We start from the raw sequence: 144,179 nt of genomic DNA on the forward strand, positions 1-144,179 counted from the left end.
AGGATACTGATTTAATTTAATGCCACCAATTTTAAATTCCTTCACATTTTAAGAGCATTTTACAATTTTCAGTTATAAATGTTGCTTCTTCATTTATATACACTTTATTAATCTTTTAATATTATCTAATTTTCTTTGCAGCCGTGGACCCCTTGAGAAGACTTTGTTCACCTCCAGGGGTCCCTGGACCAGAGGTTAACAACCGCTGATCTGTGAGCTAGAACATTTAATGTGTCATGAGTCAGTGTACCTTTCAGATGGGAAAACTCGTGCACTGACATGCATGCCCTCCATTAGGACTGTAATGATACGATAAACAGCCATTAGCACAAGGTGAGCGTGCAATACTGCTCCAGGCAGAGCCAACGCCCACTCTATGTATATTTGAAAGAATTGGTCACTATAGCTTTTGCAGACTAATGTAATTTTAAGGAGACCCAAAAATGAACATTTTGGTGAGGGGTGGGTTTAAAGGTCTGTAGTGCCGGTGATCTAAGATATTTATAGTTGGGAATTAAAAGGATTCTCTATGACAGTTGCCACTTTTTATATGTATGTATGTATGTGTGTGTGTGTATGTATGTATGAAGTAGGTGCTAATTTGGCAACCTTCATGAAACCGGAAGACTGCTTCATTGCTAGTGCCATTTCTATAGCGCACTGCTGGTACTACTGTGCCTTCATGGTACTGTTAAGTTGTCCAGGAAAAGCTGCATCTAGGAGCCTCCATAGATGGAACTGAAGAGTGTTGTTGATGTGCTCTACGTATAGAGAGTTGGGTGACGTATGTGGGGACCAGAAGTACTTGAATCGTGTGTCTCTGCAAACCTGATGCAGCATAAAGGGAATGAAAAGTTTGGAAATATGTATTGAGAGAAGCGAATAAGAGGCAAGCGGAGCAGGGAAGTTTGTATGGGTGGCTGGTAGCATTTAAGTACAAGGTAGGCACTAAGTGCATTATTAGGTGCCATGCACGGTTGCCATTGATTTGCTCTGATTGTGGTGCAGCAATTAAAATGCACAAATAGGATGTTAGGTAGATTAGGTTGCACCATTATTTATACCAGAGTTATATTCACATTTAGCAGGGTGCAAAGGTCCGGGTACCTCGCAGAAATGGTGGCAGCTATCCAGCAGGGATCCGCCGTGAATGCAGAGGAGAGACGCCCCCCCCCCCCCCCCCCACCAGCTGCAAACATTGAAAACCAGGTTTATCATCCTTTTATTTGTCTTCAAGGCCGACTCTTGGGGGGGGGCCTAATTGATGACAGGCACGAAGTGGGAGTGGTTGGCACTGCTTTCAGTGTGCATGTTGGGTTGGCCGGTCGTTTTAATAAGGCCAAACCGGCAAGCGCACTGACATCTCTTCAACCCAAGCTGCATTCCCGAGTGGAGAGAACAGCAGGCACAGGCTCCTAGTCTTCGTTGAGCGTAAAGTTAAACCGCTCACGCCAATCCCAGTGGTTCGCTCATGCTGGCAGAGAGAAGTGCTGGGATTGGTTGTAGGAGAGTCTGGGAGCCTCAGCCAGTGCAAAGCAGCATGCAGAAGAATGGCGAGCGGCAGGTAAGTTCTATTTTTTGTTTTTATTCCCCCGTACCCCACCACTTTCACCCAATACCAGCCGCTACTGTAGCTATGTGCATAAAAACATCCATAATAGCCCAGTGGATAGCAAAGTTATTGTGAATACTCCTATTGTATATTGGAAGGAAGTTTCAGGGTTCAACAAATTAGATGTAGAAGGTTGAGTCTCCTAATGAAGATTTGTTGCAACCTTGGACTTCCGAAGCTAGATTTTTGAATGAAGGCTGTGCATAGGGGCTGGAAGTGGGTGGGGGGTGCTGCAGCAACCCCACAAATAATCATGCTGGAGTTCAGAAGGTAAATGAGGAATAAAGATGCCTTTAAATTGTGTGTTTATTTTGTCATACTTTCTGTGCATTCAAAGGCAAAGCTCAAACATCAGGCTATATTCTGACAAATTGCCCCTTATTTGAATCCGGAGTGTACTTCTATTTCCCTGACTGTAAAGTGAGAATATTTTGTAAAAGTGATCTAGTTGACAATCCTGCTGGGGTACAGGAAACGAAAGGAAAGGTTGTAACATGTCAGTTTTTTTAGAACACACAACATTTTAAGTATCAGGAAATGAAGTATACACATACACCAAATTATTTCAGCTATTTGGAAAGCACAAATGAGGCACTTTTTTGTAATTCCGAACAGTGATGGAAACGAAGATTTTAATAGGATCAAAACAAATCAAGCCACTTAACCCGATATTCACACATTATCATCTCTGTGCTAAATACTTCTACCAGTAAAACTGCATGTCTAAGCATATTTGGTGGCAATTTCCACAGAACATGGGCCACCTGTAAATCACACCAGTACTCCAAAATGCACCAGCAGCTACATACCACACCCATACCACTCTCCTGCTGAATGTGCGTGGCACATTTGCTACACTTGTTTTTTGTTTGACGCTTACAATTTTCACAATCCTTATGACTTCATTGATATAGCATTACTGGCAACCCCCACACTACCAATTGTTTCCAGCACCACTGAGGCTGTGCCTGTGGTAGGCAGTCTCCATTTGGTAAAAGTTGTGACCAATGGCATTTGGGGCATATGTGGGAAACGCAGAGGGCTTTTAAAGAAATTCTCCTGCCTAGAGGAATCCAATAGGCAGCATTCAATGTTGAGAAGGATTCACACAACTTTATTTTGGACCATTTCAAGCTTGTGCAGGAGTTAATCAGTTCATTAACATGGTTCATAGTGGAGAACAAATATCAATTGTGCCCAATATGGAGGGAAACAGCTTGTACTCCGAAGTTTTTACATCGCACTGCATTTACCACACATTTTGACACAAAATGACTGTTCTCTTTACATTGCAAGGCTTTACCACGCAATTTATCAGTAGGTGCCAGTGTTACTCTTCGAGAAACCATTCACATTATTTTAAATATGCTAACAATAATAATGGATGTAAAATTCTATTCAAAATTATGTATTATTATTTGGTTAATTAATTTAATAGTGTTATATATGTTGTATTAACGATAATGTAGTCTCAGAACAGAATGCAGGAGGTTTATCGGCACCAGGTGGCCAAGTATGGTTAAAACTGAAAATAACATGTTTCATAAATATATATATATATATTATCGCTCCAAATCCTTTGAAATATAAAGAATGCAAGCACTCACGGGTAGCGTGGCAACAGGTCTTTATTTCCGGAACAGACGCGTTTCGGCGGTCTGCCTTCCTCGGTGTTAACGGCACACCGGGAAACGCCATATTTTATACACAGCTATCTCCACGTGTCACAACATAGTAGACATAGACAGAGGACAGCGTACAGTGTCAGTGGGATTACTGGCGCCATCTTGTAATGCACCTATGTACATACATACAGTGTAAATTATACAATATATACAATGTATACACATTTAAATTCGAGGGCGGTCCCAGATTCAAGGAATTGATCCTATTGCTACAATATTCACTGGGAGTAATTACTGCACCTAATTAGTATATCACTAGAAGATGTCCGCCACACCACCTCTATTCATGATTAAGCCGTGTATCGGCGTTGCTCTTAATAATGCCGTGTATCGGCTTGCATTGGCTGTCAAAACTGATTAATTTCATATACAATACAATGCATCTAGTCTCAACACAAACAGCAATGGGATAATCGAAGAAGCTTACAACAGCAGGTTGCTACAATCAGAAGACAAAGTTCATAAAACCTCCATTAAATATCCAGACAAGAATATTAATTTCCCAAATGTACTGACAACTCTTCATTGCTGTTAAGACCTGACGGAAACTTAGACTGAAGGTCGATGATGTAACGTGATTCTAACCTCCGCAGTTTCTTCAGGCGGTCGCCGCCTCTAATATTTTCTGGGACAAAGTCTAGACCAAAAAACTGTAAAACATTCTTACAATTTGGATGCTTTTCTTCATAATGTCTCGCTACAGGGTATGAAGCATCTCCTTTCAATATCGCCCTCCTGTGTTCTAATATTCTGATTTTCAAGGAGTGAATCGTGCTGCCTATGTACAATAGGCCACACGGACAAATGAGACAGTAGACTGCATAGGGGGTACTACAGGTTAAAAACTTTTTGATGGGCCTTTTCAGATTCACATTGGGTATAGTGTAATTGAGAACTCTATGGCTGTTAGAACAAGCCTTACACTTACCGCACGGAAAGAAACCTTGCATGTGTTTCAAAGTGCCCTGCTGTAGTGATGGTTTCGTTAAATGACTGTTAACCAATCTATCCTTTAATGACCTCGCCTTTTTAAAGGTTATCATTGGATAGTCTGGGATGTCCTCCCCTATGATGGCATCGCTTTTCAAAATGTGCCAATTTTTATTAAGCATCTTTTTCAAGAAGTTGGACTCTGCAGAGTATGTCGTAATCATTCTGAATTTACCTTCATGTGAATCGACGGTATCTTTACTTATGACCGTCTTCTCTTCTAGCAAGTGTTGTCTAGGTATACCCCTGACTTTGAGTGTTTTCTCCAGTAATGCCTGTCCATATCCTCTGATACGAAATCTATTTACACATTCTCTAGCTGCCAATTCAAAATCACAGATTCTGGAACTATTTCGTTTTAATCGTAAGAGCTCCCCATATGGTATACTCTGTATTAATTTTGGGGGATGGTTACTGGTCGCGAAAAGGATCGAATTCCCCGCTGTAGCCTTACGATACAAGGCTGTTTCTAATTTACCTTCAGAAATAAACACCTTCAGGTCCAGATAGTCCACTGCCACTGGACTTACTGTACCCGAAAAGTGTAGATTAAGGTTGTTTGTATTAAGAACCTCAATGTATTCTTCCGCTGATTCAGTGGTTCCCTCCCAGACAATGAACAGGTCATCGATATACCGATACCATGCTTTTACCTGGCCTGTCACTTCACCTCTCACATATGTTCTGGACACCTGCTCCTCCCACCAGCCCACCAACAAGTTGGCGTAGCTGGGGGCGAAGCAGGTGCCCATCGCAGTCCCTGAAATTTGTTTGTAATACTGATCACCAAATACAAAAATGTTATTGGAAAGGCAAAAGCTTGCAAATTCAGTCAGCATAGAGTTGTGTTCCGCATATCTCAATTGTCGTCTGTTGAGGAAAAATTGGACGGCTTTAATCTCATCTTCATGTTTTATACATGTATATAGGCTGGTGATGTCCAATACCATTAATACATACTTGGAGTCCCAAATTAGACTGTTCAATTTGCTTAAAAAGTCTTTCGTGTCTCTCACATATGATTTCAATTGTAGCACGAATGGGAATAGAAAGTGGTCGATAAACATAGACATATGTTCTGTTAGACTCCCTTGCGAGGAGACTATGGGTCTGCCGGGTGGCTGTACCTTATCCTTATGGATTTTAGGGATATGATAAAATGTTGCCACCAGAGGAGTGGTATTCCTCAAAAATAAATGTTCATCAGTCCCCAGCATAGATTTATCGTACCATTTTTTGATTAGCAACTCATAGCTCTGAACACTTGCTTGATAGAGTTCACGAGAGGATTTGATGTAATTGTTATTGTCCGATAGTTGTCTCAGGGCTTCACCACAGTATTGCTCCCTAGTTTGTAGCACTACATTGCCGCCTTTATCTGAAGGCTTGATTATAATTGACGTGTCTTGCAATAAGCCATCTAGTGCTTGCTTCTCCTCTTTGGTCAGATTTTCACAAAAATTTCGTTTATGAGTACTGCATCTGAATTTCAATAGATCCTTGACCATTATATCTGAAAATTTATCTATAGTGTCAAAAGGCATTTGTGGTACAAAAGTAGATTTTAATTTGAAAGGACTTACTTCCAATTCTTGTTCAATGCCCACCGCTCTTGCCCTTTCAGCCATGTCTTCCGATGCACTTGGTTGAATGGGTGTACCAATATGCAGATTCTGCAGAAGTTCCACTCCAGATAGGTCATTACAAGTCAATATATCAGTAGCAGTGATCCTTGCTCCTGCTGATGTAGATTTGGTTAAGTTTGGCCTCAATTTGAAGTACTTATGTAGCTTCAATTTGCGAATAAAATTATACAGGTCAATCCTGGATTGCGTGAACTCCAATTTGCTGCTAGGGCAAAAGGTCAGTCCTAGGGAAAGCACCTTAATCTCACTGGCTGTTAGTTCTTTCGGAGTGAGATTAACCACTGTTAAGTTGGATTCTTTTATTGGCGCTTGTAGTTCCTCTTCTTGCGCGTCCAAGTGGGTTTTCCTCTTCCTCTGGCGGCCCCACCCTGATCGGCGCGTTCTCCTGATTGATATTCGGGTGGTTTGTTCTTCCCGCCTCTCAGCCACGATTGCCTGATTATTTGGAACTCGTCGTGAAAAGGAGTCGACCTCGTAGTTTCTTCCACTGTGGGTCTTGTACGTTCATCTCCTGATTCATTCTCCGTTAAATCGGATTCCGACGTTTCCACTCGCACATTGGCTGATGATGTACTTCTTTGCGTGAGTTCTTGTCTCGGCCCATCGAATTTTCGCGCAAAGGTGAGTACTCTTCCCTGTAGATAGTCTCTCTCATCACGCTCAAATTTCTCTTGTTTTCTTGTCTTGATTTTCCCTTCATATTTCAATAGTCGTGTTTTCATTTGTTTCATTAATTCTTCTACTTGCGTTTTGTCTTCCTCTTTGGTTAACAACTCCTCTAGAGTTTTAATCTCCTCCAAAGCTTTCTCGCGATCACTCCAGGCATATTTCACTAGAATATCAAGAGTGCCCTGGCAGTACTTCGCAGTGTGCTCCGCCCATTCAGATAGTAAATTAGGGTCAGGATTTTCATATGAAGGAACCGTATACACTCTGAGGCCTCTAGAGGAGTTGTTAACCAAAGAGGAAGATAAAACGCAAGTAGAAGAATTAATGAAACAAATGAAAACACGACTATTGAAATATGAAGGGAAAATCAAGACAAGAAAACAAGAGAAATTTGAGCGTGATGAGAGAGACTATCTACAGGGAAGAGTACTCACCTTTGCGCGAAAATTCGATGGGCCGAGACAAGAACTCACGCAAAGAAGTACATCATCAGCCAATGTGCGAGTGGAAACGTCGGAATCCGATTTAACGGAGAATGAATCAGGAGATGAACGTACAAGACCCACAGTGGAAGAAACTACGAGGTCGACTCCTTTTCACGACGAGTTCCAAATAATCAGGCAATCGTGGCTGAGAGGCGGGAAGAACAAACCACCCGAATATAAATCAGGAGAACGCGCCGATCAGGGTGGGGCCGCCAGAGGAAGAGGAAAACCCACTTGGACGCGCAAGAAGAGGAACTACAAGCGCCAATAAAAGAATCCAACTTAACAGTGGTTAATCTCACTCCGAAAGAACTAACAGCCAGTGAGATTAAGGTGCTTTCCCTAGGACTGACCTTTTGCCCTAGCAGCAAATTGGAGTTCACGCAATCCAGGATTGACCTGTATAATTTTATTCGCAAATTGAAGCTACATAAGTACTTCAAATTGAGGCCAAACTTAACCAAATCTACATCAGCAGGAGCAAGGATCACTGCTACTGATATATTGACTTGTAATGACCTATCTGGAGTGGAACTTCTGCAGAATCTGCATATTGGTACACCCATTCAACCAAGTGCATCGGAAGACATGGCTGAAAGGGCAAGAGCGGTGGGCATTGAACAAGAATTGGAAGTAAGTCCTTTCAAATTAAAATCTACTTTTGTACCACAAATGCCTTTTGACACTATAGATACATTTTCAGATATAATGGTCAAGGATCTATTGAAATTCAGATGCAGTACTCATAAACGAAATTTTTGTGAAAATCTGACCAAAGAGGAGAAGCAAGCACTAGATGGCTTATAATCAAGCCTTCAGATAAAGGCGGCAATGTAGTGCTACAAACTAGGGAGCAATACTGTGGTGAAGCCCTGAGACAACTATCGGACAATAACAATTACATCAAATCCTCTCGTGAACTCTATCAAGCAAGTGTTCAGAGCTATGAGTTGCTAATCAAAAAATGGTACGATAAATCTATGCTGGGGACTGATGAACATTTATTTTTGAGGAATACCACTCCTCTGGTGGCAACATTTTATCATATCCCTAAAATCCATAAGGATAAGGTACAGCCACCCGGCAGACCCATAGTCTCCTCGCAAGGGAGTCTAACAGAACATATGTCTATGTTTATCGACCACTTTCTATTCCCATTCGTGCTACAATTGAAATCATATGTGAGAGACACAAAAGACTTTTTAAGCAAATTGAACAGTCTAATTTGGGACTCCAAGTATGTATTAATGGTATTGGACATCACCAGCCTATATACATGTATAAAACATGAAGATGGGATTAAAGCCGTCCAATTTTTCCTCAACAGACGACAATTGAGATATGTGGAACACAACTCTATGCTGACTGAATTTACAAGCTTTTGCCTTTCCAATAACATTTTTGTATTTGGTGATCAGTATTACAAACAAATTTCAGGGACTGCGATGGGCACCTGCTTCGCCCCCAGCTACGCCAACTTGTTGGTGGGCTGGTGGGAGGAGCAGGTGTCCAGAACATATGTGAGAGGTGAAGTGACAGGCCAGGTAAAAGCATGGTATCGGTATATCGATGACCTGTTCATTGTCTGGGAGGGAACCACTGAATCAGCGGAAGAATACATTGAGGTTCTTAATACAAACAACCTTAATCTACACTTTTCGGGTACAGTAAGTCCAGTGGCAGTGGACTATCTGGACCTGAAGGTGTTTATTTCTGAAGGTAAATTAGAAACAGCCTTGTATCGTAAGGCTACAGCGGGGAATTCGATCCTTTTCGCGACCAGTAACCATCCCCCAAAATTAATACAGAGTATACCATATGGGGAGCTCTTACGATTAAAACGAAATAGTTCCAGAATCTGTGATTTTGAATTGGCAGCTAGAGAATGTGTAAATAGATTTCGTATCAGAGGATATGGACAGGCATTACTGGAGAAAACACTCAATAAAGTCAGGGGTATACCTAGACAACACTTGCTAGAAGAGAAGACGGTCATAAGTAAAGATACCGTCGATTCACATGAAGGTAAATTCAGAATGATTACGACATACTCTGCAGAGTCCAACTTCTTGAAAAAGATGCTTAATAAAAATTGGCACATTTTGAAAAGCGATGCCATCATAGGGGAGGACATCCCAGACTATCCAATGATAACCTTTAAAAAGGCGAGGTCATTAAAGGATAGATTGGTTAACAGTCATTTAATGAAACCATCACTACAGCAGGGCACTTTGAAACACATGCAAGGTTTCTTTCCGTGCGGTAAGTGTAAGGCTTGTTCTAACAGCCATAGAGTTCTCAATTACACTATACCCAATGTGAATCTGAAAAGGCCCATCAAAAAGTTTTTAACCTGTAGTACCCCCTATGCAGTCTACTGTCTCGTTTGTCCGTGTGGCCTATTGTACATAGGCAGCACGATTCACTCCTTGAAAATCAGAATATTAGAACACAGGAGGGCGATATTGAAAGGAGATGCTTCATACCCTGTAGCGAGACATTATGAAGAAAAGCATCCAAATTGTAAGAATGTTTTACAGTTTTTTGGTCTAGACTTTGTCCCAGAAAATATTAGAGGCGGCGACCGCCTGAAGAAACTGCGGAGGTTAGAATCACGTTACATCATCGACCTTCAATCTAAGTTTCCGTCAGGTCTTAACAGCAATGAAGAGTTGTCAGTACATTTGGGAATTTAATATTCTTGTCTGGATATTTAATGGAGGTTTTATGAACTTTGTCTTCTGATTGTAGCAACCTGCTGTTGTAAGCTTCTTCGATTATCCCATTGCTGTTTGTGTTGAGACTAGATGCATTGTATTGTATATGAAATTAATCAGTTTTGACAGCCAATGCAAGCCGATACACGGCATTATTAAGAGCAACGCCGATACACGGCTTAATCATGAATAGAGGTGGTGTGGCGGACATCTTTTAGTGATATACTAATTAGGTGCAGTAATTACTCCCAGTGAATATTGTAGCGATAGGATCAATTCCTTGAATCTGGGACCGCCCTCGAATTTAAATGTGTATACATTGTATATATTGTATAATTTACACTGTATGTATGTACATAGGTGCATTACAAGATGGCGCCAGTAATCCCACTGACACTGTACGCTGTCCTCTGTCTATGTCTACTATGTTGTGACACGTGGAGATAGCTATGTATAAAATATGGCGTTTCCCGGTGTGCCGTTAACACCGAGGAAGGCAGACCGCCGAAACGCGTCTGTTCCGGAAATAAAGACCTGTTGCCACGCTACCCGTGAGTGCTTGCATTCTTTATATTTCAAAGGATTTGGAGCGATAATATTATACGGCAGGCACCGCCGTATCTACAGCACCCGACTGCGAGTGACTCGTTTTTTGGTGCAAACTGGAGCAGCCGTCATATATATATATATATATATATTCACTGAAAAAACCATAGGTTTCACACACGTTATAGTTAGGAATTAGCATTTAAAAAACCTTGCTAATTCAATGAAAAAACCATAGGTTTCACACATGTTATAGTTAGCTGGAAATTTTACTGATAAAAAACCAATGAAATTCCCCCGTTATAGTTACTGTAGGCAACTATAACTCACGCGACCGCAATCCTCTGCTGATGCTAATACTGTATTTAGACACTTATTTGCCCATGTCTTCTTCCATTAAATTTTAGCTATACATATTTTACAATTTTTTTTTTTTCATAAAGACACATATGTCATCAGCAGAGGATTACGGTCGCGTGAGTTATAGTTGCCTACAGTAACTATAACGGGGGAATTTCATTGGTTTTTTATCAGTAAAATTTCCAGCTAACTATAACATGTGTGAAACCTATGGTTTTTTCATTGAATTAGCAAGGTTTTTTAAATGCTAATTCCTAACTATAACGTGTGTGAAACCTATGGTTTTTTCAGTGAATTTGTACGGTTTTTTAAATGCTAAGTTACTTTACGCCATTCGTGGCGTGCACGCCCACTTAACGCAGTTCGTTCCGTGCGCGCACGGTGCGCTTCGCGCACCGTGCGCGCACAGTGAGCACGCGGTGCGCTTCGCGCACCGCGCGCCCACTTTACGCAGTTAGTGCCATACACGCAAGGTGGGCACGCAGTGCGCTATGCGCACCGCGTGCCCACGTTACGCACAGTGCGCACATGGAGGACATATTATGCGCTTCCTTGTGATAGGTAATCTGTTAAATTTAATTTGTAAGTGATGACAATAATATGCCATGCACAGAGAGTGTTTTTTTTTTTTTATTAAAATTTTTAGCGTAAGCGCACCGTACGCGTACGGTAAGCGTAATCGGCGAAATTTTCAAAAAATAAAAATTTAAAGTTTTTGGCCTTGGGGGATCTTTGAGGACTCAACTAACATGGCTATGTGCATGGGCGCTGTCTAAACAGCCCCTTTATATGTTTTTTGCCTTTGTTTACAGCCCCCCCCTCAGAGTGCGAGAGAGAAAATGGCGGCCGCCGCTTCCTGGTTTCGACCGATTCGAATGTTTACTTAGATGTAACAGCCAATCAGAATCGTGCTCGCGCACGCCACCGTACGCGTACGGTAAGCGTACCGTAAGCGCACCGTAAGCTGGCTCAGATATATATATTGATTTAAAGGCTATTTTCTCAGAATCTACTGAACAGATTTACACCAAACCTACAAAAGGCACTTCCTTGACCTGAGGACTACCTCTCTGCCAAATTTCTAGTAATTCTGTTCAGCCGTTCGGGCTGTAGCCCTGTCTAAAGGTCCTATGGAAAAACGCATGGGAAAAACGCGTTTTGGGACCCCCCTTTTATCTCAGCCCCCGCTTGACGAATCACCCCGAGACTTTCAGGGTAGGAGCGGAGCGTAGCGCCCCACCTATTTTGAAAAATTCGCGAGGATTCGTCGACCGGCGCCAAAGTTATTCAAAATAGAATGTTGCGGATTTCCTATGGAAACGTGGTCCTAACTATAACTACCTACTGGCGACCGCCAGTAGGTAATATACATATATATATATATATATATATATATATATATATATATATATAACCCAGGGCGTAGTTTGCGAAGTAGCGCTACGCGTAGCTACGCGAAGTGCACTTCGCGCTACGCGTAGCTTCACAAACTGCGTAGTGCACTGTGTAAGATGCTGTTCGCACTGATTACACAGTGCCGGATGCTTGTCCGCACTGTGCAATCAGTGCAAACTGCATCTTGCACAGTGCAAGGTGTCGTTTTCTGCCGCTCAAGTAGATTTCTACTCGAGCGGCAGCTTTCTCAACGCGGACTGGAAATTTCTCATCGCGAGCGGTTGCGAGCATACGCGACCACTCGCAATGAGAAACCTGACCTCCCTGCGTTGAGAAGCTCGCCGGGAGATTTATTTTCCACTCTCCCGATCGGCAAATTGATGTTGCTGACTGCGAGCAAGCAAAAAATGACCGCTGCACCTCGCTACGCGTGTTTGCACTGTGCTACATGCAATTCGCGTAGTGCGAAGTAGCGCAAACTTCGCAAACTATGCAAGCGTAGCATAGTGCTTTGCCCAGGCTTAATATATATATATATATATATATATATATATATATATATATATACATATATATCTTACACATACAGTTTCTTTTTGTTTGTATTAGGGATTATAGTTCATTTACGGTCGGTAAGGTGGCACTGTAACTCTGTGAGTGAAACCCCGGTACTGCTTAGCACGTTGGATCACCTCAGTGTTGAAGCCAAATGCACACAAAATGGAGAATGGGCGACTTTATTTGTGTGTTAGGGATATAACTACTATTAAATATAAAATATGTTCTGAAAATGATTGTCTTCGCCCATTTAAAGTTTGACTGAACCACCACTTTAGTAATTGAAAAAAATGTCAATTTAAATAAACCTCTCAGTTATCAAGATCCACCATCTTGGTGGTGGTAGGTTTTTTAAACTGTGTGGAACATAACGCTTACTGCATAATTTACAAAGATATGATAATCCTATAAACAGGAGGGTTGCAGCTCAATTACCATAGATTTTGATCTTGCAGATTCCATGCATTTATATGGATGACCCGGTTCCAAGATGGGTTGGAAATTAACATGTCTTTGGGCCAGAAAGTTTTGGGTTTAAGTGAATTTGGGGAATTGCAGAATGGAGAAAAACCATCTTCACCAATTTACCCAATAGGGCAGGCTAGAAATATGTCTGTCGTTGTCTGGCTTGACGGGATCAAGAGAAGGGTAATTAATGGTAAGGGTAAAAATATTTTTCTTGTTTGATTAACTAAAATCATTACAAGTATACATTTAAGATAAAAAGCTGAAAGTGCACAAAGTGCAACCAAGATCAGAGCTAAAATGCGATTAGAGCCGCCAAAAGGGCATTCAATGCAAATTTGTAGTTTACAAGAGCCGGTACATCTAATATTGACGTTTGCAAATTTGCAAAGTACAGAGGTCGAAATGCAATATGCAAAAGGCGGACACAGTTAAAAAGTCCAAGCCTTGCTGGAAGTTGGCCCTTAGATATTACAGTCAGGATGGGATTTTACTCAGTTGCCTCCTAATTATAGGGGGGTTCTTGCCTATTTACACCACAAGTAAGGTTAAAGGCACAGTGGCGTAGCTAGGGGGGGCGGTGGGGGCGGACCGCCCCAGGCGGCACTATTTAGGAGGCGGCGGCTGCGCGGCACTGGTGGCCCGTTGCGACGCCCTTTATAATTTATTTGGGGACACTCACTGACACTACTGTAAGTGTCCCCATATAAATAATAAAGCCTGCCGCAACGGAAAAGGGCGTGAAGCTAAACGGAGGGGAGAAAAGCAACCTGCGTGCGACTAGAGGAGGAAATGACAATTTTGAGAAGAATCCAGGACATTTGGAAAACGCACACGAGCGCCAGGGATTAAGGGGCGCGCGATAATGGATTAGTGAGCACGGACGGCTCAAAAGCAAGCGCGATAAACTCAGTTTGGGTGTGACAGAGCTCGTGGTGCAACTTTGAAAATGGGCCTGCTGGATTGGTATGGGACAGTAAACTCATACGGGTGCACAGTGCTCGCTGGTTCGGACAGGCTGAATAAAACTGTGACTGTGGAAGAGGGCGCGAAACCAGTCTGGGACGGCAGAAACGGTGCAGTGCGACCTGGCGACGAAGCTGCTGTACAAAACCGGTTGATGGAGAAGTGCACCACACTCGCTGTAATGATGCACAGCTCTGGCGGATGGGCTGGCACAGTCGTGTCTGCACACTTCTGGCTGGTTTGGAGCTGCGCACTACCCCCTGCTGGGGATGTTGGTCAATACTGTCTGAATGCATGATGTTGTCTCATAAGCAGGGACATGGCTACCATTTGGTGCAGCAGGTTCAGTGGCACCTGGGCCATTTAAACCATAACAATGCCGTATTTCACGAACCCCAACAGTTAAAGAGGCCATGTCCCTTGCTTTTACCAGGGCCCAGGAAATCCTTGCTACGCTACTGCTCATAAGAGAAGGGCACCATACTCAATGCTGAGGAAGCTGCACAATTCGAACTGAAAGGGGTTTGACAGAGACTGCTACACTGTACTAGCAAACCCTCTCAGGGCCATTGTCAGCCAGTACCTCTCTTCTGGCACTTTTCAAGCTGACTTCGAGCTAAACATCCTTAAGGTACAAGTCTTCGACAAGATATACCCATCCAACCATAGACAATACCTTGTAGGCCTTTCTTACGTACTCATCGGCAGATCAGACATCGCACAGCTCTTCACCTTTCTGGGAGAACATAGTGTTATTTAGCATTTGGTGGACTGGGTACTTACTCGTTGTCTGCAAAACTCTCAGTTTGCCTTCTGTATTCAGTCAGCCAAATAGTCATGCTTCCAACTGCTGAGCTTCTGCTGGCTCCACCAACCGAGGCTCAGCCAAATAAAACCTTTGACTAGCCACCATAGTGACCGCAAGCAGAAGGTCAGAGTGTATAAGACTGTACTCCTTTATTTACGGTGGACGTCCCAAAATAGTTTTTTCCTGTTTGGGACCTCCTTGGAAAGCTTGTCAGGGATTCCACCTCACAGTGACCTTTTAATATTGTTTTTCAAAAACAATCTCCCACTTTGCAAGTTTGTTTTTGAAAAACAAAAAACTTTGCTTTGCGGGCACACCGGCCATAGCTATGCACCAATATACCCGTTGGGTGATAGTCGCGCTCTACTAATATCGCATACAATACAATACAACGGGCCACCAGTGCTGCGCCGAGTGCGTGCAGCCCCATTTTTTTAAGTGCACGGACGCAACTGCTGCCTGCAGCACACGCACCACCACCTAGCGTGTGGTCGTGCGCGCGCCACGACCGAGGTGACATCAGAGGCCCTCTGAACTTCGGGGGAACAGGGGAAATCATCAACAGAGAGAAAGGATGACTCTGTCTCAGGGTCATCTGGGGAGCAGACTGTAGTTACACCATCAAACTTTCCACCGCATTAGCTCGCGCGCTCACCGCGCTTCGCGGGGGGGATACAAATAGAGCTCACTGACTCAAGCCATCTTTTCATGCTTTCTAAGAAAGGAGTCGGAGAAAAGCCTTCTCAATCACCAGGAACGTGGAGGTATGTATTATTCCTAGAAGTGGCACGGGGGAGCAATTATTTTGTTCTGGAGTACATAGCCGGAAGGGGGGTGCACAGAGGTTATAATTGTTGTTTGCATTACTGGACCAATAAGGTTTACTCATCCTATCTCTTCCTCTTTTCCTCTTTTGCCCCCACCCCTCCCCCCAGTTTCCCTCGTCCAGATCTTTCACTCATGGCTGCAAGGCTGCGGTGATTTGTGGAAAATCTCAATCAGTCCTAACTTCATTTCAGGTCAATTGGTTGTTCGTAGGTTTTGGGACACACATACTGGGGGTAAGCAAAGTATTTTTTACCCTGACAAATTTTCAGATTTTTTCACCTCAGATTTTTTTTGTACATTGCTAGATTATGCACATTGTTTTGCAAGTTAATGTACCTAACCCAGCTAAGCCAAAAAAAGTGCGACTAAATTCTCCCTCCAAGGGTACTTTTTGAGTACATTTTCTATGCACAGCGTCATTAAACAACAGAAGAAAGTATAGGTCCTCGATTTATTGTGGCTGTACTTTTGGTGGTAATACCAAATGTGGTACATTTCACTACCACAGTGTGCAATATTTACCAGGTGCGGTTTTACCTACCTATCTTGAGGTTTGACAGTCAGAGTGAGTTACAACATATAGCATTGGTGTTAGTACACATATTTTTCTTTTTTTCCTATTTTCCTTTATTTTTTGGGATGTCTTGTTGCAAAAAGCCCAGAAACACAATTGATTATGTGGTAATTACTGCAAAGCTTGGGTTCTCAATTTAGGTGGAAACCTACATTTAAGCTTGATCAGGATTTCCATGACAATCAGAATTGGGCCCTGTTTTCTGCAATTACATTTTGACAAAAGATTCAGTCTCTGGAATGAGCTTTTAATCAAAGGCATGCCTCCTGGGGATTGTGAAAATAAAGGCCTCTGTGGCTGCATCACTCAGAGACATTACCCAAGGAAACCTAACACACCTGGTGGCAATTCAATTTGCTAAAAAAACAACCAGGCTCATAATATGTGCTAGGAGAAGGAAACAGGTCTGTTCATATTACAGTATATTATCATCATGGTTTTCGGATCCCAGTTGCACTTCCCTACATTGCAAGCCACACAGAAGGCCAAACAATTGACCCAAAACACAGCAAAAAAATGTAGATCTTCACTTGCAGTAGTACCACAAACAAGGGCAGATTTACCACTTTTGGGAATTCAGAAACATTCTCAGTGTTATGACTTGAAAGTTGTGCCTGGCGAACGTTTCCAGGTCTCCTACGGTGAACATCATGTTACATGTTTGCGGGGCTCCCATTTCCCAAATCATAATTCTACACCATGTACAATTACGCACTGTGGAAATGCAGCAAGCATGTTGAAATTAGGCCTGGGCAGAATTATTAATTCCGCGAGTGGAATTGGAAGAATTTGGTAATTTCGAGTTAGTCTTGTAACGTGGAATTACTTATAAATGGCATCGCTCCACCGGCAGAATTAATCTGCAGTAAATTCTAAAGAGGGAGCAGTCCATCTAAGTTTAAAAACCACTACAGATGAAAGTTTAATCTGCAGTGTTTTAACATTTTTTTTATTTAGAGTGACTGCTCCCTCTTGAGGCCTTGTTTAGAAACCACTGCAGAGCATACCCCACAGCACCCTTACATACTCTGCAGTAATTACTGTAGATTATGTAAGGGCAGCAAGGGGTATGCACTGCAAAGTTATATGCAGTGGTTTCTAAAGTTTAGTATGTCGTTACATACTCTGCAGTAATCACTGCAGAGTATGTATGGGTGGCGAGTGGTGTTTGGCCGCGCTATTTTGTTATTGCATAATGCATCTGTTTTTGGATGCAAGGGTGCATTTTGCACTAAAAAATAGCACCAAATGTCCACTCTGCCCAGTCGTGGAATTTCGTGGAAGCTCACAGAATTTTTATGTAATTCCACAGAATTCCGCAGAATCAAATTGTGCCAATTCCACCCATCCCTAGTTGAAATTAACTTTGTGAATTCAGGTTGTAGGCTGCTAATGAAAAATGTTTTAGGTTCTGTCATTATCCAAGTGTAACTTTCTCTCAAATGTTCCCTTTGCTCATGATAGGCCCAGGCAATCTGGAAGCAATTGTCACAGTAGGTAAACCTGGCAATCAGTGATCTCAAAAGATTTTTCTTTATGTTTGTTTCAATTAGAATTTTTCATTGAACTTGGCATCCCCTTAATTTGTCACCTCAAGTGGCTGCTAGCTGTCTCTGTGGAAAGGCCATCCGTAATTTGGGAGTATTTAGAATAAAATTACCTTCTGGCCCTGAGAGGTATGTATGTGCAAATGTATTTGCTAACTGTATAGTGCAAATCTAACCAAAAGGCAGTGGAGAACTATGAAGGCTAAAAATAAAAATACAACGAGCAAGTGATTAGAGAGGTAGCGGGGTTCTGGGTGCAGAAGTGCACTATCACTCTATTGTGATGTAATGTTCTTTAAAGAGGAGTGTGTTAGACGATTTCCTAAACTAGAGCATGAGTGGGTCATTCCTGATGGAAATGGCGATGTTGTTCAAAATCCTGGATACATAGATGAAGGCTTGTTGGCTTTTTTTATATTGTTTTTCATACTCCTTTGCATCCATTTTGATGGGGTCTGACTGAGTATGTGCATAGAGCCAGCAGAGATGGCGAACTATGCAAGGGTGCTGGCTACCACAGCTTTGTAAATGATGCAGCTGGTTTTGAAGATGGTGCAGGCTGACAATGGAGTTCCATCAGGATGAGGGAGTGATGTGAACAGAATTCTTCAGGCCCTGGATGAGGCATTATGCTGCATGTAGGATGCCCTTAAAGGGGTGCAGTTGGCAGTCTGGGAGGCCACGGAGCAGGGCATAGGTACCATCCTGGTGCAAACATGTGAGAGCTCGAACAGCAGTTCCAGGTTGAATCCAAGTGGCTTGGAGATGGGTAGAATTTGGGATTTGAAACCATCAAGGTTCATATCACTGAGCAAGATTTTCGCTGCTTGTTTCTTGCTGTTCTTGGCAAATAAAAGGAATTCAGTCTTGGTGGGGTTGAGCATGAGGCAAGGTTTGAACATCCAAAAATGAAGCCAGTTAATTGGGGGGACCATGATATTTGGTCATTTAATGTCAGCTGTAGATGATGGATCCCCGAACAGTGTCATGTATGTGCATGTTTGCATTGTGCTGAGGGGATTACCAGGTATTCGTTCACGCAGCTCTCTGATGGATGTCACATGCGTTTTTTCTGAGTCCCCAGATATATCATGCAGTCTGTGTTTTCTCCTTTGTACTGCCAGTCACCGGTGTATTCAACTGTGTAGCCTTGGACTGTGTCATGTATGTGCATGTAACTTGCATGATCGAGGTAACTATTAGCGGCGATACTGCGTGTCTCTCAGACCTCTTTCAAGTGCTTACCATCCTTTTTCTCAGCCACCCTCTCCCCCCAGGGGCGGCAATCTGAGGGATAGCCCCGGGCGCCACAAGCTCTAGCTACACCTCTGTAAAGGCAAACAGCACAGATTAGACCGTGCAAGGTTAAGATGGATTGATTCAAGCACCGTCAACCTTCAGGTCTTCACTATATCATGTTCACAGTAATCTATGCTAGGAAGTTAGTGTGAAATCACAGTATGAGGAGTCACACCATCAGATCCTGTATATATTTACCTTGTCAGTTGCCATGGTTATATATTTAAGAAATCAAGTGGTTAGTTGACTTGATTCGTGCTTTGGGCACCACTCTGCAGCTTTTTTGCAAGATGGAATCAATCTTAAGTGTTATAAATATGGGGCGGAGCCAGAATTTTTGAAGTGTAAGCATATACACAAGAGATGAAGGAAAGATTCTGGAGCCGATCTACAAAGTCTGCAGTCTGGGTCTGAATCACCCCGGCTCTTCCCACACCAATGGATCTCAAATTTAATTAGACCACATCATAACTACATTAGGACATTTTTGCATGTACTTTCTTGCTAAGATCGGTCATGTCTTGTGCTGTGGAGTAAATTTTAGCTTTTCGTTTAGTAGATCCTCTAGTTGCTTCCCTGCCAATCCGATTTCCCTTTAGCTTCAAGTTCAAGAAGGGATGATTCAAAGTAGGTTTTCCCAGGACAGGTTCCGAAGTTAAATGCCTGACGCAACAGGTTTATCAAAGTGTTCGGTGCTGCAACGTTTTACTCAACACAGTAGACCAGGTATCTTGCACTGAGCATTAGATTTTGTCTTAGCAGGTTACATTCTAGAAGAAGTTGTGATTGAGCAGTGTATTCTGGTAGGTGGAAGAGAACGCGATTGGTTCAATGCTGTGCCAAGCCATTTGTCAAGTTTGTTTCTAAATGGTGCTAGTCCATACTTTGAAGTCTGTTTAAGCGTGCATTCTATAACCATGAGTGGGCAGTTGGAGTCCAGACCCGCTAAGTTATTCTGAAGGCAGAGGAATGCATTTGTTAAGACATGACCTGTATTTATCTATGCTTTCAGATGAACTAATGTGCGTCCTCGTTCATCAACACAGACTCCCAGATATTTGTAGCAAGATATATGTTCAATTTTTTTTAAATCTAGTTGCTAACTTCCCTTTCTATTAATTTTATGAACAAAAAGGCAATTTTAGGCTTTGCTGTATTTACTGCGATGCTCTTGATTTTCCAGTATGTACATAATGCATCCAAGGACCTTTGCAAGTCTATTGGTGTTTGATCCAGTATGATTGTGTCATCGGCATACTGCAGAGCTTTGTTGCAATCAAGAGAATATTTCTTCAAGAGTGGCTTGAAGTATGAAAGTTTTGGGTTACTGAGAGAAATTTGATGTAACAATGAGGCACTGATAATGGTTTGTGTAGATAGAGAGGTTGTGGAGAGGCCACATGCAGTAAAACGAAGTGACATGCAGGAGAAGGAGCAGGTGATGAAGGAATGACAATCAGAAAAAAAAGACTTTGGGGCTCATGCATCAAGCTATTTTCCGGTCGCAAAGCCTTTTGGGATGCATCAACCCCCAAAGGCATTCGCAAAATAGGTAATCGCAATTTTTGAGATTACCTATTTTGCGAATGCATTTAGGGAACCGCAATTTGCAATTTCCTAAATGCAATGCAAGAAGCATTCTCAAAATGTGACTTTGCATTAAGGAATCGCAAATTACCCTCAACTTCAAGTTCATGGTAATTTGCAATTCCTTAGAAAAATGCACAAAATTGCATTTTTCTAAGTGCCACGTGGCACATACACATGCCCTTAGGACATGGGTGTGCATCACATGTGCACAAATACAATTTTGGGGTGTGTGTGAGGGTGGCCTTTTGGCCCCCTTGCACTCTTGAATTTCATTCACAATTTGCGATTACCATAGGCCCATAGAAATGAATGGGAAAGCATTCCCTAATAGCGAATAGCAATTTGCGATTCGCTAATAGGGAATGTGTAGGAATCGCTATTTTTTCAGAAAAATCTACATGCATAAGGAATTGTGATTCCTTAATAGCGATTCCTTAATAATCGCTATTAACTCTTTTGCTTGATACATGTCTCCCTTTGATCCTGAGCAAACATCTGATCAGTGAAGTGGTCTCAACAATAAGAACGTTTTGCTCCAACAGGTTGACTACTCAGTTACAGAAATGTTGCAGAGGGGATCATTCAGAAGAACATGGTACTGAAGGATGTAAATCTGATTGTGAAAACATTCTTAGAGGACCAGTAAGCATAGACTAGGTGGGCAGTGTAATAACTCTTCTTAGCTTTCCTTAGAGAGGTTTTTAAAATGCTGAAAGTAGAACTGCACATCGACTGGGTTGAACTTTTCAACCATTTGACCTAAAATAAGTGGTTTGAAAATGTTTGGGTTGCAATCTTGTTGATGTATTTATTGATTTGGTAATCTTAGGAACATTGTTTGTGGGCATCTATTTTTCCTTTCATGGCATTAATCCTAGATTTTTGCCTGTCATCACTAGGAATGCATGTGAACTCTTGATGAAACTGTATGAGAAAACTTTGAAGAAAGTGTCAGTGTTTCTACCCAAACCCCATTGCTTTTTACCAATGATTCACACAAGGCTGCTTTAGCTCCAGACACACATTGTCTGCTATCGGAATTGACATTTTCTTCACTTAATTGTGCTACATAGTTGTGATTTCTTATGTTTAGGAGATAGACTTGATGGAGCAGGGTTTAGCTAAAAAGAAAACCTGCTTGAATTGACACCCCCATAATATTTACTAACAGTGTGCAGTGGAAACTAATGTATGAATTACATAAATACATGGGAAACAGCTTTGCACATGCGTGCACTAATGTGAACTAATGCATGAAAGAACTAGGCCGCATTTCGCATCTTACTTTTAAAATAATAATAAATAATGCCGCTTTTGCTTAAAGCTTTGCTAAGAAAAATATTAACATGGGATAGTGTGAAGGTGGGTGGTAAACATTGAAAAGTGCATTTCATGTAATTAATAAATGCCTATGTTTTATTCGTCATAGTGAGCTGAATGGGCCTGCATTTTCCTAAAATTGACATGGTAAAATGGGGGCTAGCGAAATACATGAATAACCCAATAAATAGACAGAAAAGCTGAGCGCTGCAGAAGAAGTGCAAAAGGCCAAGGTTGATCAGCTACGAAAAACATTGTTTGTCTGCCAAGAGACGAGAATGGCCGTGGGACCCAAAGTCAGTGTATATACTTCTTCCGCGAACACAGCAAAAAGGACTCAAGTGAACGGTGGGATTGTTACATGTATCATGAATGAATAAACCAGTATACACAAGTCGAGAATCCAGGAATGAGAACGATGTAAAACAAAGAAGACTGTAGAATTATGAATGTGATCATGGTGGTGTGATTGACCACCCCGCAAACGATCCAATGAGGAACTGAGTTCCGAAAATTGTTTCAACTATTGTGGGTTGGACATGTAGGTTTTAGGATGCCCTGGGGGTGGGGTTAGCAGATGCTGAAGGAGAGAGAGAGAGATAGAGGGGTGATTCGTTGCTGTCCGTCGGTTTGCCGAAAGGCCTAACTGATTCTGTCCCTCTCCCGTTCCTGTATCCTGAAATCTTTGTTCCCTGACTCTTTCACGGGGAACCCCCGCTACCGCTTTGGCCAGGGCGGTAGTATTTCTAAGAGATCTTTGGGTTAGTGTAGTTTTCATGTTTTCTTGCCTTTTGCATAATCATTTGCAAATGTATTTTTGTCTCTGAAACTTATGTCTCTTCATCTATCCACTCCATCATATGCATTTTGTTAATTTGATGAGTATGACACTGTTTGCATTTTGTTGATGTTTTTTTCTCGCTTTTGTGAATTTTCTGTGTTTGCCTTGTAACTTGTATGCAATGAGCATTCTTTCTCTCACATTATTTTGCAATAAACTTTATTAATCTTACAGAGAGTCTCTGATTATTTAGCTAACTAGATAGATAGTACTATTATTACCATCAACTTCTCAACTAATGGTCCATCGACCAGAGGAAAGAGAGTTGACATGCAGGTTCAGTTATGTAGTTAGAAACGTCAGATATGAACCTGTAGAAGAAAACAATTGATTACGTCATTAAAACTTGACTCCCAGCGCATCAGGGATTTGGGTAAATGTGAATGGGCCATTTATATGTGATGTTATTGAGTATTGATTCCTGATTAGGTGTCGTGCTGGATCAGACTACTGCTATTTCAGAAAAACTGGAGATTCATTGTAGAGATTCCAAAAGCCTTTTGGGAAGCAAATTATTGAGTCTTTTAAGAGCTTAAAGTCAGTTCCCTTGAAAGGAATAAAATTACCAACAAATCTCTGAAAGGTGCGTAGAGTCTTTCTTTAATTAAGCCTTGCAGCCGCTAAAATGTTGACTGATAACACTGTACTACATTAGTAGGTTTCCTGGTGGTTATGTGTTGTATGTTATCTAGCATTTGTACAGTGCACAACTGCTGATGGTGCAGATCGTACCTGTCAGGATTTCACTACAGAAGTGATTGGGGACAGGGGTCACAGAGTCATGCATCTGCTATAAACAGCAGAATCACATCATCACCCATCAACATAAATCATAGAATCGTCAAATTTATACAGAGAAGGGAAACTCAGGATGATGGGTCAGTGGCATCTGGGAACCACTAGACTGCTAACCACCGTGCGGGTGGGAACATCCAAGCGTGAGTTTCCACTTTCAGGTCAATAGTGTTAGAGCCAATTTAACTACACTGCACTTTTGGCGCTATGACTGGCAATGATTTGTAGTTGTATTGGGTCTGTGCTTCCACTTAGCTCTTCCACCCAACTTTGCATCCCACCATTCTTGTTTTTTCCATTCCTGAATCCCCTTTTCAGCTTAGACTATCCCCTTGTGCTTCTGGGCTTTATCCTTGTTGTTTATATGTTGTTTGTTTACCATCTGGCTGCTCTGCTTGAAAAGTTCCATGCTCATTGGCATCCTGGGTATCAGTCTTGGGATCCAGGTCAACATCGGATCTCATCACCATTTCTCCTACCCTGGATGAGGAAGCCCTTCCACCTTCTACCTGAGAGTTATGCGACATATCAGTCTGATAACGTTAACTAGTCCATGCCAGGTCTTACCAACACCACGTCACCAAAGCTCCTATATTCCTGTATTCTCAGTTTATCCTCCCTGTTCTCCCCTTCTTTCCTTGGTGATGTATTCTAATGCTTCATACCTCTTGAGAGCCTTGAGGAATGCATGGATCCTCAGCGTCTCCACACCTTTGACCGAAGCTTGACAGTAGCACTCACACTGTCCAAGATATGTAGAGGCGCATCTGTATGTTAAGTTAGAGAAGTAAGTGGTTGTAGTATGTTCTGTGTAGGAAAAGTTAGATGTGGTGTACGAGATTCTGAGAAAGGCAGCACAGTCATGCTAGAATGTGTCCCCCTGGGCACACTGGTGGGTCTCCTGTAGGGAGGTCAAGTTTGTGAATACAAATGTTATTAGACGTTGTTGTAGTTTACACAATTTAGTTTATTGTGTTATTCTACGATTTTTTAGTCTTTTATTCTTACGTTCGTTTGCGATTTAAAGTTTCAACAAGACATCTTGTAATTCAGATGTTTGACGTTTATCCTGATATGTCCAATGCATTTCGGGTTCGTTGAACCCTTCATCAGGGACGTGTCTGTAATAAATCATAATAAGCAATCATAGCGAGGAGATCAATACATATGTTCATACATAATCATTGTTTTGTCGAAAGTTGTTGTCAATACATATACATTAGTGCTTGAAAACTATCATAGTGAAAAAGGTCCATACATTTCTAATATAGGTTTATACATGATCATTGTTTTGTCAATGGCTATTATCAATCTTAAAAGAAGGAACTAAAGCATTCACGATATATCACTTCTTTGAATCATGTTGTACAGAGGACGTGAGTTGTCGTGTGTATGAGGTTCACAAAGTATTGCTAACGTGACACCTGTATAGGAATATTATAAAATCTATATGCTAAATCTTGTAAAACGGTGTTTAATGGTATCGGATTGCATAATTTGTTTGTGCAATCTCAAAACCTTGAGCTCTTGTTACAACGCGGTATTCATTATGGCGCGTTATATAGGTAAATGGCTCGCGAAAAATCATATTGTGTATTTGCCGAGTTTCAGCCAGAAACGTTAAAGAATAACACTTACTGTTTGTCTTGAAAGAGTTGGTTTGTTCTTCTCGTCTGAATGTGAGTAATGGGCGGAGAACTATGTGTGGCTATTAGTAACAGGACTCGAAAGAGGTGAAACGAGCTAACGTTACTCAGGTGTATGTGAGGTTGTATTTGGCGGCCATATTGGAATTAGCTTTGGTATCGTATACTCCATGGGCGTAGATCCAAAGCGCTAGGCAAGGAACGGTGTAAATGAAATTGATGCGTATAAAACGCGTATAGGAACTAGATATATTAGTTATCCTATTCAGTTGGTGTGAAAAAAAAAAATTTACACCACATGATTAATGTGTGCTCTACAAGGCGGATGGCCATTTTGTATTGGGAACAGTTAATGAAATTTCGATCAACATTCATGTTGTTTATCCTGTGTGTTAGTAAAGTTAATATACTGATAAAGTTTTTCAATGCGTTAATATGTGAAAAATTCTTACTAGATATTCACACGGTAAGAGATCGTCATAATGACCGTGGGATAATGTATTGGGTTTGTATGGTTGATGTTAATAAAGTAATGTGTAAATATGTCAATGTCAATAAACGTGCAAACGGTGTGATATGTGTCTGAAAGTGGTTTAAATGATTACATAAATGATACATTCAGAGCGAAAACATGATTGGTTCTATATATAGATGAAGTTGGTGTTTTCTATAGCTAACATTGGTATTCTATACGGTCATTAAGGCCGTGAGGTTTTAAGGAGTCCATTTTCTTGATCCAAAAGTTCTCTCGTTGTAATAAGTGTTTGTTGTTATCTCGGCCTTCTGTTTTTGTCATGGTTTCCAGGATTGCGAATTTCAATTGACTGATGTTGTGATGGTTTTCATTGAAGTGAACTGCTATGTTAGATTTAGTGTTGTGGGTACGAATGTTGGATTTATGTTCGTTGAGTCTTGTTTTGATTTTGCGTTCAGTTTTTCCAATATATGCTAGCCCGCATGGGCATTTTAACAGGTAAATCACGTTAGCCGTGTCACAGGTCGCTGTGACTCGTAGTTTAATTTTGTGTCCTTTCCTTGGGTGTGTGATTGAGGATCCTTGAATAATGCTGTTACAATTGTTGCAGTTATGACATGGTTGGGTACCTTTATGAGTTGTACTTTTGGTACTTCCATGATTTTCAATAGTTCGCCCAAGTTCTTATTCCTGGTAAATGCGAAAATTGGTGGTTCGTTAAAGATATTATTGAAATCTTGTTCTTGTGTTAGGATTGGCCAGTGTCGTTTGATGATCTTTTTGAAGTTGTAACTGACAGTTGAATATATAGATACCAAAATGTTCCGTTCGCTTGTTTTTGGAGTTGATTTGAGAAATAAATCACTTCGTGTTTTCTGTTGGCTGCGTTTTGTGGCTTGTTCAATGATTTCATTGGGATATCCTCTTTGTTTGAAACGAGTGATCATTTCTTGCGTTCTTACTTGTGCCAGCTGTGGTTGTGAAACAATGCGTTTAACTCTGAGTATCTGGGAATATGGTAAGTGGTTTTTAAGGGATGCTTGATGGAAACTGGTGTAATGTAAGATGTTGTTCCGATCAGTTGATTTGCGATGTAAATCTGTTTGTAGGGTGTTCTCAACATTGGTGATGGTCACATCCAGGTAACAAATGGTTTCCTCCTGTATTTCGTAAGAAAATTGTATGCGATTATTGATGGAATTTAAGTCATTTATGGCTTGTACAAGTGTGTTTTTTAATCCGTTCCAAATAATGAAAATGTCATCAATGTAACGAATAAACATCCTGTTATGTATGTTCCAAGGTGCTTTTGAGATGATATGATCTTCTTCAAATTTTTCCATAAACAAATTAGCATACGCTGGCGCTGCACAGTTGCCCATAGATGTGCCTGTCATTTGTAGAAACCAGTCATCTTTCCATTTGAAGTAACTCTGGAAGAGGGTAAAATGTAATAGTTCCATTAGGAAAAGTTGCATATCTTGATTGATGTCAGAGTGCATTAAGGCATGTTCAATGGCTTCAATGCCAAGGTTATGTGGAATTGACGTGTAGAGTGTTTTTACATCGATGGTACACAGTAAGATAGGTTCTTGAGGATCAATTTGAAATTTATCAATGAGTGTTAGGAAGTCAGTGGTGTCTTTAATGTACGGTTTCATTTTAATAACACTCGGTTGTAGATATTTGTCGAGAAATTGGCCAATGGGTTCATGTAGACTCCCTCTAGTCGATACAATTGGTCTGAAGGGTGGGTTGTGCAGATCCTTGTGTATTTTTGGTACCATATATAGTGTGGGACTTTTGGGGTTGGTCTGTATTAGAAACTTCATAGTTTTGTCATCTATAATTCCATTGTGGTATGCTTTGTCTACAATGTTTTTGAGCAGGGTCAAAAATGACTCAGTGGGGTTGTTATGAAGTTTCATATAGGTGATTTGATCCATGACGTGTTTGGTTACTTCCCTGTCGTAGTGAGACGTATCGAGAATTACAATGGCTCCTCCTTTGTCGGCTTTTGTACATATTATGTTGGGATTGTTGGCCAGACTTTTGAGGATTCCTAGATCTTTTTTTGTCAAATTACTACTCCTTTTTTTCCCGTAATTGATTTTTTTCAGGTCTGCTTGCACTAGATTTTCAAAGGTATCAAGTGTTTTATGGCTCACAGGTGCCATGTATGTGCTGTGAGGTCTTAATCCCAGTAGTTGATCCGGTGCTTTTGAGGTTTGATTTGATACCACGTTGTTGAAAAAGTGTCGTAGTCTGAGTTTTCTCATAAATTTAAAGAGGCTGATCTCTAATTCAAGTTGATTCGTTGTTGATGTCGGTACGAATGAAGTGCCCTTTTGAAGTAGCTTGAGTTGATGTTCGCTAAAGCTACATTGTGATATGTTGAAAACGAGATTTGTTTTGTCTATTTCTTGCCTTTGTCTTTCTTTGTCGTGGCTGTAGTGCTTCTGGTAGTCGGAGCTCCTTTTTCTTTTTCCCCTCCTGGGTCTTCTCTTTCTGTTTGGCCCGTTTCTAAAAAAGGCTCAACTGAAGTCGGTTTGGATGCGCTTGTTGTTGATGTTGATGGTTCTTCTTGATGTGTTGTTGACGATTGTCTGGATCCACGGGCTGTTTCAAATCTCTGAGCTCTTGGTTTATTCGACATATCACTGCCTGAGGATGAGGTATCAGTTTCTTGTTGGTAAGGTTTGTTCTGTCTCCTTCGTGCATATATTTCAGCCCAACTGTATACCTCTCCTAGCTTGTAATCAACAGTATCTCGTCCGAACTTACGGATCTTTCTTTCATTGATCTCTTGTGAGTGTTTGGTTAGTTGTTCACTTATGTCTTCTAGGACCTTGGTCCATTCATCCGATGACATTGAGTTGGTTAGTTCGTTGGTAACAGTAACAATTTCTTTAGATAATTCATCAAGGATACTAGAAAGTTCTTCAATGATCAATAAGATGAGGTCGAGCGAACATTTATTGAGTATAGCATACCAACGGTCTTTAAATTTTTGAGCGTTTTTACATAAAGAAGGTTTGAGAGGAATCCGCAAGCCTCTGGGTATTCTTTGTACCCGGTGGTATTTGATGAGTGTGCTGGCATGGAGGCGCTGATTAATTTCACGTTTTGAAAGATATAGTAACTGTTTGATGTTTTGTTCCTTGTTGCGATTTGTACTAGACTGAGTAGTCTCCTCGTGTATGAGTGCGTATATCCTGTGTACTTCATCTTCTGCATAAGTAAAGGTATCTGCCCTTATGTCAGTGATGTTGGAAATTTCTTCATATGACATTTTGTTTGGTGTGTGCTGCGCACTCTTGTTGGCCGACTGAAATCGTAAAAGAAAAAATGTGGTACGCGCTATTACAATTTTAAGATGCGTTTTGCTTAGATTTTATTTGGGGTGTAGAAGTTCTTATACGAGATTCTGCCACATAGCCTCATTGTGTCATGGTAACCGTGCTTCTGCTGGTATGCCTCTTCATGTTTATGGGACATGTTGCAAATAATAGGTTCTACTTCGTGTAGCTTTATCTAAAAATACCTGATCAGTAAGTCACAAACTGGGGATTGTTCTATTTTGTCATTCCCATTGGGGGGCAGTCGTTTAGTGGCTGGTAGATGTTGTCTTGTTTGTGGATTGAGGGTCTCTAAAGGGCCTGAAAGTCAAAAGGCCACATTTTACAGCTTTCTGGAAGGAAAGATGGGTGTATATTTTCCTTAGAGTCTTGTTGAAACATAGCACTTAGAGTTGTTGAGGTGTGTTGGATCAGAGGTTTCATCCAGGGCGGTGAGGATTAACATTTTTGTTGGAGGGATATTGGTCCTTTTTCTTGCAGTGCTCAATATGCTAAGTACAGTATTTTAAACACAATCGTGTGTGATATTGGAAGCCAATGGGAAGTTACAAAAGCTGACATATGTGATTCCAGGGGTTGTATGCCGGAACAACGAGTTCCTCAACCCTGCAGACCCAACCAACACAGCCTGTACAACGACCGCGTCTTAACCACGCATTGCTTTACCACGCATGCCTTTACCACGAATTTTCGTGGTAAAGGCATGCATGGTAAAGGGGTATGTGTGGCTAAGGTTACCACCCCACCGCCCTAAGGTACAAACTCCCCCGCCCACCCTGAAGTGCAAATACCCCTGCCCTCTCCCAACCCCCACGCTGTGTCCTCCCCTGCCCCAATGCCTAAATACTACCCCACCCTCCCCTAAGCCCTATGAGTTTACCCAACCACCCCGAGCCCTAAAAACGACCCTGCCCTCCCCTAATCCCTGAAAACTACCTATCATCCCCCTCCCTCAGTCCTAAAAACAACCCCTAAAAACTATGCCGAACTGCCCCTGAAAACTACCCCGAACCAACCTCCACCCCTGAAAACTACCCGAACCCCCCTTCACCCGTGAAAACTACCCTGAATCCCCACCACCCCTGAAAACTACCCCAAACCCCATCCACCCCTGAAAACAACCCAAACCCCCACCCCTAAAAACTACCCCGAACCCCCCACCCTGGAAAACTACCCCGAACCCCCACCACCCCTTAAAACGATCCCGAACCCCCACCACCCCTGAAAACTACCCCGAACCCTCACCAGCCCCGAAAACTACCCCGACCACCTCTTAAAACTACCCCAAAACCCCACCATCCCTTAAAAATACTCTGAACCCCCACCACCCTACAAAACTATCCCGAATCCCCACCACCCCTGAAAACTACCATAAATTCCCGCCCCCACCCGAGACCCGGCCCCAGCCCCCCTTACCTGTACATGTCCGCTTCCCGACGCTCCTCTTTCCCTGCCCATTCCGAACACTAGAGCGCATTTGCCTTAACCACGCATGTGCATGTTTAAGGCAAATTCGTTGTTTGGGCAAGCATGGTTATGCTTGCGGGCTTCCAGATCTCGTGGCTCTAGCCTCGTTGTTCCGGATGTTTCCCGATTCCAGGATTCCAGCAGTAGGAGTCATTTTGCTGGTGAGTTTTGGACCCTGTTCATTTGTAAATGAGGAAATTCAACTCCTTTCCCATCCTATGACTCATGGGAAACATAACTAGCACGGCCTTGGCTTGAACTCTATTTGGAAGCCTATATAGGGGAATTTTCGTCTCAGGATTCTGGGCATAATGGTAGAGGATTTCACTACAGCATCTCTTTGGAGTAAGACCTTTGATACGATGATTCTTGGGCATTTCACTGTGTTTAGTGGAGAGGGGGGGCTAGCTTTAAATAGCAGGCCAGGCTTGGATCTCTTGCTTATTGCCCGTTTCCACATGTGAACATTTCAGTTTCATGCAGGTTTGAATTTAAGATAAGCGGTGACCCAGTCTTTAACAGTGACCAACAAAGGTGCCATGGAGTCTTCAAGGTTCTTGAACTTGAGGATGATTTGTGTATCATCTTTGCAGCTGAAACAAGTAAAGCCGAAGAACTGATTCAATCAAGGAGAAGGCGCAGGTAGATGTTGAAGAGGAGGAGAGGAATGGTTGAGCCCTGAGAGTCACAGGTATCCGGGCAGCAAGGTCCGGAGATGTAGAGAGGTTTGGAGATCCCATAGTTACTGATTTATAGGAAGGAAGAAATACAACTAAAGCCTTTCCCTTTGATACACACATTCTGGAGTCTACTCAGTAATGTTGGGAGAGTGTGTGGAAGACAGAAGAGAGACCCAAAGATTGAGTAGGTCTGCCTCATTTGAATCAGCCTGCATTTTAGGAGCCTCTGTAGTTGATACTTTGATAGATTTTACCTTGCTGCAAGAGTGGAAGCCAGCCTGTGCTTCTAAAAGGGGATTGATAGTTCAGTAAATTCCAAGGGGTGTAGACTACTTTTTAAGTTATTTTGGTGAAGAAGCATTTAGTGGCTATTGCACTGTAAGCGACAGGGTTATTTGTATCCAGAACGTCTTTCTCTTGAAGAGGTTTAATGACTGATCATTTGAATTAATTTAGCAGGGTATAAAAGACCAATGTATCACGGAGTTTTTAAAGGGCATCCATTTCATTTGAAGATGCAGTTGTGTTCTTAAATTCTATAGGGGATGAAACAAAGGAGAAGTGTGAGTAGTATTGTGTTTTCAGTTTTCTGATGGTTGCTCTGAAAGGTGCAGTAGTGAGTTGGATCACTTTCTGCTGTGTAATATTGTTCTCCATCTGTGTCTGAATTGTTTGCTGGTATTTTTGAGTGATGGTAGCTCCTTGGGATCCCATTTCTTTTGCCAGGTGTTGGTTGATTGTGGATGGTTCTTCCACAGGATGATTGTGCTGAATGTTTTTAACAGCCCTTCATTTAACTTTTCAACTGCCATTGTCAACCATGATTGTTTTGGTAGAACCTCTTGAGCACGTTTCCTTCATTAACGCTAAGGAAAATCTACATTTTATGGCAAGACCGGAGGCTCACAATATGCTTGTTTAAAGCATGTTTACAACCAAAGATATTGCTGTAGCAACAGGCTTCTAGTAAAAAATATGAAAGGTTTGATAACTTACCAGTCAGACGATCTTGTAATGTCTCTAAACGTGATCCTGTCCAAAAGGCTTTGGATGCCATGGCTCCCTTGGAGGAATGGGCCGCAAAAATGGAAGGTCTGTGAAGGACAATTTAACCCATTTAGCGAGAGGGGGAGAAGAAACTGACTTGTGGGGCTTCCTGAAAGAATTCGGAGTTTGTGTCAGAGGACGTTCTGACATGACTAGACTTTTGTTTGTATACTTTTAAACAATTACCTAAGCACAATTTAGACTGGGTTGGAACATGGGGGTAGAAAAACGGAAATCAAAATTGCCCAAGTATGTCTTCTAACTTTAAAAAACAAACCTGTAGGAGTATGATGTATTGCGGAAATATCTAAAGCGTTTACATCTGAAAGCCGTTTAAGGGACACTAGGCATAACAACATTATTAACTTTGCAGAAATCATGTTAAGCGATAATCAATGATCATCCGACCAATCTATGAACATGTTAAGATCCAAATTAACATCCCATAGATGACTATATTTAGGCAGAGGAAGGTTAAAAAATCTTCCCCCCTTTAAAAGTCGATATATGAGGGAATGCTCTCAGACTGGTTTTCTATTAATAGGAGGATGGCTTGCAGAAATTGCTGAGCAATAAGTATTAATTGTACAGTAAGTCTTATCTTTGCTAGCTTGTGAAGCCAGGAAATTAATAATTAAGGTGATATCGGCTGAAAAGTGATCAAGGGATTTTCCTAAACATCAGTTTGGCCCAGCAGCCAAAGCTGATATATATGCCTTAGTTGTTCCAGGGGCCAAAGATTTTCTGACATAGTGTGCCGCTTCTGATGAAATGCCTGGAGTGGAAAGGCTGCCTTGATACTATCCAAGCTGTTAGTATTAAAGTGTTGTCCAATATTAGTTTGTGGCTGCAGTCTTAAGAATCTTGCAGAAGATTGGGAAACATCGGTACTACCACTGGGCAGTCCACTGTCAGCTCTAAAAGAGCTGGATACTAAAATAGGGATTGCCAAAGAGAGCCTATGAGGCAGAAGCATGAGTTCTGTCACCTCACCTGAGCTAACACCATGTTGATCAAAATGATTGCAGGAAAGGCATATTTGGTTCCTTGAGTCCAATCTTGTAGGAAGGCATTTCTTGCTAAGGCCAAAGAATCTGGTCTCCAGTTGAAAATCTTTTGAAGATGAGGTCAGCCGGAATGCATAAAGGTCAATCGTCAAAGGGTCCCATTTGCGAATACATTTTCTGAAAATGGAATGATGTAATCTTCAATCACTCGAATCTTGCAAGGAGCGTGAGTGCAAATCTGCCACTGTGTTAAGATTTCCAGAAGATACTCTGCGCATTCTGAATGTCTGTGAAGGAGACAAAACTCCCAGAAACAGTTTGCTACTTCTACCAGACGTCTGGATGATTTTCCTCCAAATTGATTTATGAACCTCATTGGTGAGAAACTGTCTTATAGAAATTCATGAACCTTGAACAGTTTGAGAGATTTCTGATCGTATTGCCTTTACTTTAGATTGGGGTAAACGAAAGGTGGAAGTTTATGAATTTATTAGAATTCCCAAAAGTTCCATTTGTCTGGAGGGTATCAGGATAGATTTCTCTTTGTTGGGAATGAAGCCCAAATCTTGGAGCAGGAAGCATATGATAAGAATCTGGGACTGGAGAGTGTGAATATTTTGAGCCATCAGAAGGATATCATCTAAATAAATTATTATTTGGAGGCCCTGAGATCTAAGATATGCAATAACTGGTCTCATGACTGTCATAAAGCAACAAGGTGCTGAAGATAATCCGAATGGAAGGGAACAAAACTGCTAAGTTTTGTGTTTCCGTTGGAATTGAAGATATTTTCTGAATTGTGAATGAATTGGGATAGTTAAGTATTAATCTTGGAGATTGATTAGGACCTTTCAACCCCTTTGGAATAAGGAATTTGATGAATCATAGTCCCCATATTGAATTGATGCTAGACAACAAATTGTTTGAAGTGCTTTAGATTTATTACAGGGTACTTGTTTTGTTTTTCTTTTGGACTAGAAATGACATACTTAAAATACTCAAAGGATGAGGATGTGTCTCATGTATTCCCTGTTTGGAGAGCTTGAACTGCTTTGGATTTTTAAGATTTCTATCTTTTGGGTAAACTTTAGAGGTAGAGGATGACAATCTTTAAAAACTGGTTGCATAAAACTCCATGGAATAAACATAAACTGGGTGGCTTAGACCCAAGGATCTGCAGTTATAGATTGACATTTTGAGACAAAATGTTTTAAACAGCCACCCTACAATGTGAAGGCAACATCTGAACATAGGATTTGACCCTCTTTGTTGTCTTACTGCACGGTTTCGTAGGTTTCCTCCCCTTTCTAGATAGAACTAGGGTTTGAAATCTTGCGGGTTGTAGTAGGAGCTTCTGAAGGTCTGATATCTGTTGAAGGGTCCAGCAAAGCAGCTCCTACCTCTGCTGGCCCTGGCAAACACCTGTTGTCTGAAGACACTACGAAGGGACTTTTGGCCTTTGTATAACGAGGCAAAAGTTGTGACATATTTACTTAATTTCTTTATAAAGAATCTCCGAAGAACAATTAATCGGCTTTGGCTCCACCAAAGCTAAATTAGCAAGCTTGGGGTCTAAATTTAGGAGAAAACCTTTCCTTCTTTCATAGCCATGGCAGAATTGACATTTCCCAAGATGCATTTGTCCTTTAAGTCCACATGAATAATTCTCCTGCATCAACCACAGAATTTTATAATCTAGATTTTTCAGAAAGATTTAAAATATGCGATAAAAGACCAATCATATCTAGCATTTTGTCCTGACAACTGGGCCAAGCTTTGTCCTCTCAATTTTTTGTGTCTTTCCTAAATTTAGAGAAAAAAGTTAACACGCATGCCATTTCCTGTAAGAGTAGCCACTCTTGCCTGAACCATGCATGGTTAAGGCAGATAGCGCTCTAGTGTCCAGATGGGCGGGGAGAGGAAAAGGAAGCATCGGAACAGGAAGCTCTGGACACGGACAGGTAAGTGGGGTTGGGGCCGTGTTTGGGGGAGTAGTTTTGGTTGTTTTAGGGCTCATTTCGTTTTTGGAATGGGGTAGGGTTTTAGAGCTCAGGGAGGGGGTGGAAGGTTGGGGTAGTTTTAAGTGCTGGGGCTGGGTTTGGGGGGTAATTTTTAGGGGTGCAGTCGGTTTTAGGGTTCAGGAGGGCTGGGACAGTCTTTTTAAAAGGGGGCAGGGTTTTAGGGCTCAAGGTGGGGAAGGGTGTCGGAGTAGTTGTAAGGGCTAGGTTTGGGGGTAGTTTTTAGGGGTGGAGTTGGATAACTGGCTCAAGGCGGGGGGTCGGGGTAGTTTTTAGGTCTCGGCTAGCGTGACTGCGCACATGCGCAGCTCGCTTGGCGAGATTTCATGTTTTTGACTAGCTTTAGTAAAGGGCTTTAAGCCCCGCCCCTCTTTTCCATTGGCTGACATCACCATTTATGCTAAACCGTGGCCAGCCATTGGAAAAGAGCTTTCCATGTTGCCTCCCTTTGGCTTTTTCAGACGTCCCACTTGGACGGGCTCGCCTGCTTTCCGTGGGTCGCAAGAGGTTTCTTATCTTTATGGGGCCATGTGTTTCAATCACATGGCCCCATAAAGACAAGCTCCGGCGCGATCCTCTTTCGCTTTCGGAGCGCTGGTTTTCTGCGTTTCCTGGAATTGTGGCTGGGGTTTCGTCAGGAAGCTCGTGCGAGAGGTAGTGGGTGACGCTTTTTTGGGGTTTGGAGATGTTTCTCAGTCACGCCGAGGATTTATTGCATTAATAATCGCACAGACTGACGAGTCAGCAAGTTATGATTTGTTTTTTTTTATCTGCGGAAATGGTTGTGAATACAGAGAAGACTGTAGTATGGCAAAAACACAGCCTGCCAAGCCTCTTAAACACTATGCGCAGTACACACATCTATATAGCATGACACAACACTGATATGGCATTTTGTGGAGACGAAAAATGTGGCGCAAATTGGCGTGGTGTGCTCTCATCCTCAACTCATGTACCAACCTCGTTCTAGTATTTCTATTCCCTGAAATAGATTGAGACACTGGCAGGGCGGCCTTGATTGTTAGTTTACGCCGACAGGCGCATACCATCACTGTTTGGTGCAAATCGGAAGCGGGTGGGGGGAAATGGGCACACAGAAAGAAAGTGGCCATTGTTGCAGATTTTACCCAGTTTTGGTGTTTTGTTTTTTATTTACTTTGTGCAGAGACTTAATTTAAATATCATCCGGATATTAGTGAGGTGTGAAAGTTTGTCACTGTTATGTCTGGCTGACTCTCCCGTAACTTAAATTCTCTGTTCACAGAAGGTGCCTACGTTTGGCCCCACATATATTACCTGTTGCTGGCTGTCCTTGCCTGTGGATGGACCTCCACAGGTGTTGCCTCTGGCTGCAGGACCGTCCTTGGATGTTCATAGTGTTCACAACCGTCCTTGGATGTTGATAGTCTCCACCTTTGGTTTTGAGTCTGCTCTTCCATGTTTTGTGTGTGAGACTGTGTGTGAGAGACTGTGTGACTGTGTGTGAGAGACTGTGTGTGAGACACTGTGTGTGTGAGAGACACTGTGTGTGTGAGACACTGTGTGTGTGAGACACTGTGAGACACTGTGTGTGTGAGAGACACTGTCTGTGTGAGACACTGTGTGTGAGAGACACTGTGTGTGTGAGAGACACTGTGTGTGTGAGAGACTGTGTGTGAGAGAGAGACTGTGTGTGTTAGAGACTGTGTGTGTGAGACTGTGTGTGAGAGAGACTGTGTGTGAGACTGTGTGTGTGAGACACTGTGTGTGTGAGACACTGAGTGTGTGAGACACTGTGTGTGTGTGTGAGACTGTGTGTGTGAGACTGTGTGTGTGATACTCTGTGTGTGTGTGAGACTGACTGTTTGTGAGAGAGACTGTGTGAGAGAGACTGTGTGTGTGTGTGAGAGACTGTGTGTGAGAGACTGTGTGTGAGAGACTGTGTGTGTATGAGAGAGACTGTGTGTGTGAGAGAGACACTGTGTGTGAGACACTTTGTGTGTGTGACACTGTGTGTGTGAGACACTGTCACTCTCTACTACTCTCTACTACTCACTCTCTATTACTCACTTTCTACTACTCTCTATTACTCACTCTCTACTACTCTCTACTCACTCTACTACTCACTCTCTACCCCTCTCTACTACTCACTCTCTACTACTCTCTACTACTCACTCTCTACTACTCTTTACTACTCTCTACTACTCTCTCTCTCTACTACTCTCTACAACTCACTCTCTACCACTCTCTACTACTCACTCGCTACTACTCACTCTCTACTACTCACTCTCTACTACCTACTACTCTCTACTCATTCTCTACTACTCTCTATTACTCACTTTCTACTACTCTCTACTACTCACTCTCTACTGCTCACTCTCTACTACTCTCTACTACTCTACTCACTCTACTACTCACTCTACTACTCTCTACTACTCACTCTACTAAACTCTCTACTACTCACTCTCTACTATTCTCTACTACCCACTCTCTACTACTCCCTCTCTACTACTCTACTCTCTCTACTACTCTCTACTACTCACTCTACTACACACTCTACTACTCTCTACTACACTCTCTACTACTCACTCTCTCCTACTCTCTACTACTCACTCTCTACTACTCTCTTCTACTCATTCTCTACTACTCTCTACTACTCACTCTACTACTCACTCTACTACTCACTCTCTACTACTCACTCTCTACTAATCACTCTCTACTACTCACTCTCTACTACTCACTCTCTACTACTCACATTCTACTACTCTTTTCTACTCATTCTCTACTACTATATACTACTCACTCTACTACTCACTCTCTACTACTCACTACTACACTCTCTACTACTCACTCCCTACTACTCACTCTCTACTATTCTCTACTACTCAGTCGCTACTACTCACTCTCTACTATTCTCTACTACTCACTCTCTACTACTCATCACTCTCTACTACTCACTCTCTACTATTCTCTACTACCCACTCTCTACTACTCTCTACTACTCACTCTCTACTACTCACTCTCTACTTCTCTCTCTCTACTACTCTACTACTCTACTACTCTACTCTCTACTCACTCTACTACTCACTCTACTACTCTTTCTCTACTACTCACTCTCTAATATTCTCTACTACTCACTCTCTACTACCCTCTACTACTCTCTCTCTACTACTCTCTTCTACTCATTCTCTACTACTCTCTACTACTCACTCTCTACTACTCACTCTTCTACTCTTACTAATCACTCTCTACTACACTCTACTACTCACTCTCTACTACTGTTTTCTACTCATTCTCTACTACTCTCTACTACTCACTCTATTACTCACTCTCTACTACTCACACTATACTACTCTACTACTCACTCTCTACTACTCTCTACTACTCACACTATACTACTCTACTACTCACTCTCTACTACTCTCTACTACTCACTCTACTACTCTCTACTCTCTACTAATCTCTCTCTACTAATCACTCTCTACTACTCCCTCTACTACTCTCTACTACTCACTCTCTATTACTCATTCTCCACTACTCACTCTACTACTCACTCTCTACTACTCACACTCTATGACTCTCTACAATCACTCTCTACTACTCTCTCTCTACTACTCACTCTACTACTCTCTACTCTCTACTAATCACTCTCTACTAATCACTCTCTACTACTCTCTACTCCTCACTCTCTACTCCGCACTCTCTACTACTCCCTCTACTACTACTCTCTACTACTCACTCTCTATTACTCATTCTCTACTACTCACTTTACTACTCACTTTACTACTCACTCTCTACTAACTGTCTACTACTCTCTACTATTCACTCTACTACTCTCTACTACTCACTTTCTACTGCTCACTCCCTACTACTCACTCTACTACTCTCTACTCATCACTCTCTACTAATCACTCTCTACTACTCACTCTCTACTACTCACTCCCTAACACTCTCTACTACTCACTCTCTACTACTCACTCTCTACTACTCTCTATTACTCACTTTCTACTACTCTCTACTACTCACTCTCTACTGCTCACTCTCTACTGCTCACTCTCTACTGCTCTACTCACTCTACTACTCTCTACTACTCACTCTACTACTCACTCTACTACACTCTCTACTACGCACTCTCTACTATTCTCTACTACTCACTCTCTACTACTCACTCTCTACTACTCACTCTCTACTACTCTACTCTCTACTACTCTACTCTCTACTCACTCTACTACTCACTCTACTACTCTCTACTACTCACTCTCTACTACTCCCTCTACTACTCACTCTACTACACACTCTACTACTCTCAACTACACACTCTACTACTCTCTACTATACTCTCTACTACTCACTCTCTTCTACTCTCTACCACTCACTCTCTACTACTCTCTTCTACTCATTCTCTACTACTCTCTACTACTCACTCTACTACTCTCTACTACTCTCTCTCTCTACTACTCACTCTACTACTCACTCTCTAATAATCACTCTCTACTACTCACACTCTACTACTCTTTTCTACTCATTCTCTGCTACTCTATACTACTCACTCTACTACTCACTCTCTACTACTCACTACTACACTCTCTACTACTCACTTCCTACTACTCACTCTCTACTATTCTCTACTACTCACTCTCTACTACTCATCACTCTCTACTACTCACTCTCTACTATTCTCTACTGCTCACTCTCTACTACTCTCTACTACTCTCTCAACTACTCACTCTCTACTACTCTACTCTCTACTCTCTACTCACTCTACTACTTTCTACTACTCACTCTACTACTCACTACTACACTCTATACTACTCACTCTCTACTCTCTACTCACTCTACTACTTTCTACTACTCACTCTACTACTCACTACTACACTCTATACTACTCACTCTCTACTACTCTCTACTACTCATTCTCTACTACTCACTCTCTACTACTCACTGTCTACTACCCTCTACTACTCACTCTCTACTACTCTCTTCTACTCATTCTCTACTACTCTCTACTACTCTCTCTACTACTCACTCTACTACTCTCTACTAATCACTCTCTACTACACTCTACTACTCACTCTCTACTACTCTCTCTACTACTGTTTTCTACTCATTCTCTACTACTCTCTACTACTCCTTCTCTACTACTCTCTACTACTCACTCTACTACTCACTCTCTACTACTCACACTCTACTACTCTCTACTACTCACTCTCTACTACTCTCTACTCTCTACTAATCACTATCTACTACTCTCTACTCCTCACTCTCTATTCCTCACTCTCTACTACTCCCTCTACTACTCTCTACTACTCACTCTCTACTACTTTCTCTCTACTACTCATTCTACTACTCACTCTCTACTACTCACTCTCTACTACTCTCTACTATTCACTCTACTACTCTCTACTTATCACTCTCTACTTATCACTCTCTACTACTCTCTACTACTCACTTCTACTCATTCTCTACTACTCTCTACTACTCACTCTCTACTACTCTCTACTACTCACTCTACTACTCTCTACTTATAACTCTCTACTACTCTCTACTACTCACTCTATTCTCCTCTCTACTACTCACTCTCTACTACTCACTCTCTACTACTCTCTCTCAACTCTACTCACTCTCTACTAATCTCTCTACACTACTCTACTACTACTCACTCTCTACTACTCTCTACAACTCACTCTCTACTACTCTCTACTGCTCACTCTCTACCACTCTCTACTACTCACTCTCTACTACTCTCTACTACTCACTCTACTACTCTCTACTACTCACTCTCTACTACTCTCTACTCTCTACTACTCTCTACTACTCACTCTCTACTACACTCTACTACTCTCTACTACACTCTCTACTACACTCTACTACTCACTCTCTACTACTCTCTACTCTCTACTACTCTCTACTACTCTCTACTACTCACTCTCTACTACTCACTCTACTACTCTCTACTACTCACTCTCTACTACTCACTCTCTACTACTCTACTACTCTCTACTCTCTACTACTCACTCTCTACTACTCTACTACTATCTACTACTCTCTACTACTCACTCTCTACTACACTCTACTACTCTCTACTACACACTCTACAACTACTCTACCACTCTCTACCCTCTACTATTCTACTCTCTACTCACTATACTACTACACTCTCTACTCACTCCACTACTACACTCTACTACTCACTCTACTACTCTCTCTCTCTCTCTCTCTATATATATATATATATATATATATATATATATGTCTATATATGCATATGCATTTAAATATATGTATGTGTATATATATATACATACATGCATATATAAACATATATATACATTTGCATATCTATATAAATACAAATATAAATGCATGCATACATATACATATATGCATACATATGCATGTTATGTACTTGAAAGTTTGAAAGACACTAATAAAAGCAAAGCTAAAAAGCCATCTAATTACAAACAGAATTGCTTTAACTTAAACGAGGGCGAGACCTATTGCATTTTCAGTGCTTGTTTTTAAAGGGGGCAGGGTTTAAGGCCTCTGGGTGGGGGTAGGGGGAGGGGTAGTTTTAAGGGTGGGGTCAATTTTAGGCATCGGGCGTGGTAGGGGTATAGGATTTTAAGGCTTAGTGCGGGGAAGGGGGAGGTCGGGGTAATGGTGGTCTTTACCACGCTTATCCTTTTACTAATCATGCCTTTGCAATACAATTGCGTGGTAAAGGAATGCGTGGTTAAGACGCATTTGTGGTTGGGACTGCGTCGTAGAGGCACGTGTGGTTCAGTCATGCGTGCCTCTGTCATACAACCATTTGGGTCTTCTGAGATGGAGCAAGACCAATCTCCGTATCCACCTCTACACCCCTTACCTCCAGCATGTAGCTGGAAGAAAACCTGTGAAAAAAGGTTCAAACAATCCCTCAAGGACGCTTCAGACCTTAATCAGGGGTCCTGTTTCTTTCAAGAGGAAAACAATGGCTCCATGCGAAAGGACCAATCATTGAGGGGTAGTGAGAGAGAAAAGGTTCCCGTCATCATCAGACCAGAGGTGCGTGTGTCCAGAAGCCTGAGTCCGGAAGAAGGAAAACACCTCACCGATCTTTGGAGCGACGGAGCTGATGGAGACGCCATGGACCGCCATAACGCTACGAACCAGGACTTCATCCAGGAGTCAGCAGAGGACGCAGAGGAATGGAGAGAAGACTGGTGGCTGCCCCTGGAGGACACTGACGAGCCCACCGCAACTCAGGAGAGTTGTGGCATGACGGGTAAGTTTGGTTAACCAGGGTTGGGAGGGAGGGGGTATAGGGACTGTAGGGAGGGATCTTTGAGGGAAGGGCACTGGGGATAGCACGGAAGAAGATTTTGTTTTCTTTTGGATGTACCACAAATCACCTGGAAGTCCCCACCACTCCTCACCTCCTATCACTTCCCCCCTCTAAACAAATTCCAAACCAAGAAAGTACTAGTCGAATTCATGCAACAGTTTTGATCTCCCGCAACAAAATAAAGGCAAAGATAAACCCAGACGGGTACATGCCATCTCCTCTTATATAAGGGGACTTTCTTTTTTTTCTCTTTAGCTTGTTTTCACAGTGGTATCTTTGTCTAGAAAAGATACAAAGAAGGGAATTAACTTTTCTAGGAAGAAAAGATATCCCTATTGTATGGGAACATTTAACATTAGAAAGAACGGCTCTTAAGCCTCCTAAATCTTGAGAGTCTCAAGGTGCTGGGAGCAGGGGGGTTGCTGCTACTGCTCGAAGAGCCAGGTCTTGAGGAGTCTTCTGAAGGTCAGCAGGTCTTGGGTCTGCCGTAGGTGGGTGGGGAGGGTATTCCAGGTCTTGGCGGCGAGGTGGGAAAAAGATCTGCCGCCGACAGTCATTCTTTGGATGCGGGGGACTGCGGTGAGGATGAGGCTGGTGGAGCGGAGCTGCCGGGTGGGGGTGTAGAAGCGGAGTCGTCTGTTGAGGTATGCTGATCCGGTGTTGTGGAGTGAGTGCTTTGTGTGTGTGGGTGAGGAGCTTGAAGGTTATCCTCTTGTTGACGGGGTGCCAGTGCAGGTTTCTCAGGTGGGGTGTGATTTGGCTGCGGCGGGGGAAGTCGAGGATCAGACATGCAGAGGCGTTCTGGATGCGTTGCAGCCGTCTCAGGAGTTTGGCCAAAGTTCCTGCATAGAGGGCGTTACCGTAGTCCAACCTGCTGCTGACGAGGGCCTGGGTGACCGTTCTTCTCGTTTCGGTGGGGATCCACTTGTAGATCCTGCGGAGCATGTGGAGGGTGTTGAAGCAGGAGGAGGAGACGGCGTTGACCTGCTTAGTCATGGAGAGGTTGGAGTCGAGGATGACCCCTAGGTTGCGTGCGTGGTCGGTGGGAGTTGGAGCTGTTCCCAGTGTGGTCGGCCACCAGGAGTCGTCCCAGGCCGAAGGGGTGGATCCGAGGATGAGGACCTCCATCTTGTCCAAGTTCAGCTTCAGTTGGATTTTCCTCATCCATTCGGCGACGGCCTTCATTCCTTCGTGGAGGTTGGTTTTGGCAGTGTGAGGGTCTTTGGTTAGGGAGAGGATCAGCTGGGTGTCGTCAGAGTAGGAGATGATGTTGAGGTCGTGCTGTCGGGCGACGAGGGCGAGAGGTGCCATGTAGATGTTGAACAGCGTTGGGCTGAGGGATGAGCCCTGGGGTACGCCGCAGATGATCTCGGTGGCATTTGAGCGGAAGGGGGGGAGGCGGACGCTCTGTGTTCTGCCAGAGAGGAAGGATGTGGTCCAGTCCAGGGCCTTCTCTTGGATCCCGGCGTCGTGTAGGCGTGTTCGTAGTGTGCGGTGGCAGACCGTGTCGAAGGCGGCTGACAGGTCCAGGAGGATGAGGGCCACTGTTCCTCCGTTGTCTAGAAGGGTCATGATGTCATTGGTGGTGGCAATGAGGGCGGTTTCGGTGCTGTGGTTGCTGCGGAACCCGGACTGGGACAGATCCAGGATGCTGTTCTCCTCGAGGTAGCGGGTCAGTTGTTTGTTGATGGTTTTCTCGAGGACCTTTGCCAGGAACGGGAGCAGGAAGATGGGCCGGAAGTTCTTGAGGTCCTTGGGATCCGCCTTGGGTTTCTTGAGTAAGGCATTGATCTTGGCGTGCTTCCAGCTTTCCGGGAAGGTTGCTGTCTCGTAGGAGATGTTGATTACTTTCAGGAGATGGGGTGCGATGGCTGTGCTGGCTTTGTTGAAGATGTCGTGTGGGCAAGGGTCTAGCGGTGATCCGGAGTGGATGGTGTTCATGATTTTGCTGGTGTCCTCGTCATTGATGTTGGTCCAGGAGAGCAGGCGGTTGGTGCGGGTGGTGGTCGTGGGTGCGGAAGTCTCAGTGGTTGTCGGGGCAGCCGTGACATTGAAGCTGTCGTGGATGTCGGCGATCTTGCGGTGGAAGAAGGTGGCCAGCGAGTCGCACAGGTCTTGCGAAGGTGGAATGTCGTTGGTGTTGGAGCTGGGATTGGAGAGTTCCTTCACGATGTTATAGAGCTCTTTGCTGTTGTGTGCGTTGTTATCTAGGCAGTCTTTGAATGAGGCCCTTTTGGCGGATCTGATGAGGTGATGATGATGAGGCCCTTTTGGCGGATCTGATGAGGTGATGGTGTTTGCGAGGGGCTTTCTTGTGGGCTGCGTAGCTGTATGGTGTTCATTCGCAGAGCCATTTCTTCTCCAGTTTTCTGCATGTTCCTTTGGAGGCCTTCGGTGAACCAGGTGGCTTTCTTGCTGGTGTGGCTGTTGGAGGGTTTCTTGAGCGGGCGAGGGTGTTGGCGCAGTCGTTGATCCACTGTCTGAAGTTGTGGGCAGTGGTGTTGGGGTCGGTGGGTGGGCTCTGGGCGAGGGTGGTGGTTAGCTACCCCTCTAGCTCACTCCTGTACATGTTTTTTTGTTTCTGCTTTCTCCCTTAGTTTGTTTTTCTGTCTTTCGCTTCCTACTTCTTTTCCCCTTTTGTGTTTTTCTCCTGTCAAAGTGTGATGAGGAAATATAAGTGCCAGTGCTCAAAATAAGTGCAGGCGGGGACCACCTGCAACCACTGGCTCAAATTAAGCACTAGCCCAGTGCTTTATGGCAAAAGCAGACAGAGTTGTAATTGAAACCGTGTCCTGAGGTGGAGCCAGGTGCAAGTTTAGGAAGATGTCCTTTGGCTTTCTGAGGTAGGGTCACAGTTAAGGAGAGCAACTGGGCTGTGGTGGTGAGAAGTACCCGCTGTGAGAAACTGTGGCTGTGTGAAAGCACTCATGCCTTCTGAGGAAAGAATCCGCTACAGAGATTGGGCGGTATGGAAGCTTGTGGCCACGTGACCACATTTGAAACACAAACTGTGGCTGGCAACTTTTCTAACTTTATAAGCGATAGCAAAACAACAAATATAATGCAATTATTGAGAAATTGGTATTGAATAACATTAGTATCCAGAAACAAGAAGAGATAAGGAAAATACTTATCTGGATTGAGAAAAGAGGGCTGATTACAGTCAAGGTAGGTATTACAGCTGTTCCTTGAATCCGATTGGTGTTCCTATTGTAGTACTTTTATTTTACCATTTGCTTTTTGTGCTAAGCCATATGGGAAATACTGTTATCTTGAGCTTTTTTTTCTGCTATTCAAAATAATACAAGTTAAGAGATGCATATTGTTAGAAGGTGGTTCTGACACTATGGGCCGCCCGGATATTTTGCTTTTTGAGCACCTATTTGTTGAGCTTTTACAGTGGGAGAGCCTCATAAGTTGGGACTCACACACAGTGAACTCATGATGAAAGAGACTGCATGTGGATTTTACTGGTGTCCCCCTAGTTTGACTAGGCCGCTGCGCAGCAGCTGGAGTAAGGGACACCGAGCTGGTCACATGCAGACATGTGTGTACATGCGTGTGCACACGTGTACGGGCTGCGCAGGGGAAATTCCTGGCGTGCGCAGCCCAGGAGCAGATACAAGGTGAATGGAGTGGCAGGACTTATGCAGAATTGGGTGGGGACATGGAATAGGCTTTATACACTGGGAAGAAACATGCCAGGGAAAGTCAGTGTGTTTTACTGTGTTTTTCACTTCTTTATTCCCCTATGGGGAAGTGGAGCACATGGGCTAGTGTCACTTTCCTAAGGCCTACAAATTCCAAACATGCACTAAAGTCCACTGTAATGGGTGTGAGAAGAAGTATTCTGCAGAGTCCAAAGTCATATTTGTACTGCTTTTGGGTCATCCAGAAATGTCATATTTCTCTGAGTCAGCCATAACCAGGGCCTGGCTGGGGGCTGACCTCAGCAGGCTGGATTGATGACCTTTCTTCCAAGAGCTAAGGCCTCCTCTCCAAGGAAGAGAAGATGGGTGGAGCTAGAGGCTCATCCATCAGCAGCTGTCACTGGGTGCCAGGCACCAGGCTTCACAAGGGAGAAGGGAGCACTGGGGGAAGGGGCTTTTTCAGAGATCATGTGGCAGGAGACCCCTGGACAACGCCATCTTGAACCAAACCAGAGCCCTCTGCAAGAAGCAGGGAGCAGGGGCAGTGAAGTGATGTGTCGCTGTTTGATAGGACAAACAGAGACTTCCTGCCAACCCCCTCTCCAAACTTTAAAAAGTGTTTCCACAGGAAGAGAAGCTCTCTCTTGGGTGTGGTCTGCTGAGGCAGAGGGTGCTGGAGCCTAGCGCAATGGGCAGTTGGAAGGAGGAATGCCCCGATGTCCCAGAATCCTGAACAGCGCCAGGAGAAGAGTCCAGGACCAGGGCGCAGAAGCAGGGGTCTCTGCACAGGGAGAAGAGATGCCCAGGAGGAAAGCCAGGCAAAAGGCTGGCGCAGGGAGCCAGTGAATCCACCCTCCAGCTCCCTGCTGAATCCACGCTCCAGGTGACCAGGATGGCAAAGGAAAGTGCTCCCAGTGGCTGGGGTGCGCCACCAGGAGCAAGAAGAGACCAAGATTGCGAAGATCGGACCCCTGGGGGCTGAGATACGCCCCCCAGAAGGTAGGCGACCTTTGACCTCTGGAAAGACCGACGACGAAGCGTAGGGCTCCGCCGCCCGTCCATGATGTGCCCCAGGGGTGGGTGAGGTCCCGGGGGCTGCCCCCACAAGAAGAAAAGTCAGGGAGCGCCGTCACGTTCCCTGTGAATAATGCCCAGCAAGGTTCCAGGAGCCCACCCTGGCCCCCGCCAAAACTGGAGGCAGGGGAGAGCTGTCGCGCCCCCCTGGGTATGGGGAAAGGGGCCTGGGATCCCAACTCTGGGCCCTGCCAAAGCCAGGGAGTGCCGTCGCGCCCCCGTGAAAATGCCGGTGCAGTGGAGCGTGGTGCTGAAAAGGAGGGGGGCACACCATCGCGCAACCCCCCTCGCGGCAGGTCGAAAAGCCGGGGAGCGCCGTCGCGCTCCCTGTGAAGCTGGGCAAGCGGGGTGCCAGGAGCCCATCCTGGCCCCCAACGAGAAGGCAGAAGTCGGGGGCGCCGTCGCGCCCCCCCCCTTGAATGCGGTGCACGGGCCACGGGAAGAGAAGGGAGCACAAGTCAGGGGGGCACCGTCGTGCCCTCACGTGAAGATTTGCGGGGGGCCGGGATCCCAACTCAGGCCCCGCGGCACTGAGAGAAGGCGGGGGAGTGCCATGACACTCCCCAGAGGTCCGGAAGGACCTGCCGGATTCCCCGTGTCTACCCGCCGGAGCAGGCAGACCAGAATAGAGGAGCCGGTTCCCGCGGCAGCATGCAAGGGTGCTGGCCGGGTGGTGAGCCGGTGGGGGCAGCCAGGGGTGGGCTCCCTGGGCTGCCCTCCAATGCGGAGGCCTGTGGGGGTCCCGAGTGAGACCGGGACACCGAGGACAAAAGAGTAGTGTCAGGGACCCGGGTGGAACAGGGTCCCCACAACCCAGAGGAGCAGCTGGGGGTGGGCTCCCTGAGCCGCAGAATGACTCACCTGGGGGTTTGGGTGGGACCGGGCCCCCCACAGAAGCCGGGAGAAGCGTTGGAAGGCCGCCAGGGGCAGCGCGGCTCTCCCCGGAGCAGCGGGAGAGCCGCTGCTATAATATGCAGCAAGACAAGACAGAGCGCCCCATAATGCCTTGACAGGCAGCAAGGAAACCGGGCTAGTTCGGTGCGTGGTGGGCCCAGGTAGATGGGGCCACCGCTGTTGGTGTACAAAGGTGAAGGGGGAGCTGCAGGAGTACGCAGGCTCCCCCAACCCTCCAAGAAGAAGTCCCTCCCTAAGTCTCATGGGGACCTGAGAAGAATAACCCCTCAAGGGCTCAGCCAGCATGTTAACTCTTTCTGGGCTGGAACTTTGGTTCTACAGCTGGAAGAGAAGTGAGAAGTGCATCACGGGATGAAGGACTGAGCTGGGGATGTCTGGACAAGGGCATCCCCTGGAGATGAAGAGGTGTAATTGCACCTGTAGTGCATTTACTAACCTTATTTCTTTCAGAGGGACTGAAGTTCACATGTGTAATGTGAAGTACCTGTATAAGGTGATGTCATAAGTCAAATGGTGTTATGTTGCTCGACATCTAGGGTGTCAGGGCTGCATATGCCTAATCCTGTGATCCATGCCTTTAGGGGCTGTAATTGCAACGCATTGTATTAAAGTGATGCTTAAGCATGTGTTCTTGCTGCTGCGATTAGGTGAACAACCCAGACCGGTAGCCCTTAAGATGTAGAGGTGTATACTTCATGGTCAGTAGGAAATGCTCCATCAGGGTTGTGTATCACCAGGGCAGGTGTACCTATTTTAAATGCTTGTTGAGGTAACGGGGTGGGTCGCCGCTGTGATGATGCCAGTGCGCAGGGCCTTCATTCCAGGTTAGGTTCAACTGACTACATTGGGGGGCAAGATAATGTGCATACATGGGAGTGGTGGTACTAGACCCAACCCCCCCTGCGGGTGGAGATGTTATGCAATTTCACAAAGTAATTCCAACAGCTTTTGTATATTTGTAAATTGGTGCATAGTATTGAGTAGTGTGTGTGTTTAATAAATGTACTTTTACTTTTATAAAGCAAAGTACAGACTGGACATTCAATTATTGATTGTTATTGCTACGCACCTGCAATGGCGATTACTAGCCCACACCACCTCCCTTGAGTAAGCCTCAGACTGCTCTGCAACGCTACCCTCTGAGAGTCTGGCGGTACAATTGGGTGTTTGGTTCCCAGTGAAGGACAAATGTAGTCATGTTATTTGTGCAGGCCTCACAGATACTGCCTGGTTTTCCAACACATATTATAAGCCTCCGGTCTTGCCATAAAATTCTAATCACCAACTCCAGTTTTCAAAACCACCATTTCCACCTTGGTCTGCTTTTTTGCATGGCTATTGCTACCTCCCAAAGACCTCAGGCAGCTGAATATGATGGAAAGAGTCTGGGGACTGGTGAGCTTCCCGCAGTTTCCAGTCTATTAGTAGGCTTTCTCTGTTTCCTTGTTCATATCCTCTATGCTCTTTATCCTCTGCCACAGAAATATTGCATCTTCGTGAGCTTATGGCCATCTATTAAATGTAAGTCAAAATTGGGCTGTAAAATGCACTATCTGGCCCCATTTATTCAAACATTTCCTCTGTAGCAAACTCCCCCTCCTTTGAACCCTCGGAGTAGGGCAGACACGCTCAGTTTGCTTGCTCACTGTAGTCGAGCTTTCGGCATTGTCAATTAAGCCAGTGGGAGGTGCCAATGGTGGAAGTGGGTGGCATGAGTGGAGGAAGTGGGTGGCACCCAGGGGGGGCACCTCCGTAATGGCGGAGATGCGTCTCCCCACTGGCCAACCAGTCAGCGGTCAAGCATTAAAGTGACCGTTGACTGAGCCAATGCTAGCAGTGTAGGGAGGGGCGGGGCTGGCCATAGCAGGGAGGAGTGGTAGGCGCACTGTAGGGGCACGTCTGTTTGGCCAGACGTCTTAGGCCGGCCAAACAGACATGTGCACTTAGGTTTCTCCAACCCAGCTGTGTTGCACAGCCGGGATAGCGAAACGTCATAGGGTCCTAGGTACTGTCTGAGTGGTAAACCACGCCGCTCAGACCAATTTTGGAGATGCTCTCATGCTATTCACAGCAGCGCCTGGATTGCGTGGGGAGCATGTGTGCCAGTGCAAGCTGGGAGGAGAGCCAGAGAAGAGGACCGAGGCAGCCACGTCGTCAGGTACGTTTAAAAAAAAATATTATTCCCTCTAATCCCCCCCCCACGTTAATATTGAGGCAGGCACCACTGTTGGCACCAGTGGTGGAAGTGGGTGCTGCCAGTGGAGAAAGTGAGTTGCAGACTTCTAAGAAAAGAATCTGACCACCCGCAGTTATCTTTTTGACTTAAGCACTTGGTATTAGTGGACATTGGGTAGAGTCTTAGTGAAGGGCATAGGGACCGTTGTCCATAATGATGGAAGAGAGTGTGTCAGTGAGGTTAAGGCCAAAGGCTGACCACAGTGCTCAAAATTCACTTATTTATGTCATGCATATATTTGTTGTCATTGTGATGTCATTTGAGCAAAACGTCACATCATTTATTCTGATCTGATTCCACTTTATATGATTTGATTTATTGTGATGTTATCATCTGACCATAGGTCAGGTGAAGTAATTTCTGGTGATGTTATCATTGTGGTAAATGCAATCAACAGAATGTTGGCAAGGATGAGAACTTCAGAAATCATTGTGGGAGCCAAAAGATGGAGGAAAATACACTAAAGCAGCATGTAGCAGAACAAACCATATGACTGGCGGGAAACGGCCTTTACAAGTGGGCTTAGTCACATGTGCCGTTTCACTGGAAGCATAACAACGCTTGTCTGAACCATGCATATGCGTGGTTAAGGCAGATAGTGGTCCAGTGTCCAGATGGGCAGGAAGGGTTGGAACAGGAAGCTCCAGACACTGACAGGTATGTTGGGCTGGAGCCAGGTTTGGGGGGGGGGGTCGATTTTATGGGTGGGGTTTGGTTTTAGGGCTCAGGGGGTTGGGGTAGTTTTTTTGAAGGAGGGCAGTGTTTTAGGGCTCAAGGTGGGGGAGAGTTGGGGTAGTTTAAGGGGCTGGGGCCAGGTTGGGGGGTGGTCGTTTTTGGGGTGTGGTCGGGTTTTGGGCTCATGGTGGGGGGGAATGGGTAGTTTTTGATAGGAGGCAGGGTTTTAGGCCTCAGGGCAGGGGAGAGGATGACAACATTTTAATGGCAGGGTGGGGTCGGTTTTAGGGCTCAAGGCAGGGGGGCAGTGTAGTTTTTATGAAGGGGGTAGGATTTTTGGGGCTCAGGGAGGGGGAAGGGATAGGGGTAGTTTTAAGGGCAGGGTGGGGGTATGTTTTAAGGCTCAGGGTGGAGGGGCTGGAGTCGGGTATTTTTTAGTACGGGGTAGGTATTAGGCATCAGGGGTTTGGGGATGGGAAGGGGTAGTTTCAAGGGCAGTGCAAAGTCGGTTTTAGGGCTCACGGTGGGGGGATAGGATTTTAGGGGTTAGGGCAGGGAGGTGGGGGTCGGGGTAGTGGCAATTTACCACGCTTATCCCTTTAGCAAACATGACTTTACAACAAAATGTATTGTAAAGGAATGCGTGGTAAAGGAATGCATGGTTAAGATGCATTCGTTCTTGCAACTGCGTTGTAGAGGCACACGTGGTTCGGCCATGCATGCTTCTTTCATACAACCATGACTGGCTGACCTCTGTGCAATTACCAACTGCATATTTTGTCTTGTGCACCAATATTATTTCCTATATATAGGCAGAGATAGACTGCATATAACTATGTAGCGTAGATTTCTTTTGTCTGTGGTGATTTTGACAGGCTCCAGCAGCTTTTGTGTCAAAGCCATCACTGCAGTCAAGAAAGAAATGAAACAAGGACATTATGCATTCCTAGGGTCATCAACAGAAAACCATTGTGGCAAATCCCAGCAGCATGGTCCATTACCAAAGCTTCATGCCAGGCAATGTGCCAAATATGATTGAAATCCTGAAATATCACAGTTAGAGGTAGAGCAAAGGAAAGATTCTTTGGCAGAGCCCAGGCACTCCCTGTGCCTTGCTGTCCGTGCATTGTGATTAGAAATAATGCAGCCTGCGATGGAGGAACTGAAGGATTTGACAGATCACAGCCACGTGCTCCTATCGGAACTTCATTGTCCCTTCATTGCATCTGGAAATAATACTGTAGATTGAAAATAATGTCAGCTGAGGTGGTACAATAGAATAATTCTATCAGATGAGCAAAGTGCTACTGCGGCTCGAACTGAGTGTAACTAGCGTCTCCTGATGCAAGATAGCAAAGCAGCTTTTCCATAAAGTGTATTTATGTGCCACAATTAAAGCGAGTTGGCTTCACCCTCCATGCATTTCCATATAAGCACTTCAGTATTCAGACAAAATATCGAGTTCAAATCGAGTGATAAAAATATTGAATTTTTGATATCGCGACATGGGAATATTGTGTGCAAAATATACATTTTTTTAAGGTAAGAAATATAATTTTTTAAGTTTTTATGTGTTTAAATTATATTTTAATTGTATATATTTTAGATTGTTTGTGTAATGTAAATGTTGTAGCTATAGTTTGAAATTTTAAGTTATTTATATTTTTAATTTAATTTTAAAATAGTAATTTATAGTGTTTTAGCTGGTGTGAGAATTGTATGGTTACAGGGTGGGAAGTTAAGTATAATTAATTTACAATTTGTAAATTTTAATATTAATTATTTATTTGATTATGAAGTATGTAAATAGTGTAAATATTATTTTGTAAGTTATATTTTAGGTGCAGGTTGTTGGGTTTGTAGGGGTATAGAGTTTGATGTTAAATAATAATTGGTTGGAGGAGGAGCCTAGCGCGCATCCAAGATGGTCGCGTGAGCGCAGGGCTCCCCGGACCCTTTCTGCTCCTCGGAATATATCCTGTTAATATCCTGATTTGGTTTATGGAATCTGGGAGATGAAGACCAGCTGATCATATATCGCTTTTTTAAAATCTAATCGGACCTGGGAATCCTGAGTTATCGTCGTCGGAACTTTTGGGACCCACCCGACGGAGGTGGCCGGGGTGAAGGTGACCCGTGGGGCCGGGCTGCAATTGAACAACAGCGGCCTCAGCGCGGTGCCAGTTGCCGATTCAGCACTTTCGGTTTCGGTTTTGGCCTTCAGGAGACCAGCTGGCGTGCGTGCTCGAGGTGACGAGGTGCTTCCTGGGCCTCTGCCCGCGGTTTGCTTCCATCTGCTACTGGTGTGCCTAACGCCTCCGACCCCTATACCGACAGTTCGTGGTCCTTTTGCTGGCGCCCACACACCTCTTGATTGGAGGTCACATTGAGAGACCGCGCTCACATGGGGGGCAAAGGGGGTACGGAGGGGCGCAAGACCAAGGCTTCTCTCCGCGGGGGAGCGGTCCAGAGCAACAACATGGACCGCTATACCCAGGGCAGGGGGTCCCCTGGCGCTGCTGGCCTCCCCCCGGATGCTGCAGGGGGAGGCACGACCGTCTCTACGGAACTTTCCCTGCAGGACATTATGGGCGCCATCGAGGGCATCAGGGAAACCATCGCGACGCAATATGAGACCCTGGCCCGTAAGATCGACACTGTCGCGATCGATGTCACCCTGATTCGGGCCGACCTCTCCAAAACCAACGAGAGGGTCCAGGCCCTTGATACACGGACCTCCACTCTGGGTGCGGAGGTGTCGGATCTGCGGGCCGCGCTTGGGGACATCAGAGTGGTCAACGACCACATGGCCCGGCGGCTCGAGGACTTCGAGGGACGTGCCCGACGCAACAACATCCGCGTCATTGGTGTACCGGAGTCCTCCGACAGCCGCCCGGTGGACCTCGTGGTCGAGGAACTTATCCTGCAACAGCTGTCCCCGGCTGGCCTAAGCAAATTCTTCGCCGTGGAGCGGGCCCATCGAGTTCCGGGCGGCCGGCCGCGGCCGGGGGCCCCCCCGAGGCCTATCGTGGCCAGACTGTTCCACTACAGGGACCGCGACGCTATTCTGCAGGCTTCACGGACCCGTGGCCCGGTCCGCCACGAGAACTCGACCATCAATTTTTACCCGGACTTCACGCAACTGGTCCAGAAACAGCGGATGGGATTCCAAGGTGTGAAGCGCCGTCTCCGCGAGCTAGGCCTGAAGTATTCGATGCTCTACCCTGCGAAACTCCGAGTGGAGCATGGAGAGCGGACAGCCTTTTTTGACTCTCCTGTGGCCGCAAGTGACTGGCTGGACTCGCTGCCGGACGGGGGTGGCCGCCCCGGGCCCTCTGGGGGCACCGCAGGTGACGGGTCCCCTTAGACTGACTTTTGGTCCTTGATTTTGCTGTTTTGCACTGTACAGTTGGGTCTTACTTCTTTTGCATACTGTGTCTTCCCAGGACCCGTGAGGGGTGCGGGCGGGGTCGGGTCCCTTTCCTCCTCCGGGGTCTTTTCGTAGAATGGGGTTAGTGGGGCGACAGGCACACTGCAAGTTGGGGGGGTTTTTTGGCCCGCAGGGGTGCAGGGTGGGGGGAGTTGGACTTGGGGTGGGGTTGGGGGGGAAGAGGGGTTGTTTTGTTGTGTGTTTCTTGTTTACAGGGCGAGGTATTGATTTTTGTCCACATTTGGGAACTGTGCTGCGGGCTGGGGGTCTCTTGATCTATTGGAGGGGATGGGGGGAGACGGGTTGAGGCTTATGTCATGGAACGTCAATGGGTTGGGGGACCGTATCAAGCGGGGTGTTGTACTGCAATATTTGCGTCGTTTGACTCCTGATGTGGTGTTTCTCCAGGAGACGCATTTGGTCGGCAATGTCTGTCATGCGATGAACAGGGGGGGATACCGCCTCGTAGCCCATTCTGGTTTCACAACTGGCTCCAGGGGGGTGGGCATTCTCCTGCGAGCCTCCCTTCCGGTGGAGATCACGAGGATAGTCTCGGATGACAGAGGGCGCTATGTGTGTTTGATTGGGAGGTGGGAGGGGCAGCCCCTTACCCTGGTTTCAATCTACGTCCCCCCGGGCCTCCAGAACTCCACCTTTACTGACTTGGGTCGAATGCTGCTTGACCTTCCGGACGGCCTCCTGCTCATGGGCGGGGACTTTAATTCTGTGGTTTCGGGTGAACTGGATCGTCACCCACCAAGGACCCTCCCCGCTGCCCAGTCATGGCTGGGTGGGATGTTGGAGACCTTCGGCCTGGTGGATAGTTGGAGACTAATGCATCCGACCCAGTGTCAGTTCACCTTTCACTCGGGGGCGCATGGGAGTCTCTCCAGGTTAGACTACTTCCTTATGCCCGCGGCGCAGACTGGTCGGATTCGAGAGGTCAGGCACCTGGCGCGTGGTATCTCCGACCATTCTCCGCTGTGGCTTCTCTTTGACACCGGGTCGCGGTCCGCGGGGCGGATAGCTCCCATTAACCCATGGTACCTGCGGGACCCTACGACTCGTGATAGCCTGGTTAAGGCCATGGACCAATACTTCAGTGAAAACGAGGGGTCGGTGTCGTCTGCGTTGTCCCTGTGGGAAGCCTTTAAAACTGTGATCCGCGGACACGCCCTCTCCCAGATAGTGGTGGCTAAGAAGGTTAGGAGCGAGGCGGTGGTGACGCTGGAGACTGACATCTCGGGGCTGGAGTCGGCCTTGGAGGCGAATGTTACTCCGGACGGGCTACATGCCCTTAGCCTGAAACAGTTTGAATATAGGTCCCTGGTCACTGACGCGGCCAAAACTATGTATAGGGAGCAGCAGGGCCGATTGTATGACGCCGGGGACAAGGCGGGAAAATTGATTGCGTGGCTGGACAAAAAGGAGAGAGTGAATCGTGTGGTCCCCGAGTTGCGTGTTGCGGATGGTGTGTGTGTGACTGAGCCGGATGAGATTGTGGAATGTTTCGCCGACCACCTCCGGGCGGTGTACTCCCCGGTGACTGACGGGGATGAGGATGACTCTCGCCTTCTACTGAGAGATATTGCCCTGCCCGGCCTGTCCGTTGAGGACCGGGAGCGGCTGGACGCCCCCTTGTCGTCGGATGAAATAGCGACCGCGATTCGCTCCCTTCGCTCGGGCAAGGCTATGGGTCCTAACGGTCTGCCCATTGAACTATACAAACTGCGTCCTGATAAGCTTGCGCCCTTTCTCAGTCGCATGTTCCGCGAGTCTCTTGCAGCGGGTTCCCTTCCGGCCGACCAGCGCTTGGCCACTATAGTCGTTATCCCCAAGGAGGGCAAGCCGCGAGACCGCTGTACTTCTTACCGGCCTATTTCACTGCTCAATGCGGAGCCTAAAATCCTGGCGAAAGTCCTTGCCAATCGCTTGTTGAGTGTCGTGTGCGACCTTATTCATCCGGACCAATGCGGCTTTATCCCGCACCGCAACACCGCTCTTAACTTGCGGCGTCTTCACGGCGCCCTTGCCAGGGCAGAGTTCCTCTCCGAACCGGCCGTGCTGGTTTCTTTGGATGCCACGATGGCCTTTGACACTATTGAGTGGCCATTCCTCTGGGCTGTCTTGGCTAAATTTGGCTTTGGGGAAGGATTTATTGGCTGGGTGAAACTCCTTTACACGGGACCCATGGCTCAAGTGGTGGTGAATGGGCGGGTCTCTCGGCCCTTTGCCCTCGGCAGGGGCACGAGGCAGGGGTGCCCGTTGTCCCCTTTGCTTTTTGCTCTCGCCCTGGAGCCACTCGCTGCTTGGCTCCGTTGGGAGCCCTCGCTTAGAGGGATCCGATGGGGCCCGGGCTTCGAAGATCGGGTCTCGCTGTATGCGGACGATATTCTCCTTTATCTCACCTCACCGCGGCAGTCGCTCAACGTCCTCTTTGACGTTCTGACCTCCTTTGGGAACAATTCGGGTCTCACGATCAATTGGTCTAAATCCTGCGTTTATCCCATCTCTGGTGGTCCTCCTCTCCTGCCGCCTCGGCTCCCGATCCAAATATCTCTGAGCGGCTTTAAGTACCTGGGGATATACATTTCGCGGGACCCGGTGGCTCGCTATGAGCAGAATCTCCTGCGTCCACTTCGGCGACTGCGGGAGGACACGGCCCGGTGGTGCAGGCTGCCCCTGTCCCCGCTGGGTCGGGCTGCGTTGTTCAAAATGATGTCCCTTCCCAGGTTCCTCTATGCACTCCAGAACTCCTTCGACGTTATCCCAGTGGCCTACTTTCGGGAGGTGGAGAGCCTGCAGAGGAGACTGGTGTGGGACGGGCGGGCGCGTATTGCTCTTGCTAAGCTCACTCTCCCCTGGTATGACGGGGGCATCGCGCTTCCTGACATTCGCAGGTACTATTGGGCCTCGCAACTATCGGCCATTAACCACGCCACGTATGCGCCCGGCTTGAATCCGGCGTATGAGATGGACAAGTTCCTGCTTCCTGGCGGGAACTATAACAGGGCACTTTATTCCCGCCTGGCTGGCCGGACCCTGACGGGTCCTACTAAGATTGCAGTGCGGACTTGGAGGGCTGCCACTGCGGCCATGGGCTGGAGTGAGCGATTAACGTGTGCTACTCCCTTGTTTGCCTCCGACCGCCTGGGCAGCCTCTGGACCACGAAGGGGTTTGACCAGTGGGACACGATTGGTATCAGCAAAGTGGGAGACCTGTGGCACAAGGGCGCGGTTAAGACTTTCGCGGTGCTCCAGGCCGAATACGAGCTGACTGACAGGGAGTTCTTCCGCTACGCCCAGGTTCGGCACGCCCTGCTCTCGGTCTTCGGGGAGGGGACCAAGATCCCGGTTTCCTCGCCCCTCGAGGACCGCATACTTGACGGACATGTCCCTGATAGTACTATTTCTTTAATTTATAAAAAATTAATTAATCATCGGGCTGACCTCTTTGTGCGCCTTCGGGAGGCTTGGACTGGGGATGGGGTGGAATTGGACGACGAGGATTGGCAGTCTGCACTGTCGTCCCCCAAGGAGGTCGCCATTCCGGCTCGTCTCCGGTTGGTACAGCTCAAAATTCTCCACCGGGTGTATGTCACGGGTCCTCGCTTGGTTTCGATGGGATTTTCCGATGACGGGCTCTGTAAGCGGGGCTGTGGGCTCAGCGCCACCTTTCTTCATATCCTGTGGGAGTGCCACGAGGTGGCGGACTACTGGCGCCGGGTTCATACGGTTATGGGACAGGTCACTGGGGTTGTGCTGCTGCCGGAGGTGCGTCGCTGTGTCCTGAATGTGTGGGAGCCCAATGATTACAGCGCGGCTCAGACTCGGTGGGCGGCCCTAGGGAACATGATTGCCAAGAGGGACATAGCGCAACTTTGGGGCGCTCAACGGCCGCCCACCGTGTCAGTATGGAAGGAGAATATGGACTGGTGTATGTTTAGGGAGAAGACAGTGTATGTGGCCCGTGGCAAGCCGGGGGCATGGGGTAGAATTTGGGGGCAATGGAATACGTATCGCGGAGGTATCTGTACGCCCCCCCTGGTAGACACTGATATCGCCATGTCCCCCTGACCCTTGATGGCTCCTGGCACCTTTTGGAATAACTACATATGGACGTTCATCTCCCTTGACCCCCCCCCCCCCCCCTCCGTCCCCGGCCTCCCGGTACTCCTCCCTTTTGCCGATTGCTCAACTGTCCTGACTGGAGTTCCCCGGGGGGAGCCTGATCTGCACTGTTTTCCCTCATACCTCGCCTTTTGTTTTTTATTGTTTTTCTTTTTGTTTTTGTGATTGCTGGACTTAAGCCTCCTGTTCCTCGAGAACTATCCGGAGCCACTGCGGGGCAGTGCCCTGGGAACTGACTGTAGCCTTGATATATGTAGATTTCCTTCTGTACCTAGCGGCCGGCCCGGGTGGTTGTAGGCCCGTACTTGTAACCGAATTATTGTTCAATAAAACTTTCCAAAAAAAAAAAAAAAAAAAATAATAATAATAATTGGTTAATTATTAATTAATGATAAATGATTAATTAATTGTTAAATATACAAATTGTGTAATTTGTATAGTTTTTTAGTTTATATTTTAGGTGTGGCTTGTTGGGTTTGTAGGGGTATAGGATGGGAAGTTAAATAATAGTTGATCAATGACTAATTATTGATAAATTATTAGTTAATTGTTAATTAAATATGTAAATTTAGGTGCGGGTTGTTGGGTTTGTGCAGGTATAGGATGGGAAGTTAAATATTATCAATTATTTATTATTGTTAATTATGTAAATTGTGTACTTAATATAATATTTTAAATTAGGTATATGTTAAATGTGCGCAGCTAGATATGTGGGACTATAGTGTGCGAATTCAATGAAATTATTTTTAAAATCCTATATTATTTAAAAACTGTATAATTATTTGAATTGTTTAATTGTTTTTTTAATGTATATATTTAATTTTAAGTTAATAGTTTTATAATTTTATGAAAATAATACTTGTACTATAATTAGATATGTGTTTGAAGTCAAGTACTTTCCCTAATGTTGCACAGAATAAAGTGAGAATAGTAAATTTTACCCCTTCTGAGTCCAACGCTTTCCCTACTGTTGCACAGACTGGAGTGGGAATAGTACATTTTATCCCCTCCTGAGTCCAACTCTTTCCCTACTGTTGCACCGATTGGAGTTAGAATAGTGCATTTTACCCCTCATGAGTACAATGTTTTCCTTACTGTTGCACAGACTAGGGTGGGAATAGTAAATGTTACCCCTCCTGAGTTCAACGTTTTCTCTACTGTTGCACAGACTGGAGTAGGAATAGTAAATTTTTCCCTCCCGAGTCCAACGCTTTCCCTACTGTTGCACAGACTGGAGTGGGAATAGTAAATTTTACCTCTTCTGAGTCCAATGCTTTTGCTACAGTTGCACCGACTGGAGCGGGAAAAGCAAATTTGACTCCTTCTGAGTCCAACGTTTTCTTTACTGCTGCACTGACTGGAGTGGGAATTGTAAATTCTACCTCTCTTGAGTCTAACACTTTCACTACTGTTGCACCGACTGGAGAGGGAAAGGTAACTTTCACCCCTCCTGAGTCTAACGCTTTCCCTACTGTTGCACAGAGTGGAGTGGGAATAGTAAACTTTACCCTTCATGAGTCCAACGCTTTCCCTACTGTTGCACAGAATGAGGTGGGAATAGTAAATTGTACCCATCCTAAAGCCAACGCTTTCCCTACTGTTGCACAGACTGGAGTGGGAATAGTATACGCATTATTCCCAGAATGTTATAGTTTTATTTATATTGTTCAAAATTAAATTATTATGTTTTTGTGTATTTAAAACTACATTTTTTAATTAGTAATGTTTGTAATATATATTTTTAGTAAAATGTATTCTTTTATATTGCTTACATTCGTATGTGTAATTAAATTGGAATGTTTTGAAAACATTTTCAGTTTATTTATTACGGTTTTTAATTTATTGTGTGTATTTATATACATATATACTTATATATGTAGATTTGTTATATTAAATGTTAAGAAATTGCAAATTATAATAAAAATGATTATTTTAATAATAGTTCAACATTTTATATGCGTAAATAAACTTACATACATACATATATGTGTTTGTTTAAATAAGTATATATTTATAAATATTTTTATATTGTTGAATATATTTAATTTAAATTATATAACTGTTATATTTTAAAATATTTAATTTTTACTATGTTTAACTATATATATCTTACAAAACGATATTCCTGTATATATAGCTTTTGATATTTGTGTAAAACAATATTTTCTTCTGATATTTTTGTCATTTACATTATAAATATAGGAAAACTATATTTTTGTGCTCAATATTTGACACAATATTTTTAACCACGATATTTTGGGTTTCGATATTTTGTCAGTGAACCCTTTACCTGTCACTTGAAGTCTTCTCCATGCACCATGCCCCTATATTGTTTCAATATACTCCGTCTGCACATGCCTTCCACCAAATTCTTTATTAACTTTTTTGTACCATGCAATATTTTGATGTTAACTGTGAGCCCTTTGGTGAAGATTACAAATCTCATCATGGGGAGGTGGGCTATCCAAGTTCAAGAGCGGATACTCAGACACCAGTGCAGTTCTCCTCTCCTGGTTCCTCCAAGGCAACTTGGGGAGTGTAAGCTGGCTAAAATGAGTCCCAGTGGGAGTGTGGAAGGAGGCAGTTCCACTACTAGACCCAAAAGACTTTTCTTGAGTCCCTCAGGCAGAAGGAAACCAGTGGAGTGTGGCTCCTTTGAACTTGGTGGCATAACCAAATGTTGGCAGAAGTAGAGCTGTGGTTTTGCAGGTAAAGAGTGAGCTCAGGGCTGACCGCCCGATGACTGCCACTTTCAACTGAAGTTTGTTGACCTCCGAATAAATGGAAAACACTCCATGAGAGAATCAAGGGAAAAAAAATCCCAATAATTTTTATTGAGATTTTGTGGTTTACATCCCTTGCGGGTACTATAGTTATCAAAAAAGAAGCAAACCGCTATTTACGCTCTCTTTGTAGCTGTTGGTCGTATACATATTAACGATGAGGATCAATCATAAAACCAGGAGAATATAGACTAGAACAAGGCCATAAATGAAGAAATTGGCAATTTTGTTTGGAGACACAGTGTAGCAGAACAACTGGTCTGTATCTGGTAAACAAAAATGGTGAAGCTCTGTGTTGGGTAACAGAAGTAACTTGGACAGAATCCTTTAATTATTTTATGTAAAGTACGAACCTTTAGGTTGCAATGGTCGCTGATTCACCGAGGGAGAAATTGTGTACCTGTTTGCAGGTCGTATCTTTTCAACAGTCGAGGAGTGCACACGAGTCTGGCATTCCATTCATTGTGTCTTCGCAAGAGCCATGGCTGGATCGTGATGCAGTGGAAGACATGACCTTTGTCACAGCGCCACGTCATGATGCACATTGGAGTCACTTTGGAGGCCATATTAGAAAGACATTTGGTTGCCGATTGGTGTCACCCCTCAAAATAATTAAGAGAAAATGCAACAGTAAGTGAGCAAAAGTATTAACGGTAAACAAGCATAGATGTAAGTAGAAACAACAAAGAGAAAAAGAATAATAAAGGTGACCGTGCAGAGGCAGGTATAAGGACATTGCTAATGCAAAACTCTCTCTTTTGCAAGTAACTTAATGGTTCTTGGGTATCGTTTCAGATACCGGAGATCGAAGGGAATGCAAAAGTTCCACATTTGTTTTTTAACAAATACAGGATAACCATTGTTTAAATGAGCAAACAGGAGAAGAGTTTTGGCATTATGTACTATGTGTCGGACATCTTTAAGCACTGAGGGGCCGATTCCGATTCCGGCCGCAAAACGAACCGACCGACATTGACCCGGACCGAATACCGACCAACACGGACCAACGCCGTACGACCCGTGCAGTACGATGCAACGCGTGTGAATTACAACCGACACGTACGGAATACAAGCCGTACGACCGAGCCGTAGGGAAAATAGTGATCCGGCCGGAAAACCGACGCGATTTTCACCTGAACGACACGAACCCGGAATGAACCCGACCGACCCGTACCCGCGATGTACGATTAGCGCAGTACGATGCAATGCGTGTAAAACCAGACCGACTCCCACGGAGACCAAGCCGCACGACTGACACGCACAGACAACCGGGCACACAAGCAATAGAGACCGCCGCGAACGATGCGTACCAAACACAGAAGACAGGCAGCGTGAACGAGGCGGAGAAGCCTGCACGAGACAACAGCAGCGTCCATTTCCGTCACATGAACGTCTCCTTCATGCCTACAAAACACAAAGGAAAAAGACCAAAAAAGGACCAAACAAGCAATGACAAAGCCAATAAATACCAAAAAAAAAACATGGGACAAAGACACACCCGCAACTCCAACTATATAAAGGACTACAATCACTACCATCATCCCTTGCAAACAGGAGACACAGCCAGCAGCAAACACCAGTACACAGCAACCACAGACACACTCACAACTCACCCATCACACAACTCACACACCATCAGCACCTCATAGAAAAGCACACACACATACACACAGCAAAACCAACACCAACCCAACATCACTTGCACCCTCACACACACATCCCCCACCACCACCACCCATCACCATGCCTCCAAAGAAGAATCCAAAGTTCACAAATAGTGAGTTAGAAGTGCTGTTAGACGAGATCATCAGAGTAGAGCCACATTTGTTTGGTACATTGGTTCAAAGGACCCCCATCTCACAGAAAACCAAGATGTGGGCGAGGATTGTGGACAAGGTGAACGCACAAGCACCAGCAAGGCGCACAAAGGACGACACCCAGAACAGGTGGTATGACGTGCGCAGGAGGGTCAAGAAACTCATCGAAAAAGATCACGCCCTGAGTCAGTGCACCGGCGGTGGCCCTCCTGCCAAACCAGTCTACTTCAGGACCTGGAAGGAGAAGGTGCGGGACATCCTACCACCAGAGAGCGTCCATGGCCTAACAGACATCCCAGAGCCTGGTGAGTACCCAAACAACATACGCTAGATTGTGTGGCAAGGGGACAGTGAAACCATGCACCCCAAGCAAAGCTACACTAACCAATAGATAATCATACCACGATGTGTATGCCAGTCAGACACACACAATACCTGCCATCTCATAGTGACTGGGGACTGTGCCATGACATGCACCAACCTACAAACAAATAGAGCGAGCCAGTGGCACTAAGCCAAATAGACCCTGCCAGACAGTTTGCCACCACAAACACACCACCTCACAGTGCAGCTGACTGTCAGGAAGGAATAGTGGGGATGCAGGTGAAGTGAGTGTAGCCAAAAGCATGATGGGGCCTGTAGTCACAGATAATTCACACCCTCCTGATTGGCCCATCAAGACCTCTCTGAAACATGCCCACATCACAGGGAGTGGAAAATGACTGACAAGATGGCTGACACTGGCTCCTGCTGTGGGGAGCACAAGGCCCTGCTAGGGCTTGTGTGCAAACCACAAGCAGGACACCACTGACTGACATCCTGAAAGACAACTTGCACGCCCTACAATGGAAGCACGTTTCATGATGGGAAGGAGAACTGACAGCCCTGACCAGACTACTCAGTATGGGGAGACACCCCCCCTCAACACAAACTCCACACAACTCACCGGGTACAATGCATTGACACACACCTCATTGATATATCAGCAAAAGATACCCTGTACTGGGTGCTGCTGTGTGAAGCACAGGGGCTCACTTGGGACTTGTAGCCAAACAAACACCAGGATTTCACAGTCAGCCATCTTGCCATTGCTGTTACACCCCCTCACAGGGAAGCAGAGTCAAGAGGGAGGAAGTATGGGCGTGCTGGGAAGGGGGGTGTAGCCAAGAGTATGATGGGAGTCTCAGTCACAGACAACCTACACCCACCCACATGGCCCAGCAAGATCAAACTGAAACATACTCGCCTCACAGGGAGTGGGAAGGGACTGACAAGATGTCTGACACTGGGCTCTGTCGTGGGGAGCACAAGGCCATGCTGGGAAATGGCCAACATCATACATCAGGACTACACAGTCAGCCATCTTGCCATTGCTGTCACACCCCCTAACAGGGAAGCAGAGTCAAGAGGGAGGACGTATGGGCATGCTGGGAAGGGGGGTGTAGCCAAGAGTATGATGGGAGTCTCAGTCACAGACAACCCACACCCACCCACATGGCCCAGCAAGATCAAACTGAAACATACTCGCCTCACAGGCAGTGGGAAGGGACTGACAAGATGTCTGACACTGGGCTCTGTTGTGGGGAGCACAAGGCCATGCTGGGAAATGGCCAACATCATACATCGGGACTACACAGTCAGCCATCTTGCCATTGCTGTCACACCCCCTCACAGGGAAGCAGAATCAAGAGGGAGGAAGCATGGGCATGCTGGGAAGGGGGGTGTAGCCAAGAGTATGATGGGAGTCGCAGTCACAGACAACCTACACCCACCCACATGGCCCAGCAAGATCAAACTGAAACATACTCACCTCACAGGGAGTGGGAAGGGACTGACAAGATATCTGACACTGGGCTCTGTTGTGGGGAGCACAAGACCATGCTGGGAAATGGCCAACAACAATATCAAACTCTGTCCGTGACAAGCTGGGAAAAAACAGTGTACAGGCAGGCATCTGTTTGAAAAGTAGAAAATGTCATGTTTGTGAACCAACGATGCATGTAGAAACATAAATCACATTGTGTGTCTCTTCCAAACACAGGTGGTGCTGGGCACCCAGCAACAAATGACGAGGATACCCAGGCCCAGACTCTGGTGGACACTGAGCTCTCTGGTCTGACTCTCTCACTGTCCTCTTCGGATGACGACGACCAACCTGGCCCCTCCGGTGTGAGCCATCATGCAGCACCAGCAGCATCAACATCTGCCCCCCCTGTACCCACGCCTCCAGCATCTGGACACCGACAGGGCAGCCCCGCCAACACGGACAGACCAAGGACAATCAACACCCACAGCACAGGGACACAGGACCCCCCGGAAGCTACAGCCAACACCACCAGCGACACCACCCAAGGGGTCCCAGTGTCACCTGTGCGTACCGCCGCTGGTCCTGCCTGTGTGGAGAGGGGTGCTGGGAGGGGTGGGAGGCACAGGGCACGCCTTGCAGAGGGGTCTGGACTGCATGATGACCCCCAACTGGCATGCATCTTAAGTGCGTACCAGGATAGCACCGGAGGATTTGGCCAGGTAGTGGGGATCCTCAAGGACATGCAACATGAGCAGGTCGCCCACCATGCCCGCATAGAGGCCAAGTGGGATGACATCACTGCGGTGCATCGGGACATACTACAATGCCTCCGCCAGATCAACACCAACCTGTCAACACCCCCCTGGGTGCCCACAACATCTGTTGCAACACCATCTGCCAGCGCCACAGGGAGGGAGGAGGACTCTGGCGGAGAGTCCCCTGCACCGCAGAGGCCTGCACATGAGGATCCCCCCTCTGAAGAAGAGGGGTCATCCGAAGAAGGACATGTGAGAGGCAGATGTCCCAGCGCATCCCCCAGGGCCTCCAACCCTGTTCTGGACAATGTTCTTTGTGCGCAACCCGTACACCTCGTCCAATCGCACACAAATCGCCCACATGACATGGAGGGTTCATGTTGGGCCAATGTATCAGATGACTGTGGACTTTACTCTGGACATTTCATCTACCAGCACTTCCAACTCCAATGTGAACTTTGGATTCCCAAGCCACTGCACAGCACCCACCATCCTGTGCACTTCCCTCTCACATGTTTGTAAATAAACTCACCAGTACACCATACTTGCCTCTGTTGTGATTCCAACTTGTCATGTTCAGGGAGATGTTGATCTGCTACACAACACAGTGCATGCCAAATACTGCAACAATGTGACCAACGTAAGGTGAGTCATGGGGATGTGACACATGTGAGGGAGACACACCACTATGGCAACACAAAACATACTCACCATGGTCATGTTACTCATCACACACAAAGATGTTGACCTGAAACACATTGGCATGCACAGACACAACACCAAGCCCAGTCAGTGGTAACAAGTCCACAGGTGAGGTAAGCAGGTGTCACTCAGATGTGGGAAGACAGAGAACGCACATAACAAAGCATAGCACAGGTTCATTACACATCAGCAACACATTTATTCAACACTAGTTGCACGGTAATTCTACGTAACAGTGGACACACGCTCACAATGTGTTGGAGAATGGAAGTCCAGGCATGTGAGGTACATCAGTTGATGGGAATTGTCAACTTCCACACTGGTGTTGGCTTCTGGTTGTTGGGGGTCAGTGTTGACCACACAACAGGCAAAGTACCCTGGGAAGGACAGACAAGATACAGTCAAAAGCACAGAAGAACAGGAGAGAAATGCAATACACATGCACAAAACATGTTGCAAAACACCTACAAAAACACTAGTTAGCAGTACTACCCTATTGTGGAGTACACACCAGCTGAATGGACACATCACAGCACGCATCCAGTCAAGTGGCACACAGACACACTCAGGCAGCAACAGAGCTGGCTCAACACATTCCAGGCTACCTCCATACATTCACATAACAACCCTGGAAACTCACATTCAGGTGAAGAAGTTGTTGATGACCTGGGAGCGGACGTCACTATCATCTTCATCATCACTGGCATCTTGGCCCAGGCTGGGATCCTCCACAGGTGCCGGAGGTTGGTCGTCGTCATCGTCATCCTGGATGAGAGGCACCTCCTTCCGCACCGCCATGTTGTGTAGCATGCAGCAGACCAGTATTATTTTGCACACCTTTGCAGGCTCATCTGGGAGGGCCCCTCTGGTCTTGTCCAGGCAGCGAAAGCGGCTTTTCGGGAGGCTGAATGTCCGCTCAATCACCCTTCTGCTCCGACCATGTGCCTCATTGTAGCGCAGCTCGGCTGGTGTCACAGGGTTCCTGAGGGGTGTCGGCAACCACGGCATGTTGGGGTATCCGAAGTCACCTACACACACAAAAATGAACAAGTAGCTGAGTTTTGTAGGAGTGCGGAATACAACAGTGACAAACACACACAATGAGAAACAGTCAGTACACACCGACAAGCCAGGCACGCTGAGCTGGCATCGGTGACATCAGCGTTGCAATGCGACTACTCCTCATAATGTAGGCATCGTGCGCCGAACCAGGGAACCGTGCACACACATGTGTGATCGACATGTCAACAAGACAGACCACCAGAGCATTGATCGAATGTTAGTGCTTCCTGTTCCGGTATGCCTGCTCATGTGCCTGTGGTGGTATCAGGGCAACATGTGTCCCATCAATAGATCCAATGACGTTCGGCATCCTCCCCAGTGTATAAAAGGCATCCTTAATTTCAGGGAGTTCATCTGGGCTCGGGAACTTGATATACAGGTCGAGGAATTGCAACATCCCCTCCAAGACATCGCGTAGCACCCGACTAAACATCGTTTGCGACATACCACCAGCAGTAGCCACAGTGTACTGGAAGGTACCAGTAGCAAAGAAGTGCAGGGCTGCCATCACCTTCACCTCTGGGGTCAGTGCTGTAGGGTACGTCCGGCCAGGTAGCAGATGTGGCGCCAACTGCTCCGCCAACTCCGCAATCAGTGGCCTGGTGAAGCAGTACCGTCTGATGCAGTCGCGTTCCTGCATGGTTACAAGGTCTTGGAACGGACGATGGACAGCTGGTGCCCTGCAGTACAGAGATGCACAAAGGAAGATTGTCAGTACATCCACCCATGTGGCCATGACCACCATCACTATCACATGCTAGTTCATGACATTACACAATGTACTGAGGTGTGTGCAGTTGGGCATGGACACATATGTCACCTACAAGACCACCACCTCACATCTCAATTCCACATGTCCACATGAGTGGCATGTAGTGCAATGGGCCAATCATCTGGCTGTGTCACCCAACCTATGTGCTGCTGCAACGTTCAAAAACACACCCCAGTGACAATTGAGGCCTCATGTCTCCCAGGCATCACAGATCTTTGCCATGCAGAAACCCAGGCTCCCTGTATTGCCACATCAACACAGCAATGGACATGGCGTAGCACGTACACACCACAAGGCAAGCGTAAGTCCCACAGGTAGTGGCCACTGTTGTTCCTGCCGGCCCTACATGTACGTCTCTTAGACACACACCCCATCAAGGTCGATGCATATACCACAAGGATGTGGAGACTGTCACCCATTGGTAACATGTGATCAGACACATCTGAGACACAACATGCACACAGACTGTGGGGGCACATCAGTATTGGGGCTACAGGTTTCACTGTGACGTACATGCCCTCACCCCCAGGACTCAGGATGTATGTGACATGTCTTAAACATATCCAACCTGACACTGTGGCCTTGACTCATGCCCATTACTGTCCAATTGCACATCACAGTGGTAATGTGCACAACACACAAAGGATTCTGCCCCCATGTACACGTGCACAGCCTGGGAGTGGCTGCACAAAGTGCCAGCCAAAAAAACAGCTGTGGCCCCCCCAAACACCCAGTGAATGCAGCCTTACATGCCATGGGACACTGTGTGGCCAATGCTATAGTGTGGCAGGTGTGCGCAGGTGTCCATGGCCAGTATATGTGTGTTGCATCCGTATAATAGTCACACTAATGTGGTCCGACGCGGGTGACAATGCGTACGCATTGCACGGTTCACGACCGAGCCGTGCGTACGCTTTGTCATTGAATGCAATGAGGTCCGACGCGGGTGACAATGCGTACGTATTGCACGGTTCACGACCGAGCCGCGCGTACGCATTGTCATTGAATGCAATGAGGTCCGACGCGGGTGACAATGCATACGCATTGCTCAATTTCACGACCGAGCCGTGCGTACGCATTGTCATTGAATGCAATGAGGTCTGACGCGGGTGACAATGCGTACGCATTGCACGGTTCACGACCGAGCCGTGCGTACGCTTTGTCATTGAATGCAATGAGGTCCGACGCGGGTGACTATCATGCATACGCGTCGGACAGGCATGGTCCGAGACAGGTGTACGTCTTGGCCATTGAATCGTATGGAGACGGGTGCATGTGTATATTCAAAATACGCGTTGTACAGTCAGTTGAACGAGCCGGGCACACCCATTGGCTCAGGACTGTCATGGAGGCGGATGCGGATTCAAAACTTGTACGAGTTGTGCACTGGAAATTCAGTTGGATGCCTACAACAAGGTTGCAATTTCAAGTGGTCCATGAAGGTGAAGATTTGAACGATGCGGAAGGCGTATACGAGTCGTACTTTTGAATGGATTGGCCAGATTCATAGAATGCAACCGTGTTGGACCTATCACTTGGGACACATGGCACAAAGTCTGCCTCTGCAGCACAGATATAAGGCTGGCAGCCCCCCAGAGAGCTCACTTGCCTGCACTACATGCTACTGGACCACATCCCTGCTACCACTGCTGCTGTCTATGCATCCTCTGGCTCCTGCTATGGCACGTACTGGAGATGGCCCCAGCCTCCATTGAGGAGGAGAACCAGACCCTGCTGGACGGGCTCCTTCCAGAGTACAGACAGCTCTATGGGGCACCAGGGGAGCAGGTGAGTGTGCTGTCCACTGCCTTCCTAATTATGCATGTTGTCTGACTAGCAGTACTCGCAGTGTGTACACCAGTGGCAAGCATTCTCACTGACTACTTTCATCCCCTAAAGTGTGTAGGTACATGTAATGAATAGTTTTCCTGCTGCTAAAGTGCATTATTGCAAGCTTAAACTATCCAGGCATTGTTAACATGTCAGACATGCATGTGAGTTTTCATCCCCCATGGTTGCACTACCTATGTAATTTATTTCCCCTTGTGATGATGAAATGTATATCCAAATGTGTGCTGCACAAATCTGGGGCATGTGTGTTAATGTACTTTTCACTTTGTCATCCTCACAGGTTGATGCCCACCAGAAGCAGGAGATCTGGCTGACCATCGCCCGGGCTGTTCGTTCTGTGGGGTCTACAAGCGCCGGATCCACAACTGCCAGAAGAGGTGGCAGGACCTTCGGGGCTGGACCCGGAGGATAGCTAGAGTCCAGCTGAAGCTGTCACCTCCACGCAGGAGTGGCGGACACCGGACCCTGACTCCCCACATGCTCCGGATACTGGCGGTGGTCTTCCCGGACCTGGATAGGCAGCTGAAGGCCAGACAGCAGCAGGAAAGGGGTAAGTCCATGCCTGATCTGTGTACTATGTCAGACATGCAAATAGCAGTCGTTTGTCCTGGTCACACTTCCACATTACGTAGGTCTTGTAGTCCCAAACTCAGGTCCCTCATTTGTGTGATGCACCCTCCTCATCTGTTCCACAGGTGTGGCCCCTCCAGTCTGTTGCTTGTGTCACTAGGGCACTGTGTCCCTTCAGTCAGCTATGCTTCAGGTACCGGTCAGCATCAGATCCCGTGAATCTGTGGTGTGTTTCATGGGCGGGTCAATTGTTTACACAATCCCTGAGATATGACATGTGATCTGTGTGTGCCCTTGAGATGTGTACCAATTGCTGGTCTGACTCGCAACATGTGGCTGGGGTATTCCAAACAAACCCATGCAGCAGGGGACTCCAATTTTTGGGCATCAGGAGTATGTATATCAAGTATGTCACACTTGATTAGCCACCTGACTACTGTCCGGGGCAAAACACTGTTTCACTTAGTCCTGGCCAGTCATGCCCCCTCAAGGGCATTCAGAAACTACTCTGTAATCCCACTCCTGTGTATGAAATTGCAGGTTGTGCTTAGTGACATGTGCCCTCAGGTGTCTGCCTCTGTGTCATTAGGGTGTGGCTTGTTGCTCCGTACAACTGGGGTGTCCATGATTCAGAGGGTCAGCATGACATCTGCGATGTGACTGTGAGAGACAAGACCTGTGTGACATATAGGTGTGTGATCATCTGACAGCGCACAATGGTGTATGCAACTGTGTCCTTCATGCATCTGGGTTACATGCATGGCAGACTGTGATGTAATAATGTACAGGGATTTGTGTTTGCTGAGACTCATATGAATGATTTGCATGATGTGGGGTCTTCTGGGTCCTGGATATGTTGTTTGCATGGGATGGGCAAGTGTGACGGTCATCTGCAGAGTTAGCTTTACCCCTGAGCTAGGATTGTGAGTCAGTGCATATTGGTGTTGTCTGGATGCCCTGCCCCTGTGACAGGAGACAGTGTTGACTGACTTTCAGGGCATCCCAGTGCCATGGCATTTAACTTGCTATGAGTGAGCCTGCGTTGTGTTCAAGTGTGCACCATGCACCCCATTGTGGCCTTGCCCATCAGGACATGAGTACATCAGAGTGTGTGTTGCTGGCATGCATCCCAAGCATGTGAAATGAGTCTCTGCCCATCCCTTTATCCGGACACCTGTACTGAGTCAGTAACAAGAGATGTGCTGTGTGTATAGTGACATACTCCTACATGTTCACTTGCATGTACAACTAATGTGTGGGTGGTGCATGTTGGCACATTGGTGTGTTAGCATCCAACATGCAACGGACATATGTGTGAAAGTCAAGGAGGGATATGTGTGCCATGGTTGATGTTGAGAATGACAATTGTCTTATCCTAAACAGTGTTGGCACTTTGAGCTGTGTTCAGCTGATGATGCCAGGGCTTGCCCTGTGATGTGATGTACTCACTGTGGTGTGTGCAGTCTAATTTTTCACCTTAATTTAGGTTTCTGCACGGAGTGGTACACGTGGGGCTGGATCTCATGCTGTCCTGAAGAAGAGGTTAGGGGATACCTTGAAACATGTTGACAAAATAATAGGCAATATAACCACATAATAGTTATATTTTTCCTGTTATTAACCCCTTTTTATCTTACCAGCTAGGAGTAGGAATAAATTGTTAACTCACTAGTTAGGTATTTTTAACTAACACAAACACCACTCCCACAACACTGCACAACACATAGTTTCACACAAAAAAGTGCTCCTACGTAAATCTCGCAAGTCGTAGCACGCTCCAAGCAGTAGATGCTTGGGATGGCCCCAATGATGAAGCATATCACCTAGGGGCAACCCTGGGTGAGTGAGGGGACTCTAGAAAAGCATTTTTCTTTTCTAAATTGTTGAGGCTCACCAATTTGGTGAACCCACTGTCTGTTGACTTAGGCTAGTTTCTCATGATTCATTATCTATGGATCAATTGAGTGTACATGTCTCCTTTGTGCCAGGCACCGCACTCCCTGCCCGTGTCCCCTGCTGCCCTGAGTGAGGAGTCTGTGGACTTACTTAGACAGATCCATGTAGGGCAGACGTCGATGCTGAAGGTCCTCCATGCACACACAGGTCTGTTGACACAACTGGTGTCATTCATGGAGGGCATTTCCTCGGGCATGTCTGCCCGACAGAGGACCAATCAGTCCGTGGCCTCATCCCTGATGGCAGCAGTGTCCCTCCTCCAACAGTCCCGGACCCCTCCTACCCCTGCACCACCCATGATTCCTAGCACCCTACCTGTCCCAAGCACAGAAACCCCCAAACCAAGGGCTAGACGTGCACACAAGCAAGCGCAGGGGACTGATTCCACACACACAAGGGCTGGTTTGCTGACACACATACAGTCATCCACAACCACTCCACAGTCCTCCGAGACCTCTCCCTCCCAGCCCCCTTCCCTTGCCTCACCTGCAACCCCATCCCCCCAGAAGCTCTTCCTCTGTGACCTTGGCCTCTGCAGATCCTGATTACAAGGGGAAGAGGAAGTCCCCACACACAGAAGGGAGTGCCCCTCACACCCGGACACCCTCCCCCAGGCCCAGTCAGACCGAGAGGCCCACCCGCAAGTCCCCCCGGCGCAAGAAGAGCAAGACCCCCCCGCCACCACGCAGCTCCAAGGCAAAGTCTCCGTCCTCCATCCCCCAGGCCACCACTCCAGAGGTTCCCCCGCCACTCCCTGCCCCGGGTTCCCCCACACACAGATACACCATCCCCAAAATGCTAAGGCCATCCCCCCTAGCACTTGCTCCTCCACACCTGGTCAGACAGTTGGTGCCACTGATGTGGGGACCGTTTCCCCCCCCCCGCCCTGCCGACCTCACCTGTCCCCCATTCCACTCCCATGGATGTAGGCACTGCTTTGGAGTCCACGACCACCCTGTCTGACTTGGGCACTGCAGTGGTGAGCCAATCCACTCCATCTGACCTGCCCACTGGAGTTGTTCCGGCACCCATCCCATCTGACTTGTGCCCCACAGTTGTGACAGCCCCCACCACTTCAGTCAGCTCCACTGCAGTTGCAAGTGTCTCGCCTGCATCCCCCACCTCTTCACTGCCTCCTTCTGCTGCGCCCTGATCCTGTCCCTGCGGTGCCTGGCCTGCCCCCATGTATGCCCCTCCGAGGGGATGACCCTGGTCCTTAGCAGTGCAGCCGAGCAAGGTGTGACAGTTGTCACTCTAGTTCACTCCTTGGCATTTGGACATGGACTGGCCATTGGCCTTTTGTTAGAACAGACGTTTCACTTTTAATATGCTGAATAAAGCTTTTTTCTTTGTCCCTGTGAACTTGATTTAGCTGTACATCATGTTGATGTTGTTTTACATGCCCTTGCACCTGTAATGCTTGGTTTACAATGTTGCATACTGATGTGTTGATGTGAGGTACTCCCTGTGGTCCATGAGATATGTACAGGGTCGGACTGGGAATCAAAACCGGCCCTGGAAAAGTGCTCGGCCGCCTTCCCCCAACCCCCACTACCCCCCCCCCCACCCCACCCCCGGGGGGGGTTGTGGATGCCGCCGAGCTCTTTGCCCGGGCCGGTTTTCTGACAATTTTGTTACAGGGCCTATTTTGCAGCTATGCTGCAAAAACGGCCCTATAACAAAAACGTCCCCGACCGTGCGGCGCACCGGGGGATTGCCCGGCGCCCGCTACGGCAAGTCCGGCCCTGGGTATGTATCCTATTCTGGTGGGTATCCATGTCATCCTTTCCAGCTACCTGGGTGTGTCAGGATCAACTATTTGTGTACATCTCTCTGTGAGCAGTTCATTGGCATGGTCACATCTGTGGCTTGCACCCCTGCACATATGATGTGCTTCCCATTGTCTAAATTGTCACTTCCACATACTTTGTGCTCATCAAGACTGGACCTACAGGTGTGGGCATCATTGTAATAGGAGCAACTGGGGCCTCAGGGCAACTTGCTAGACATATGTTTTGGGTATGTGCAGATGACTTAGGTGAGACTCACGTACCCAGGCTGTTGTGACCAGAGCCTTCATTGTGTGGTAACTGATGGCTGACTGACCAAGTGTTCTGCAGAAATAAGTGGGACTTGCGGTGAATATGTTTGAAACAGCTGGGCTCCCACTGGAGTTGTGTCCCCTCAAGTTAGTGTGTTGTCCAGTGACATGGCCTGGGACCATGGTGTGTGTTGTATGTGCATGTGTGTGTGTCCACATCCCTGTTCATACACAGACAGTGTTCCCTTGGTATGTTCCTGTTGTTGATGCTTGCTGAGTGGTACTGGATTCATCCCACTACTTTTCCAATGGGCTACCAGATGTGTGGGTGCATGACACACTTCTGTTAATTGGTGTATCATCATTGTGATTTGTCAGTTCTGAGTGGTGATGATGTTGTCAGACACAGATGGGACACAGTCAGGGCTCCTCAAGGCACTTGTTTGTTCGCAATATCATGTAGTTGTCCCTAGGTGGTAGTTTTCAGTGATTGAGACATTTGTATGTGTGTGTGACTGCTCCCACTTGTCGGGTTCACGGCTGCGATGCTGGCAGGTGTCAGCATGGGTGCCTTTTGTTTCTCCTTGGCATCTGCATTGTCCTGGGACTGTGGCAGGGGTTCTGAAGGCTACATGAGCTTTGAGGTCATAGCCATGTACTGCATACTGTGCAGTATGTCTGTCATTCCCCAGGGTTGTAAACAGTCCTTGTGTGATGTGTCTGTGCACCTTAGTTCCTCCCAACATTCCTGTGTTTGTCATGGGTGCATGTGCAATGTCACCTGTCCATGTGGACTTCACAGATACACATTGTTGCAGTTCAGGTGTGTGGTGTTGAGGGTGGACTGATGTGAATGTTTGCATGGATGGTCCCCTAGCTCCCGTTTGTCCATGGATGAGGGTCCATGCTGAGTGATTTGTGTTTGTGTATGTACGTTTGTGGCACAGGACACATGTCTGGGTTTCCCAGTTTGTACGACATCTGCCTTTGTCATCACAGTGGAGGTGTCATGCATGCTTGTGTCACCCCACTGTCTGGTCCCTGGGGGTAGTGGTGTTGTGTGTCAGTCTCTTGCTGTGTTAGTTGGTGTTCATTCCAGCTTGTGTCACATGTGTCTGTTGTGCTTCCTCTCATCTCCCAACGCCTGATTGCCCACTGAGGGTGTCCCAATGATGGTTTACTTTTGTATGGCACTGTGTCCACATCTGTGTCACTGTGGTTCAGCCCCCCTCATGTGTTGTGTAGTTGCCTGGGGATACTGTGACGCACACACACACACATGTTGTGTCCGATGTGCAGTGTGAGTTTGCCTGTTTGTGTTTGTGCATCTGCACCAGTGCATTGGTATTGCTGTTGTGGGCCTTTGTCTGGATGCTGTTTATGTGATTTTGCATGCTGTCCCTGTGAGTCATGTCACATCATTGTGCACATTCATCCTGGTTGTTGGGTGCAATTGCTGGCCTGGAATGTGAGTTTGTGAGCTGACACCTACAGTCTACACATGTTGTTTTGATTGGTGTGTCTATTTTCGAGATGTGTGCATGCTTGGTGATGGTCACTTCTGCTGTTGTGTCATTGTACGCTGTATGCATTGTCAGCCCCCATGTGTGGTGCTTGTCTGCACATGGCCGAGAGGGTTATGTTTTCACAGCACTGTTAGCCTCACCACATCTCTGTGTGTATAGGACACAACCACTAGTTTGCCCCAGAAGTGTTTGATGTGTTGGGAGCAGAGATCATACATGCTGTTTGTTATTTGCAGCTTTGACCATGATGACACTTACCTTTTGGTCACTGTGATGAGGGGGGTTTGGTCCCCATCACCACAGTGCTCCACATCTGCTGCATTTTGTGAGCCCCCACTTAACTTCTGTTCACCACAGTGAGGGGGTGTTCTTTTTACATTACCACAGTGCTATGGTGATGCTTGCCTTGTGTATGTCACACTCATGTGTTGGTCACACATGTGCTGTTACTTACATTGTATGCTCGTAGCCATATCACTGTTGTGGGCATTTGTCCCAGACTACACACTGTTGTCATGATGTATTTTGCGGACATACCTGATGTTTGCGTATGCTGGATGTGTTGCGCATCACCCATCCTATGGCTGGGGGTGGCAGGGGTGATGGGCAACATAAGCACTATGGCTGGGGGTGGCAGGGGTGATGTGCAACATAAGCCCTGTGAGTGGGGGTTGCAGGGGTGATGGGCAACAGGTCCCCTGTGAGTGGGGGTGGCAGGGGTGATGGGCAACATAAGCACTATGGGTGGGGGTGGCAGGGGTGATGGACAACATAAGCCCTGTGAGTGGGGGTGGCAGGGGTGATGGGCAACATAAGCCCTGTGAGTGGGGGTGGCAGGGGTGATGGGCAACAGGTCCCCTATGTGTGGGGGTGGCAGGGGTGATGGGCAACAGGCCCCCTGTGAGTGGGGGTGGCAGGGGTGATGGGCAACAGGTCCCCTATGGCTGGGGGTGGCAGGGATGATGGGCAACAGGTCCCCTGTGAGTGGGGGTGGCAGGGGTGTTGGGCAACAGGCCCCATATGGCTGGGGGTGGCAGGGGTGATGGGCAACAGGTCCCCTGTGAGTGGGGGTGGCAGGGGTGATGGGCAACAGGCCCCCTATGGCTGGGGGTGGCAGGGGTGATGGGCAACAGGTCCCCTGTGAGTGGGGGTGGCAGGGGTGATGGGCAACAGATCCCCAATGGCTGGGGGTGGCAGGGGTGATGGGCAACATAAGCCCTGTGAGTGGGGGTGGCAGGGGTGATGGCAACAGGTCCCCTGTGAGTGGGGGTGGCAGGGGTGATGGGCAACATAAGCACTATGGGTGGGGGTGGCAGGAGTGATGGGCAACAGGTCCCCTGTGAGTGGGGGTTGCAGGGGTGATGGGCAACATAAGCACTATGGGTGGGGGTGGCAGGGGTGATGGGCAACATAAGCCCTGTGAGTGGGGGTGGCAGGGGTGATGGGCAACAGGTCCTCTATGGCTGGGGGTGGCAGGGGTGATGGGCAACAGGTCCCCTGTGAGTGGGGGTGGCAGGGGTGATGGGCAACAGGTCCATGATGGCTGGGGGTGGCAGGGGTGATGGGCAACAGGTCCCCTGTGAGTGGGGGTGGCAGGGGTGACGGGCAACATAAGCCCTGTGAGTGGGGGTGGCAGGGGTGATGGGCAACAGGTCCCCTATGGCTGGGGGTGGCAGGGGTGATGGGCAACAGGTCCCCAATGGCTGGGGGTGGCAGGGGTGATTGGCAACATAAGCCCTGTGAGTGGGGGTGGCAGGGGTGATGGGCAACATAAGCCCTGTGAGTGGTGGTGGCAGGGGTGATGGGCAACAGGTCCCCTATGGCTGGGGGTGGCAGTGGTGATGGGCAACAGGTCCCCTGTGAGTGGGGTGGCAGGGGTGATGGGCAACAGGTCCCCTATGGCTGGGGGTGGCAGCAGTGATGGGCAACAGGTCCCCAATGGGTGGGGGTGTTAGTGGTGCTGGCCATGCAACTCCTATGGTGGGCTGTTGTTAGTGGCCAGGATGTGGATCCCCTGTGTGTGTGCCATTTTGCGGGTAAGTGTCATTTGTTTGTGTTGTAGGTGTCTGACTTACCGTCTGCGCCGTCGGCATCGGTCCCTGATCCGGTCATAGATGTAGAGTACTGGTATGACCTGCGCGATGGGATTCAGGATGTGTTTGTGTCGTACATGCTGCTTGTTGCTCCGTCTCGTACCCGCTGCAAGCTGTTCCGTCTCGTAGCCGTGTATTGATTTGTGGCGCAAATCGTAGCTGATATGCTTGTTTTCCGGATGCTGTGACATCCCGTGCGTGACGACCCGTCCGGTGCGTAGGAAGTACGCATCGTACTTGTCATGCCGGAAAATGCTATGGATACTGTTTCTGGGCGACTCGGTTCATCTTTAGGAGTTACGGCTCGGACGGAGAATGGGGCTTGATTCACAGCCTACGTGTCGGTCGTGTTTTTGGCAGTTATGCGCATCGTACTTACTCTACAGGATGGACCGGCTCCGGGTACGTGTCGGTCGCACGGTAAGGCTACGGACAGATGTCCGACCGGCCATTGGAATCGGCCCCTGAGTGAAAACCCTCTCTCTTAATGCATTGTCTAGGACCAAAAGGGCAGAAGTATTCAATCATTTTCTGAATTATCAGCAGAACATGGTACTTGTCTCAACGAACATATCTGCATTAAGAAGTTGGGTTTGCACTATCTTCCAAAAGTCTAAACTATTCTAGAACACTATCACTTTGGGAAGAAAGTATAAAGAAGTGTGGAGTAATAGAAGACTATCTGGCACATGCATCAAGGTAGGTTTATGCGATTCCTTAATTGCGATTATTAAGGATTCACAATTAAGGAATCGCAAAAGCCTATGCATGTAGGAATCGCTATAAAAATAGCGATTCCTAAACATTCCTTAATTGCGACTCACAAATTGTGAGTCGCAATTAAGGAATGGCTTCCCATTCATTCCTACAGGCCAATAGAAATAAATGGGAGATTGCATGCGCAATTTGTGAGTACACAATAGGTACTCGCAAATTGCGCATGCAATTTCAAGGGTGCAAGGGTGTCAAAAGGACACCCTGTTGCACCCCTGAAATTGATCTGTGCACACATGTTGCACACACACATGTCCCATGGGCATGTGTGTGTGTAACCTACAACTTTGAAAAATGCACTTTAGTGCATTTTTCAAAGTTTTTGCTATTTACCATCTGCTATAATTTCTCGGTAAATAGTGGACCCAAATAGTGAAATCGCTATTTTAAAAGGCATCTTGCTTTGCATTTAAGGAATTGCAATTTGCGATTCCTTAAATGCAATTGCAATTTGCAATTTTTGCATTTGGGATGATGCATTCCAAATGCAAAAATACCGGTTGCAAAGGGGCAGATTCTGCGAATCTGCCCGTTTGCGACCGGTATTTCCTTTGATGCATGTGGGCCTATGTCACTAATCTACACAAACTCGCATCCACATGCAAATTTAGAATTAGTCTAGAAGAACTCATTAGGGATTAATTCATGGGTACAATGAAGAAAAGGCAAAGGGTGTGTTGTGATAAAAAGATGATGTTCCATGAAAGGGGCAGTGTGGATAGCTAAAAGAAAATGTGAGCACTGTATGGCTTGTGAAAAATGGTCACGGAAATAAAGTACAAATAGTCAAAACTAAATTTAGCGAAAGCAGTGAATCGAAATTTGAAGGAAAATGTTTTAGGTGTGGAATTCAGGAACAAAAGGATAATATAACGATTGTCCAGATGAAGGTGACATACAGTGTGTGGATGCAAACAACACAACGCAAAGAATTGTAGGAGTGGCAAAGAAAAGGTAAAGATAAGGGACGTAAGTTTTGAAGGTGATGGTGTCTGTGAGGATGCAGTACAGCAAATAGTGGAAAAGTGCTAAAATGGACCTCTGGGCTTTGTTGGAATTTAAAACCTAAGTGCTGATTACGATGTGCCCATAAAGGCACCGAGCATTTACAGCTGCATCATAATGGGCTGGTCGCATTTCTTTCCAACTGCCTCATTTTGATGGAGCCGGTTGGAAAGGAATCTGACCGGTCATTCCGGCTGGCATCCGATGGGCTCGGACAGCCCGTCCGCCAGTCGGAATGCAGCCTATAATCTCCAGGGTGGTTCTATCTGCCCTTGAAATTACAATGCACGGTTTCCCACATGGTTTCCATGCCAGTCTGTTCGACATGGAAACCATGTTGGCAAGCATGTTAGGGGGCCCCCAGCAGGGCCCCCCTTTGGTGGAGGCCGTGACCCCCTGTTTATCCGATACCTGCACCTTTTGTCAGGCACCTGTGCCTGCCACGGGCTGCAGGGATGAAATGCACCTCTCAGTTCACTATAGGAGCATGTATTCCGACTGGTTTACGGCCTTAATGCATGCTCCGATAGTGAAATATAGGAATGCGACTGAACAGTGTTCAGTCGCATTTGCACGCCTTTGGGTGTGCCTTGATCCCAATTCTGAACCCGTGGTTAGGTTAAGAGAGATGGCAGATGGGTGTGGCTAGGACTAAATGAAGTTTCTTGAGGTATTTATGAAAGAATTAGAATGTCTTAAGGGTTATGTGCGTAACTTAAGGATGAGGGAAGGAGCAGGGAGGTCAGGAATGTACCTATTATAGTTAGAGAGACGCCATGATGCAAAAGAAACAAAATCTTAAGTTGAATGGTATCATAGAGAAAGTTGAAGGGACAGAGTGGCTAGCCCCAGAGGTGCTGGTACACAATGCTATAGGTGCAGCTAGGTTATGCAGTGATTTGCATGTATTACATAAATGCATTGTTGTAAATTGTTACCCTCTTTCCCACATCACGTAAATTATGTCAGTACTTAAAGGGGGGAGAAGTGTCTTTTGACACTTGATCCAGCATCAGCCTATCACCGTGTGAGGTTAGATTATAACTCTCTGAATCTAACAGCATTTATCAGCCCCTTTGACACTTTTAGATTCACAAGGATTCCTTCCAACTTGATTTCCGCTGCAAGAGTGTTCCAAAGGGTCACAGAAAAGGTCCTGGAAGGCATAGCTGGAATAAACGTTTATCAGGATGATGTGCTGGTCTTTGTCTACTATAAATGGGAACATGATCAGAGGTTGCATAGTGTATAGGTAGGTTAAGTGAGTGTGACCCAACATTGAAAGCAGAGAAGGGTACATTTAATCTAAGCGACATTGCGTATCTGTGAAACAAAGTTACAGCTAAGGGGAGTGAGCCAAAGCAAGAGCTAATTTGTACAATACATGGCATGCCTGCTCCTACTAGCAAAGATGAGTTGATTGCATTCCTAGGAATGGTAGTTTTAAAATATGTTTGACCAGAAAATTGCATGAGTTACTGAGAAACAATGTGTAGTACTTGAGAAAAAAAAGTGTTTTGAGGAATTTGTTGAGTTGAAACGCAGTCTGGATAACGCTCCAAGTTTCCAAAGCTTTGAGACAGGAGACAGGACAGTTTTCATGATTGATACAAGTGCAAAAGTTCTTAGACCTGCCTGCATTAATGCATGATTCATTGAAATCAGTTTGTTTGTTTCACGAAGTCTGAGAGGAGCAAACGTTAATTATTCGGTTGTAGAAAAAGAGGCTCTAGTAGTTTTATGGGTAGTAAAGTAACCTTTAAAAAAATACATATGGGGAAATGTATTCACCATCCAAACAGATCCCGATCTGTTAAAAGAAGTGCTTTCAAAAGAATACTGAAGCTTTATCAAGTACAATTTGTAAGTGGGGGGCCGTTAGGTGACGCACATCCAAGATGGCCGCACACCTGTGAGACTCTGGAAGCTTGACGACAAAATCCTTCTTTTATCCTAACTTTTACCTTCGCTGTAGCGGTTTCGTCGTAATCAAGCTGCCCCTTGCACCCTCCGCTCGCCACGGTGAAAAAACAACTGCTCTTGCGGCCCCGTAGACCTGTCTGTGGGCTGCTATAGGTTGCGAGCGCTGCGGCGGACATTCCTGCTGGAGGCCAGACCAGCTGCTGTGGCTACTCGAGCCCCGCGGCTTTCCACGTGTCACTGGGCCTCGCTGCGGCCGAGCTCGGACTGGGACCCCACCACTCCCGCATCACTTCTCCCTGCTTGATCCCTGGTCGCGACACTGCTGATGCCTCCTACTGTGCTAACCCGAGGCACCAATTGAGGGCTGGAGGAGTGTGCTATGGCGGTGAGGGCGCACCTCACACCGATCCACACATTAGCACATGGTTGGACTGGCTCTATCTCCCGGATCTTTACGTGTGTACGGGCATCTGCGGGCAGGCCTAGTGACGCGGCGCTGCTGATATCCTGTTGCCGGGTTCTTGCCTGCGTCTCGCTCCTCTCACCTGAGACTACACTACGCCTATTGCCTGAAGACCTCTCCTCGCTGTGAAATACGCTTGAGGGCGGCGACGCGTCTGGGGACTGGCTGTGGTGGCCTTCTCTTCCTGGGCGCTATACCGCTACGACTCACCCCCACTGCTGGTGGCCCCTCTTCTGCAGTGATGACCCGCTAGGCAGGTTTCTACCCACCTACACTGTTCGGGAGCCTCTGTGCCTGGCGAGCTGCAATGGAAAGCCACGACTAACATTTGACGCGCAAGAAAAAGCGGTAACAAGATCGACCTCTGTGGAGCCTACCCCTGCTGCCATGGAACAGGCGCAACCACCTGCACAAGCCTCTGAAAATGACGTTAAGTCTATCCTTCTGGACGTGCAACACAGCACCTCGGACCTTTCGGGGAAAATGGACACCATGAATAACCGATTGGACTTTTTGGTGCACAAAGTAGACAAACATGATGGCCAGCTGAAAGAGGCGGAGCGGCGCATATCCAAAAATAAAGATGCCGCTGCTCAGATGCAAACGTAGATAACACAAATGGACAAGCTGCTGAAGGTGATTACGGCCAGGAACGAGAACATTGAAGCCAGGAGCCGCCGCAACAACGTACGCATCTTAGGTATTCCAGAGAGTACGAAAACTGGGCGCATGGAGGACTACGTTGAACGCCTCCTTAAAAACACTTTTGGGGACGGCTCCTTCTCGACACACTTGGCGGTTGAACGCGCACACTGCTCTCTTGGTCAGCGTCCCCCTCCCGGTGAGGCCCCACGGTCTATCATCGCACGTCTTCTCAACTACCGGGATCGTGATGTCGCACTCCAGAAGGCCCGAGAGCTGAAGCCGCTACAATTTGAGGGAAATACCTTTACCATCTATCCAGACTTTACAATAGCGGTGCAGGAGGCACGCCGGAAATTCCTCACTGTTAAGCAGAAACTTCGTAAAGCCCAGATAGAATATGCTCTACTATACCCCGTGAGGCTTCGGATCACGCAAAATGGCAAACATGTTTTCTGCACCAACCCGCAACAAGTTGAAGACTTTTTTAAAACTATCGCTAGGCGCTCTCCACGGCATGACCATGACTTCGGACCGTCTTTATCACCCAGCGACTAGGCGATGGCTGCTGTTCATCGTTACTATCCATCTGCCCAAGGCAGCTCCCGCTTCATCCGACACCTGCCTATGGTACACTGAGATGCTCCTAACTGACACACCACTCTCCGTGGGCAGCTGACAATCCTGTTAGCACTCCTAGACTGGATCGACGTTCCTGTTCAGAATCACGGACAGATAAGTGGCTGAAAGGCTCCTCTAATTTACTATGGTTCTATCTGTGTTTCTGTATAATCTGTTGTATTATGAGTAGAACATTAACAACTCGTCAGGCACCCTTCCCCCCGGTGCTGCCCTCTCCCCGTCATTGGTTGACACCCAGAGACTGCGTTGCAGTTTGAGGCTGGTTAAGGGAAGGGACCATTGCCCCCTGGCACCCCCCCCTATGGGAGACCCCCCCTGGTGCTTTCTTTTGTTGGGTATGTATTTTTCGGACTTATTTTTGTTAAACTGGCCTAATCTTGTTAGAGGGGTATGGCCATGTTTCCTAGGCCTGTTGGGTGGGCAACGACTTACCGGCACGTTTGGGGTGCTGTTGTGGGTGGGGGGGGGTGTGGATACTGTTATTACACTGTGGAGACATGGCAATTAGGCTACTTTTGCTGGGAGGAAATGTTGGGCTGGATACTGTTCCCTTCGCTCTAACCTGTGCTGGACACTTACATCTCAACACACTCGTCATCATGTGCTGCTGCACTCTCTCTTACGACAACAGCAAATCTGTTATATACCACTATTACTCATGCACCACCACTGCAGACGCATCCACTCCGCATTAAACTAATCACATGGAACGTCAGGGGCTTGCGTGATCCTCGCAAGCGATGGCAGGTCCTGGCATACTTTGATAGGCACCATGCGCAGGTAGCCATGATCCAGGAAACACATATGGACCCCAGGCGCCCGCCCTGTTTTGGCTCCAGATGGGCCTCTGTACATGTGTTCTCGTCCTATTCCACATACTCACGGGGTGCGCTCATTTTAAAAAATACACCGTTCATTCTGGGGGGGCACGTACAGCGACCCGTCGGGCCGCAGCTGTCTACTCTGGGGCACACTAGCCACACAATCTGTCACCCTCGCTTGTAGCTATGGCCCTAATTGGGACGACCCAGGGTACTTCACAACTCTGTGGGGACACATATTAAAAATTGGCTCTATGCATGTAATATGGGGCGGGGACCTTAACACAGTTCATTATCCCTCTGTTGACCGCTCCAACCCCCAGCCACATCACTACACACACGCTCGAGACGTCCTCACCGGGCTGCTTACTGAACACGACCTCGTGGACGCATGGCGACATGTACACCCTGCCACTAAGGAAGGCACCTACTATACAGCAGGGCATGCAACATGGTCTAGGCTTGATTACTGGCTATGCTCCCGCGGAGTGGCCCCTTGGATCAAAACGGCTACTCATTTGGCACATACCTATTCGGACCACGCGCCAGTGTGCCTTGAATTGCTGCCCCCTAACACCGTCGCCACCCCTCGCTGCTGGAGGCTCATGCCAGAGGCACTGCTAGATGCGGTGTTCCAAGCAGAACTGGGGGAAGAGATTGAAGATTTCTTCACTAGGAACAAGGGCTCGGTCGATAATGTAGGGCTTCTCTGGGAGGCGTTCAAAGTTACAATCAGGGGCACTTGTATCTCCAAACATTTTGGAGTGCTGCGTGACATTAGAAGGAATCTACGGCACCTTGAACTTGAAATCAAACAACTCGAGACAGACATGTGGGCCAACGACTCTGGTGCCGCGCGCGCCACACTGCACGAGAAACTCACAGACTATACTGACACTACGCAGCGTGAGGTAGAATTTAGGGGCAAATACTTCACCGCCCGTCACTATGGGGAAGGTGAACGACCGGCCCGGGCACTAGCAAATGCTATTAAGACACCCCGGTTTTCGGATTATGTCCTGGAGGTGGTGGGCAATGACGGAGAAAGATATCGAGACAGCATAGATATCCTTAACGTATTTACTGACTACTATTCAGACCTATACAGCTTGCAATGCACAATCCCCCTGATTTCTCTCCCTATCTAAAAGACGTAGCGTTGGGGTGGCTTGGGGACTCTCAGCGTGAATTCCTCATGGCTCCATTTGAGGATGACGAACTACAAGAAGCCATCATGCAGATGGCTTCGGGGAAGGCGCCCGGCTCTGATGGACTACCCATCGATTTTTATAAAATGTACATTAACCAATTGCTTCCCATGCTCAAAGAGGTTTTCCTCGAGGCCCACAAGACATTAATTTTACCTGGCTCCATGAGGGAAGCACTCATTACGTCGTTATTGAAACCTGGCAAACCAGCAGATCGTTGCGAATGTTATAGACCGCTTTCCCTAATCAACACCGACGCAAAAATCCTGGCTAAATTGGTTGCAAATTGGCTTAGCCTACTTATGGACAAGTTGGATCTCCCAGATCAGGCCAGGTTCATACCTGGTAGGGCCACGTCCCATAATCTCAGGACCCTATTTTCCATCTTGCAGGCAGTGGATCCACGGTTGCAACTGATAGCGGTGTTTCTTGATGCCTCAAAGGCTTTTGATTCAGTGGAATGGGACTACCTATTCACTGTTTTACAATGCATGGGCCTTCCTGTTGCTTTCGTAACATGGATTCGACTTCTGTACACCTCACCTACGGTTAAAGTTCTAATTAATGGACATACGTCCTCTTCCATTTCCCTCTCTCGAGGTACGCGGCAGGGGTGCCCACTCTCACCCCTTTTATTTGCTCTCATCATGTAACCCCTAGCTGCAAAAATTAGACAGCATTATAGTCACATAGGCCTTCGCTGCTTCATTCGCCCGATACTCATATCCTTATACGCGGATGATGTGACGCTCTATGTTAAAGACCCGCAACACAATCTTAACCCACTACTACGCGAGTTTGTCAAATTTGGGGGGCAATCTGGAATCCACATCAACTGGTCCAAGTCGCAGATATTCCCGTTGACCAACTCGGTTACTCCCTTTGACACAGACTTCCCACTCACATGGTGCGCGGATGATGCTAAATACCTGGGGATCCGCGTAACATCAGACCGGGACGAGTTAATGGGAATTAATTATGGCTGTGCAATGGAGCATATTACGGGCTGCATCACTAGGTGAATTGCCCTTCCCTTAACCATGGCTGGGCGCATATCCTTGATAAAAATGGTGATACTCCCCAAGTTTTTATACCTTTTTTTAAACATTTCCTATGACCCTGGGAGGCATTTTTGTCACCTTGCTTTCAGAACTGATTCGACAAGTGTGGGGCGGAAAACAGCCTTGCATACAATGGAACAGGTTAATGCAGCCCTATTTCCAGGGAGGCCTTGATATTCCTAATTTCGAGCTCTATTACCTATGTCCCAAGCGCACTACGACCATTACTGGTTCCACCCACCTCGATATACACCTCACGTAGCCACCGAACACTGGCTTGCAGACCCCATCCCGTTGGATGGGGTCATTCTTTCCTCCACCACGCCCCGCGACCGTAGACCGACTTCTGTGGGTTGTACACTCATGGCCTGGTCTCGCATCCTGGATCGCATGCACGCACCCATTATCTACTCCCCTCTCCTCCCCCTCACATATCATCCGGAAATATCGCTACTACAAGAAGGGATCTTCAAAAATACTGCGCGTAAACGTAATATCCGCTGCTGGGGAGACCTATATAGTAATAGCAAGTTCCGTACCCTTCAACAACTATGCCCTGGTCCACCACCATTCACTATGGAAACGTTTTTATACGCTCGTCTTCGCCATGGCATTCAAGCTAGCAGCGATGCTTTCCCTTCCAAACCTGCAACATTTGCCCCTCTACACACTGTATTGAGAGCCCCCACTACTTCACACTTGGTGTCCCTACTCTACCACAGTTTATATGGCGACACTGAATACCCTCCATGCCTGACACGAGCTAAATGGTCGGCTGAACTAGGCCAGGAACTCACTGATGAACAATGGCTCTATTGCTGTAAACAGACGGAACAGATTTCGGCCAATAGCAGGCTCCAGGTTATACATTACAGATTCCTACATCGCAGCTACTACACCCCAGTTACGCAACACAAATTTGGCCTGAGAGATACACACAGGTGTGATAGATGCAAAATGGAACACGCTGACTTTCTGCACCTTGCCTGGGATTGTCCGGATATCCATACCTAATGGAGTGATGTCCTTGCGGCCTTGGACTCTATGGTCTAATTGACTCTCTCGAGATCTCCACTGTTAGCTCTCTTAGGGTATACCGAGCAGCTCCCTGTCAAGCACTGGAAATTTGTTTCGTTCTGCCTTGCTCTGGCTAAACGGCGCATAGCCTGCCGCTGGGGTAGGGGTCGGGCACCCAAATTTAAAGATTGGCTATCGGACATGATCCTCTGGCAAGACCAACTTTGCACTTACGCTGAACTACTCCCCTGCTCCTCTCGGCCGTGGGACATTTGAGGCGCCCTGCAGACCTATCTATTGGAATATCCCCACACAGACGGGGCCCAGTCTTCAGAGTCAACATGCATTCCCTAAGCACCTACCCCACATGGACTGCTCTGTCCCTTCCTACTGCTGCCCTTGCCGGACACTGATTCTCTTATTTATATACTGTCGGAACCCCTGGCGTACTCATTCTATTGTAGTCTGTAATGGCCAATGCATGATGTCCCGATTGTTGCTTGAACTTTTACAACTCTTTGGTGGTGTATAACAGTCCACACTGCTAATCTATGTACATGTCAAATTGCATTTCTGTATCCCGATATATTTTTTGCTATGCACTCCCATTTTCCTCAACTCAGTCTCCTTTACAGATATTGAAGCTTAATTGTCTGTTCTTGATTGAGAAAATTTCAATAAATAAAATAAAAAATAAAAAAAAGTACAATTTGTAAGTGGCTGGTGGCTCCTCAAGATTTTAATCTGAGATGATGTGTGTTTCAGGGCTGAAGAATTGGATATTAGGCTGTTTTTCAAGGTTGCCAGGGAATGAAAAAGGCTAGGAAGTGGAACATATAGAAGAATAGAGAAAATGAACTGGAGGGTGATTACAAAGCATGTTAAATCACAGAGAGTGTGATACAAGAAGAGGAGTGGAAAGAGGAAACAGAAAAATATCAAGTGCTGCAGGAGGTGAAAGGTGGCAGATAGCAATAGAAGAAGACATGCAATGAGGAATGGAAAACATTCTGGCGGTTAAAGAAGCACTCTCAGAAAAGGATAGATTGAGTTTACATGGTACAAGATTGGTCCCTGCACAAAGTCTAAGAAACTGTCTGGTGAGTTGCACCCATGAAAGTCATTTGGGAATCTGAAAGTGCTTGAGAAATACCTACATGATTCTCAAATGTGAGGTGGTAGTGAAGAGTCTCCTGTGAAAGCCCTAGACAGGCATTAGATATTATTGGGTCAATAAGGTCATTTACTGTGGTGAAGTGTGCTTTGGTGCCTATTGTGATTTATTCTAGGTGGCCTGCAATAGCCATACTAAATAGCATTGAAACTCAAGGTGCCATACATTGTTGGATTTTAGAAGAAAAGTTTACCCCGGCACACTATTACCATAAAAAGATGTTCGGTTTGTATCAAACTTAATGGAGAATTTCTTGAAACGCAGATTCATAGAACATAAGAAAGGAGCACTGTAGCATCCAAAGGGCAGAGCAGTTAGTGTCAAACAAGCAGAAGCATTTTCTTATAACGGAGGTTTTGTACTTCAAATAAACCTATTGTCATCTTATCATTCTGCCTCCCAGTCTCTTGTTACACTCATCCCAGTGAGAGACATTAATTCTGGTGCCCTTAAGAGGTCAACAGAGCACCAACATCAAGGAGATGATGACCCTGATGGAGGTCACTATGGCCTCTTTTAAGCCACGAGTGACCATAACAGACTTTGAGTCCAGTCCAGATCATAAGTATATCATTGATATACTTCCTCCACAAAGTCACCTTGTTGGTATAGGGGTTTGAGTCACTAAAAATGAAAGATTTCTCAAAATGGTCCATGAAAATAATGGCCAGGTCCAGAGCGAAGGCAGTCCCCATCGCCGCTCCTTTCGTTTGTAAATAGTAGTGACCCTGAAAAAAGAAAAGATTCTTCATCATAGCTATGAGCAGTAGTACAATGATAAACTCTATAGGGACCGCTGTGGGTGCTGGTCGTTGGTCCAATACTTGCCCCAATACTTCAAGAGCAGATTGTTGGGGTATGCTGGTATACAGTGACACAATGTTACAGGTCACCAAGAGTTGGTTACTTGGGTCAAAAGGACGTTGGCCCACAAGGTTAATAGTTTGCATAGTATCTCTCAAGTAGGTCTGTGTGGTCTCTGCTATAGGTTTCAGAAAAAAGTCTATACATCTGCATAATGGTTCAAGCCTAGATCCACACCCCGAAACAATGGGACGTCCTGGTGGGTTCTGCATATCCTTGTGGATCTTTGGCAAGGTGTATATAGTGGGGAGCCGAGGTTGTTTTTGGTTAAGATATTGGAATTCAAGGTTAGTTAAAAAAACCCTGCTCAAGACCATCCTTTGTAAGAGTCAGTATTTCCTGGGCAAGGTATTTGGAAGGGTCTGATCTTAATCTCCTGTAGCTCACTCCATCCTGTAGTTGGTTTAGGATCTCTGTCTTGTACTTGGTTATGTCCTGTACCACGATGGCACCACATTTGTCTGAGGGCTTAATCACATTGTTTTTCAATGCCAGAAGCGCTTCATTCTCCATCTTAGTGATGTTGTGATTGGTATGCTTGTGATTCTTGAGTACTTTAGACACATCTCTAAGGACAATACTCTCATATGCTAAGATTTTATTTGTCATAGTGTGGGCTGGTGGGACGAATTTAGATGCAATCCTCAATCCTGTCTGTGAGGATATGGGGGACGTTGGAGATTGTTTAAAGAAATACCTTAGACGGATCTTTTTGATGGCAATGTGATTAGGGTGGGCTGTGGGCACAAAGGAGAGACCTTTGCTGAGAACCCTGGTTTCTTCATCATTCATACAACACACTTTTGTTCATGTATCTAGCTCAGTCTGGCATTTCGTCATGACTTTAGGATAGAGGGGTGCAGAATAATTATTCATGTAGTGGGACAGTGTTAAGGTGTTGTGATGTTTAATTTAATTGAGCTCTTATTTGCTGATGAAATGATACATATGCTGGCACCACAATGATTCTGCAGTTCTGTACATCTTATATGCGAACATACTGTATAAAAACCTCAATTTTGGGGTTGAGCCAAAAGACTTTCCTGTTCTACTAAGAATGCTGTCCCTTACTCTCCTGATTTTGCTGCCCACTTGGGATTTAGAATAATTTCTCATTTTGCATATCTCTGTATTACCCTTTTCATTAAGATGCTTTTTGGCGTTGACTCTGTACCACTTTAATTTTGAATTTTGTAATAAAACCATTTAACTACTTCATTGATACAGGACTCAGTGAGTGGGTCAACCATTTACCTAATTCATTTTTTCATTGATATTTTGATGCATTGAAAGGTTCCTTAACGCAGGGACATGTTGCCTCATGAAATTGAGGTTTAACACTGTCTTCTATCCAGTAAAAGTGGGCATTCTGACTGAGGTGAATTGTAGGGTATCTAAAATGCTGTGGTACCCTGCACCCACAGGGTCCATGATCAGAGGCTACAAGGAGAGAGGTCTGTTTAAATTGGGCCAGGAGGCGCCTTTTGGGCACCCCACCAAGCTGAAAGAAAATAAATAAGCAATGAGTGGTTTCTCTTTTTTCTTTGCTTTTTTTCTAGAGGGTGTTGGTTAGCCGGGTTAGTTGGATGGGCTTGGAGATTACCTTGACAATGAGTAGGATCTCAATGTCCCTCGCATCCCTGGCAGGTGTCTGGGATGGAGGCAGCTCTGAATCATGCCGTGGATTGCGTCGTCTACAAGTGGAATATATGCTTCTCCCCTTCCTACCGGTATTACCCATTCTCTACCACACCCTGCTGTGTCTTTTAGAAATTGGTGGAGAGTAAGGGATTGTAAACGATGGTTGCAACTAGGAATAGCATAATCTTTCAGGAGCACTGAATAGTGTTGTTTGCAAAGCAAAATAAAAATGAATATAACATAAAAAAACTATCTATGAATTTTTAGACTCTATCTATGATAGATATTATTTTTGCTTCCTTTGCTCCCACCACCACCCTCCCCCATCTACCCCTCCTGTCCCTGGAAATTCAGTCACTCTTTCCTCCCTCCACCTTCGATTTGTTCATTAGGAACTTAATACTGCGGAGACATCGCTGTATAATTTCTATCCTTAGGGTTTACACTTTTGTGTACCTGCTTTAGAGTTCTGTAGTGATATTGTGATACTTTGGCTTCTAAAGTTTTCTGAAATGTTACTAAAAACTCAAAGAAAATTTTATTAAAAATTGCTTGTCAGCAAAGAATCACAAACCCTAGATCTAAATGTGCACTGTAAAACAATAAGTGAAATGAAGATCAAATGAATATGAAAATGGGGGCATTGAACAACCTGCCAACCAAATGGGTCTAGATTGGTATTGAATCAAAAAGCCAGAGTAAGAAATGAAATTGTCAAAGGTGGGGCAGTGATTCCCCTACTCCATATGCTTTTTGTTTGTCCACCATCCTATGACATCAGAAAATGTATCTAAAATCAATTGAAGACTCTTGAAGCAATGTTTTGTTTTGAAACGGAAAACGCTGAGGTAATGAAATGGTTGGTTTTGATATTAAATCCTACTTTTTGCATCCGTAATCAGTCAATCAATCAAGCAGTATTTATATAGCGCAGCTTGTCACCCGAGAGGGTATTCAGGCGCTGTTCTGACAGTCTTAGTTGAAGAGCCAGGTCTTGAGACCCTTCCTGAATTGGGTCAGTGTGGGCGAAGTGTGGAGGGGGAGGGTGTTCCAGGCTTTGGTGGTGAGGTTGGAGAAGGAGCATGCTCCGGGAGCGGCAATGGAGGATTTGTGGTATCTGTGCGAGGGCAAAGTGGGCAGAGGTTCCTGGGAGGTCAGTGGAAACTAAGGTAGTGGTTCATGTAGGTGGGTCCTTGGTCATAGAGGGCTTTGTAGGCTTGGGTCAGAAGCTTGAATTGCATCTCTTCTGGATAGTGGAGCCAGTGGAGTGTTGTGTGTCGATTTAGATACCGTATATAGGTTTCCCGATTTATGTCCTTATATAGGCACAATTCGCATTGCCCATATTTAGGCATAGAAATCCTACCCTTATTCAGGCATTATCCATGCTAACCAAATACAGGCATGGCCACCTACATCCGTTCATCTACGTCACAACGAGTTCTTGGAAAACCAGACTCTTAAGCCTTTAGGACTTCCCCTTGCTTGGATATTGATTTCTCCAAGAACTCATTTATTATGCATGAACATCTATTCCTTAGGGGTTCATTCATGACGTTCTTCTGCCTGACTTTTACGTCAATACTGGCATTTCTAAACACCTTCAAGGTATAAATATACCTTCACTTACCATGGCAAACCACGGTTCGGCTGCCTACTTGCACGACGCGGCTCGCCACGGCAAGTTCGGAAGGAAGTCAAGTCCCCGCCTGATGCACTGACCAGACGCCGTCATCCTCCTCGCAGAGAATCCAGCTCCAGTGTTTCTGACTCCCCTTGCAGGGTGTTAGAGATCGAGACTCGGAAAGAGATTCCAACCTCACTCATTCTAAGGTATGGAGCAGACTAGAACCTAGAGGGACTTTTGGCAAATCTTGGCAACTATAGATAAACTAAACTAAACTAGACTATAGACAAACAGCACCTACTTCTTACCTCGTACTACACTTAGGTTAGGTACACTGGGGTAGAACTAGCTAGAAGCATCAGATAAGTATTAAAATTTTAGCCTGTGTTATTTATGTATGTATTTTTATGAATATCTGTCATAGCTATAAACCATGCTATTGCAGTATTATTTTATCTTACTGCTAACACTGTACGTATTATACTTCGCATTCTGTCTTACGATTGTAGCAGTTCATATCTCTTGCACGAGAAATAAGACTATTCAATAAACCCTTTTTATTGAAACGCCCGTCTATTTATTTCTGTGTAACTCTGTAGAAACAAAGCATGCACGATTGACTGAGTGAAACTATTATCTATTTTTTCCACGATTCTGAGATTGTTCCGATTCCAAGGTAAACAAAGTTGTCATGTTTATGGGGTTGTCAGAAACTAATTCCTTCTTGTTTATTCGAGAAGTTTCTAGTGACCTCTGAGTTAGCTGACACACACAAGTAATTAAGTTTAATGTACTCGATAGAGACATACTGACCTCAGTCCTATGTCAAAACTATAGTGTATATTATTCCAATGCGCAGAGTCATCAGGAATATAGGAACTACACTACAGGAGGTCCTTGAGGTTCTGAGTGATGTGGGTCATCTTAGGTAAGTTGAAGATCAGTCTGGCTGATGCGTTCTGGATAGTCTGGAGTTCTTTTATGAGTTTGGTGGTGGTGCCTGCGTACAGTGTGTTGCCGTAGTTCAACCGGCTAGAGATGAGGGCATGCATCACTGTTTTTCCGGTGCTGAAGGGGAGCCACTTGAAGACTTTTCAGAGAATACAGAGAGTGTAGAAACAGGCTGAGGAGACACCGTTGACCTGATATTTCATGGAGAGTTCGCTGTACAGGATGATGCTGAGGTTGTGGGTGTTGTATTTTGGAGTGGGGTAAGTCCAAGTTCTGATGGTCACCAGGAGCTGTTCCAGAGTGTGATGTGTCTGCCGAAAGTCAGGACTTCGATGTTATCCGTGTTGAGCTTCAGGCAGTTGTCCTTCATCCAGGCTTAAACGTTCTTCATACAGTTGTGGAAGTTTGTCTTCGTCGAAGTGGGATCCACTGAGAGCGAGAGGCCGAGGAGGGTATTGACGGCGTAGGAGATCATGTTGATGATGTGGCATCTGACGATGTCTGTGAGTGGTGTCATGTAGATGTTGAATAGGGTTGGGCTGAGTGATGATCCTTGAGGGAAGCCGCAGATGGTGTGTTTGGGTTGTAAGGTGAAGGGGGGGACGGGTTCTCTGGGTGCAACCTGTGAGAAAGGATGCCATCCGTCTGAGCAAGTTGTCGGTGATTCCGATCTGGCGCATTTGATTGATGAGTGTATGGGGGGAGAGGGTGTCAAAGGCTGCGGAGAGGTCGAGCAGGATCAGGGCGGCAGATTCGCCTCCGTACAGTAGAATGCAGATGTCGTCTATTGCGGCAATGAGGGCTATCTTGGTAGCTGTCACTGGCTCTGAAACTTGACTGAGAGGGGTCCGGCAGGTTGTTTCTTTCCAGGTGTTCGGTGAGCTGGAGGTTTATGGCCTTCTCCAGGCTTTGGCGGGAAATGGGAGCAGTCAGATGGGATGGTAGTTCTGGAGCTCACTGGGTTCTGCCAAGGCTTTCTTGAGGAAGGGCCTAACATCTGCGTGTTTCCAGACACCGGAAAAGGTGGCTGTGGTGATGGAGGCGTTGAGGATAGTAGTGAGCTGGCAGCTCTTGTCTCTTCCGAGGTTAAAAAGTCAGTGGGAGCATGGGTCGGTAGGTGCTCCAGAGTGGATGGAGTTCATTGGAGTAGTTGTGTTCGGTGTGCTGAGTAGTTCCCATGCGGTGAGCAGGTGGTCGTCAGTATTGGCGAATGGGATGTTGAGGAGGTCGGTAGGTTGGGGACTGAACTTTTTGTAGATAGTTGCTATCTTGTTGTGGAAGTGGTCGGAGAGGGTGTTACATAGTTGCAGTGAGGAGGGGATTGAGTTTTTGGTGCCTAACGGGCAGGTGAACTCTCTGACGATGGTGAAGTGTGCCTTGGTTTAGTTGGAACTTGTCTCTATCCAGTGAGTTTTACCATTTTCTCTCTTGTTTGCATCTGCACTTCCAGGTGCTAAGCTCTGGAGTGTACCAATTGTCTCGTTTGGTGGGTTTGTGCGTTTTGGCTGTTCTAGTGGGGGTGACTCAGTCAGTGGCGGTGGGGATCCAGTTGTTGAAGCTACTGCTTGGTTCAAGTTGGTGGTGGCGTTGGGCTGTGTGATGCAGAGGGTGTTGATCCAAAGGTGCTGTCTGACCTTGGCCCAGCTGTGGAGTGGGGCGGTAGGGCAGTTGGGGGTGGTAGTGAGGGTGAAGTGTACGATGGAGTGGTCCGACCAGGTGAGTTCCGCGGTGTGGCTGCATCTGATTCTGTTGCTGGATGTGAAGATGAGGTCCAGCGTGTGTCCTGCTTTGTGTGTGGGGTCTGTGACCAGTTGCATGAGGCCGATGTTGTCCAGTCTTTCCAGTAGGTCAGTGGAGTTGGTATCAGAAGGGTCGTCCAGGTGGACAATGAGCTCTACCAGGAAGACTTAGTGTTTGGATTTAATGGCGAACGGGGTGATAAATTCAGCAATGGCATCGCAAAGGATGGTTCGTAGTTCTGGTGGTCTGTAAGCAATGGGTGCCTTTGATGGTGGTTTTGACGTTGGTGCGGAGCTTTAAGTTCATTTGTTCCATGATCGCGTGGTTTCGTCATCAGTGATGGTGCAGGTGATTGATTCCTTGTGTATGATAAAAATGCCACCTCCGTGTCTGTTGGCGCAGTTGTGGTGTTTCATCTTGTAGCTGATGGGTGGTGAGGGGGTGAGCCAGGTCTCTATAATGAAGGGCACATCAGGCGCAAGGTAGGAGATGGTCTCCCAGAATTCGTTAGCGTGTTTGCAGAGTGATCTGGCATTGATCGGGAGGCAGTGACGTTTTTCCAGGAAGGTCTCGGCCGACAGGGCTAGCATGTTTGTGGTTACCGCAGTGGTGGTCGGTGCTGGGGTGGAGGTGAACCGGCAGCAGATGCAAGTGAAAGGTCTCTCTGTGAAGCGAAGTGATGCCAGGCAGCAGTTGATGTTGCTTCCAGGGCACGGAGATCTGTGGCAGAGTATCTGTAGGAATGCAGGGGGCCAGGGTTCCTGGAGCTAGGCGTGGTCCAGGTGCAGACAGGCTTGACTTTGGAACGCGATCGGGGTGCCAGCGGCCTCCATAAGTAGACCCGGGAGGTGGAGAGGACTGGCAGGAAGGGTGGCACGCTGGAAAAGGCTTGGGTGTGAAAAATGGCAGGAGCAGGCCATGGGCACAACAGAGGGGCTGGGGTAATAACAGGAGACACAGCAAAAGGGAACAATAGTAATACAGGAAGCAGACTAAAATAAAATTACAAATACCAGGGGTCCTGGCGGACTGCGGGTTTGAACTGGCAGCCTCAAGGCAGAGCCAAGGCTGCAGTAACAAGAATCTGGGCAGCGGCAGCGGAGGAGCGCCGCACGACCAGGTCAGACGCTAGTCCCGCTTTCCAAATGCAAATGATTTTGTATATCAGAAACGTTTTCATATTGCAAACGCTGTTAGCTACATAAAAAGTAAATGTTGGTTCTGGTTCAATATTTTACTTTTTATTACCATTCCTATAAAACATCCCTTATTATTAGGCTACAGTTTTTCTGTCTTAACTGATTATTACAGATAAATACAGACAGAAAACAATGTGTTCCCTGCCTTATTTATTTTTATAAGTGGAAAAATACTGAAAATGGTACTTGTTGTGAGAGTCTCTTAATGCTGTCTTTCATGAATTCCAGGCAACAACTGTGCAGAAAGACAGCGTGGAGAGTTAAAACCCAGGCTGAGATTTCCTTAAATACAGGCATATGTTAACATATATTTGCAGTATAACACTAATATGTACCTGTGAGCGTAGTGTTTAGTTATACGTGGCTGCTTAATTTGTTAAATCGTGACAGGCATCCATGTATGAGTGCACAGTCAAGCATTAAATAAACGTGGAAATATACCGTTTTACAGGTTAATTTATTCTCAAAACCTAAAATAAAAATTGATCAATACCAATGAGACGACCAACAAAGATATATGGATAAATACAGGTGGAAATGTTAAAAAAATATATATATACCATAAAACCGGAAGCCCTACTTATTATATGTTTTTCTCTAAATATTATTCAGTGTATTTTGTAGTATAATGTCTTTTAAAATATGGCATGCGATGTATTCATCAAAAAGAGTTGCCACCTGCCAGGCAGCTTGAAGTCACAGATGACATCACAAAGGTGGGATGATACCTGACTTTTCTGAAGTAGCCTAGCAGATGAAGATGGAGAAGGGGGAGGGAGAGGAAGAGGGAGAGGGAGGGGGGAGATGGGAAACAACTGGGAATCCTGTGGCATGCCTCCATAGATCAAGTGATGGAGAAGAAAGCTGCTGGAGGAAAGCCTGGGAAGGAACCAGCAAAACCGAGTGCTAACCCTCCAGCCGCAGATCCAAAAACCACAGAGGCCAGGAAGGATTCACTTCAAACGGGCGCCGGCCCTCACGCCACAGAGAACAAAGCTGTGGCTGGGGAGGCTAAAAATGCACCACATCAACCGACAGAGAAGGAACCACCTCATCATCGACCCAGCCTTCCAGCTGCGGAGAAGAAAACTACAGAAGGAGAACTAGGAAAGTCGCTAACTCAAACCAGCACAACAGCCCACGTCACAGAGAAGAAAAGTGTAGGAGAGACTGGGAAGGGATCAGCTTCACCCAGTGCAAGAACATCAGTCACTGAGAAGAGAAGTGTAGGAGAGACTGGGAAGGGATCAGTTTCACCCAGTGCAAGAACATCAGTCACTGAGAAGAGAAGTACAGTGGGAGAATCTGCAAGGACATCAGCTCACCTGGGTGTCGGCTCTACCGCCGCACACAAGGAGGGTGCTGGAGGAGCAACCCACAAGACGTCAGGGGTGCACGATGGAGCCAAAGCGCACAGCGCCCCCCTGGGTGAAGGTCAAGAAACGGCTGCCTTGACCGTGAGTGAAGTTTTTTTCCCCTAAATGTCAGAGGAGGCTGCTATGGTTGTCACTCCAAAGCCTTTTTGCGTTTCTTATCTGATTTTATACACGAGCAACGTTGGAGTAGGTGGGAAAGAACGTTCACTTAACATGTCCTGTAAAGTTTTGTTTAGTGTTTGGCTTTTTGTAGAGAGCCCTTTGCAAAAGGCAGACATGCACATCAGGCCGTCAGATCACGTGGACAAGGTAATCAATGTGATAATCCAGTCCAAACTCAGAATGGAGTAACCATGTTCAGGCCGAATCTACGAGGGAACCAGTTTAGCGAAACACCGATTTGTATACGTGATTCGTCTACTTTAAAGAGGTTGACCTTTAACCCAGCACTGCTAGAAGTGCTGCTCTGAACAAATCTCTGTGCAGAATTCAGTAGTTCCTGGAGCACAGTCATTTGCTGAGTCGTGCCTTACACACAGCTCTTCTCTGCTCAAAGCCCAGCATGGCCCCGAACGTAGCCAGAAGCTCTGCCTTGCCCAGAACTAAATTGAGAAGGGATGCAAGTGCCCAGCCAGAGGTAAAACGAGCCTAGCCCTTCCCAGGCCAGGGCCATGTCTTTTTCATGGACCAGCACTGCCACCAGCTAAGCTCTGCTGGGAACCCAGCCGGAAGCCTAGAACTGACAAGACTTAGCCCAACTTCCAAGCATTATCCAGGACAGAGCTAATTTTATAGCTCAACACTGCCCCCCCCCATTCTCTCTTGAAGTGCAAGCTTGCATTGAGTTGAGTGCTGTTATGAGCAAAGCCCTACTGAGAGTCGGCCGTGCTGGATATCTGCCCTTCCCAAAACCTAGCCCACGACCAGACCAGCCTGAAGCTCAGTCCTGAGGCTAGCCTTCCAACACCTACCCATTCACCCATGTTGTATAAGGACAGATCCTGGACTAGTCCAACACAGGGGCCAGCTCTACCTGGAACTAGGCCCGCTAGAGACCCCAGCTCATCTCAGCCCAGCCCATAATCCACTGCCTGGTCTAGAAGTCAGCCCAGTTCAGGGGTCTTTTCAAAATCCCAACTCAAGCTAAACCAAACCTTGGACTTGAGCCTAGGCCTAACTCAACTCAGGCGCAACACAGAATCCAGCCGAAAGCCCAGCTCAGAACTGAGCCGAGCCTGGAATCAAGTCCTGCCAAGAGCTATGTAATATTAGAGGCAGAACTATCAGTGAACACGTGAGGTATTGCCCGGAACACAACTCTGACCGAGACTGTCAAAAGCAGAAATCTGTGACAGATTTGTATTGTAGGGGGCCGGGCACCTTGACCCTAGCATTACATTTGAAAAAGAGTGGCAGGTGGAATGCTAGCAAAGGTCTCAGCCAATAACAATCGCCCAAGCTGCATTCCAGTCTATCGTTTGACCACTAAGACAACGAGGAACTATAGGCAAATCAGTCTTGCTCCTGCTCCTATAGAACAGTCAAGCCCCACTTCCGGGCCATGAGCCCTTTAAATGGCAACACACACAACCCTCGAATGACTTCAGCATTGCCAGGTCTCACCACCGAGGTGCAGCTAGGATACTCTGGCACCGGAAGCCATCATAGTCTTTATTCGAATTTAAAAAAATCCATATAAGACACAAACATATACAACAATAGACAACAGTAAAAATCCCCTGTACAATACATACAGTCATTCAATAAATACTTAAAAATAGCCTAGTTAAAAAAACATTAAACATTTCAGTAGACTAAGGATGAATTACAATGTGTAAAAATGAATAAAAGTACTATACAAAGAAGTAATATATCCGTTAGGACAAGGATAGAGTCAACCAGCTTCCCATCAGCATGAACCCTCACGAAGGTGCTCCCAAAATTTTCACGAGAGCCTTATGCCTCAAAGTCCAGGCCCACCCCAAATATTTAGCTATAGCAATTGAAACAATCGGAGAAGTGCTTGTACATATGATTCTTAAAGCAACAGCACAGCTCCTTGTGGCCAAAGATTTACACATAGGGGATAACCACACTCGTCTGGGAATAGCATATGCAGGGCAGACAAACAAGAAGTGGGCGGTTGTTTCAACGTAGGAACCACAAACAGGACATATATCTGTGCTTGTACCAGACCACCCTTTAGTGAAAGACCTAAGTGGAAGAGAACCTGCTCTGAGTTGAAAGTAGAGTTTCCTATCTCTCGGGTGAGTAATCAAATCCCAATAAGGTTCAAGAGCAGGTGTAACCTTGGCCTCCAATTACCGGCTGGTCAGCTTGGAAGAATTGGTGTCAACCCAGACACGGTGGTCAACCTTTTCCCAATAAAGCGATTTCAGAAGATTCTTAGGGGGGAACAAGGCAGCCACCGGATCACTCCACAGCCCCTCTAATCCTAAATCTATCAAAGACACACGGAGGTTCCTCAGCCACCCGATCTTATGGAACGTGTCAGATTTAATTACGTCCATAAGACCCGTGGCATAAGAGGAAAGCTCCGGGGTGGTCCAAAGCCTCCGCCAGTATAAAACCGGACGAAGTCTGGCTAAGTCCTTAATAGCCTTCCTACCTAGATCATACCGCAGTGGTACCAAGGGCGTGCTCTGGGGAAGGCCAATTTTACTACGAAAAAATTTATTTTCGACAACTGTCAAAGAAGTTAACGCGTCGAAACCCCATAGCTCAGCCCCATATAGCACAGCATTTAAAGCCTTGGCCTCATAAACTTGGAGCACAGGTTTAATAGGTTTACTAAAAGATTTTTTGTGCTCGCTGGTCAGGGCTCCCGATATCTGTCTAAATTTCATTGTGGACCTATCTATATGCCTCCTCCACTTGATGTCATTAGTCACGTGAATCCCCAAATAGACAAAGCTGTTAACCTCTTCAAGCGACTGCCCATTCATAAAAAACTTTCCCGCTTTGTAGTTAGAGTGAGGATTAAAAACCATAAGTTTGGTCTTGGCCACATTTACTTCAAGACCATAGTCGTGGCAAAAATCGTCAAACACTGTCAAAGCCCTTTGCAGACCACTTGGAGTTTTAGATACGATAAGAGTATCGTCCGCAAACATTAATATTGGGGTGAGAACCCCAGCCAGCTTTGGGGCATCGGTGTTGACACCTAGCATTCGATCTACTACTTCGTTAATATACAGGGAGAAGAGCGTGGGGGCCATGGTGCAACCTTGACGCACACCGCGCTCTACTGGAAACTCAGAGGTGACTTCCCCGGGTCCTCCCCATTGAATTTTAGCAAAATTAGACTCATGGAGCCGCATAACCAGGGTCAAAAGTTCCAGGGGAAGGCCCAACTTTTCAAGAACATACCACAACCGCGGACGGGGCACGAGGTCAAAGGCAGCTCTAAGGTCCACAAAAGCGACATAGAGACTGCCCTTGCCCAAGGTTACTACCTTCCAGTATAATTGGACAAAGCGAAAAACCTGGTCCACAGTGCTGGTAAATTTACGGAAGCCAGCCTGGAAAGAAGACAAAATCCTATTGTCTTCGATCCAGTCCATTATCGCATTCAACACCAACCTCCCGATGATCTTCTGGATTGTGTCTATTAAGCTAATGGGTCTGTAATTCCCTGGGAGTGACTTATCTCCCTTTTTAAAAATGGGGACTATAACTGCACCCCCCCATGATTTAGGCACTGGGGCGCCTTCAGCCACAGCATTAGCCACCAGTGCGATGTACTTGCTCCAACAGGTTTTATTGTAGAGAAAGAGGTCAGATGGGACCCCATCTAGACCTGGGGCCCGCCCTGCGGCTACAGAACCTAATACAGCTAGGACATCCTTGGGGCTAAAAGGACCTTGCGGGTAAAAAACTTGGGGTATCACCCCCAGGTGGTTAAATGAAGAGTTACAAGTGTATTGGGGTTTAAAATACCTTAACCACTCCTCTTGCGTAACATGATTTGTTGGTCTGTCCGGAAGGCTACCTCTGTTCGATTTAATCACATTCCAGAACAGTCTAGAGTCCCTGGCGTAGCATGCTTCCTTCAGATCTAGCCAGTATTGATCGTCCCAGTTCTTTTTTGCCCGGGCAAGACATTTCTTATAAGAGTGTCTGGCCTTTTGAATACATGTCTTGTTCCCACTAGAAAGGGCTTGCGCCAGATTACCTCTGGCACGTCTACACTCCCCGTCGTACCAGCGCAAGCGCTTGGGTGGTGGCTTGTTACCCTTGCTTGTTGGCTTGAGGAAGTACCCGCGTAGTCCCTGGAAAAAGGACTCGTGTAATCTAGAGACTTGGTCTCTACCTTCTTTAGTGGGCAATGCATCCTCTAGTCTCAGCATGGTTTGGGCAAGCTCAACATCAATGCCAGCAATAACCTTGGCATTGGTCTTGACCTGGCACCACTTGAGTCTTCGCATGTCATTAGTGGGGACACTATCAGGGGGCAGCAGTATCGGTGCCTCTCCTGTCTTGCGAGTATCCCCCCACTAGCGGTGGGTTACACAGATAGGGTTATGGTCGCCCTCGGCTCTTGGTTCGACCACCATGTCATAAATGTACTGCCATAGCCTCATACAGCAAAGTACATAGTCAATCCTGCTTTTCGAGCGGCCATTATCGAAAGTGTAGGCACCCAACTTATCCCCTGTGGTCCTACCATTCAAGGCCCTTAGTCCTTTCTCATAGCAAAGTGCATTTACCTGCACTATCACCTCAGGCCATCTTTTGATTGGGGCGAGCGAGAGGCACGATACGCCCCAAAGCCGGTCCTCCTCGGGATCAAGGCCCCAATCGGAGTCCGGATCAAGAAGGGGTTCAAACGTAACGTTAAAGTCGCCCGCTATGATCAGATCCCTGTCACACGAGTTTGCTTCTATGAGACTAACCAAAATATCCAATACCCTTGACCTTTTCCCCTGGGTCCCTCTAAGGCAGGGGTCTTCAAACTGTGGGGCGCGACCCCCAGGGGGGCCGTGGAGTGATGCAAAGGGGGTCGCGCCTTCCCAGTCACACTTCTGCCCAGGCCCAAGGGCTTCAGCCCCCCCCTTCCCCCGTCCTGTGTCTCAGCCCGGGCTGCTGCAGTGAAACTTGAGCTGCTGGGGGCTCAGCTGGGCAGTGTCTGGATTCCTATCTCGGGCACCCCCGTGTTTTTTCACAGGTCTTTAAAGACCATTTAACATGCCTTTGTAAACTGCTTACAGAGGCTTAGGTTTTTTTGCTGGTTCCAGTACCCCCTGGGTCCCCACTGTGCCTATTCCTTACATTTGGATTTTACATTCACTGCCGTAGTGTGAGAATGCATTTCATGGAAAGGAATACAAAGTTGGCTTCCTGGGGGCGCCGTGAGTGAAAGTTTATTGTGCTTTTGAAGCACCTGCTGCAGCGTTTCTTTCCCCGGCAATTGCCAGGCCTCACATAAATGTCAAGATAACTTGTGTGATTAATTATCTTCCTGGAGAGAGATCAGCGTTTTGTAAAGTTGAGGTTTTGACTTGGGTGATGTTAGTGCAGAGGGTTAATATGCCTGCTGCAAAGAACGTGTACCAAGTAGATTACAGAGTGCGTATGATGTGAAGAGATCAGCAGGTTACTGCTTTCAAAAGAGACATCCTTTTGTTACTTGCAATTTATAACTTAAAGTCCTAATAGAGAATATTGAGCTATTAACTTTCATCCTAGAACAGCATGCACACTACAAAGAGTACATTATTAGACCATTGATTAATGTTGCAAAAAGGGTTAATTTGGCTAGAAATCAATTCCTATTAGTAAAGGAAACTCCCAACTATGCTGTTTCTTTTTCGACTCTGAGTTTGTGCTTCTCCACACCAAGCACTCTTGAACTATGCTGCCTACCAGTATGGATGACATGTGACTCCTATACTTTTAGTCCTTTGGCTTATGTAACATTTCCTATACACTGATTTACACACTTATGATTGATTGTCTCTGTGTAATGTGTGTGTGATGTAAAGTGCTCGGACACCCTACACTGGTATGAGTGGCACTATCTAACTAATTCAATGCATCTGAGAGTGTGGGGTTATGGAGACTTGGTCACTGTTAAAGGGTGCTAGTGAGAGAATCCGTGGTGGGGGTGGCCATTGTGGGGGGCACCAACAAACATGGTCGCACAGGGCACCACCAGCACTAAAGCCGGCCCTGGGAAGTATGCACAGATAAGCACTGAAAATACCGCTTTAGGTGACTGTTTTTTTTTGTACCGACTGGGCCACCAAAATAATCTGCTGGCAACCCTAACCATAGGACTGGAAGTTTGTTGCAGGATCAGCACATTATTTATTTCCTTCACCCTCGATCCCCGATTAATGCCGCAATAGTTTAACTTAGATCTTAAAGTCTACGCCCCGTCAATAACATGCTGAGTTACTTCATGGGTCTGGGAATGCACCCTGCATTCAGACAACTCATTCCTCATTCTCGCCCTTTATTGTCATGCTCACCTTGCACTCACAGTGATCACAATGCACTCACACTGATCCCCATGCACTTGCACCATTCACCCGCTCACCCTGCACTCACAGTGATCACAATGCACTCACACTGATCACCATGCACTTGCACCATTCACCCGCTCACCTTGCACTCACAGTGATCACAATGCACTCACACTGATCACCATGCACTTGCACCATTCACCCGCTCACCTTGCACTCACAGTGATCACAATGCACTCACACTGATCACCATGCACTTGCACCATTCACCCGCTCACCCTGCACTCACAGTGATCACAATGCACTCACACTGATCACCATGCACTTGCACCATTCACCCGCTCACCCTGCACTCACAGTGATCACAATGCACTCACACTGATCCCCATGCACTTGCACCATTCACCCGCTCACCTTGCACTCACAGTGATCACAATGCACTCACACTGATCACCATGCACTTGCACCATTCACCCGCTCACCCTGCACTCACAGTGATCACAATGCACTCACACTGATCCCCATGCACTTGCACCATTCACCCGCTCACCTTGCACTCACAGTGATCACTCTGCACTCACACTGATCACCATGCACTTGCACCATTCACCCGCTCACCCTGCACTCACACTGATCACAATGCACTCACACTGATCACCATGCACTTGCACCATTCACCCGCTCACCCTGCACTCACAGCGATCACAATGCACTCACACTGATCACCATGCACTTGCACCATTCACCCGCTCACCTTGCACTCACAACGATCACAATGCACTCACACTGATCACCATGCACTTGCACCATTCACCCGCTCACCTTGCACTCACAGTGATCACAATGCACTCACACTGATCACCATGCACTTGCACCATTCACCCGCTCACCCTGCACTCACAGCGATCACAATGCACTCACACTGATCACCATGCACTTGCACCATTCACCCGCTCACCTTGCACTCACAGTGATCACAATGCACTCACACTGATCCCCATGCACTTGCACCATTCACCCGCTCACCCTGCACTCACAGTGATCACAATGCACTCACACTGATCACCATGCACTTGCACCATTCACCCGCTCACCCTGCACTCACAGTGATCACAATGCACTCACACTGATCACCATGCACTTGCACCATTCACCCGCTCACCCTGCACTCACAGTGATCACAATGCACTCACACTGATCACCATGCACTTGCACCATTCACCCGCTCACCCTGCACTCACAGTGATCACTCTGCTCTCAAAATGCACTTGTCCTGCTCACACTATACCTCAACCTGCAGTCACACGAGTACACTACTCATCCTGCACTCATGTGACACTTCACTCACCTGTCCTGCTCACTACTCAATATGCAACTCACTCAAACAAGCCCATCAGTAATCATACATTCATTCATCCCATTCTGAACTTGCATCCGCACCCAAAATGAGAGAGGACAGCAAGGGAGTGAGAGAATTTAATTGAAGAGGTCAGGGATGAGGAGAAATGTGAATTGCCGAAGAGAAGTGTGGACACGCAAGAAGTGAGTGTGATCCAAAGGTGAGGGCTTCTGTTAGAACAAAGGGGAGATGTGAAAGAGGAATGGGGGGACTGGAGAGGTGTAAGATACAAATAGACAAAAATTTGAATGAAGAGACGAGGTGAATGAGAAGTGCTGAGGGGCACGGGAGGTGACAGGGCCAGAGAGGCCATGAGATAAATGTGAGAGACTGTTAGAGATGAGGGCAGTGAAAGGACAGAATGGCAAGAGGTGATTAAAGGTGAAGTGAGAGGTTGAATGGGGAGAGTTCATAAGTTGTAAAAAGGGGTGAAAGAAAATGACCTGCAAAGTGAGAGAGGGATCCGGGGTTAGGAGAGGAGAGAGGGATGGAAGGGAGGGGGTGAGAGGAAAGCTGCATGGGTAAAAGGCTTAACTCTACACAAAACCGCCAGGGTTTTAAGGGACCCCTGCTTCTTCCGGTCAGGGCCAGGTGAGCTTCTAATGTGGCAGCACGTATTGCTGCAGAGTGGAAGGCCCTTCACAAAGGTTGACTTGAAATCTTTCTGATGATAATTGCTGTATTTTGGTTATAAATGGGTACTGATTGGGTGAAATCTTTCCTCAGCGTTACTGTGTGTAACAAATATCAAAATAATGAAGCAATGCTATCCCAAAATACGCGGCATCACATAACCTTATTTACATTTTCATCCCACGCAATTTAGTCAACAGGTTTAGACATTTTTGTCAAGAGGGGGTCCTTACGCCTCAAAATGTTGACAGGGGGGTCTCGGCATCCAAAAGTTTGAAGACCTCTGCTCTAAGGTATAAATTGTAGATATCTATTTTGCCCATGGGACCAATGGATAACCTGACTAGTTGTATGTCAGGAGACCCCGTGGGTATCACACTAGCCTTGGAGAATAAATCCTGTCGGGCCCAGATGGTTAAACCGCCCATAGGGGCGGCCTTTGGGGCCCTTAATAGCTGGGACGTGAAAATTTAAATATCCCGGTAGAAATTGAGGGTCACTAGACCAAGTTTCCTGGAAAAGGCAAACATCATAATTATTAATGAATTCCACCCATTCTGGGGAATCCAACTTAGCCTTTAGTCCAGCCACATTCCAGGATATCAGAGTACCTGGCCCATAGCCCGCACTCAGATCGCGGTGGGCGGTGATCGAACTTTCCTCACATGGCCTCACGCTCACCCTGTACAAGTCCGGTGATGCATCCCTGTGCAAAGTGGGCGTTCCGGGAAATGCCAGGGGAGCAACATCGGGGCCGTCTGGGAGCTTGCTCACGGACACCGTGACATTATTAAAGGATAGTGGGTTCCGCTCATTCTTTGCTGGTCAATACTGGGCATCAAGGTTGCTTGGACCATTACAGCGAGCACCGTTAGTATAAGAAAAATGGGTAGGGCCAGGATGCAAACCACTCTTCGCCCAGTCCTGTCTAGTAGTACCCTCATAGTTAGAGGACAGATTGTAAAAGTAGTGCAGGTCATGCACCTCGATCCCTGACCTGGGCCCAAGGAATGCATGGTCACAAATGAACCTCGGAATACACCAATCCATAAAGTTGACAATGATAGAATCGCCCGGTGCATCCTTGGGTCTAGATCCCACCCAGTTGACTCTTCTGACAAATAAGATCCTCCCATTCATATTAGCAGGAATTGGTCTGTTCTTGTTTAACCAATGACACACTTTGTTTTTTAATTCCTGGAAGGATTCAGACTTGTCACCTAATAGTTCAGGGACACCAGTTAGTACCACTACATAGGGGAGGGATTCGGGTGGAAGATGGATGTGGGCCAGTGGAGATCTAGGGGGATTTGCGGGGATATCTAAATTAACCATTTCCCTATCACCCGTTACTTCCTTATTGTAAATCCCCCTGGGTTCATTACTTGTCCCTCCCACCCTCCCCAAAGGCTGCCGAGTGATCGCTATGGATCTAGAAGAGCCGGGACCTGAACCTGTGTTTGTCTTGGCAGAGGGTGTAACATTAGGTACCGATCCAGAGGTCTTGGGCTTTTCAAGGTGTGGGCATATGGGTTTTGCGATATCTTTTGTAGACAATTTGACCACGTTTTTTAATGAACAAAAATTATCGAGAATCGTTTGTTCCAAACGATCAATTTTGTCAGTGACTAACTTAACCCTTTCTAAAAGAGGGAGAATTAAGGATCGGACCATCTGTTCAATCTGGGAAAAGGTATCGCCGCTCACAGGCAGAGCAGGAGCAATAATACTGGCGTTGCCCGTAGTCAGGCAATCGTCAGAAGGTACAGCGTCTGGCTTAGCTGAGTTTTTTGCTGTTTTAGCCATTTTTGCCTGTCTAGCACCTTCTGCAGCCCCCCCACGTTTCCTCTTTGGGATGACAGTTCTAGATAATTTACTACCAGCCCTAGTTAGAGGGCAGGCAGCTCTAAGATTTGATGGAACCACATCTACCACGCTAGGAGCACTAGTAATGGCACCACTAACCTCCTTAGCTGGAGAAGTAATGGGGTTCACTTCAATACCACCAACCGAAGGCAAATCCCCACAGGCGTGCCCCCCTGACATGTTTGGAGATTTCGCCAGAGCCAATGGGCCAATAGATGAACGTCTAGCGTACATTGGTTCTGTAGAGAGGCGCCTCTCGGTGATGGCTATCTCATGCTCAAGTACAGAGACGGCTCTGGTGATGAATGAGTCCAAAGTGCCAGAGACGGAAGCAGAACCCCCAATTCGCTTCCCTTTCCCTGCCATTTATCACATACACAGATTAACACAATAAGAGCAGATAGGGATAATTCACAGAGCCGAAGGCGAGTAGCATACAGTACAGTCACGTCTTACTGTGTCTCTGGTCGTTAGGGGAATGGCCCAGCCCGGCCTCCTCCGGCCCCTGACGGCCACAGACGGCCCGCCCTTTGCCCGGGCTTAGCCCGGCGCCGCCCGCGCGCGTCCCGCGACGCGGAGGGAGCCTCCTTCACTTAAGCGCCTCCGGGCGCGAAGATTGCGATCAGCTGTGGAGCGCTAAGCCCTCTGGGAGCTGTAGTCTCCCCCTGCGATGGCGGTGCGATGTCAGGCAGCGGCTGCAGGGGAGACACACAGCGTCAGGAACCCAGGGGCGATGTGGCAGGTAGGAGAGTGTTGGTCGTGCTTCCTTCGAGGCAAGGGCAGCGTTTGAAAAGAAACCCGCTCCACCGAGGGAGCCTCCTTCACTTAAGCGCCTCCGGGCGCGAAGATTGCGATCAGCTGTGGAGCGCTAAGCCCTCTGGGAGCTGTAGTCTCCCACTGCGATGGCCGCGCGATGTCAGGCAGCGGCTTCAGGGGCGACACACAGCGTCAGGAACCCAGGGGTGATGTGGCAGGTAGGAGAGTGTTGGTCGTGCTTCCTTCGAGGCAAGGGCAGCGTTTGAAAAGAAACCCGCTCCACCGAGGGAGACTCCTTCACTTAAGCGCCTCCGGGCGCGAAGATTGCGATCAGCTGTGGAGCGCTAAGCCCTCTGGGAGCTGTAGTCTCCCCCTGCGATGGCCGCGCGATGTCAGGCAGCGGCTGCAGGGGCGACACACAGCATCAGGAACCCAGGGGCGATGTGGCAGGTAGGAGAGTGTTGGTCGTGCTTCCTTCGAGGCAAGGGCAGCGTTTGAAAAGAAACCCGCTCCACCGAGGGAGACTCCTTCACTTAAGCACCTCCGGGCGCGAAGATTGCGATCAGCTGTGGAGCGCTAAGCCCTCTGGGAGCTGTAGTCTCCCCCTGCGATGGCCGTGCAATGTCAGGCTGCAGGGGAGACACACAGCGTCAGGAACCCGGGGGCGATGTGGCAGGTAGGAGAGTGTTGGTCGTGCTTCCTTCGAGGCAAGGGCAGCGTTTGAAAAGAAACCCCGGAAGCACAGGACCAGTGAAAGGTGAAAATAACTTCCTCCAAGTGACGTTTCTATGCAGGGGTATGATGTCAAAGTTGGTATGGGGAAGGCAAGCATCCAAGAGTCAATATGAGCATTCCTAGCAGGCCCCTAGATGCAGGGGGCTTGAGTGTACCGAATTAGTTTTTCTATTTCCAAGCAGCTCAGCTACAGCACAGTGGAGCAAAGTTAATATGGCCAACCACTATGTAATAACAGAAAGAGCTCAATTTCAGCAGACATCAGTAGCAAACACGTTCATATTTCCTGACTTATTCAAGGGGATAAACCCATGGCATGTACTATAGACGTCTGAGAGAGGATGCCCTGTGCTCCAAAGATGCGAAACCCATCTAGCCCGGTACTGACATATGGCATACAGTGGCGGACTCATATGGGAAAGGCAGTATTTTAAATATTGTGGCCGATAATTAACTAACTCCCCTATTGAACTGGAATTGATCACAGGAGGCTACAGTGCTCTCATGCAAGCTTATGCATAGGCAAGGTCACTGCGGCATTTGGAGCAAGGCAGTATATCATGGCATAAGAACACAAGGAACCTGCTGTACTGCCTTTCCTCTTGACAGACAGGAACCTTATCACTAACACTTCTCTGTTATCTCAGAATACTACTATTGAGTAAAAACACCCAGGATATGCAAAAGTGGGGGCAAAATATGGGGGTACAATCATCAGAAAACCAGTGGAGAAAAACCTGTACTCGCATCAAGATGTTGTCGCTCAATGTATGTCCTCTAGTCAGTCACTGCATAAGCGAGGCAGGAGCAGTGCATATGAATTTCACACTTCTATGTCAGTCATCTTTCACTGGCACCAATTGGGAGTTGACTGAATAAGATGAGGCATTCTAGATTCGTGATGTACTAAAGGCCACAGGAAAATCAGGGGACCATCTATGGTGTGACATCGAGTTGAAGGTCTGCAATGCGGGGGGTATGCCTCCATGTTGGGCAAGGATATCATTCTGGACTGTGATTCATTTTGGAGACTGAAATATAGTCATTTAGAGGGAACAACTCCCCACCTCCACCTTTGATGTTATTGTGACTGACCTAATTGGTCACTACATTTACTCCAAGTTGTGACTCTAAAGAGGTGCAAATTCAGATTTTTTGTATTGTCAGTAGCCAAAGTGTTCTAGGCCATAGAGGTGATATGTGTGTTTTGTGTTAACCACGAGAGATGGTATGCATACAAAAAATAAAAAGGAACAACACGAGAGACTGCAAGGAGTTTTTCAAAGGCTACATGACACTGGTCTGACATTTCAGACCTCTACAGGTAAATACATAAAACTATCGTTTCACTTGTATGGATACACACTTTTTTTTTTTAAGATTTTTATTGAGTTTTTCACACCCAGAGTCCCGAGGACTAACATTACACACATTAGCATCATAAAAGGCAAAATACACATTAGGAGAAATCCACTCTGCTATGTTCCCACCTTATATTCCCCACCCACCGCCCTCTCTACCCAAGTCAGTGTGCCCGCAGCAACCCCCTCATCACCCGCTGCCAATCGGGCTCCATGGTCTGAGATATCCCAATGCATGGATACACACTTAGAACCAGAAGTATCTCTGCAGATCACAAACACTCAGAGGCATCAACGCTCTCGCCACTCTCACTGCCACCTTTGACCTAAGGAGTCTCTTGTGAGTGGAAACCGAATGTTTATCAGAAACCTGGCCACGCTTATCCATCAGCTGAGGAAGTTATTGAAAACAGGAGTGGGTTAAGTATCAAAAACTATCGTTCAACAAAGTAAAAAGCATCAGCAGAGGTGCAAAAATGTGAAATTGAGAGCAGTCTAAACAGGCCCACACAGCAGTTGATGCTAGCCTGTAGGTCTGGGTGCAGTGCTGGTGCAAAGGTCAACAGATGGGATGGTACATCTCGTAGAGTATGGCAGTCGTGTTTCTGAGCAGAGGTACTCATAGACTAAGAAGGAAGCAATTGCTATTTTATGTGGATGTAGACATTTGCACGTGTACATGTATGTGATATAATCACTGACATACCTGACCACAAGCCCCTTATCTCTGGCCTCAATTAGTCTGTCCTTGTCTTTCCCATAAGGGTAGGTAGAGAAATAGATGCTGCATCGAAAGAGACTGAATTTTAACAATGTATACAAGCTGGGGATGGCCAAACGTGCAGATTCACATCACCTAGAAGAAAGTTGCAGGCTGGGTGATAACTGATGAATCTGTGCCAAAGGCCCTGTCATTGAAGCAATGTGGAACCCAAGGCAGAGGATAAATGTCAACAGATGGCCACAGTGACCACTTACTTGGGAAAAAGACTGATGGTGCCAAATCAACACTGAACAACTACAGCATCCTAGCACCTTGCAGCCTTGGCTAACGTCCAAGTTGAATTGATGGTCTCTGGTGACATACTCCCTACTGGGACAGTGTAGTGATTCCTGTGCCGAAAGAGCCACAGGACAGCCAAAGCACAACTGAGGCAAAGTCACCAATGTTACTGCAGCAAAAGCACCAATATCCTTGAGACAATCTTAGGTCGAAATCGCTTCATACATTCAGTTTAGTTAGTATGGTTGAGGTGCATGTGGGCAGATGTCCCACAGTCAGACTCATCAGACCGGCCAATTCCAATTCAGTCCTATCCACAGGACCCCACCCATGGCACCCCATATGGGTGCTCCCTTCACCACATTTCTGCTGCCTTCTAGGTAGTCGCAACCTGTGGACAAGTACCTGTAACAGCCAGAGGTGGAACAAATGTCCTCCACAGCAGAAGAAGCAGGCCTGCTCATGTTGGAAAATATGTTTTTGGTCCATGAGGTACTCACAAAAGGCCAATCATGCAGGAGGTGTCTATTTCAGAGCAACAATTTTGAGCTTACTTCACTCAGGTAAGAATGCTCCATCGAAGGGAACCCCTACTGGCCTCAGACTAACAGGGAGTTAGAGCGATTTAACAAGACAGTCAAAGTCCTCAGAATAATGCACTGGGAGATGATCATTTTTCAATTTCTGCAGGGGTACAAACAAGTCTCACTCATTTCATCTATCAGATACTCACATCATCTCTTCAGTTTGGGAGGGAATCGTAAAATAACAAAACCTTAAGCTCTAGGATGGAACCAGCCCCATCACAAGAGCGGGATCAAACACTCAAGAAGAAGAAAAAGATCATCACATGTCCAATGGTGGTGAAGTGGGAGATTCAACAATGGTAAAAATAGTTACCTCAGGCAATATGGGGATCGGACTTTACCCTGAAGTACTTCATGTGTGTTTTTAAAATGCTCCAATACCCCTCAGGTTCTGGGAGAATGCTTCACTGACAACCCAGGGGAAACAGTCGGGGAACATTTGGTTTCCCCAGCACTGTCTATTGAACAATCTATTCACGAAAGTCAACCACTGTGTTTCCCAGAGCCAGAAGGAATACTGAAGAGAACGATCAGTCACCTTCCTTCCCCTGAGACTGAAAGCCAAAGGCAGATTTAGACTATACCGCTATGTGTCCTCGTATTACCTCAGCCCCACAACCCACATGACTAAGTGTGAACTTACAACAGAATATGGGAGTAACTTTAGACTTGTATTATGTAAATGTTGATTAGTATCAGTTGGGATATGAAATAGGCTACGAACCTCATTTAGACTTTGGAGGGAATTGATAATTCCCCAATTTCTGGAGAAAACTATAAACATTGAGTACAATACATGAGCTGATTTTCCTCCACAATATTTTCCCTTTTAGTTTTATTTATTTTAGGAGTTTTATATAGAGCTGGCAAAACCCGAGGAGTATCAGAGTACTTTACAGCAATGTTGCGACAATTTTCAGACAAACAGTACAAACAAAAATAAAATTTTGAGAGTCTAGACAAATTTTCAGTCAATCTCAGAGCAATAAAAAGATAACAGGTTTGAGAACTTAGTCCTTCTCATTCAGTAATCGTGTATTCTGATTGTGGAGTTGAGTGTCAAGTTGTTGTGTAGAGCTTGCGGGAGGGGTTACATGTAGCTAGTTGGAGTTTTCATGGTGCAGTGGAATAGATTATTTCCTGGAGGACTAAAGATGTTGGTTTAGGAGAAATTCTTTTAGTTGTCTCTTGAAGCTCGTGAAGGAGGGATTGGGCCTGATGTGTACTGGAAGAGAGTTCCAGATTTTGGGGGTATTGCCAGAGAAAGAGCATGAGAGGGCTTTTTGAATATGTATTTTGTGGGGGATGAAAAGAACTGTGTTGGAACTTCTTAGGTTTCTCAATTGGCCTGCTTTTGTGAGTTTGGCTGCAAGGTAATCTGGGTTGCCTGGGTGTAGGGCTTTGAAAGTGAGAGAGGCAGGTTTGAAACAGCAGCATGCTTTGATTGGTAGCCACTTTAGATTTTGGAGTGCGGGGAGATATCATCATGCTTCTTTGCTCTGGTAACCATTCTTGCTGCTGCATTGATGGTGGCTCTCATGGCAGCAACGTGAGCTTTAGCTGCTACTGTGAGTGTGGCATTGCCCTAGTCTAGTCTGGATAGAACAAGAGCTTGTGTTGCGGTTTTTAGGTCATTAGGAGGGAAGAAGAGCTTGATTTTGTTGAAGAGTTATAAGCTACAAAAGGCAACCTTTGCAGTGGACCTTATGTGTGAGCCATGTTTAATCTTGAGTCCCGAGAACTCCCCAGAGATTTGGCGGAATTCGCCAGAGTAACCTTGCAGTTCAGTGCATCCAAATTCATTATCCATTGTTTGACCTGTGGCGAGTGGCCGTGGTTGGAGAAGACAAGAATTTCAGTTTTTTCTTGGTTGGCTCGAGTCATTCAGAAAGGATATTTCTAGGTAGAGCTGGGTGTCGGCATAGAGGTGATGGGCAATATTTGCTTGTCTCGGAATTGGGGTGAGGGGCTCCATGTAAATGCTGAAGAGTGTAGGAGAGAGCACTGATCCTTGTGGGGCACCCCAGGTGATGGGCGAAATATCAGACAACATGCTGTTGATTTTTATTAGTTGGGATTGGATTTTCAGAAATTAGGTGATCCATTGCAGAACAGTGCCGTCCGCTCTGAATAAGTTGGAGGGTGTCTAGAAGTAACTTATGGTCTACCTTGTCGAGGGCCACTGATAGGTGAATGAGGATGAGCAGGCAACATCTGTTTGAGTCTAGGGATTTATGAATGTCATCTGTTATATTCAGTATATCTGTTTCAGTGCTGTATCCCTTTCTGAAACCTGACTGGTGTGAGTCGAGTAGGTTATTGGAGTCCAAGTGTTGGTTGAGTTGGGAGAGAAAACATTTCTCAAGAATTTTTGCCAGGAAGGGAAGGTTGGTGATGGGTCTGAAATTCTTGGGATCATTCGGGTCTGCTTCGTTGTTCTTAAAACAGGTTTATTTGGCCCTGTTTTAGGCAGTCAGGCATAATCCCGTTATTCAGGGAGCTTGGTTCATAGGGTTGGGCAGGGTGTGGTTGAAGCTTTTTGCCAGAGAGGCAGGGAGTGGGTCTGCATAGTGGGAGGAGGGCTTGGATTTGGCAATCACCATGGAGATGTCCTCCTCTGTGAGTGGTTTGAAGGGCTCTCTGTAGTGAGAGCTTCCTTAAAAATGTGAGGGTTTTGAGTGCCCTCCAAACTTTAAATGAGGTCCTATGTTGCTAACTGTTTTGTGGAGATGTTATGTTCATATATTGAATGGGACATCCATTCTCTAAGATCACAACTTCAGCTGGAACCAGGTTAGTAAAACGGACTGTCTTTCCTTGTGGGTTGCCCTTCAGCTCCATGTCATCAAAACATCATGTTTCTTGCATGGACGTCAATTAGGGGTCACCAGAGGTCGCAACTGTGACCCCCTATGCACCAGTTGTGACCTCTGCCACCTTGCTTGCAACCCCTGGCTGTTTGTCGACCTTTGCAAGCACTCTGGAGTCATAAAATCAGCCACAGTGTGAGCAGCGTTTAATTGCACTGCTGTGCTGAAGCTCTGTCTGCAGAGACATCATGATGGACTGCAAGCTGGGCTTGGGTGGGGAAAATAACTTGTCTTACTTGTTGCTATGGGAACCCCAGGTTGGGCCAGCAATCGAAGTTCTTGATTTGATACATTGCATGCATCTGCTGTGGGCCTAGAATCTGAACGAATGAGCATGAAGCGCACGTAGCATGGCTTGGCATTATTGGACAGTGACTAACTAGACGCTCTGCAGCTAGCAGCACACGCACATGTGTGTAAGTGCGCACCTGCTGCACCCTACCCTAGCTGAGACCGTGGTACCTGGTGCAGTATGTGTACCATGTTTGGGTCAAGTACCTGGTGCCAGGGGTGTCAATCTGGCAGCGCGATATTGGCCAGCCCCCATGCGGCAGTAAAACCTGCGCTGACGTGCCACAGCCTGGGAGTCAGAGTCAAGTCGGGCTCGTACTTGCTGCTTGGGTGCTGGGTGTCATGACTCTAGAGTGACTAATTAGAATCAACACAAGTTCGCGACCGGGCCGTGAATGACTTGCTTCACTTAATTGTCACTCTCTGACGTGAGGTGGACTGTCGAACCTCGGGCGGGTCGCAGGCCAGGTGAGGTCGTGTGAGAGTGGGACTGACTGAGTCATCACATCAACTTGACTAGAGTCTTGACTCTCCTTGTAGTGGTGCCGATAAGCCCTGAGCAAACCTCTAAGAGAAGCAACAAGTAAAGTAAGATGAGATTTTTTGGAGTTGACACAAGATTTTCGAATGCCCTGCAAGACTTCATAAATGATTGTTAAAGAGCACACATTTAACGTTTAACCCTTCTAGTGCTTTAGCCATCGTTTAGGTAATGTGAATGACACATTAATTGCCATTGATTATGTTGAACACAGTATCCGTGTAGCCACAGCATACACACGCCGGTCATTGAATGCTGGTGGCCTGGCCACCAAGACATTGCCTGTTTTGAACACCACCAAGGCCAATATAGCCATACTGGGCATCGAGTGACGGGCGGGCAGTTATCCGGGAGGCTGGAAGAGTGGGGGGCAGTTTTTGTTAATTGGGGCCAGTTTTGTAGCAGTGCAGCAGTTTTAAAAGCACTGCAAAGTTCCTTGTATACTCAGCAGTTTTCAGGCAACAATAAACTCTGGTAATTTAGTAATGTACCTGCTGGAGAGAGATGGGAGTTTTGTCTAGAAAAGTTTTCACTTATCTAAGGCAGCGCAGAGAGTTAATATGCTGCTGCAAAGAATGTGTACCATGCATATAAAAGAACAATATTTTATGTGGATAGTTCAGTGGGTTACTGCTTTTCTCACAGAGATTCTGTTGATACTTAAGTTACATTCATAATCTAGCACAGTGAGCTATGTATGAACTTCCATCTAATAGCTCGATGCAAGCTGCAAGGAACTAGTTAGAAAGTTTTGTCGCTTTCCCAGTCTTTCTATCCTGATGTTGCTAAGAAAGGTTTGTTTGGGTAGAAGTAAATTCTTTTTATCAAAGTCAACCCTAACCACTGTGTTATGGTCTGAATCCTGAGTTTGTGCTTCCCCAGACCAAGGAATCTTAAAAAGTGCCTACTAGTATCGATGACATGTAGATCCTACACCTTGTAGTCTCCTTTGCCTTATGTAACATTTTCTAAACACTGATTTATGCACGTATGAGTTATTGTCTCTGAACGTGTGTGTGATGGATTTTGGAAACGTGAAAAGTTTAGCTTTAGGAGCAGTGATTAATGGAGTCATTTTTAAATGCGGACTGTGACATCTGCATTTGTAAAGTAAGCATTCATGCCTTTGGGCATTCTGGCTGTTAGCTAAGATGTTTGTTGCTGGTAAAATATGCAAATGCAGAACAAGCATATTATTGAGCAACACAAGTAATTAAATAATTACCGCCCAATCTCTAACATCCCACCTCTGGCTGAACTCCTAGAAAAATGTGTACACATCCAGCTGGGCAACCACAGCGACCATTCCAACCTGCTCAACCAATACTAATCCGGCTTTCGTGCAGGGCACAGTACTGAGTCAGCCATGAACCACATAGTAGATGAGGCACTAAAAATCCTATACCAAAACGAAGCCTGTCTGCTAATCCTGCTTGATCTATCTTCAGCATTTCACATCGTCAAAAATGACAATCTTCTGGAACTTCTGAAATATAGAATGGGCTTATCAGGATCAGTACTGAATTGGTTCACCTCTTTCCTCCAAAATAGATCCCAAAGATTCAAGGTCAATTGATCCTTATCTATGGCCGTCTCAATCACAGGGGTCACGCAGGGCTCCTCCCTCTCACCTACACTTTTCAACCCATTCATGGAACCACTCACTGAAATTCTCAGCTCCTCAAACATCCACTATCACATGTACGCAGAAGATACACAACAATACTTAAAGGTCACTTCTCTGGTGGACATCAAATCTATCAACTTAACTCTACAAAAAACTCAGACTTGGCTGGCGGTAAACCACCTGAAACTAAAACCCTCAAGACTGAATTCCTCCCAATCGCTTCACCCAACCAAACAACCATCATTAAAGAATGACTTAAACAACTAACAGCGCTCAACTGCCAACCTCATATTATTGACTCAGCGAAATTCCTGGGATTAATACTTGACAGAAATCTAAACATGCAGAAACATATCAGTGCCGCAACAAAAGGAGCAAACGTTCAGATGAACACTTTGAGAAAATTAAAACCCTTGCTTCTCGCAAGTGATTTCAAACTGGCAGTTCAAGCACTAGTAATGCCAAGAGAAGACTATGGGAGTGCAACGCTTTGCGGTCTTCCCGAATCTACATCGGCCCCTCTAAGAGCCTCATTCAGTTCAGCGGCCAGGCTCATCATGGGCTCAAAAAGGAACTGCCACATCACCCCGACCTTAGAGCTCCTAACTGGCTACCATTCGAAGCAAGAATTCAACTAAAAATCGCCTGCATGACTCCCAAAGCCCTACATCACAATACTCCAAGCTATTTGGCCCAGAAACTGGTGCTCTCATGTGGCAACAGATCCTCCAAATGTTCCAGCAATCTTCTTCTGAAACCACAATGTTTTGCCAAAAAGAAAACACACAACTGTGCCTTCTCTGGAATCGCTCCCAGGATATGGAACGCACTGCCCACTGAAACCAGACCGAATCCCTCTTCTACCACTTTTAAGAAAGAAGTAAAATCTCTACTCTTGAGGAAATTCACATGAACAATGTATATAATTCTCATAATGGCTGTTGGTATAACAAGACATAATTATGACATACTTGTGTTCTTTTGTTTCTTATTTCTACCCCTGTAAATCGCTATGATGCCTGCAAGGGTCATGTTCGCGCTATATAAAACCGTCTAAATAAATAAAGTACTGTAACAGTGATGCATAGGTTTTCTGTAGAAGAAATTAATGATAGTAAACCTGGAAAGGTTCCAGGCTCTAGAGGTTTAGAAGTATGTATACCATGTCCTGGAAAGGAAGGTTGCTGGAAGAAGTTGACCTGCATTAAATAGCGCTGTTATCTACGGTCCAAGACTGAGATTTAATTACATGGTACTCTTAGTTTCTAAAACAAATGATAAAGTAAATTTGATTTGAACATTATAGGCCTATCAGTCTTCCCATTTTATAAGTTATTTGATTTGATAATGACTGATTTCAACTTGACTAGCGTATTTTCCATTGTTGTACACTATTTGATAGGTTCTTAATCAATGCTACATTGTCTTAATTGTATATCTGAAGATACTACCTGAAACAATGTATGTAGCTGCATTATCAATAGGATTTGATGTATGTCTGTTTATAGGGTACTTCTTTTGTATCTATAGAGATGTTCCAGCCTGTGTGTGTGATGTAAGAAACCAAAAGTTAGATGCACCACTTCCTCTGATAGCACCAAGCCAAAGGTCATGCAATGTTGCTTCCTTTGATTTCATGGGGTCCAATGGTCACGTAATGTCACTTCCTGTGTTGGAATCAGGCCAAAATGCATTACAATGTCACTTCATCAGGGTGGGTCGTATAATGCGTCTCAAAATCCGCACGCCGGTTATTTTCTGTGGAGTACTCTCTGTTGAGTAACGCAACATTGCGGATAGTATATGTGGATGACTGACTGAAGGATACTTATTATTATATGAGTTGGCAGCCACATTAACCAATAGGGATTTTGAGATGCATTATACGATCATATGTACACGCAACAACTTTACGTCTATAAATGAACCATTAGCCCTGATGAAATCGTTAGTATTCCTACCATAGACGAACACGTGTTGGCTAAATATCACATTTTAATGTCTTTGATGCAGATAAAGAGCAAAAAATATAGAAGAAAATATCTATAACAGCTTATCATGGAAATGTATGATTTGAATATTGGTGATCAGGATTATTTTGATCCCTTTTCCTAAATCCCCGCCAGTTTTGTGGCTGTTCCCTTACCCCTCCCAACAAGCAAAGGGAGTTAGGGTCTGATTTATATCTTTGCGGAGAGAGGGAACTCCTTCACAACAGCAACAGAGTTCCCTCACTCACCAAGACTGCGGTCCGCCCACCCAATTCCAATTCGGGCAGACCGTGACCTGACAATGGCGAAGACTATTCTGTCTCCTCCGTGGTCCAACTCGTCCAAAGGTCCATCTCATTTAGAGGGGCAGACATATCGCCGTTTTTCAATGCCAATCACCGCTAGGAAAAACCTGTCGGTAAGTTGTACTGAAAAGTGCTCAATGCTTCCTTCACCTTGGGATATGATGGGGGCATTGTTGTCTCTCTTGGGATTTTCTTTTTGTAAATAAAAAAAATGCAACCTTGATGAACGGCTCCGTCATGTTTGACAGACCAGTCAAGAAAAAGTCATTGGCAGGGACCGCTGTGATGGGAGTTGCTCTAAATGCTTGATATGTACACTGGGCCGGCGGACATTTCATAATGTGGCGGGCTGCACCTCCGTCAGGGCAACAGAGTAATTTACTCCATCGACTTGGCGGAAGATGGGACATTCTACAAATTATAAATCAGGCACCTACTCTTGCCATTGACAGACGGAAATCTCCAACCTTTTTCCGGATTGGAGGAGAATTCGGAGAGGAGTTTGTGAACAATGACAAACATTTAAGTTTGTGGTTGTTTACTAACTCACGGAGCATTTGCACCCTGTAACACACATTTCTCGCCCACTCTACAAATCTGGTTGAAGATTTTCTGATTCAATAATCTTTGTATGAATAAAATTATATGTGTGCAAAAATAACAGCTCTGAATGTAAATAAGTAGATTTTCACTCATAAATAGAGCTATTTCAGTGTGTAAATCTGACTGTAATGCATGAATAAATCTGATAATACGGTCCATTCTGTTTTTGTAAACCTGCTTTCAACCAGACTACATGCACCTTTCACCTAGATCACATGCATTCAATACAATAGTATGTGCCTAACTTGTAGTGTGAGATGCTCCTTCTTACAAAAACAAATATACAAACAGAAACAAGCAAGCACACACTCAGACACACATTTTCCTTTTTACTAGAAATGGAGCCCGTGTACAGTATATCTCAATTGGGCTATCTCATTGGGCTTGGAAAGAGTGACCCGCTGATGACAAAGAACTTTCATATACACCTGGCCAGAGTCACCTTCTCTTCTCTGCCCTGCTTTAAACTCAGCCACCATTCCACCCCTCCCTTGCCCTGGTTATTCTATGTAACTGCTCTCTATTATAACGGTGAGTAGGTTGTGATGGCAGTATGGTGGGGGGGTAGCACGGGGAGCAAAGGAATGACTATGTGAAAGGATGTGCACGGTATATACGGGGGTTCCAGGGATTGGGAAGGTAACCCGCGTCAGGTGACCAACAGGCAGCCGCTGGCAGAGGGTAGGTGCTGAATGAGCCGGCCCCCGGCGCAACCCAAATAGGGCGCGGGCAGCCAACGGCCAAGCCTAGGAAGCCCTCACTCATACACACGAGGGTAACACAAGTCTTGGAATGCTCTGAGGAAATTACTCTTAGACTTACACTTCTGACTAGGTCATTGCACCCCGCAGTTTTGAACCAAACACACCCTCTCACTGACGCGGGTTACCTTCCCAATCCCTGGAACCCCCGTATATACCGTGCACATCCTTTCACATAGTTAGGTCCTGAAGAAACGCCACTGACCTTTATAGGCGAGACAGGCGTGAAACATGTCGACCTTTTTCTGAGTCACATAAGCACCTTGCGCCCACTAGTGACTCCCTGACCTTCTGGTCTTTTTATTTTTCCAGGGGTCCCGCAACATTAAAAAAGCGTATTTGGACACCCCTAGGTATTTTTATTCACTAACTTTGCACGCACGTAACCACCTGTTTCTTGGATCCTTTCCTTCTTACCCCTGTTTTATCCCACACACTCGCACTCACCTATCGGCTTTTTCTCTTTAAAAGATCTCCGCAAAAGAGACCCTTCGGGGGACCGTCGGGCATTGCAGCGCCGGCCCGATGAGGAGCAATAAAAAGCCCGATGATGAAGCAAGACATCCTTCGGGGTGTGTGAGGGCAAACAAGAAGCTATACTGAGTCCTCCCCTTCGGGATTGGATCCTTGATACTGGGGATAGTTCTCTCTGCCTCTTTTCACCTTCACCTCTCCCTCCCCTCCACTTCTTCCTCCCTTCTACACTTTCTCTCTTTCTTCCTCTCTCTTTCCCCCTCTCTATTATTCCTCTACTTTCCCCGTTGAGTAGGTGGTCACTAATATTGTTTCACCTCCAACTTGGAACAATGTCCTTATTGATGTAACAATTAATACTGGAGCACGGACATTGGACCATAACTAGCTCCTGGTCCCCCCCCTTCTTTTGTTGATATAGGTTTTACTCTATGCATGGATCCAAGGAACCTTGGTAATCCTTAGAATTACCATCTCTGGGGTGTACAAGCACATCTTCTTTACTAGATAAAATGTGAATCCAGTGGGTTGCTTTGCAAGCACTGGACATGCGCACTGTGTTACAGGATTCCTCTTAGTGACTGGACTTGTACACACCTCGGGAAGGTAATCCTAAGAATTGCCATAATGCCTTGGGTTGCAGGAGTGACAATAGCCTTCTCTCCTACTCCCTGGGGCTGAGGAAATCCATGGAGACTCCCCCAGGTGCATCAGCTGTGTACAGCGGGCTGGGAGAATTTTGGAGGATTGCTTGATCCTTGGCAAAGGACATATTGGGGAATTTTCACCAGCTCTCAGGTGGAAGGCCTTAGTACCTATTTGCCTTCAAGCCATGTACAAATTGTGTGGAGAATACCACCATCCAATTCTTACAAGTTGGGGATTTTGTGGGCATGTGACAGGAGCGCTATTTATTTATATTATATATTTATATAGCGTACTACTACCCTAGGGCATCTAGGCGCTTGGCAGCTAAACACAAGAACGCACCAAGGTTTGACTGAGGGCTCTAGGACTGAAAGTAGGCTATAAGGTATATAGCCAAGTCTTTAGGCCCTTTCTGAAGGAGAACAGGTCTGGTGAATTTTTTTAGTTTTTTTGGTAACTCATTCCACCATCTATTTTGATGGTTATAAAGCTTTTTCTGCCCCATCTCTGGAGTCGGAAATTCAGTACTTTCACCAGCTTCAGAGAGGCGGTCCAAAGGGTGCGTGGTGAAATATACCATTGGAAGCATTTGTCAGATAGACGGGACCTAGGTTATGTAGCGCTTTGAAGGCGATACAGAGTGCCTTAAACTTAATTCGCTTCTCCATAGGTAACCAGTGAAGAGTGCCTGAGGGCATGTTTGGCTGATGAATATTTGGATATGACAAAGAGAAACCGAGCTGCAGAGTTTTGGAGTACTTGCAGTTTAACCAGTACTGCCTTGTTTGCCCCAACCAGAAGCCCGTTACAATAATTGATCTTAGACAGTACCAATGCTGCCACCACTGTCTTCTGTAGTTCTGGTGGTATAAATAGAAAGATTTTCCTCAGAATTTTCAGAGTGAAGAAGTTAGATGAGGTGAGCATCTTCACATGATAGGAACAGGACAGTAGTGTCAAAAATGACCCCAAGATTTTTTACTTTGGTGGCTGGTATAGGAAAAAAGCCCAGCTCTGCTTGCCACCATTCTATGGACCAGAAGGATGCATCTCTGCCAAAAAGTAGGACTTCAGTTTTGTTTGAATTTAATTCGAGGCAGTTCTCCGCCATCCAGCTGCATACATGTCTCATACACTTGTTAAAGTCGTGAGCCGTGTCGCAATTTTTACTCGAGATAGACACAATGATCTGCGTGTCATCTGCGTATGACACCATCTCAAAGCCATGAGTTTTGATCAATCGGGCCAGAGGTGTGACATATACATTAAATAGGGTAGGGCTCAAGGATGAGCCCTGTGGCACCCACAAGGGAGCCTGAAGCAGTGTGACTTGAGAGCCTCCACTTCCACAAATTGTTCCAGATTAGACAAAAAGGACCTGAGCAGTGCAAGGGCTGTGCCTGCTATCCCTATTTCCTCAAGGCGATTTGTTAGGATACAATGATCTACCGTATCGAAGGCAGCCGACAGATCCAGCAGGATCAGGGCTGCGGAGCCACCTTCATCAAGTCTGATCTCTTCTGTTGCTGTAATCAAGGCCAGTTCAGTACTGTGCTCACTCCACCTGGCCCTGCTTCCAAATTTATCGAAGCTCTCCTTGAGGTAGCTAGCTCTTTAGTGACTAAGTCTGCCAACTTCACCATTTTGGGCGACCTCAATCTCCATTTCGATCTGTTTAATGACCCTACTATCAGAAACCTCCTGGCCGACTTTGCTGCCCTACAGCTTAATTCTCTAATCCAAGCCCCCACGCACTCATATCCTAGATCCGGTTTTTACCAACATCCTGGAGGTTAAGACAGAGGTGCCCAAACCGATGGGATGGACAGATCACTATCTTATTAAAGTGTCCATGCTAGTCAATGAAGCATCTTACAAAACCGAACCAACCCGCCGTCTAAAGAGACCATGGCACAAACTCTCCACTAATGACCTCCACGTCACCCTCGGAGAATTCCACCATGAAGCTAACCATGACATTAATATGACCTATGACGCTTTCCATAATTGGATCACCAGAGGACTAGATGCTCTCATCCCAGCCAAATGGACTAAAGGGCGCAGCTCGCCCTCAAACCCATGGTACAACGACACCCTTAAATCCATGCGTAAAGACTGCAAAAAGGCCGAGCGTCTGTGGAGAAGGGAATATAAGAATGGGGACAAAATCAACTATCTATCTAAACAAAAGCTTTACCACAAAGCCATCTGCGCCGCTCGCGCCGCCTTCTATGCAGAAGCAATCAACTCGAGCTCTAACCCTGCCAAAACTGTCTTCAAACTGGTACAAGAACTGCAGTGTAGTAGATCTCCTTCTTCCTGCATCTCTTCTGCACTGCAATGTGAAGACCTCGCTACGTTCTTTGTAGAGAAAGTCCAAAGAATTTACAGAACCTTCCCTCAGCATTCCTCCAATCCAACCAACCCTACCAATCCCATAATCAATGGCACCATCATGTCACACATCCCAGAAATTGCTTATGATGACCTCACCAAACTATGCAGGAAGGTTAAATCGGGTTCCCCTGCAGACCCCATGAGGCCTACCCAATTTATGGAATCACTCGACTTTTTTCTGCCTTCTCTGGCCTCTACAATAAATCTTTCTTTTTCATCAGCCAGTGTTCCGACAGCCTGGAAACAAGCATGGGTTGCCCCTATTATCAAGAAACCCACTCTAGATCCATCCAAACCGGAAAACTTCCGACCCATTTCATTGCTCCCATGGTTGTCCAAACTTGCAGAGGCCCATGCAAACAACGTCCTGTCCCAACATATGGACCAAAACAACATCCTAGATCCATCCCAAAACGGGTTCAGACCGGGCCACAGTACGGAGTCTGCCCTACTGGCTACCACTGAATATCTCCGGTCGATTCTCGATGCCGGTGAGAGTGCTGCGCTGATTCTTCTTGACCTCAGCGCAGCCTTTGACACGGTATCCCACAATATCCTCCTCAATCGCCTAGAGTCAATAGGGGTCTCCGGTCTTGCCCTGCAATGATTCTGTTCCTTCTTGAAGGACAGATCCTTCCGAGTGTCAGCCCCCCCTTTTTTATCTAAGCCCCATCCCATTGGACAGGGAGTTCCGCAGGGCTCTGCACTAAGTCCATCCCTTTTTAATCTTTACGTGCAGCCACTTGCAGGAGTGGCTAAAGAGTGGGACCTTACGCTGGTGTCGTATGCTGACGACACACAGCTGGCCATCACTCTCACGGAAGGCCCTTCCAGCCCGGCCTTAAAATTCAGGGACGGCCTTGCTGCAGTAGCCCAATGGATGACGGACAACTGCCTGCAGCTTAATGCGGGCAAGACGGAGGTGCTGCTCCTTGGTAAAAACATCAGCCACTGGAACGAGCACTGGTGGCCCTCATCACTAGGCGCCATTCCACCTCCCAAATCTTTGGTCAAAAATCTAGGAGTCTGGATGGACTCCTCTCTTACTTACCAGACCCACACCAAAAGAGTGGCTGCCACTTGTGTTGGCTTGCTGAGAAGTCTCAGCCCCATACTTGGCTTTTTTGACGCTAAGACCCGCCAACTTATTATCCAAGCCACTATTCTATCCCGCTTGGACTACGCCAATGTTCTTCTCCTTGGTGCCAACAAAGGAGAGATAGCACGACTGCAACGCGTACAGAACTCTGCGGCAAGAGCCTTGGTTGGCCTTCCCCGCAGATGTTCGGCCAGAGCCACTATCCGTAAACTGCACTGGCTACCCATCGACTCCAGAATCCAGTTCAAAACCCTCCTCATGACCTTCAAAATCCTTAAACTCGGAAGCCCTAAACTATTACGACCCCTTGTCACTCCTTATGTCCCTCAGCGCGATTTGCGCTCCTCAAACCAGCACCTACTGAGTATACCACGCACAAGGCTGTGCCGCATTGGTGGCCGCTCCTTTAGGGCTCTGGGAGCCAAGCTTTGGAAAGCCCTGCCGTTAAACATCCGCTCCATGGAAAGCCTGTCCACCTTCCGAAAGGCCATTAAGACTCACCTGTTCCCCTCTCTTTAAGCCATTCCTACCCCCATTCCTTTCACTCTCAGGTTGGTTCTGTGGCTCTTTAGTGCCGGGACGCCTCTTCGCTGGGGCAGCTGTTTGCGCTCTACCAAAACTATAACATAACATAACTTGAGTCCAAGATGCAAATGTTGTCAATAAAAGTGGCCAGCTCTTGATTCATATGTTTCTCAAGGACCTTTGCTGGAAGAGGCAGGTGAGAGATAGGTCAGTAATTTCCCTTGTCTGTTTTGTCTAAGTTTGATTTCTTTAAGAGTGGAAGGATAGAAGTTTTTTTCCACATTTCTGGAAATATCCCTGTTTTAATGACAATGTTGAGTAGCTCCATGAGTGGATAAGCGACTGTCTCCACAACAGTGTGGATTACCTTGGGGTGACAAGGATCCAACGGTGATCCCGATTTAGTAGCCAAGAGAAGTTTCATGATTTGTTCATAGGATATCGTATTAAAGTCTAAGAATTGGGGTAGACCAGGATCCAGGTGAGGGTTGGCGGCTGTTGAAAGTGTGCTTGCAACATCAGACACTGTGGCCTGGATACTCGGAATATTTGCAGATCGTGAAGCAAAAGTATCATAAATGGTAGATACTTTTTTGCTAAAAGAGGATGCTAAACTATTTCAGAAGGCTTGATCTATTGTATATTGTTGAGTCTCCAGTAAATGGCTAAGTTTCTGAACCATCGCAAATAGTTCTTTAGAATTATTCTTCGCACCTCCTATTTTCTCCGAAAAGTAGATAATTTTAGTTTTGTGAATCAGTTCTTTATATTGTGCAAGTTTTATCTTTTATATTTCTTTCTCCCTGGGATCATATCGCTGGCGCGAATGCCTCTCTTTTCTGCGACTGTGCCTCTTCAGAAGCCTTAGTTGCTCTGAGAACCAGGGTTCAGTGGGTGCTGTCATACTTATTTTCCCTGTTCTCTGGGGTATTGTGGCATGAACCGCTGTGGCCATCCAATTGTGGTATTCTAGTGATGCTGTCTCAGGGTCTTGGGAAAGACAGGGTCTGTTTTGACCCAAGTGAGTGATGAGATTTGTTCTATCCATGCAATGCCGCAGATATCTTTTTGGGCTTTTAACTGGACAAAGCTTAGTGCCCATTGAGGAGGGCAGGGTTAGAGTTAGCATCACTGCTAGGTGGTCAGACCAGTGAAGTTGCAATTAGTTGTTAAATTTCAGAAAAGGACAGTCTGTAAAGACAGCGTCCAAAAGGTGTCCAGCTCTGTGAGTGGGCCCTTCCATAATCTGCTCTAGGCCTGCACTTGTCACCAGGTCCATTAGGGCAGAGGAATCTTTATCTGAGATGTTATACAGATGAAAATTAAAATCCCCTAGGAAAGTGCAATCTTGTAAGTTGACTTTGTGTTCAAGTGACTGACCCATGGTATGAATAAAACTAGTTCTGGGTCCTGGTGGGCGATACACTAGAAGCCTATAAAAAGAATATACAGGATTGAGGGCTAACTTGAAGGAGAACACCTCACAGTCCGAATCTGTAGGGACGCCTTTAAATGATGCTTTCAGGTGATCTCGATAGATGACTCCCAGCCCACCTCCTTTTCTCTCCATTCGGTCTTTCATGGCAATTAAAAACCCAGGTGGGATGGCTATTACTAAGCTGGGGCCTGAGGTCTCATCGGCCCAGGTTTCCACAACAAAAATTAGGTCGAGGGCATGTGAATCTACAAAGTTTGCAAATTCATGGCTGTGTTTAATTAGTGAGCTTGCATTTAACAATGTGCAGGCCATCCCTTGAGTGGGACTAATACTCTGGGGACCGGATAGGTCCCACCTTGTTCCTATGGGGTCCCCACTGAGGTCATCTTTTATATGCAGCTTACTTTTGTGTCTATTAGCCTCAGTTTACAGCTAGGACATACCTGTGTACTGATGTCATTGCTGCACTTTAAGATTGTACCCGGGCAAATTGGTTTTGCAGACAATGCCTCCAAAAGCGTACTTCTACAGTATGTAATCATGACCACCGGGATGGATCCAAAAACTGTGAGCGTGTCTGGCATTGAGCGCGGTCTGAGCGCAGATGGGCTTGCCTTAGGCGCGTCCGCTTCAGGGGTGCTTTATGTAGCCCTTCCCTCGTGAAATCTGTCGACTAGTCAGGGCTTGAGGTCGCATAAAGTGCAAATACGCAATGTGCAAATAGCTGTGGTATCATTAAAATACATACAAAATCAAGCAGTGCACCTCAGAGCGTTCTGTAGTATTGCTGTCTTATGGGTGCGCGTCAGTGGTGGTTTATGTAGCCCTTCCCTTGTAAAGTCTGTCGACTAGAACGCTAACCGCTCAGGATAGCAGCAGTTTAAACTCTCTAATCGATGCAGACTATTGCCAGACTCTCTCCACTCAATCGGCGCTGCAAAATGCCATGGTGGACCCGAGAGCGGCGTGCTGGAAGAGGGGAGGTCTGCGTGTGAAGTGCAGACCACCCGGCAACCAAGCAGATAATTTAAAAGTTATAGTGTCAGGGCTGGAGGTCGCATAAAGTGCAAATACGCAATGTGCAAATAGCTGTGGTATCATTTAAATACATAAAAAAAATCAAGCAGTAAACCTCAGACCGTTCTGTAGTATCGATGCGGTACTGAAGTCATGGATGCCACTGTCTGATCACCCCTATCCTCGCCTCTGCTTTGTAATTGGTGCAGACGTAGCTGTTTTTTGTATGACATACAGATACCCAAATGCTTGGATAGATTGAAAGACTTTGGTTTACATTTCAAAATATCACTTTTCTCCCCTAAATCTCAACATTCTACCCTCCCAACTTCACAGGTACACGGCCTCCTGTTCACTGCATCATTTGAAGGCTCAGATAGACTGAACTTCATGCAGTGTGGCACTGAGCTGATATCTGCAGCACTTCATTGTACACATGGAAAAATAAAGCAGTGCCATATTTACAAAGAGTCACGAGCTACACTTAAAAGAAATTGTGCAATGCTGAGTTTTGGCACCAAGGCAGTCATTGTTTTTTACTTGGAATTTGTACTTTAGGTACACCTTCTCGAAAAACATTCTACACGATGATAACCACTTAAAAGGAATTTGCAAAAAATGTGCAATCTGGTGAAAATTAAACATGTTAGAGCTGGGAATAACATTCAGTATTCAACTTGACCTTGCACGTGACTGGTTTCATTTGCCACTAAGGTTCCATGTAAAGCGATATTATGCTACTTTAGTAGCTATGGTTTATTGTGAATGTTAGAAACGAGGCTTTCTAGTGGGCAGAGGTATGCACTGTGTCCAAGTAGGGACCCAAGCTCTAGTCAGGGTAAGTGTAGTACACACTCAAAGTTTACCTGTGCTCACCCTATGGTAGCTTGGCACAGAGTAGTCAGGCTAAACTAAAGAGACAATGTATAAAGTATTTGTGCGCACACACAGACACACACGGTAACACAGTGAAAACACCACAAAAGTAATACACACCAGTTTAGAAAAATAGCCAATATTAATCTGAGTAAAACCAGACCAAAACAACATACATCCAGAAGTCAAGATAGGATTTTTTAAAGATTAAATCAAAATTGAGATGCTTAGAAGTCTATAGCTCCAACTGGGGCTTTCTGGTCACGCTTCAGTACTTTGGCGGTATAGAAAACCAAAAACAAGGAGCCAGACCAAGGATACAGCGTCGGACACTACGATGCGGCGTTGTGCAGTGGAGGTGACGGGTCGGTTCCTTAAGGCCGTGCAGGGTCATTAAAGATTTTGCTGCTCCGGGACACTGCGCTGCACAGAGGAGGCGTTGGTTGCGGGTGCAACCTCTGTTCCATAAGGCAGTGGGGCATTGTGAGGCGGCCAGCCTCAGGAGGGGTTGAGGGAGGGGCTGTATAGGTTACTGAAGGAAGACACCAGGCAGCCGAAGGTCAGGTGGTTGAGGCTTCCCCAAGCCTATCTAGTTTATTGGTGTGGAAGATGGTAGAAAAGACCGTTCTGGAGTCACAAAGTCAGAAATAAAGAAATAGGTGACTAAAAGTAAATGAAATAGTCCCTGGGGCTGTCAATATCGATGAAGGGACAAGGGGTTCATAGGAAAAGTCTCTGGGGTTCCAGGCGAGGGACCTTCACGTCAGGGATTCCTTCCTCCTGGTGTTCTCCCAAGTTATAGGGGTTCTCCAGCCGTCCCAGAAAAAAAGGGGAAAAGAAAGATAGAACAAAAACGGAGTAAGTTTTAGACTTTTCCTTTCTGGGTGCTAACCGCCACCAACATGCCACAGGTGACACCCCGTGTGAGGGGAAAAGGAGTGAGGAATTTTGCACTTCGGTTACCCGTGCTCTCCCCGGTCCCACTGTGCCTCCCCTATCCCTCCTCCCTGCCAACCTTTTAAAATATTGTATCCAAGGCACTTGCTTTGCGTTAAGGTCCTCCGGGACCGTAGCAAGGGGTATCACGGCGTCATGTGCTTCCCTGGGACGTACGGATACTTCAGCACATTCGTTGGGGTCGGTCGTGCCTCCTCCCCGGTAATCTTGTTTCCCGCTGTTGCTCCGCACTGCCGACACCGTCTCCTCCTCCTCGCCTGTCACTTGGGTCTCTCTCCGGTCTCTTGCTCCGATGCTCCCCTCTCCTGGCACTGCCTTTTCTGCCTCCAGCGGTTCCACGTCTGACGTCATTGATGCATGCGGATCTAGTTCACCGACCTCTTCCGTTGGTGAGCGAACATTGGGGGCCATCTTGGAGTTCCAAGCTAGTGAGAGCTCCGTATTACAGGCATCGAGGCAGCGGCGATGTCAAGAATGCGGTGCATCCATTCCTCTGCATCTAAGTAGAACCACTGGGACCAAAGCACTGCGCCCATCGGGAATCACGCAGAGTCAGGGATGCAGCAGACTCGGGACAGGGCACCATGGATGACGGTGGCGCGGTGTCGAGACTCATGCTGCTGTGGCTCTTAGAAGGTACTGGGGCAAGGTCGGGCTGCACTGAAGTTGAGGTTGTGAGGTCACACATCCGGCGAGCGGTGTCCATGGGTTCTGCGCAGACAACGGCAATTTTACAAGAGGTGCCGGTTCCAGCTGATGTTCGTGTCGATTTTCTTGGTTTGCAGCCCCAAATTCACGTCCGGTGGCCCAGGACTGGGTTGGGCACCACTAGGCAGGTCAGGATTCACAGCAGAGGAGCAGAGCCCGGTTGCTGGTTACAAGATGCAGGTGAAGTCTTTGATGTCCCTGAGACTTCAGCAACAGGAGGCAAGTTCAGTCAAGACCTTGGAGAACCTTTAGAAAGCAGGATGCAGAGAGTAAAGTCCAGCCCTCTCACTCCCAAGCAAGAAGAAGCAAGCAGCAGGCCAACACAGCAAAGTAAACAGCAATTTGGCCTTTCCTCCTGGCCGCACAACAGCTCTTCTTCCTGGCAGAATGTCCTCAGGCCAGAAGTGTTCTGAGTATATGTTGTCAGAGGTCCAGTACTTATACCCATTTTAGCCTTTGAAGTAGGGAGACTTCAAATAAATGTCTTTGTAGTGCACAAGACACTGCCCTTCCTGGCCCTGGCTCCAGACACACAACAGAGGGGTATGCAGCTCTTTGTGTGGGGACAGGCAGAGCCCTATTCAGGTGCAAGTGTCAACTCCTCCACGACTCTAGCTCAGGATGACCCGTCAGCCTGATAATGGACCATCAGGATATGCAGGGCACACCTTAGCTCCATTTGTGAGTGACTGTCTAGAGTGAATTCACAAATCCCAACTGTTATCCAACCCAGACATGTATTCTAGGGGTGGGAAGAGGCACAGAACGGTTAAAGAAAATGCCAACTTTCTAAAAGTGTTGTTTTCAGACCTGCAATTTAAAAACCAACTTCACTAAATGTTGTGTTTTAAAATTGTGAGACCAGAGATACCAAACAACTAGGTGGGTGGAGGAATCACTGCTGCAGACCCACTTGTATCATTTGATTTACAGGCCCTGCACACATGTAGAGTGCCTGAATGCAACACTTAGATGGTTATCGAATAACCAACTCAAATGTAACGAGGGTTCTTTTCTTTGGCCCGGAGGCCAAGACAACTTGGGAAACTTTCTGCCCGAACGATGCCCCCCCCTCTCCTCTATAAACAAGTGGTAAAAAAAACCTGGGCTTTAAATTCGATGAGCAACTATCATTTCATATTCAAATCAACTCTGTGGTGGGCACGGGCTCTGCCCTCCTCTGTGACCTTAGGAAATTCTTCCCTCTCCTTTCCTTTCAGGCCAGTCAACAGACAACAGGTGCTCCAGGCTTTGATTACCCCAAGGCTGAACTATGGAAATAGACTGTACGCTGGGTTACCCAAATACCTGATAGACAGGTTGCAGTTAGTTCAGAATGCAGCAGCACGTACCATCTTTGGGCTCCCATGTCACTCTCATGCCTCCGGCCTGCATCACAGCCTACAATGGCTTCCAGTTAGGAAGAGGATTACTTTTAAAATATTGCTTCTAACTCAAAAAGCACTTTATGGGACTGGTCCAAGCTATCTTCAAGAAAAAATCAAGCCCTACACTCCCCAGAGAAACCTTCGCTCCGGAAATCTCTGTCTGGCCTTTGTCTCTCAGATTAAGAAGATGAGGGCGGGGGCAGAGCCTTCTAATTTCTAAGCCCTACTCTCTGGAATGAGCTGCCACTGACTCTCAGGGCCATAAAGGAAACACCGATCTTGTGGAAAAAACTTAAGACCTGGCTTTTCTCCTCAATTTAGGCTCTTTCTCCTTTCCTGCCTGCAGACAGCACCTTCGCTATAGCGCCAGGACACTCCTCAGAGTAACAGTCACGCTCTATAAATCACCTACATACATAAGTACACACACATGTAGTGCACTGTACTGGGGACTTATTAGTAAATCAGATACGCCAATTGTGGAGAAACCAAATGTCATCATATGTTAGACACAGAGCACATGCACTTTAGCACTGGTCAGCAGTGGTAAAGTGCCCAAAGTCTTAAAACCAGCAAAAACCGAGTTCAGCACACAGTCAAAAAAGGAGGTCATCAGCAAAAAGGCATGTGGAAACCACTCCGAAAGATGCCAGGTCTAACAGTAAAACTGTATGAGTGTTTGAGCTATTCTTACCCAATTGTGCCCTCTCTGTATAATTAACAGGAGGGCTGGCACTCCATGCTGCAAAGTCATTCTGCGCTGTGCCCGCGTCACGTTGTCAGCCCAAAATATATTATGGGCAATGCTGTTTCTTGCATTGCAACATGCTCCTTAGCATTGTGCAAAATAATAGTAAACCAGGGCCTAACATGGGATATGCTGCATGGAAAATCTCAGCCACGACCCTCTCCTACCCCGATACTCATTGACCATGCTACGTCCGAGTACAGTCTAGCTAACCTCTTTTTTCGTTCTGTGTACCTTCGCAAATGCTGAGCACTATAGTTTTGGAGACTTGATCTGAAAAGGAGCAGAAAGTTTAGAAAAGTCACTTTGCATGTTTTGCCTCTAGGTGGCAGCACAGCATCAGCTAAAAGGAACAGCGCGCAGTCAGCCTGGTAATGCGTCTCCATGTTCATGATAAGTACTGCTCGCACGAGTAGCTTTATGAACATGTTAATTATATTTGTCTGGCGGCGGTAATTCATTAACCGTATGGTGGACCCGCCGCTGTTTTTTCCCATTGTGATACTCTTGTCAGATACACATGCAAAAGTCGTGCACGTTTTTATCTCTCCTCGCATCGTTGGATTATATGGCGTCTTTGTTTTCATTAGAATTTGGACTCTTGGAAGGGAAGCCTGCCATCTGCTCGCTATGTGCAGATCAGCCACATCCTGGTCGTGAATATCGCACCTTTAAATATGAATTTCTGAGCGCAGGCTATGCAGACTTAACAGAAATAAATGTCCTCATAGCTTTAAGTGGGATGCAAAAACGCAGGGGTCTGTAAAAGGGCGTGACGTATGTAATTAAGTCCATGGCTTTAGAAAAGTAAACTACCCTTTTATTGTTCCCTCTAAAGTGCCACACAAAGGCTAATTTGATTAAATAATAGGTAAAACGTGAAATATAAACTTGAACCAAGCCACTGACGTTTTTCGCCAGTAATTTATCAGACATCCAGCAGTGTTATTTGCCAGTACAGTTGAGGACATGAACATAGGGCCCGATAGGGGCCCGTTTCATGTCCGTTTTAAATTACTAACTGGTCTGAGACCCGGGGAGGACCCGGCCCACTTAAAGCCCCAAATGTTATCTTTTCAGTGTTTAATTAGCGCCATTATTATGGCACAAAAGCGCTTTCCTAATCTGAACCCGCATTTGTCACAGGTCTGTTTTATCGCTCAATTAGCAGTTGGGTTGTATTTGGTTATTAGAAATCCGTTCAGTGTCTAGTTTAGCAATGGTTCCTGTTGGCGCTCATGTAGGTTACACACTTGTTCATTGGGTCCATGAGTGGCACCCCCAGTAGGTGGCACCACAGACAAAAGCCGTCTTGATACCGATCGTCGGGCGCCAGAGGCAACTCCAGCCTGTTGGGAATTCTACTCAATTCCCTAACATAGCTTCGCCTGGCCTCGAGCCCTCAGCCAGTTTGCGCTTTTCAGCTGAGAGCCTTCAGCAAGCTGGGGATTGTAGGCTCATACTTGTAATGAGAAAGTGAAACTTCTGTTCCCAGCATGCTTATAGCTGGTGGCTAAAAAACACACAGGACTCGCTAAGAGTCGGCCTTTTGATAGGATGGCAGTCGACAGTGCTGGATTTGTATAAAAAAAAAAATAAGTGCCAGGGCTCTCGTAAGGAGGCCACTGCAGCTTGCACCACACATTGCCCCTGCCATGCTGCCAGTGATTGTAACACAACTACTAGCCATCACACTCCTACAAGTGTGACGATTCGGACTCTTTCAGGCCTCCAAAGTTATGAAAATGTGCTTCCTGTGCCTGCCCGACGCGGACGAGAGATGGAGGAGAGACGGAGGAGAGACGTGACGATAAGCAACGTTTTTCTTCTTTTTTTAGATTGAGTCACGGTGTGCAGAATAATTATGTGCCAGCGGGAGTGGGGCTTAACTACTGACAGCAGAGCAGGCTGACTCTACTGTGCACTTAAGTGAAGTGCACATGTCAGCTTGGGCGGGTGTAGGTCCATGACCAACCCAACATGCGCAATTGAGGCTTCTCCTGTTTGCACAACTTGGTGAGACAGGGATCAGAGTTGCAACTTCCCCGGTCTCCTAAGGAGCACTAGTTGATGCTGCTCCAGCCAATCCAGGTGCTGCTTTCATGCTGTTTGTTAATATAAATGGCAAGGAAGCAGCCTCTGGATTGGCTCAAGGACGCGAGTAGGCCTAGTTTTAATAGTCTCTTGAAAGCATGGGGGTGGGACATTTGCATTCACACAATGTGGCCAATCACTGTATGGCTTTATCTGAAGCCATGCAGTTTTTGGCCATCTTCTGTGCTTTGCTGTAGTCTTTAATGTATTCCTCTTCATATCCAGCGCATTGCTCTTGATGCGACCGAGGAAGTAAATGTCGAGGCCTGATAGAGAGGCTTACTGAAAGTTACTAGCCCGGACGTTTGCCACCATCTTCATCCACGCAGTATCGTCTGCTACTGGACCCGGGTGGTGGGGTGAGAGGGCGAAAATTTTTTTTAAAAAACACTTACCTGTGATGCCACCGCCTCCCCTCTGTCCTCTTCTCCATCCGGCAGCAAGAAGCAGGAGGAATCACCCATGCTCCCTTCAGCCCATCACAATGCTGCAGTGCAGTGCTGTGATTGTCTGAGGTCCGCGGATCGGTGCTCAGCTGGCGACAGGGAGCCTGTGCATGTTCCTCACCAGGCTGTGTAATGCAGCCTGGTGGAGAAGATCTAAAGTGCACAGGACTGTTTGGCCAACCCAAGAGAGCCGGCCAAGCAGTCCCGCACTTAAGGAGTGCAAACCACTCCTCGCCCTGCTATGGCCTGCCCCATCCCGCCCAGCTTCGCCCCTGAAAACTAAAATGATAATAATGATACATTATTATTTTAGTTTTCCTTTCAGTAGTGGGGCAACGCTCCTCCGCCTTATCGGAGGAGCCGACACTGCATCCACGGCGGTATCGGGGTAAAGGTAAAAGTCCTGACTAAATCACGACTACAGAGTGATCTATAGCACCAACCCTCTCATCAATCAATCAATTAATTAATTAATTACAACTAACATTCTATACGAGAAGCTAATTTTTGTAGTGCCTTCTGCCTATGAAATTGGCCTCCCAAATTCGAAAGTCACACTAAACACTGGCTGGTGACTGTTCAGAAGGCTCAGGCGAAGCATTTTCTTTCAAACCAGTCTTGGAGCAAAAGTTTGTGCCTCTGACATTCGGAATTCCTTTAACATAAATTATGTAGATTTTGCTGACAGAAAAAAAAACACCCAGCTTTGCACAAAAACAGATCTCCCTTACAAAATCATGTATCCCACATTTTCCCTGGCTTCATTTTTACTGCGGGTTTGCACCCTCTCCCACTATTCGATATTCTTCAAGCATGATAAATAACCATTTATAAAGACGGGCACGTTCCATTATCTCAGCGACTTTGCCCGTAGCTTTTATGTATAAAATAAATAAAACCAGAAAGGCGCTTGCTACAATTTCCCGTTGCGTTTTCAGATTAAACATCTCACATATAATGGTCAACCCTGCATATGCCACATTATGGAGAAGAATTCCCTTACACTGTACAGTCTAAGAAGGGTGACCGGCCTCGTGGTTGTTGAGACACGAAGCCTGCGGTAGGCCGTGCATCCACGGCCCTGTTTGCTTCCTTCCCCTCCAGTTGCACGGTGGAGGCCGGGTACCGTGCTGCTCGGATGATCGTGTCACACCCGCGCGCTGCAGCTAAATCCCTGAACAACTGATGGAGCTCTTGTCTTGTTTGTCTCCCCCTGCACTGTGCTATGGCATGGCAGCACACACAGCATCAGTAGGGCCCTGACATATAGGCCCCTTGCTTCATTGAGCTGGCAAGAATGAGCTGTCATATCAATGCTAGAGGTTTGTAAGCCACCGAGTTCGTGCTGCATTTAAAAACGGCTGGAAAAAAGAACTAAGAGATAAAAACAAAGCCTTCTCATATGGAAAGACAAATTAATACCTATTTCCTGACTGATTTGTACAAAGTGAAACCGGAAAAATCACGGCTTCCCCACTTAAATTGTGTGATCTTGGGCAAATATTTTACTTCACCAAAACTCTTTTTTCTTCATTATACCAGTGTGATAGCAATTTCAAATATGTGAGTTCAGACTACAGTTACAACAAACAAATGATGGACGGAATGCTGACAATGCATACATTCTCCCCCAGTCAAGAGATCTGGGTTAAATCCATCATTCTTTTGCCCACTACGCCACCCCAGTTTAGACATGGCCATATGCAAATCAGTCTTGACCCTGTGCCTCATGGGAACAGTCCAGCCCGAACTGCCAAGCCATGTCTTCCCTGGACCGGAATCAAGCATCCTAGGACCAGTTTCTGGCTATCAGCCGTCATCAGCCAGGATAGCTTGACTCCAGTGGCGTAGTGAGCACGGGTCCCACGTCTGGGAATACCATCCCACTTAGACTACAGTTGTACAAAACTATTCCTTTTAATAAGTGCTTATCAGCGAAATGCCTTATTAATAACAAGAGCTTGGCAAACAGTGAAAAAAACAGGTTTTAAAACGTGCTTTCCATTATTAACTTATCTTGGGTTGTGAACACCTGCCTATGATTCACATGTACACAATGCCAAAATACCGTTGCTGTGATGGGGATAGCAGGGGAACTTCCAATGATATTCTTTGTATATACACAGTTATTAGGTATTTTTTGGAAAGGTGTTGCTTGAAGCTGAAGAATAGTAGAAAATACATAATGTTACTCGTATTTGTATATAGTAGGGAACGTCTTCAGATCCATTCATACTTCCCAAATGTCCCTCGTAGGCAATACAGTTCTGATTTTCACACCTATATTTGGCAAATTTGCATGTCTTTTTTTTTTGTATTTCTACGAATTTATTGGTCTTCAAAGCTAGCAAGATAAGCAATCAGAAAAACAGACAGGCAAAATACAGGTGCTTGCCATCATAATATGAAAATATCGGAGTTAAACAATTCAACTCTCTTGGACATGAAGTATAAAATCTAACCCAGCTGAATTTCAATACATAAAACAAGCTGATACATAACATCATTCATCAACGTGGACATGAGAAAGAGGCTAAAGCCTGATTAGGATGTCGGGCGGACTACCAACCAAAAGGCTATCGGTGGCGGTCTCCCACACAGCCAAGATAGCGGTCCGGCTGCCGCCTTATGATGCAGGCGGTCAGAACGTACTAGTCTGAGGGACCGACCAATGTCTCTTACAGGCTCAAGAAGCCCGTCGGGGTGTTGCTCCGACTGTAATCCCTACAATGGGGGCAGGACGTGCGGAGGCACTGCAGTAAGGATTACTATGTCCCTTTCCCTCTGCCTTTGTAAAGGCAGACACAAAGGGACTTTGGTTGGCCCCTAGCAGGGCCCCCGTCCCCCGTTGGCCTCCACTATGGGGCCAGGGGGGCACATGTGGTGCCCCCTCAAACATCCATGCATCGTGTGCCAGGCACCAGATGGATGTTTGCAAAATGCCTTTTTCCATTGCAGCTTGTGCTGAGATCCTTTTTCGAGCCGCAGCACAAGCCGCAATGGAAAAAGTCATTTTCCAATCACCTACACAGCAGTTACAGCGTAATTAGGCAGGTGGAACTGCCGATTACATGTCGGGCGGTTCCATTGGTCCAACCGCCATTGTAATCAGGCCCATAGAGTGCAAATCAAGCAAAATTTAAAACATTACCATACACTAGTGCAAATATACAGAGATAAAACTCAGAAATAATTGACTCACTGTTTTCAATTGGCCTCTACTGATTCTCCAAGGTACTAATGTTAGCAACTATTTGAGAGTGGCAATTGCGTTTAGTCACTTTACAACCACGAAAATATAAAAAGCCACCTTTATGAACAGGGGTTCTGAGTCAGTCTGGTGATGTATCAATAAATCCTCATTGCACCTCATTATGTTGTGGGCCAAGAACAGTGGACAAAGGATCTGCCTTCTCACCCCCAGGTGTGAGAACATAAAAGCATAAAGTGCAGTACAGACTCTTGGCCTCCAAATTTGCAGGTGCATTGATCACTGCTGGCTGTGCTATTTGACCATTTTTGCTTTGGTGGGATTGCAAGTCTAATTTTTAAATATAGAAACCTCTTCTCTACCCAAATAACATGCTTAGGTATGGTTCATAGGCAATTGACTATTTGGTGTCCAGAAATGACCGAAGGAGTTGACTGCCCAGGAATGCCCGCTGAGCTCTCATGCAATAAATGTGCCGAGACATTGAGCTAGGATTATCCTAGAATCAGTGCATCCTATGTTTTTAAAGGTTGTGGCAACATAGTTCAGCCAGGGAATCCTAGCCGTGCCTTGATTTATGAGGATGTCCAAGAGGACTTCTTTGTGACATGTCAGTCACTTGTTCTCATCATGACACAGTATCATCTTGACACAGTAAAGGGTGGGCGTGATGGCTATTGACACTTTTATGCCCAGGAGCCCCAGCTCTGTCTTGAGTGCCACCATCAGGGTGCCAGGGCCAAGAAGTATCAGCCATCGGATATATTTGTTCTCAATTACTTGCATGTTGTTGGCGGGACTGTGGCCCCATAGTTCAGCCTTGTAGGACCCACACATCATTGCTCTAGCAGTAGAGGTGTTGATATCAGATGTAAGGGATCTTCCGCAGAAATTGTTAGCAATCCGTATAATTGAGCCTGTCCTTTAGCTCATTACGGCCTCACTTTAGGATAATTGAGAAGACCAAGAGAGTCTGCCATCAAATCTGGCAGGTAATCAAAGTTTGTGACTTTCCAAGTTCTCTTCATAGATTTTGAAAGTCTATTTTAGTTTTCTTGGCAGTCTTAATATCACACATTTAGTTTTATTAATGTTGATGATTAGTTTTTTGTTGGTACAAGGTTTCTCAAAGCCCCGGAGAAGCTGCTGCAACAATCGTTCAGTCTGGGACAAGATGGGTTTATCATCAGCGAAAAATAGCAGGGGGAACTTACTCCTCCTACTTTATAAATAAAAATTGGAACGTCGAGGTCCAAGTAAAGCAGTGCTTTGTCCATATCGTTTTTAAAGAGGTTAAAAAGCAGGAGCGCAAGCACACAGCCCTGATTCACTCCTTGGTCAGTTCATCTCCGGAGTACACTCGCCTCTTGTGTTAGCAAAACCTAGTTGTATTCCTCTGGTATAAATTTCGTACAGCAGATATTAATTTCCAAAGAACTCTTGCTCTCAAGGTGGTTGATAAAAGGGACCTATCCACTGAGTCGAATGCTGACTTTAGGTCAATGAAGGCCATAAATAAGTTGGACCTCTTGCTTGATGTGTACTTGGAGCAAATAAAGTAAATCCTCATGACCTCATCGACTGCCAAAATCTGTCTTGAAGATCAGACAGGAGCCCATTTTCTTCAACCCAATCCTGCAGGCGGATTGTGTTACCTGGTGGGTCCAGATGGCATTAAATCCAGTCGTTAGGGTGGGGACCCATGAGGATACGTTGTTTCTGAAGACATCTGGTGGGATTACTACTTACTGCTGTACCCTAACCCTACCCAATCTCATTCTGGGTTTTATACTCAAATTGACACTGATTCTCTATTTACACAGCACTATTCTACGTACAGCACCATATGTTTGAGATACTACCACTAAAATTAAAATAATCTCCACTTCTTATTAGTGATATGTTCAAGCTAAATCACATAACTAACATAAATTAAAAATAATGTCTGGGTTATTTGCATGTCTCTGCAGCAGGGTATTAATCCAACAAACTATAATATTGGCATTAGAACCTGTATCATGCAGTTAAAACACAGATCAGACCAGCAGAGGTTCAATCTGCTGAACTATTTCTTTTAGAATAGAAAGTCTCAATTGTTTCCTTGGCTTGCCCTTGACTCATTGATCATTCTTCCTACCTTTCAGAAGGTTTTTACACAGAATGCTTGGAGTCCGATCTTCATTTAACACGTTCTATCCAGTGGTATATAACAGCAATGCTGCTACTTATGATTGTCAATAGTTGGACAGCATATTTAAAGTGAATTATTTCCCTGCAGTTATTAACAAATTGTATTAATAACTTTAGTGGTACTTATTTTATTATATGTGAAATGATAAAAATTTGAGTTCACCTTTCCAAAATTTGCCACAATGAACTTAGACGTTTAACATATCTCTGTAGTAGGAATGTTGATATCCTGTCCTATCCTGCGGGAACGAGGCACTTGTTTTAATAACGCTTATATTATTTTATCAGATAGACAGCCTTTTCTTAACCAACCACTAAATCATTTGAACCACAGAAGCTTATGATAGTGCTGCAAGTGCCTCAATACTGAGAGATCCCAGGATTCTAGCACATATTGTGAGTAACAACACAGCTGTTTTGCGAGCACGCTGTGGATCCATCCAATAGTCCTGACACTGTGGGCAATGGGGCATGTTAGTGAAGAGATGTCCCATCAGAGCAATTTTTGACTCTATAGAAGGATATCAGTGTATAGTTCTAGGAGACAAAGGAGCGGTCACTGTGGTTTTATTTTATGGATTTCAGCTGTAAAGTGGTAACTGTTGTGCATTAAATTAAAACATGTGATGTGTTAAATTCCAGGTAAACAAAAAAGAGGGGGGACCAGGAGCCTGTTGAGGTCCAGTGTCCGTGCTCCACAAATGACCGTTAAATCATAGGGGACACTGTTCCAAGTTGAGGGTGCAATGTGTCACCCAGTCAATACATAGAAAAATTGAGAGTAGAATAGAAAATGAGAGGAAGAGGAAAAGAGAGAGGCAGAGGTTCATCCCCAGTATCAAGGATCCAATCCCGAAGGGGAGGGCCAAGTCTTGCCTCTTAGTTGCCCTCACACACCCTGAAAGATGTCATGCTTCATCATTGGGTTTTAGCTCCTCGTCGGGCCAGTGCTGGAATGCCCGACGGTCCCCCGAAGGGTCACTTTTACGGAGATCTTTTAAGAGAAAAGCCGTTTGGTGAGTGCGGGTGTGTGGGGTGGATCCAGTGGAAAAAGTGGTGAGGTGCGTGCAGGAGTAGATAAATAAAACTACCTAGGGGTATCCACAGGGAAGCCCTTTAATAGTGTGGTGCCCCTGGTAGATTAAAAAAAACAGAAGGTTGGTGAGTTACTATAAGGCCTAATGTGCCTGTGTAACTTAGCAAAAGGTCGAAAAGTTTCACGCCTTAGTTGTCTGAACGATCAATGGCATTTCTTCAGGACCTAACTGATGTGGTAAACGTGCACTTAAAAATTGGGTTCCGGAGTAGGGATGGTAACCCACATAGGTGGGAGGTGGCTTGGGGTTAACCACAGGGGTAATGTCCCTATTGTGTGGTGTAAAATCTAGACTTGTAGATATGCCCAAGCAAAGGAGGTACCCTCACGTAAACGGGAGCAGTCTCCCAAGGCTAGTATCCGCTGGATGCCCGC

Source organism: Triturus cristatus, chromosome 9 (genome assembly GCF_964204655.1).
Source record: "Triturus cristatus chromosome 9, aTriCri1.1, whole genome shotgun sequence".
Classification (NCBI taxonomy): Eukaryota; Metazoa; Chordata; class Amphibia; order Caudata; family Salamandridae; genus Triturus; species Triturus cristatus.